Source organism: Zeus faber (assembly GCF_960531495.2).
Source record: "Zeus faber genome assembly, chromosome: 1".
NCBI classification, from domain to species: Eukaryota; Metazoa; Chordata; class Actinopteri; order Zeiformes; family Zeidae; genus Zeus; species Zeus faber.
The window spans coordinates 29907239-30051417 of NC_137193.1; the positions used below are offsets into that span (position 1 = coordinate 29907239).

General features: G+C 45.3%; 6 protein-coding genes across 6 annotated transcripts in view; 4 read left to right on the forward strand and 2 right to left on the reverse strand.

Moving 5' to 3' along the window:
* LOC307236675 (triple functional domain protein) overlaps positions 1–2129 on the forward strand; it is a gene marked incomplete at both ends in the record, with an annotated part of 73198 nt that extends 71069 nt beyond the window's left edge. Inside the window, 4 exons of the mRNA XM_080009158.1 lie at positions 133–211; positions 587–787; positions 912–1050; positions 1590–2129. Coding sequence (XP_079865284.1) covers positions 133–211; positions 587–787; positions 912–1050; positions 1590–2129 — 959 coding nt within the window. The remainder of the gene's footprint in view (positions 1–132; positions 212–586; positions 788–911; positions 1051–1589) is intronic.
* Positions 2130–10106: 7977 nt separating this feature from the next.
* On the reverse strand, positions 10107–34179 carry LOC307236682 (growth factor receptor-bound protein 10-like). Its single transcript, XM_080009170.1, has 16 exons — positions 34049–34179; positions 31738–31825; positions 28506–28767; positions 28112–28235; positions 19426–19582; positions 17667–17782; positions 16235–16309; positions 15985–16122; positions 15750–15860; positions 14941–15039; positions 14775–14852; positions 14287–14403; positions 14036–14102; positions 12818–12905; positions 12625–12718; positions 10107–11093 (listed from the first exon to the last, which is right to left on the reverse strand). Exons 1-16 carry the CDS (start codon positions 34097–34099, stop codon positions 10947–10949), a joined length of 1812 nt encoding a protein of 603 aa, XP_079865296.1. The 5' UTR covers positions 34100–34179; the 3' UTR covers positions 10107–10946.
* A 17064-nt stretch (positions 34180–51243) lies between these two features.
* Positions 51244–67560, forward strand: cfap70 (cilia and flagella associated protein 70; the record flags this gene model as incomplete). The annotated part of the gene is made up of 27 exons (XM_080021681.1): positions 51244–51273; positions 51441–51521; positions 52075–52261; positions 52810–52905; positions 53005–53090; positions 53439–53630; positions 56224–56406; positions 56511–56605; positions 57392–57509; positions 57625–57762; positions 58037–58210; positions 58799–58873; positions 58996–59087; positions 59188–59248; positions 59342–59536; positions 59621–59752; positions 61613–61738; positions 61890–62026; positions 62133–62248; positions 62482–62667; positions 63117–63292; positions 63872–64024; positions 65827–65988; positions 66438–66527; positions 66720–66821; positions 66961–67008; positions 67125–67560. The coding sequence occupies 27 exons, from the start codon at positions 51244–51246 to the stop codon at positions 67203–67205; spliced, it is 3312 nt and encodes a 1103-aa protein (XP_079877807.1). The 3' UTR covers positions 67206–67560.
* A 3791-nt stretch (positions 67561–71351) lies between these two features.
* On the forward strand, positions 71352–74606 carry rpl14 (ribosomal protein L14). Its single transcript, XM_080018248.1, has 6 exons — positions 71352–71405; positions 72510–72611; positions 72706–72800; positions 73377–73476; positions 74326–74379; positions 74512–74606. Exons 1-6 carry the CDS (start codon positions 71403–71405, stop codon positions 74572–74574), a joined length of 417 nt encoding a protein of 138 aa, XP_079874374.1. The 5' UTR covers positions 71352–71402; the 3' UTR covers positions 74575–74606.
* Positions 74607–79139: 4533 nt separating this feature from the next.
* On the forward strand, positions 79140–86327 carry LOC307241640 (SNF-related serine/threonine-protein kinase-like; the record flags this gene model as incomplete). Its single annotated transcript, XM_080015826.1, has 7 exons — positions 79140–79262; positions 79461–79679; positions 80093–80339; positions 83089–83230; positions 83993–84205; positions 84557–84700; positions 84911–86327. 7 exons carry the CDS (start codon positions 79140–79142, stop codon positions 86190–86192), a joined length of 2370 nt encoding a protein of 789 aa, XP_079871952.1. The 3' UTR covers positions 86193–86327.
* Positions 86328–96451: 10124 nt separating this feature from the next.
* On the reverse strand, positions 96452–99093 carry LOC307246022 (1-acylglycerol-3-phosphate O-acyltransferase ABHD5-like; the record flags this gene model as incomplete). The annotated part of the gene is made up of 7 exons (XM_080021798.1): positions 96452–96667; positions 96795–96975; positions 97076–97187; positions 97275–97426; positions 97916–98333; positions 98472–98554; positions 99053–99093. The coding sequence occupies 7 exons, from the start codon at positions 99091–99093 to the stop codon at positions 96452–96454; spliced, it is 1203 nt and encodes a 400-aa protein (XP_079877924.1).
* Between the last annotated feature and the right edge of the window lie 45086 nt (positions 99094–144179).

Below are 144179 nucleotides of genomic sequence, written 5' to 3' on the forward strand. Positions count from 1 at the left end.
AGATTATTATTATTTATTTATTTATTTATTTATTTTTCGTTTTAACTCACTTGAAGCGTCACACACGGGGGGGGGGGGGAAAGTTAGTCAAGAAAGACAATGCCCCTTGTGACTGTCTCCTTGATCTCCTAGTTGTGTCCAGTGACGGGGTCAGGGTCAGCTGGAAGGACAACTTTGAGTCTCACTACGCCGAGGTGGTGGAACTTGGCAGGTAGCGCACCCTCTTAATATGTACAATGCAGCGTTTACATGGAAGCACATTTTCATGAAAAAAGAAAACATTGTAATGTGCATGTGCACCGAACACGTCTGACGGGTGTCCAGAGCAAGTTGACGGCTCCCAGTAATGACTTTCAGCTAATGTACAAACATTTTTGAAAAAATAATTCTTTCATTGCTTATCTTAAATAATTGTAAAGTTAAGAAATACTAAGTTGTAATGACGCATAAACATTTTCTTGCAAGCACAAAAATGCATCAAACACATTTACCGCAGTTGTTATCTCAATAACATTGATAGTTAACTTAGCGGCCAATGATGTTACCGCTAAGAAACAGAAAGTGAAAGGCCTTCTCCGTCCACCAGGGGTCGCTTCTCCGTGGTAAAGCGCTGCGACCACCGCGGCAGCAAGCGCACGGTGGCGGTCAAGCTGGTGAACAAGAAGCTGATGCGGCGGGACCGCGTGACCGAGGAGCTGAACCTGCTCCAGAGACTGCAGCACCCCCACCTGGTGGCCCTGGTCGACACCTATGAGACCCCCAGCAGCTACGCCCTGGTCTTGGAGATGTAAGCCCCATGTGTTGGATATCAGTAAAGCATAGGGTGTATAAAGCTCTCTTTGTGTTTGGCAGTGTGCGGTTATCCAAGGCTTTTGACTCACTCTTGGTGTGTTATTTGGCGCGCGTTCCAGGGCCGACCAAGGCCGACTCCTGGACTACATAGTCAGCTGGGGGAATCTGACGGAGGAGAAAGTGGCCGACTACCTACGGGACGTTCTAGAAGCCTTACAGTACCTGCACAACTGCCGAATAGTTCACCTGGACATAAAAGTATGTTTCATAATCCTAACAGCTTTCCAGGGTGCCTGCAGGTCCTTAAAAAGTCTTGAAGCGCCGTCGCTTCAGTTTTACCCTAACCCCACCCACCCAATTTGATATTTGCCTTTTGCCAATTTCAATTTATTACGCTACGTAATCACTGACCTTACTATCTGACCTAAACAAACATTTGTCCAAAAACTGTCCTAGATTAAGTCTTAAAAGCATCTTGAAGTATGAAATGTAACTCTACCGACCTGCAGTCACCCTCAGTACCTACACAACCACAGATCCGTACATACGTATGGGCGTAATCATTAGCCTTTAATCAGCCTAGTTCTTTTGCACTGTGTGAGTTTGGTGGATTGGTACATGGAGGGGATGGAAGTTCACAAAGAACAGCTGTAGCGAAACTACCAGACCTTAGTTCAACTACAATGGACTTCAAATCGACTTAGAATATGCGGTTTCCAGATCCGTAATGTTTCCTCCACGAGTAATGAAAGAACAAAAAAATTCTAATTAACCCGCCCTCCGTTCTTCCCCTCCAGCCTGAGAACCTGCTGGTGGTCCACACCTCCAGCGGCCAGCCCGCCGTCAAACTGACCGACTTTGGCGACGCCGTCCAGCTCAACAGTGCCCACTACGTGCACCCCCTGCTGGGCAGCCCCGAGTTCGCCTCCCCGGAGCTGGTGCTGGGCGAGCCGGTGTCCCCGACCTCCGACCTGTGGAGCCTGGGCGTTGTGGCCTACGTGTTGCTGAGCGGCGCTTCGCCCTTCCTGGACGAGAGCGCCGAGGAGACCTGCCTGAACATCTGCCGGCTGGACTTCAGTTTCCCTCGTGAGTATTTCCACGGCGTGGGCCAGGGGGCACGCGACTTTGTCTGCCTGCTGCTGAGGACGGACCCTAGCAGGAGGCCCCCGGCCGGGCTCTGCCTCCAAGAACCCTGGCTGCAGGCCACTCCCTCGGACGGCTACCTGGACACCTCGCGCCTCGTCTCCTTCATCGATCGCAGGAAGCACCAAACAGACGCCCGGCCCATCGGAGGCGTGAGGAACTTCATCCAGAGCCGCCTGCAGCCGCGGGTCTAAGTCCCCGGTCCCCCTGGTGCTCCTTATGGATCTGGACAGACCGGGTAGTGATAGACGGGCTACCTTCAGGCTACGGGCAAAAGATGCTCAGATCAGATTTTTTTTTCTTTGAAATAATTACATTAAAAATAGAGATGCACCGATCGATCGGCCCGCGACCGGAATCGGCCATTTTTTAGCTCGATCAGTGTCGGATATATCCCGTTCTGTATCGGTCAACGTTACAGCCCAACACTGTGCTCATGTACTGCACTCGTAAAGATGCACCGGAAATCAAACACGATACCAACGTAACGTAGTTGCGTAGTTGACACTCGAAAAAAAGAGCGAAAGACAGAAAATGTCAGCTGTTTGGAGCTACTTCAAGGTAAACAAAGAAGATTAGATCAGAGCGTCTGCTCTGTTTGTTGATACTCGTAATGCACGTTACGAGCTCCGCTTATAATTCAACGTTTGACTCCTTTTTTTTTTTTTTTTTTTTTTAACTTGGTTCTTGACGAGTCGCTTAGTAAAACGAGTCGTTCAATTTGATTCACTTGGTTTAACGTACGGTGAGGGAAGGGCGACTTCCAGTGAACGAGTGCGTAAAGAGTCGGCCATTTATTTTATTTTTGCGAAAAGGCAAGTACCATATAAATATAAAATCAATGTATATTTGCACTTAAAAGAAAGAGACTTTGATTGAAGTTTGAACTGGACTTTTCCATTGTAGTTATATGTTGTATCCTACTAAAGCTCAGTTACAGTTTGAATAATACTGAAAGTTGGTGACGGTCCCATATTCTATTTTATTGAAACTCAGTGACAGTTTCATGTTCTATTATTGTTCCATAGTGAATAATGAACAATAATAAACATGGTGTCATAATCAGAAAACTCACTATTGTGGTAACTAAAAATTGCAGCGTAGTGCATATGTGCGGCTGTCTAATCAGGTGATTGTGATCAGATCACATGATGTATTTGTCACTGACGTACAGCAGATATACCCAATGAGACCAAATTATAAGAGAATTATATTATATTTGATTTCTCCGATCACAGAAACAAACTCAAAATGATCGGAAGACAATGTAAAATATATTTAATAGCGAATATTTTATTGTGAACATACAATTGAATGAAATCAGAATTGGCCGGTCAGACTTTGAAAAAGAAATCAGGAATCTGAATTGGCCAAGAAAATTTCCATCGGTGCATCTCTTATCAAAAATCGGATCTTTTCGATTTTATATCCTTCAATATGTGACGGCGTCATATCAGCTTATCAGCTTCATATCTGATTGCTAGCCTTGCAACCAAAGTCTGGCTTGAAAGCTCGGTGTTTTTGTCTTAATTTCCACCATTCCCCATGGCACAGATATCTCTCTCTCTCTGCACAATTTTGGCAGCAAAAGTTTCCTAATAGTTTTCAAATCGTAACGGAAAGTTTGACAAATTGGGTTTGGGCTGGGGTTCCCATCCGTTCCTACTTTCTGCCGGGCGACCACCAGGGTCCTTTTGTCACTTTTCAAAGAAATTCACCTTGAGCACCGTAGTTTGATCGTAGCCACTTAATCCGTGCGGTCTGTCGTCCAGAAGACCTCCAGCTGCGGAGGGAATCGCCTCCTTTCGTCTCGACGGTCAAACGGGCGGGTGGAAAATGCTCGCTGATGTCTTCCTCCTTCACAAAATCTCCGCCAAGTCCTGTCATTGTCCCTTCACCGAACTGGACCCGTCGAGGTCCTGAGCCAATCAGAGCCCTGGAGAAAAGACTTCTCAGCCAATCAAAAATGATGATGGATGTCCTTGTCTACTGCTGCTTGCTGGTTTCAACTCAAACTGATGTTTTTTTTTTTGTAGTAAAGCAAAACGAAAATGTAAAAAAAAAAAAAAGAAAGAAAGAAAAAAAAAAAAAGAAGTAATTTATTTTCCTTTACGAGAGTTAAACGGCGAGGTGGAGCCTGGACGCCGCTGCAGAGGAGCAGAGCTTCCCTCCGACGGCTGGAGAGACGCTGTTATCGCGCTCTCACACTCGCTCAAAGACGTTAAAAAGAAGCCCTTTCTCAAACAAACAGTGTGTAGAAAGGAAGATAGTGTCCATAGATTTTCAATAATGTGTTTAAAAAAACAAAAACAAAACAAAAAAAAAATGCTCCAGTTAAAGGATCGCTGCGTACACCTTCTCCAGCGACAATTGTGGCACCCCCCCCCCCCCCCTCCTCCCCCCGTTTAAATTATGATTTTTGCGCTTCTAGTACATACCAGATCTAAGGTGACCACGACGACCATGATGTGAGCATGATGTCTCCGAGAAGAAAAACACTAAACGGTCCGTTGTTTGCTTTTTGTTTTTTTATTATTATTATTTTATTATTATTTTTTTTCTTTCTCTCCCCCCTCCCCTGGAACAAACGTGCCGCGCAGATCTAAAGATGTTCAAGCCTTACTTTGTACATAGACTCTGAACTGCCTTCTTTCCCCTTCACCTTGAGAACGGGACACATGCTTCTGCGGAGACGAAAGCCAGATCGTCGTCGTGCATCAGCAGGGATCACCGATCAGAAGCCGGGGGAGGGGGGAGGGGGTTACTGTAAATGCACTCATATGTTATGTTTCTTATGTGCAATGTTGCGGCTTTAACATTTTATGCAACTATTTATGAAGACATCTTGTTGTATCTGTAATAAATCTAGAGAAAAGCATGTACTTGGTACTGCGAGCACTGCTGGTAGTTGTCTTGTTTTTTTGGGGGGTTTTTGGGGTTTTTTTTTCCTCTTTTTAATTTTTTTAGAATTGACTTTCCAGACAGTTCTAAGTGTCACAATCTAGGTTTTACATTACGGTTTGAACAAAATAACCCAACTTTGTACTGTATACACATATTGGCTGACAGTACCTAGTCTGGTAGAATGTCATATTTTAGGTTTGCTGATATGCTGATAATACTTGTTTACACTAGCTCAATACAAGAACACAACTTTGTCATCTGTACGCCTCAGTGCAGTTAAAGGGGAAAGATAAAATGCTTTTATTTCACTTGGAATTAAGAAATGGGATTCATTTTGACAGTTCACTGGCATTTTTGTAGATAATTATATATGTGCCATCAACGGTTTTTGGTTTTATTATTTGTGTACAGAATTTTTTTTTTTTGCCAAATCCCACATTTTGTAAAAAGGAAAGGCCTGCTCCCTACGAGGAAGCTGGGCGAGTGTCCCCACATCTAAAGCACCTCAGCCCAGCGTCAACCCCAAAACTAAACTCAATTATCCTTTTTATTTTGTTTGTTTCTGGCTGCATGTGCTAAGGGGAGTTGCTCATGATTTCAAGGCAGAGAACAAACAAAAAATAATATTTTATTACCCTTTATTTATTCTGTGCTGTTAAAACAATGAAACCCGGACCGGATACCTCAGTGTGGATTTCTCTGGGCTTTTTTTTTTTTTTTTTTTTTTCTTTGCATTTGTCCAATTTTCTTGTGGATTTCTTTCATAAGTTACCTGATTATAGTTTTGTTTATTTCATTTATTTTGTTTGTTTTTAATCTTTGCATGTATATTCCTTTGTACATAACATACATATTTTTTTTCTGTAAATATTTTTTTTGTTTGGCCATCATTTATTTGAGAATTAAACAGACTGAACATATGTACCCTGCCCGACTTTTTCTTTGTTTACTTTTAGTCCCTTCACAGTTTTATTATCAAATAGAAGTGTCCGTCGTGCTGGATTACTAGGAAAAGCCTCGTGCTGAGCTGACCCACCCCGCGGACACCCGCTCCTGTGGAATTGTGGAAATACACCTTCCCGCATCTCAAAAGCGGAGTTATTTAAGCAATACATTCTGCATCTTCCTCACAGGTAAAATGAAAACATGAACCTCAGATAGTTGTTTTAAATGGAATTACAAGCAGAACTTTGAATATCAATTTGTCCATCTGAGACGTTCACTTTCCTTCACCATTTTCCTGCCATAGAGGAGGTTGCTGTTTCAGGCCCACGGTCCTCGGATCCTGTTTTTTTGAGCTCTTCGGGTGTAGCTCCGACCATTTTGTTCAAATAAACGTATTTTTCTTTTGAAGAATTTGGATCTACTTGGTTAACTCCAGTACACCCTTCATCTTCCAGGTTATCCACAAACACGTCCATATTTGGCAGAAAGTTTTAGATTACCTAAAGGTACCCAAGGTCGCTTTACGCACACACACACACAGTCACATAGTGAGTCTTGTATCTCAGATTTGAAAAGAGGAGAAGAAGAAGAAGAAAGCTATTAAAACAAAGGAGAGGCTTCGGTCAATGTGGTGATGATTGAATCCCTCAGAGAAAGGCACCAGGTCGCACAGGAGACAAGCGTAGAGGCCTCAGCCCAGAGTGACAAGCTTTTTCTTAGATGAAAGCAGAGTTTGGCACATTGTTGCCTCCTTTTTGCCCACCACGTCCAGGTGACTTGCTCCATCTCATCCTTGGCACCTGCCCCTGGGATCCCAGCTAGATGTTAAGTCCTGCGGCCTAAAACGGTGTCGGAATGGAGCCTCCCAGAGAACCAGGCCAGGCAGTAAGCAGGGCGCCACATCTGCATCGGTCATTTTTGCTTGGATTGAAGTTTTTAGCCGGCGGCTTTCCCTTTCCGGCTTACCCTGGTGCTCCACTGGAAGCTCGAATGGTGTCGACAGGACCCCCAAAGCCCCGACTCCCTGCCAAAAGCCCTAACTTCAGACTCCAGTTTACTTCAAACCCAGTCCCATGGGTTAAAAGATTCAACTTTAATGTTGATCCCAACTGGAGTCAACTCCCAGGATCACAAGAGGTGTTAAGCTGTGCTAAGCTGTGCTACAAGAGCGATCTGTTCAGAGTGATTCCATACAGGTTTGTCCTCGGCCGAGAGACATGGCGGCAGGGCCGGTCATCCTGAACCAGTTGAACACCCCCCCCCCCCCCCGCATATCAATGACCATGAACTAAGCCAAGGGTATCATTTTAACCCTCTCAGTTCATCAACTGTGATGGATGGATTTGCATATGTAGCCCAGCTCTGCGCTGAGGGAGTTGTGCCGCTGGCGAAGTTGCAGCATCACTCGTTCGGATTAGCCGCGCTTTGGCACATTTCGAATTATTCCGCCCTTTAAAAGCTAATCCACACGTGCGAATGAAGGTATTGTACCCTCGCACAGCACCGAGAGCTTAGGCATCAGCGTTGCAATCTAGAAGATTAATGAGAACTGTAAGGTGTAAAAATAAAAAGGCGGCCTAGTGACTCAAGCCTATTAGTCCAGATGAGAGGATTTCTGGGGTGAAAACCAAACTGAACCGCACGGTCGATGACATGGATCACATGAGGCCAAGCACCAGCCATTTGGTTTATAGCAATGAAGTCTTTTATTCTAATTTTCCAATAAACAGAGAATATATCAGTCCCTTATTTGTACAAAAATACCTGAATGGGATACAATGACGATTCAGGAGCCATACAGACATTTACAGAATCAAGCAAAGCACAGTTTTTTTTTTTTTTTTTCGTTTTTTTTTTTTAACTGAATATGGTCCATTTTAAGAATTATTTCCCTGAAAAGTTGATATCACTTCCAAACACAGCTTATAAGGTACTTGAATGGTGAATTCAAGATTGATAAAATAAAATAAAAATAAATACTCAGTCAAAATTTTTTTCTTCTGGCCTATGATCTTAGGTGGATGATGGGAGCATACCAGTGATGATGCAACCTCTATTCAATTTATGTTTTCTACCCAAAATAGGATTTAGACCAATTTAAAAAATAAAATCTCAGCCAAACCGATGTTGACCGAAGGGCTTGCTACTGTCTGTGGATTTTAGAAATGAGGCACCTGCTGCAAGAATAAACTTGATTTTAGACAAAAGAAAACACAATTAAAACTCTATTACGCACCTTGGATTCAGAATATGTGGAAGAGTGGACCTTGAGGCGACTAGAACCGTCCCGCTAGGTTTTCTTTCTTAAACTTCCCCAGCTTTTCCTTCGAACCGCACACATCTGATTCCGCTTAGAGCTCGGGTGCTGGCCTTGAGCCTTCGGACAAAACGAGCTGAATCAGTACGGCCGCACGGTTGTACAGAAAAAGCCCCGGTGGATCGCTCCCGGCCCAGAGGTGGAAGATCAGAGAGCGGGATATTCAGCGGAGCTTCCACACACACACACACACACACACACACACACACAGCGACTTGTGATATAACGAAAGCTGACAGAATCAAAAAGACCATGGCATGGCGGACGACCAATCTTCCCTGATTCTAAAAGCCCGTCAGCTTATACTTAGAACTGATGTTCACTTCTGTGCATGTCGTAAAAAGGAAGAAAAGAAAGAGACAAAAAAATAATAATCCAGTTTGATCACTTGGAAAGGAAGAAAAAAGGAAAGAAAAATCTGCTTAATTTAATACTGTATATACTGTGGTATGTATATATGTCATTTTGTGGCGAAAAGCAAATATACAATTAAGTTAATATACACACAATCAAATAACGAAAACAAAACAAAATAAAAACAGGACGATATATAAACCATTCTTCATTTTTTCACGTGGAGTTATGAGCAAAAAGCATAATGCCGCCGTACATAGTGATCTGCGACCTAGGTTCAGTGTGAGATCGACGTCTTCCTCAACGCTTCACATACTTAAGAGAAGAAATAAAAACCCATATTGTACACACTGTATACGCGAAGGCTGGCACTCGGGAGCAGGTGAGCGTAACAACACAGTGATTAAATACGAGGGGGGCGGAGGAGGGGTAGGCGGTTGGGCCGCCGAAGGAAAAAAAAAAATAAAAAATGAATCCCCCCCAAAAAGAACACCGTGCAAAATTTCCTGCCCTCCTCTCTCGCTCGCTCTCCGTTCGTTCTAAAAAAGTCGACGGCACCGGACTAAGTGCTGCCGGTCGAAAAATGGCGGGGCGCGGGGAGGGGTTCATAGCTTACAAGGCTGGACACGGGGAGGTGGGGGTTCAAGCATTATCCAATCCCTGGAGAGTCTCGCCCTAGCTGAACTAAGGCCTGGTCGGTAGCAAATTATTTAAGTTCGTTGGAGCGGCGGTGGCAGGTGTGACAACACACACACACACACACACACACACAGAGAGAGAGAGGGAGAGAGAGAGGGAGAGAGAGAGAGTGGCAGAGAGCTAACCCTATTTGCCGCCTGTAAATCTTGCACGGGGCAGATGACGGGAGGGTAAGTCTATTTCTAAGGCAGGTGTTATGTCACATGCGCCGCTCCCGGTCACACGACACACGCGTCCGGGTCCCGTCCCCCGGTCTCACACGTCGCCGATACATTCATGTTGGATGAAGTCAGGGCTTTTTCGAAACGACAGGCTCTTTTTTTTAAATAACCGATTTTTAATCTTAACAGGGGAGTAATAAAGCTTTGACGTCTGTTCGCTGGACGTGCGGCTGAGATGCAGACTTCCTCTCTCTCTCTTTTTTTTTTTTTTTTACTTGCGGCGAGCAAAAACGTAGACATTTTCAAGTCAAGTTTGTTTGATCCAACGTGAATAACAACAATAAGAAGAATAAGAATAAAAATAGGAAATTGAAACATTCTGGGAGTGCTCGTGTTTTTAGCGATTACATACTGCGGGTGAAAGTGGTACGGGGGGGGGGGGCTAAAAAATAAAATAAAAATTGCACATGCGTCTCCAACCCTTCAACATACCATAACATACCACCAACCATCACATCAGCTCAAATCACACTGTGCAAGCGGTGAGGACAAAAAACACAGAAGGAAGGAAACAAACATTCATATATGCAACCTCACCGAAGGCAAAACAGACTCAACGCTTTAGACAAAAGAACAATAGTAGAAAGGTGTGTGTGTGTGTGTGTGTGTGTGTGTGTGTGTGTGTGTGTGTGTGTGTGTGTTTGGGGGGGGGGGGGGGGGGGGGGGTTCTTCTTCGTCCCTTTTGCTCCCTCCCTCTCCAGAAACATGTTCCAGAATGCTTTTTCTGGAAGGCACTGCACAAACAGCCGTGAAAGGAAGTGAGGAGGAGGAGGAGGAGGAGGAGGAGGAAGAGCCGAGAAGCCGACAGACAGCTTCTTCGGGGCTTGAGGGGACAGCTCCATCTGTCCATCCGCCCCGGGAGTGCAAATTAAAAACAAAAAGGAAGAAAATTGATTCAAAAGCAATGATAAAAAAAACCAAAAAACAAAACACAACAAAAAAAAAACAAAAAAAAAACAGCATTTGCTTTTAAAATGACATCAAGTAATCGACTCCTCTCTTCCTGATAAGCGTTCCCTCCTTTCACCAGTCGTTCTGCTGCTCGGCCGCCTCCGCCCCGCTTCCTGTTCCGACCGCTACTTAATGTCTCCAAGCCGTCTTCAGTCCGTCCGTCCAACCGAGTCCAAAGTCTGCTCTTTTTTGGGGGGGGAGGGGGTCAGCTTATCTGGACTGGACTGCACAGGTTTTTTTTTGGGGGGGGTTTTTTTGTTTGTTTTTTTTGTTTCGTCTTTAGAAAACTCCCAGATGCCGGTTAAAATCCGCTAGAGACCCGGTGGGTCCCAGGTCTGTCCTGTCCCTGATGATCACCGAGCGAGTTGAAGATGGGTGGTGGGTGGGTGCTCCCAGCCCCAGCCAGGCGGGTGGGGGACAGGGGAGGGGGCACCGTAGCTTATCTGGCCTGGGGTTCGGGTTTTGGTGGGACAGTGGGAGCCGCCCTGGAAAATCCAGCCGTCTATACTTGCATCACGTCTGTTCGTGATAGCATCTGGAAAAAAGCGGGGAATCTCAATTCCATGGGGGAGGGGGGCTGGCGGGGTTTTGGGTGGTGGTGGTGGTGGTGCGGGGGGGCGTCACAAGGCTACGGCGGTGCAGGGGTGCTTGAGGCGACAGGGCAGCACTCCTCTGTTGAGCTGATAGAACTCCACCAGGTGGATCAGGTCCGTGAACTTGGTGGCGCCGTCGTCCAGGCTGAAGAACATCTGGCCCTCTTCCTCACACTTGAGAGAGATCGAGAAAACAGAGGGTTTTTGAGTTAAAAACAACAACAAAAATCTTTATTTAGCACATGTTGTATTTACTGATTTCAGTGGCACAAGTACAAAATAACTGAGACAAATCAATGAGAGAGAGAGCGAGAGAGAGAATCATTGGATATTGGTGTAATAACAGGATAAAGTAGCATATGAGAGAGTCCCATCAAAATGCCATCAAGCTGTCAATATCAATGTCCTGTTTTTTAAAGCAGAAAATAAGTCACTCTTCTTTCTTCTTCTCAAAGATAAACAGGTTAGAGGTTTCTCCCGGAGAATTTTTTTTTCTAACTCAATTATTTCGGTACACACTCTGCTCTGTGGAATACTTGATTGTGATTGGTAAACAGCGGCAATCCGCGGTTATTTTTGAATAGTGACAACTGTCTGATAATAATGTCAGGAGTCACGGGCAACCACTTCTCCGGCTCTGATTCACATCACCGATATCCCACTGGGCGTACCCCCGATCTAGGCCCAGCTACCCCAGTTTGGGAACCCCCGATTTACGCGTGGTGACACCAGCGGAAGGGCCAAAAAAAATAAAAATAAAAATAGAAAGATTTCCATTTTCAAACAGTCCAGGGCTCGAGAGCAAGTCCTGACCCGGGACCCATTTCCATAAAAAAATGTATATTAAGAAAAATGTGAATAAAGCAATTTTCCCATCAACTGGCAAATGACAAATTGTGCGAGGTGCGCATCTATCACTGTGACTGCAGCGGCTGGCTGCAGTTTATTGTCATCTAATTGGTCCCGCCTAAATCTACAGTATATTGGTAAAAGAGTATTAGTATACATGCATGCATAAAAGCAAATATTTATATAAGAATACAATTGTTTATTTCCTAACTCTTTGAATTGTCTTGCATGTATGCCAAGAATCACCAAGGATGACATTTAACTAATTATATGAGTAATGTGAAGAAACAACATTTTAAATTTGGGCCTATCTATGAAAAGAATTAGTCTGGAGCTATTCAGAGCTACATTTACATTTGGGTGATGTTTTTCTCGCTTAAATTAACTGAATATGAACTGAATAGAGAAGTGATTTAAGACTGAAACTACACAATTCACAATTTCACTATATGTGCGAGCTGTGCAGCAAATGTGCAGCTATTTCCAATTTCACAATAATAACATAAATTAGCTTAGGTTTGCTTCGTGTTAGATACAATATTGTCGACTATTTCTCTTAGTGGAAGCTAAGAAGCAATACTAGTTACAACATTTCAGATCGGTATCACATCTCAATGCTTTATTTTATTTAACAAGTAATCTTGTTATAATCGGGATAATGTGCAGCCAGGTGGTCATTACCGCAAAAAAGCCAAGCACAGGGCTCTTGTGTCACGCGGAAGATTACTCAGCACATTATCCCTCACTCATTATGTCCATGGCTCCAAACTAAACCAAAAGTTAGGGTTTTGATCTGTAAATATTGTCGTCCGACACTCCAAAATTCAGGTCTCAGTATCCCAGAGCACTGACTGACCGTCAGGATCTGGAAGTGCTTGATCTTCTGGTGGTGGCACAAAGTGAGGACGAACGCCTTGGGGTTACTCTGACTGTCCCGCAACAGGAACAACCTGAGGTGCGAGAGGAGGCGAAAGAAATCCTGAGCACTTCCTTTTCCCCTGGACACGCAGTTATAAGCAAACCTCCCATCCGCGGCGAGAACCTCTTACCCGTCTACCTGGCCCTGCTGGACGATCATCTTTTGAGCCTCTTCCCTCATGATGCGACCGTGGAACCAGAGCTGCGTTCTGTGGATCACTGACAGAGAAACGGTGGTGAGAAAATACTCTGACGTGTTCCAAACAGGCCGGTCGTAATGGATAGGAATGCCTGAGGTGCAGTACAGTACATCCCTGAATACATATGCCCATAAGATGGTTTCCATTGGATGATTATTGATGCAATGCTTTTTGGGACTTTTAGTCAACAATGACAAAACCTTCAACATACCAGCATTAGAAAATACAGTTTGGTCACTTTGACTTTTTCTCCACTGCAAGGAACTGTGCTCTTTTCAATGCTAATCCTGACTGTATGCACCAATGACTCATTGGATTGAGTTACTTGTCCATCCAATCATCTATGGAAAATTTAAGTTTAAATTTACAGTTTCCAGTGTGTGTGACTCAGGAAGGGAAAAGGGAGGTTCATAAAAAGCTGTTGGCCTCGCAAAATGTGAGGAACTGTGACATGGGGAGGAGGGATTTTGGTCGACATGGTTTTCAAAAAGGAGGGAATAACATACAGTCTCCCTGTAGCGGACAAAGCATGGTATATTTTCAGACCATTTCAGTCTCTTTCAGTGTCTATTTTTTGTGATTGTTGCCACTCAAAATGCTTTATTTTGCAGCAGCTTTTCTCCAAACTTGTGACGCAATTTGAGACGTTTTGTGTTGTTTTGCAGTCTTATGTAATCACGTCCTATGATACATTTCTATGATGCACATCGTAAGCATCTGGAAATATTTTACTCTTGTTTTTTTGTTTTTTTTTTTACTCATCACATTCTTCTTCTTTTCTAAAACAAAGTCTCATGGTCTCAAAGTTACAAACAAATAAAATATGGTGCTTTTACTCAGGTTCCAGTAAGAAGTCTATAATATAAACTAGGCTCAATCTTCTCAGGGAAAGGGTGAGAAATTTAAGATTTGGCCATTTAATGTGGAAAAATCTGGAACTTTAGCAAAATTGCAAGTCCTCCCAAATATTGCAGGGATCACAGGGAGGTTGAATTGCATTAATTATCGCAATCATAAAAACGGTAACTTCCTAGAGGGACTACCATTTACAGGCTGTTGTACACCCCAAATCATATGCAATGCAGCTTTGGGGATAGTGCTAAGGATAATCGAACACACACGCCCTGTTCAGTTTGATGTGATGGTTACCTGTGCTGAGAGAAGGCGGGTGCACGGGGCTGGGGCTGCCCAGGACATTCATGCGCTGGCTCCGTTTCTGGGTGGGGGGTAGACAAGAGCGATTTCAGGTCTGAGAAATTACCACAGCCACCACTCCTACATCCAGCTAAACTCACCCTCGTGCTAAATCTTTCCATGTTTAGACACTTTCCATCTTAGAGATACATTGGCTTGGTTTAATTTTTACTTCCTGTAAACAGCCCAACACCACCTGTCCTCACCCTCCAGGTCTGCCCCTCCTCCAGGGCGGCGCTCTGGGCCTCCACGGGGTTGTCGATGACCCGGCCGGTTCTTCCCGAAAAGTCCATGGCCACTAGGGAGTTCTCAGACACGCTCCGCTATGGGGTCGGGGTGGGGGGGAGGTGCAGGGGGAGAGAGACAGGGGTCAGAGGTTAAACAAGCCCAGACACACTAACTGGGGCGTGACAAATCCTGTCTGCAGAGAGACCCACTTGAGTCAATCCACAAAATGCCAGCTAGGACCTTCTAGGGGGATGGGGGGAGGCATACACAAAATATGGCTTTAGAGCGCTTTAGAATTGAATGTGCTGGCAGGGAAATACATACAGTACATCTATCTATCCTTGTGTGTATCTGTGCAAGAATGTTTGCGTTATGCAAATAGTCTGCTTTGTTTGAATAACAGAGAGAAAGGTATGTATTGATTGTCCTTTGAGTTTTGGCTTGCGGATTGGGAGCAGAAACTCACCACAGGAGCAGAAAAGTGCGAGAGGGGAGACTTCCTGGACTGGGGGACCTTGTAATTCTGATGCAGTAATATTCCATACTGCAACAAAAGCCATACCGTGGGATCAATGTGCGTTTCGCAGTGTGCAAAAAGGCAAAAAAATTGATTTTGGCTACAGCTAAGATACCTTCAGCAGTCTGAATGCAGTCATCCAGCAGGTCCTGCTCTGATCATCCTCAGCACAAAGCATCTTCAACTCTTTGCAGTCGCTCCTCGCCTTATTGGGCTATACCGAAGAAAACAAAAATAAATAATTTCACACGCCTGCATGTTGCGGAGAGAGGGAAGACACCAGACAATGGACTAACAGACACGCCATGGGTTTCGATCCTTTTCATTTAACGGCACCGTAGTGATAATACAAGCCGGCCCTAACAACGTGCACACGCGCGTGTGAGTGTATGGTGTGAAGGGGGTTGGAGGTTGTTTTAGCAGGCCCAGATTCCCTGTCCCCGTCTAGGCTGATCCCACTGCGCTTATCCCAGCTCAGTAGGAGACCAGCGAGGGTAAATCCTGGAGTGGGACACACAGTGCTGGGTGTCTGTTCAGACCCCCGCTGAGCAGACTTAACCCCCTGCCCTGGCCTAACGTGCACACACACACAAACACAGAACAGACAACTCCATTCACTCAAACACAGACTCCATTTACCCAATTCAACCAAAAAAATCAAAAACCCTCATCTAAATCAAAACCTCCAAATTCAATACAATCACATTTCTCGGATTCCAAATATACTGCTAAATATCATATTCATCAATCAATATCGCGATGCAATATTACAATTTATGAAAGTGGTCATCTTTCTAACAGAACGCAAAATGTAAATATCAATTGAGGAGTCAAATTATCAAATTGTAAAAATGATATTGAGATACTTGTATATAAGAATTTTCTGACATTTAAGGAGAAAGTCTAACCCTAACTCATCAGTACCTTGATGCTGAACTGGTAGTCCGTGGGAGCGTTGTGAAGCTTTCTGCCTGTGATGACCGTGAATACGTTGCTCTCCTCTGTATCAGCCAGCAACTGGAGATGCCTGGGCTCCTAAAAAGACATATTTATGATAAGTATTTCGGTAATAATTTGTCTGAATATATACAGTATATATACACACAAATTTATTTAGTTGTACATAAATATGATGTTAGCATAGCACATTTCTCGGCACCTTGGATGTTCCTTTAGAGGAGAAGTAGAGGCCGGAACGCCGCAGGAACATGTATAGTTTCTTCCAGGACTTGCGTCCTGGCTCCTTCACGTACAAATAGCCCTGGATCTCTGGACAGCTGCTGGAGTTGAGAAAGTTCTTGAAAGGACAAAAAAAATGAAAATCACAATTTGCTAGCCTTGAAGAGCATGGGATAACAGAACATTGATGGCAGACTTGTGGCATTTTTAGCGAGTTTAGTCCGCCTCACCTGTAAGAGCTGCGACTGAGGGATGGAGCTGTTGGAATCCTGACACCAGGCCACCATCTGCTCTGGAAAAAAGTTCTGCAAGAGAAAAAAAACAAAAACATTAAAAAAAACCAAAAAGGCAACAGAGGTCGAATGGATGGATCCTCCCTGAGAGAGAGACACTAGAAACCACTTAGACGCAGGCTCTGTGCTCATATTTCCCTACACAGAATGTGTGAGGGTGGGGGTTGGGGAGTTTGAGAAAAGGGACTCTGACAAAGATACTGTAGAAGTGTGGAAAGGAGAAAGCGGTATAGGTAAAGATGGCAGGAGAGGGAGAGAGCGAGAGCCAGCCAGGAGTGGATGCAGTATGATCTCACCCGCTGATGTAATCCCCTTCTTTAGCCGCGGCAGTACCACTCTCGGCGAGATTGACAGGCCGCGGACAGGACTCCAGTTTCACTGTGCTCATTACCACAGTGCTGAGGTCACTAGTTGGCTCCGACACACTCTAAATCACCTCCGCAGTAATGGGGTTGGGGGGGGGGGGGGGGGAGATGCCATAGAGCCCGGCAACACCGAGTCACACATCAGGATGCGGGGTGCGAGCAGATGCTACCAGATGGTGTCTGAGCTTTCAACCCACTTTCAACCTCTGAATTCCTCTGATGGCCCTCCGCCACACGCTTTCTAACCTCATTCATTATTGCATTGTGAAGTCTTCCATTGCAGTTTATATGTAGCACCACTGCTAGCTAATGCTAACATTATTGTGGCAGCATGTAGGCGGTGTGAAACAAGGGACAGAAAATCAGTCGGAGTGGGTGTTTTGGATTCTGGGCTTCTCTGTGGGTTCAGGGTTCTTTTGCATTTGCGGTGCTTTGGGTTTGGAATGTTCCAGCGGCCGTGGGATGTTAGGTGGCTTTCTGCTGTTCTAAGGCAATAGACTTCTGACCTCATACTTTTTTTTAAATTATTTGGGGAATAATCCCATTTACACACGGGTGGACACATCATACACAGTGCCAGGATCTGCCTTACATCCTCCCTTGAACACCTTCCTGATTTGTCTCTCTTCTGCTTTATTGCTCTAGTTGTTACAGGAAGAGGCTATGTGCCATAATTTATGCTCCAATTTTTAGTTTTTAGATTAGTTGTTTAGTTGATCAGAAGATGGCGAGGTTGTCCTCTGAGAGGGGGGTTGGTAGCGGCCACAGATGTATGAAAGAACATCTGTGAACATCGGACATGATTTGACATCCAAAGGACGGAGATCTTGTCTTTGCAGGTTTGCAGGTTGATCATTTGAACTCCACTTGCAGATTAAATCTGTCTTGGATGAAATGGCATACCTGACAATATCCTCTTCTGCCTGCTGACAGCACAGGTTAAGAGAAAAAAAAAAAAAAAAAAAGAGTGGTTGAGTTTGAGAATTTATCGTTGGGTAACTCACCAGGGGGTTCCTGAAGAATTCGTATTTGGCGTAGTTCTTCCTGAAGAGGAATTTTCCTTCGCTGCCCATGGAGGCCTGCACGTGTGCCACCAGTTCATGGTCCTCCAGACATCTCTCTGCAAACACAGATAGAGAGGGGGCTTAGAAACACGTTGCTCCATTTGCATCATTATTTATACGCTTATATCCAGCTCCTGCAGACGAGCAAAGCAAAAACAAAGAGCCTCACTGACCATGCTAATTTGAGGCGGTGGACAGAAACAGGCAGCCAGGGAGAGGAGGGGGAACTGAAAAGAGAGAGGCGGTGAAGGTGCAGTGGAGGATGGGAAAAGAACGATGAGATAGATATGGGAAAAATGGTTTGTGTGAGAGGGGCAGAGAGAAAGAAATATAGAGAGGGAGAGAGAGCACACAGGGGACTGACTAGGCATTGCAGGAGGATGATGTCATGTATTTCAGCTGAACACCGAAAGCAGAGTCATGAGTGCAGTATGAGCCACAAAGTCCAGCACCGCGCCTCCCATTACGCACATATATATAAATATATATCTAGACAGCTTTCACACTATGTGACGCAGGCTGATTAAATGTGTATGTGTGGTCCGTTCTTCCCTTCTCAAATATGACAGTGTACGATGTAGGAGTAACAGCTGATTGGAAATGGATAGTGGCAGAAAATGTTCTGGTTCTGCTTTAACACAGTATCTGTGCAAATGTACACGTACACACACACACACACACACACACACAAAATGGCAGCAGCTTGGATTTAGCCAGTAATTCCCCTCCAGATTAACTAGCACACTCACGGTTTTATTGAGGACGCGCGCGAGCGAACACACACACACACACACACACACACACACACACACACACACACACACACACACACACACACACACACACACACACACACACACACACACACACACACACACACACACACACAGTCATGGTTTAAAAAGTGCAGTGTACTGGTCGCAGTAAGAGGAGTGGAGGTGTGTGTGTGTCTATGTGTGTGTGTGTGTTGGCTGCTAGCAGGGGAATTTCCTGTGGAGGGGGAAGGAGAGATTGATTGGCTGAGATGTCTAGGGGCTCGTCAGATGCAGAGCCCCGATTGGTTCCTCTCCGCTCTGGTATGACGCTAAGTCTCCCCCCTCTGTCTCTTTCTCTCCATCTCTCTCCCTCCATCCACTTCTTCACCCCTCCCCTCCCTTCCTCTCTTCACCTCACATTCCATCTCTCCAGTGCATCCCCGCCCCCCTCCCGGCCAGAAACAGTGATCATGCAGCAAAAGGCACACAAAGCGATCCTTTGACTCTAAAAATACAACCCCAAATAGGAAAAGCCTCTCCCAGAACAAAAACCGATGCAGGGAAAAAACAAATTTAAGCATAACAAAGCTTCAAAGATGACCAAAAATGAAGAAGCAAGCCCTTTTTTTCCTCTCTTTGGGAGCAAGTTCCGAGGCATGTGAGTGGGATGTGGAAAAGGCTTATAGAGCCCCTCCCCACACACACATACACTCATAACCACTGTATGCAACACTTGATTTAACATACACTATACTCTTAAAGTACACACAAAGGTGTCTCTACCCACGAGACACAAATTCTCAGGTTTGACCCGTCTCACACACACACACACACACACACACACACACACACACACACACACACACACACACACACACACACACACACACACACACACACACACACACACACACACACACACACACACACACAGGTGTGGGTACCGAGGCCGAGGAGGGGGTGGTGCTCCACCAGGCTCCAGCAGTTGTCGTCCAGGCAGTGACTCTTGTAGACCAGCAGCTGGCAGACGTCCCGGGCCGTCATGTCGGCCAGGATCTCCAACACCTTTCCCGCTCCATCCTCGCTCCACACCTTTACTATCTGAAAGCAGGCAGACAAGGAGCAGAGCACTCAGTCCACGAGAGACACAGTACACGTACTTGCATTTGTAATGGGGGAAGAAAAATATATCTATACATGCAGCGTTTGGTTTATGAGCGACAAAGCAGAAAAAAGGAATCAAGAAAGCAAACAGCTGCGGCGGCTGTTACCTCCATAACCCTGTCCTGTGTCATGTCCATCGGAGGAGTTTTGACCCTGGAAAAAAAACGCTCTTCACATTTTTTTTTTTCTTTCTTTTTTTTTTAATAATCACTCGGAGAGACAAAAAAAAGTAAAAAAACGCAGTTATCTGGAGACTTCGAGCCCTGCTTCACCTCAATTTTGTTCCAGACTCATGCATTCTACGAGCAAATGAACTTCCAGGCGGCCTCTCTCTCCCAACAAACCCACACAAACACGCAAGCTAGCCTGCCTACCGATCAGACACTTCCGATACTGTGCGCGTAAACACCAGGCAGATATCTCAAAAAGTAGAACTGCGACGTTGGCTGCAGCCACCGGATCCAGTTTTTCGAGCGAAGTGCCTCCCATTGAAACGCCATTTTGAGCCATTTTCGGCCGAGTGCCCAGAGCGACATTTAAACTGTGTATAGTTTTGCCTCCTTGCTCACTGGTCGAGAGCAGGCTCCTTCTCAGATAACCGGAGTTCAGCTGTTTCACACGGTAGGTGCAAATCCATACACACATGCGCAGCTTTGTCTTTGTCTTTACACACACACACACACACACACACACACACACACACACACACACACACACACACCAACCCATATGCCAATATGCCCACGCACATGTCAAAATGACAAACCCATCCTTTAAGTATGAGCGTGATTATTCACCAGTTGACTTACTGTATTCTGACACACATCAAAGAATCAGAAACACACACACACACACACACACACACACACACACACACACACACACACATTACCCTTTGTCTAACGGCAGAAAATTTGCTTGAACTCCGACAAGTACTGTAAGATAAAAAGCCACGGACAAACTCCTTGTGGAGTATCACACAAAACAGGCATAGGGCTTGACGAAATGGGGGGGGGGGGTTTCTAGTGAGGTGCTTGTAAAACGAAGGCTAACAAAGGCACAGCGACGTGCGAAAAAAGAACCACATCCAAAATAAATAAAGGACACAAACACAAAATGACGCGACGCTTCGTGTCGCCGAGCCCCAGAGCCTTGCGGCAGTGACTGGTGGTAGCGACCAACGGAACCAGCAGTGCCACGGCCACAAGGGACTCCGGGGCACCGAGAAAATGACATCACCCTCTCCCCACACACACACACACAGACACGCACACACACACACACACACAACTCCTCACCCTGAATTGCCTGGCATCCCATAATATAAAGTACTTTCAAGATTTGACCAAGTTACAAAATGTGGAGTATGTGTGTATGCGCTATATATATATATATATATATATATATATATATATATATATATATAAATAAATTAAGAAGAAAGACAAAGAAGAAATTATCTTGATAGTTTGTGTCTCTCTCTCCCACACATGCGCGCGCACTTACCTCCACAGTCTGAAAGAGGCAACAGTCTGGAGAGCAGGATGGCATTTTCACACTGAGACACTCTCCAGTGACACAAGGAGACGGAGAGAGAGAGAGAGAGAGTGAGAGAGAGAGAGAGAGAGGGAGTGAGGGAAGGAAGGAGGGCGAGGAAAGGACAGGAAGTCAGGAAGGGAGAGGGAGGGACAGCTTGGCAGGGAGAATGCGAGAGAGGTAGAGGGAGGGAGGGAAGGACAGAGAGAGAGCGAAGGGGGAGAGGGGGGGGGTTTAGAGAGAGAGGGAGAAAAAAAGAGAGGGAGGTACAGATGAAGAACAGGAGACAGAGAGAGAATGAGAGAGCAGGAGAGAGAGAGAGAGAGCAAGCGAGAGCGAGAGACTGCCCCTTCTTCTCGTGCTGGGCAGGATAAAGGTTGAGCTGCAAGTGGTGTGAGCCGACGCTCCACTCCTCCTCTTCTTCTCTCCTTCCTGGCTGAGCCAGTGGATTAGCCCAGTGTGGAAGTGGGGGCAAAGAACTGCTACCTTTTACATACTCTTTACCTTGAGGCTGCGTGGATCTCTCTCTTTCTTCCTCTCTCATACAGTGCGGACACGCCTACACACACGCCTACGCACAGACAAGCACACGCACGCGCACACACACACTTTTACAAGGACGGACCACAAACTTATGCATTGAACTACTAAGCCAATCACCCAACCACACACTCCCTCCATCTCACACAATACTCTGCGCAGGCACAAGCCTGCACACACACAAATGTGGCCGATGGCGACGGGTCATTACAAAGTATTCCTGAGCTCCCACTGACTTTTCCTAGTGTTCTCATGATGTCAAACGTAAACCCTTCGCCTCCTCCGCTCTCTGCTCCTCCTCAGCTGAATGAAAGAGGGGAAAAAAGAAAAGGGAAAAAAAAAAAATGACAGGCGAGAGTGTGAGTTGGGAAACAGGGGCAGCATGTGCGCTGCTCCACGAAGCATTGGGTGGGGTGGGTGCGGTGGGCGGGTGGAGGGGTGGAGGTTTGAAGTCGGCAGTGAAAAAATTTCAGCTCTGATCTGAAGCCCCGGATCACGTGTCAGCCAGAGGGTGGCGGAGGGGTGGTGTTACTCAGGGGTGAGTGTGTGTGCGCGTGAAGTGGGGTCGTGAGGGGTGGGGAAGAGCATGGCTTATTGCTCAGCGATTCTGCCTTGAGAGAGAGAGAGAGAGAGAGAGAGAGACTAGGGAGGAATGTAAGTAATGTAATACTGAGTCATAATCAGGCTCATGTGTGGACTGACCATCCCAGCTGGCCTCTAATACAGTCTGCATGAGAAATGTCACACACACACACACACACACACACACACACACACACACACACACACACACACACACACACACACACACACACACACACACACACACACACACACACACACACACACACAATCAGAAATGTAAGCTATGCTAATCAGCTCCAGCCTTGGGGGTTTAGGGGCGCACTTTAGAGCGCGCACCCCCCCCCCACACACACACACACACACACACCCAATCGAGCCATTTAAGCCATCTGGAGAGCAGCACGGCCCTGGCACCTCAAACACGGCATGTATACACAGCACACATACGTGCACAGAATGGAGTGTATGGATAAAGCCGGAGTCATGGTGTGTGTGACGGCGGGGTGGGGTATTAAATGAAGAATGCTCTGCTCCTCTGTCGCATCAGTTAGCGTGTGACAGTCTCGCTCTGTGCCTTATCCCTTCTTTACCCTTTTCCTGTTCCTCTTGTGTGAATGCACACATTCGTATGTATATAAAATGTGTGGACTCGTGCTCACACAGCCAGGTACTCGTCACCGTGATTCATTCTACAATCAAACTCCTCCTCTCTCTTTCTCTCCCAACCCCCACTGTTCTCCCCCACCTCTCTTTCCACAGAAAGAGAGGGTGAGGGGTGGACATTGTGGTTATTGGTCCCCAGTGCTGATTGTGTCTGTGTTGTCCAGTCCAAAACTCGAAATAAGACGTCATGATTCGGATGTATATAATGTGCACCGCCAGAGCTACTGGGAGTTGTAGTTCTATTTGTGCAGCACCACGCTGAAATGAATTGTCGGATGAGGATTAAAAACGACACAGTTATGTCCTTCGGCTTGCCGGTTGCATCCAGTTTAAAACCAAAGAGATCTTCCATGATCGGAGATCCTTGTTCCACCCATGCCATGGACGGCGGATTGACTGCTTCGGCACGTTGCTGCAATACGTCAACGTCGCCGCCACATTGGAACGGGCAAGACTGGACTGTAAACAAACACGAGTAGATGGGAAATTTCTCACCCGATTTCAATGAGTCGTTTTCATATTCAAGGGTTTATAATCTATGTGGAGTAGAAAAAAGTTTTGGCAAAATAAAATAAAATCACGTTGAAAAAAGAAAAAAGAGCTCTGGTATCCGAATCAGTATCGGTATTGGCACATATGTATCGGAATCTGAACTGAAAAAAATAAGTGGATCGGTGCATCTGTATCCAACACTGAGCAGCTTGTCAGAGGATTGGGAAGCCACAAGGTTCTCATAAATATATGGGAACCTCCAAGTGACTGTTGGTCAGCTGATAAAAGTCACTGGGAGAGTACTCAAACTTCCCCGGCCGTCGTTTACTCTCCCACTCAGACAGAGCTGATTAGTCCTGCAGACGGACGGCCAAACCTAATTTTACCCCAACGGCGGGCCACCGCAATGCTCCCCTCTCACGGGCTCCCCTCCTCACCTTTCCATGACCCAACGCTGACACAGCCCTTCCCTACCGCACCCAATGTGTGAGCGCACCACGGATTGGCTGCTAAAACGCTCGATGGCCTTTCGGTCCTATCTATCGGGACTTTTGAGTGGAGACGTCCGTGGGACGTATGGTTAAATACGGACACGCAGGGTTCAAACAAACTCCATATTCCTTAACCACACCTTTGTCCTGGGTAAGGGTTAGGAAGCTTGAATACAAACGCTCTCCCCTACACAATTTCTATCACAGCATTCTTGCTAGGATATTTATTTGCTCGCCAATGTGTCCGGAAAAGCAGTTGATGAAAACCAGTTGAGAAGCAAATACCGGAGACCATAACGGAATAAATGACAAGGTCTGTGGGCTTGGGTCACAGTTCAGCCAGTCCCTCCAGGGGTCACTGTTGTGTCATGTGGAGTGACAACTGAACAGGAGGTGAAGGGTTTTTTGAAAGTGATTTGAACTCAGGGCTCTGATACAGTTGTTATCCGCCACAAACTCATCAAGCGCAAGTTGCATCAATGCCAGACAAAGCATTTTTTTTATGTGAACTTAGATTGAAAGGAAAAGGCAGCAGTTCTGTGCTGGCCCTGCCTGGGAACTATCAATTACATCATTGGCCAGTTGTGCTTTTCACAGCTCTTGGAGACACTCACCGAGGAATGGAATCAATTGTGTTTGCCTGCATCAGTAAATATCTTATTGTTACAGGCTGTAAAATGTAATACAAGTTGTGAAGGACAGGATCTAGGTTTAGTGTGTGAAATGTCAGAGAATGAGAGAAGGCATTGGATTACGAGAGTCAGAATGCATCTATGTCCCAACAATACTCTTGGCGTCAACATAGCAGGCATATGAATTTGCATTACACTATTTTCTCAAATGGGGGAGAGAAAGAGGAATTTGCTGTGTGTTTGCCTTAATAACATGAAAAGACAGATTACAGAGAGAGAGAGAGAGAGAGACACACTTTACTTTGAAAGTTAGTCTTGTTATTCAGAGCTGTGAAAATGTATTTGCCTCTTGTCATATTCCTTCCTGCATTTGAGCATATTTTATTTATGAACTACACACTGAATATTATTGAATACAACATATCAAAAGCCCCCCAGTTTTTACGTTAATGTGGAGGAATTCCTTCCCCACCCCTCCATACAGAGCTGCTTCAATTATTTGGCATCTGTGGGGTTGTCGAGCATGAACCGCTTGATTCAGGACCTTCCACAGTTAGTGCGCTGGGCTGAGGACCGGGCTACTCCAAGATATTCGTTTTCTTGTTCTTGGATGTGTTTCGGGCAATTATGTCGGTCTGATTATGATTATCCATCTTTATTTTGGAACTTTTGGATTAACTTTCACAACTGAAGATTGCACTTCTGATTACAGTAGCATGCATACCAAACAACTTACAGCCAAACATTGGTGTCATTTTTCCCTCTGACTCACTCCATGTAACAGTACAATGCACACAAAGATCTGACAACATTGAACATGAAAAATATGTGAAGAACACCAAAGGGGGGGTCAAATAGTTCATGGCACTGAGAATTCTCTGTGTAGGGATGGACGCTCCCTCTCTTCTTCCTTCTGTTTAACCTTTTATGTACAATAAATAATGAATCGCCACTGTGCTGAGAACACAAACATGAGCAGGCCGTATCATGACGTGCCTTCACCTTTGCATTCACATGGGCACACATGCATGTTAATGTGCAGACTTGAAAAACAAGGCGCACGTGCGCACACGCACACACACACACACACACACACACACACACACACACACACACACACACACACACACACACACACACACACAGTGGATCAAGAGACTTGCGTGCAGAGGTACATCAGCTGACTACAGAGAAATAATGAGGGGGTAGAGGGGGGTTCAGAAAGCCAAAAAAGAAAGCCAAAATGTTGTGTTCACCATTGCAGTCCTAAAAATCCAAAGCCATATAATGTGAAGTGAAACAAGACCCATCTGTTTTGCGCTGGGATCCTGATCACCCTGTCAGGGGTTTCTACGTAGCGTCACCGCTAGCTTGTGTTAGCGTGTAGGCAGTGTCAGGGACGTGAAAAGAGGAAGGGGGAAGTGATTGTCTGTGACAATGATCATTATTCGGAATTATTGACCGCTGATTGCCACAAACTAACAAAGCGGAATTGAGTATTCCATAGACCCGTGTAATAAAAATGATTGATACATTGCTAATGCACAAAGTGGTTATTATTGTTCCTCCGATAGGAAACTTGGCGACATATTACAGTGGGAGCTACCCAATGACGGTTCTGTCCCGGGGATGGCCCTCCATCTAGATTTGTTTGACTTGCTAGGGGTGAGCCAAAGCTAAACCCCAACATGCGTGGGAATCGTCTATTATCAAAGCTCAGTGTTAACTACGGTCAGAGGTTAGACTTTGTTTATTCCTAGAACCTTTCTCTAGTTTGTCGTAAGCATTCCAAGCAGCCTGCGGACAAATCCACTTATGTTATCACAGGGCAACGCGGACCACAAATCTACCATGCAGCCAAACAGACACACAAACATAATCTTACTGGTTCACAAGAGAGGATGTGTAACTCTGTGAGTCAGAGCTATGAGAAAAGGCCGTGGCTTAGCGAAGAATGTTCACATTGCAAACACAACAGCTGGAGGGAGAACGACAGAGAGAGAGAGAGAGAGAGAGAGAGAGAGACACTCTGCCTTGTATATGATAAAACTGAGGAACCGAGGGCGGAGTGAAAGATTCTGTCTGGTCTACGATAGAACTATGCCAAGTCAAACAGTATACGGCTGTGTCTGCAGCGTTGTGGAAGCCAGCCTCCATACATCCGACTGCAAACCCTCAAGAGATATACAGCTCTTCTGACACAAACCACACTCCTACTCATACATGGCTTTCTTATTACGCAACAGAGCATGCCAATGGGAGGCACAGACGTCTGTAGCTGCCCTGGCCCCGATTCAATAAAACCCCTCATTGATTTAATTCTACGAATCATTTCATTCAATTTGCCATAAACTGGCTACGGTATGTCTTTAAGTCTCGAGGATTTCAAATGCACTTATCAGCAGTACCAGGCAAGTAACAGCACAATCTCTCGGCGTAGAAGATGACTAGGAAATGTAGGCACCGTTGGGGGAGATGTTACGTGGTTGCGATGCGGCCAGAGCGACTGAGGCAACCGACAGGATATGGAGACATCTCTTAACTACTTTGTATTGGACAGACAGGCTTAAGACCTGTGAGGGAATGGAAGGTTTTGGGAGACATGATATAACCCACACTCAACTTCAGTCTCAAACAAACACACCCACACACGATCGCACAAAAGATCCCTTGTGGAAATTGCAAAGTCGCTGTCTGACTCCTGAACATGTGAGATGATGTCAACAATAGTAAACTGTCTTGTCAAGTGTGTGTGTGTGTGTGTGTGTGCGTGTGTGTGCGTGCGTGTGTATGTGCGACAGAGAAGGAGACAGCGTCTAAAATAACTCATTGTTTAGGGTGGTTACCCTGAGAACTTCACCGACAAGGACACGACATTCCTGGAACAGGAGGCTCTACTCGGGGAAGGAAGAGTCCGTCTGTAACACACACACACAAGGGTGTGTGTGTGAACGGGAAACGAGCGTCTGTGTAGTCAGAAAGTGTGGAATTGAAAGGGTTCAGACGTTCCCAGCCCTGCTCCGGAACCCTGCCCTCCCAGTCCTCCGTCAGCCAGGGGCATCCTGGAAATCTACCGCTTGCAATAAAAACATTGCCGGCTCCTGGTCCGTATCCCCCTGCACTCTGAGACAGATTACTGTGTCTTCCACAATAACACACATACATACAGTACATGCACTTTCAGATAACCTCTTGGTGAATAGTTGCGTATTAGCAGGAAAGGTGCACACAGCTAAAGTCAACATGTACACACTGCTCTCCCAGAACATAACAGGTCAGAGAACACACATATAAATGTAAATAAATGTATACCCAGGTTTCCCCCAGTGTAACGCAAGCCTGGCAACCAGCAGGGCTTAAGGTGCCCCCCGCAGCCGGGCATTTATTCTTAATGTACTTTTCAGGTTGTTTTTCTTCACTATCAAAATATCAATATGTGTGTGTGTGTGTGTGTGTGTGTGTGTGTGTGTGTGTGTGTGTGTGTGTGTGTACATGCGTGCAACCTGTTGGCACCCATAGGGACTTACGATGTTGTCAGGGATCTGGATGGGGCTGAGAATGGGGGACCCTGATGGGCTGCAGAGCTCGGGGAAGGGATTTGGGATGGCAGGGAGGGAGGAGGGACGGACCTGTTGTTCTTCCTGCAGACGCCTGCGGAGGGCGACAAACACACATACACCCTCAACAGCTGGCTGATTCAGATACAATATCGAAGTCCCTGTTCATACTTCTGGGGTAAAGTTTATGTGGAAAAAGAAATGTGCTTTTATGATCCAGAAAATGTCATCTCGAAACCAGTTTGCTGAGATTATGTCTGAATGTAAATAGACTGTAAAGAATCCCTAGGGAGGGAGGGGGGATTCTACCTGATAAAGATAGTGTGTGTGTGTGTGTGTGTGTGTGTGTTGGCGCGGCCACTACCTGACGGCCAGGATGTGCATGGGCTGAGAGCGTTGCAGTCTGTCCCGGCCGGGCGAGGAGGGGGGCGCTGGCCGTTGAGTGGGAATGGGGGCGTAGCCACGGCCAAGAGGTTGGCCCTGGTGGCGCTGGTGGTGCTGGGGAGCATGCACATGGCCGTTGTGCAGAAGAGGGACTGTGTCAGGCCGCACACCGCAGCCTGAGTGCAGGCTCTCCATGGAGGAGTCCATCTCATTCACCAGCTGCTCCAGATCCACGTCATCATCTAAAGTGAGAGCGAAGCAAGGAGTGAGTGGGGTCGAAAAGGTGTTTCTCAAACACTCTGGCGGTAGAGTGGGTTGTCTAGGAATCCGAAGATTGCCGGTTTGATCCCTGACTCCTCCTGGTAGCATGCGAAACTCCTGTGTATGAATAAGATGTAAGTTGATTTGGACAAATGTTCATGTGTTCATTACATAATGTAAATTTAAAAAAAAAATTTGGCCCCCCCAGGGCCGAACATTTCATGCATGCTTTATTATAGTGGTTTTTAAGTTCCTCTGTTGTGCACGTCTTTTCCATGCTACGGCCCTAGGGGATTACATTACGAGGTAGGGGATAGGGATGGGCATTGGGAAGTGTAGCACACACTTCATGAGAAACTCCGCCGGACTCTAACAAGTGTAGCACACAGTAGAACGTGCTTGTATGAGAGAATGATGGCGGCGAGACGGAGCTAAGTGTGGTGTTATTTTACCCAATTTGGGAAAAGGTATAGAGTGCTCGTTGTGTGGGATGAAGCTGTCCACGGTTCTACTACTGTGATGTGGAGTCATTTGTAATTTTAGCCGTTTTTATTTTGTCATCTCTGGATACACTCCTTTTTGTTTGGTCACTGTAGCACTTTGTCTATTTGGAAAAATAAAAGAATCATTTTAAATAGTTGTAGTTATAGTATTTATGTACTGGTAACTGTTTTTACGTGCGGTTAACGGTCTATGTTGGGGGGGTGATAACGTCACGGCTAGTTGGCTAATCGACTGAAATTCTGGTTAGTCGTTGACCACTAAAAAAAATGAAAATGTCCAACCCCAGTAGGGAATAAGCTAGTGTCAACAGTATGTTTTTAAGAACAGTTCCACTCCAAAGAATTCCTGGCACTCTTGGAGGTAACAAGTGTGCATGGTGAACGCGATAAGGGAAAAGTAGGGCACCAAAACATGAAAGTGTGAGCACACACACACACACACACACACACACACACACACACACACACACACACACACACACACACACACACACACACACACACACACACACACACACACACACACACACACACACTATAGGGGAACCACACGTGCATGTGCACACAAACAGCTTGTTACTTTTCCAAGTTCAAAGGGCCGACCAGTGCCGTACCATACGCAGAGAGCGCAGGCAGGACAGATCTTTGATCACCAAGAAGTGAGCGTGACTCACACATACTGAATTTAATACAAACATGGAGAGGAGAGTCTGGGACACAGGGTCATATGATGCCTGGGTTCATGAGCGGGACAGGGGTGGATGTCAGTCGGGACAAATGATGGGACACATAAGAAGGGAAGGAGTGAGAGAGAGAAAAAAAAAAGTGAGAGGAGAGTTAATAATTAAAGAGAGGTATGTAATAAATTGAGCGAGAGAGAGAGAGAGAGAGAGAGAGAGAGAGAGAGAGAGAGCAATCAAGCAAGAGAGAGAGTGAGAGAGAGAGAGCAAGCATGGGCTGCTGTCAAGTATATTTGAATGAAGAACATTATGAGTGTGCATGGTTGGACATGAAATAAAATGTGCTAGCAGAGATGAGATGCCAGTGGATCCTGCGGTTTTCTGACAAGAAAGGACGTAGCAATGCTTTGGCATCTACAACAATAAAAGGCACGGCAAGTTATTTTTTTTAGTATCATGTTTAGCTTGTATATGGCAGTAGATTATCCAGACAATATCATTACACTGACAAAGCAATATCACCCTTCAACGGCTCTGTCGACATCTTCTGGCAGCCAGAGCTGAACTCTGGCAAAGGCCTCCGCAGTCCAGAAGAGTTCTGTCTACAATTCCTCTCCCTTTTCATGGCCTCTACAATTTAGATTATAAGCCAATCTTAAATGCTGCACCATAGAACTGCTGAACTCTCCCCTGAGAGCTGCGACCCAGAGCAGCTCTCAGTCATCTGAGAAACCGGGACAGGGCAATGGAAGGGCAGGAAACCCGAGCTAATGAAAATGGGGGCTGGGTGATGAAACAGCTGCTTGTTGGGTGACTCGTCTCTGGCAGCAGCGGGAGTCAAGCGGGAGTTACAGTTAGGCCTTAACCGGACCTTTCACACCAAGAAAGCTTGAGCTGGGCCTGTCTTTAGCCAGCTCTGGCTGAATAGGAATGCACATGCCTCTCCTGCGCCCCATGCCTCAGAGACCTATGGCCTCCTTAACATACACCCGTACACGAACACGCGCACACACACACACACACACACACACACACACACACACACACACACACACACACACACACACACACACACACACACACACACACACACACACACACACACACACACACTTCTTTTTTAAATAATGCAAGGCTTTTTCCTGAAATTGTTTGACCTTTTGGTATCCATTTCTTTGGTTTGCACTGGAACCACAAAACCTTGACCTTGAGAGAAGATGGTCCATGGCACTGTAGGAAACCTCCCTAGACCTTGCACCAAGAGAGTAGTTTATCAAAGATTTGAGGAAGAACCTGGGACCACCGCAAAACGGATTCAACCTGACCTTCAGTTTCAACCCACACTGTCCAGCGCCAACTCAATGAAAGGGAGTTCTATGGGACTATGGGGAGAAAAAAAACCCTCAAAAAAACGCTGAGTAATCAAGTAAAAACAGCAGCAAAAATGTTGACCGGGCCGTCTCCATCTGGAGTGCAGACTCCAAACAGTGAGGAGACAACATGGTGGGAGGACAGCGAGTTCTAGGAGAACGAGATCCTCATATGTGTCAGAACGTGGCCCTGTGAAGCGAGGTGCGGAGAGTGTGTATTCAGCAGAAATGATCAAATGACAAATCAAATGTTTTTATAATGCTTGAAAGTGCCAATTTGGTTGTTAAAACCCTCTCAAAACTAACTAACTAACTTAATTCCAAATACACATTTGTTTGCTGGCAAGTGTCACAAGCAAGAGGAGAAGTGGGAGTAGGGTACAGAGGAGAGGAGTCACCATGATGATGTGAAGGGTTGGTCGTACGCTGAAAACCTGGAACGATCAACTCTTCTGGCCTGCGAGAGGAAGTCCGATCCACTGCTTCCTAAAAAAAATAAAACAGAAGAATTAATAACGGCAGATTAATCATTTCCTCCCACATTGGCACTGTATAAGCCATGCCTGTAAAAAACATATAACAGATATTAAATAAGAAAATATACCAGTCGAGCCGAGTATACCCGTTCACACAGCAGCGTTATGTAGTGTGACCACGCTCGAGAAAAAGCACACGTGACAGGGCGCCGAGGGCCAAACGCCAGACTTTGCTCTGCTCTCGAGGAACAATGACCCTAAAGTGACAACTGTGACCTTTCAACCCCCTGGACTGAAAAAAAACAAACATATCACTCAGGTAAACCACATGCATATTTGTTAATCACCTTGCACACCTAGGAAACAGACACACACACACACACATGCAAGCACTGAAGGACAATATCTACACACTGTCTGATTTGCAGCGATCTCGGGGTGAGAGCGCTGCTGGGAGAGTGAAAGAGAGGATGGGGCGGGCGTGGGGGGGGCAAACAAAAACAAATTTTCAATCCCCACTTTTCCAGGAAAACAAGGAACGAGGAAGCATCGCTTCCAGGAACTGCTCGCGGCCAGAGGTGCGGTTGTGCTTGCGTGCACATAAAAATGCACACACACACACACACACACACACACACACACACACACACACACACACACACACACACACACACACACACACACACACACACACACACACACACACACACACACACACACACACGCTCCGAAAACATCCATAAATGCCGAGACGAAGATTTATAGCTCCAGGAAGCAGCAGCGAAAGACTTTCCAAGGAAGGCAACTGGACTGCTCGGCCTGTGGCCCAAGAGACATCGTTGAAATTGGTGGAGAGAGAGAGAGATTGGAGAGAGCAAAATAAATGTACTTGGTGAACCATCTACGCTAAGAAACCCACACATCTACCGGTCTGAATATCCATCTGAGCCGGCAGAGTTCGACAATAAGGCTGCAGGCCTTCACCACCAGAGTAAACACCCCATAATTTCTCCTATAGCGCATGCTCCCTCAACGCTGTCCGAGCCGCTGAGAAGCCCCGAGGGGTTGAAGGCCGGCGCTAGTCGAAAGAACAAGCACGAGACCGGGGCGTGCGGCGTCTCCAGTGCAACCACCTCCTCACCGGCCGCTGACCTGAGACCTCCAGGAACATGGCCCAAGAACAGGCAGCCATTTGGAGGGGGAGGAGGGACGGACGACAACTCAGACAGGAGTCTCTCTTAATGCTGATATTTAGAGAGAGAGAGAGAGAGAGAGAGAGAGAGAGAGAGAGAGAGAGAGAGAGAGAGAGAGAGAGAGAGAGACCTTCCTCCCACACATCTCTGGCTCTGGCTTGGGCGATCGTGATTCCAATTGCCGATTTTTATCGGGAAGGGGGCGCGCGCATGGAACGTGATGTAATGCGTCAAATGCAGTCTCCCCATTACAATACATGGACGGAACAGGGCAGTCCCTTAACTCAGTTTTGTTTAAAAATGTTGTTTCATACATGTAGGAAACTAAGGAAAAAAATAAAATAAAATAAAACGGGGGTCGGGAACTGGCGCACGCACGGTGCTCCACTCCAATTCTCTGAGATTGGTTTACGTTTTTCCTTTCCATACAAGTAAGAGAGTAAGGAAATAAAATAAATCTAGACCTTTCTCTGAGATTATATTTTATATTTCTATATTATAATCACAAGATTTGCATATAGAGGAGGGAAGTGAAAACCAAGTGGTTAGTCAACAGCTCTGAGCGGAGGGGACGAGAGCCTCCGCCCCCCTCTCTCCCTCTTCCCCTCCTTCTCTCCCTCCAGGTTTTACAACACAGTAAACTGCACTTACACCATTGCAATGCTCAGATTTTTCCTGGCGGATTAAAAAAAAAATTGTCCGTTAATTGCGATCGATGGAGTCGATCACAGATTGGCGATTTGATCGTAAATCTGCCCTAGCCTATGGCTAAGATTCAGATTTCTCTCTCTGACAACTTTTTCCTCTTTTTTTGGATCCCCAATTGAGTGCCGGGATATGGGGGAATGCAGATTAGTTTTCTCATGGAGGACTCAATTCTTCACCTCTCTCTCTCTCTCTCTCTCAAATTGATTAAAATAGCAACACAAGTTTGTTGCATCCTGATTATACATGGACAAACCTCCAGGACAATTTATTTCATTTTTGCTTTGAGTACACATGTGCAAAAGACGAAATACACAGCAACAGCCTGTTCTTACCTGATAGTTTGGGTGCAGCAGGAAGTAGTCTGGGCATCCCGCTAAGGCCATGGTGCTCTCAGGTCCTCACCTCAGCAGAGAAATCACTGCATTCACCTGTCGGTGTGCTCACCACACCCAAGCCACTATCTGTGGACGTGTTAGAGCTAATCAGAACCCAGAGGCCTGCCCAATTAAAGACGTATGGGAAAAATGAAAAATAAACAGTTCAAATGTAGCTAATTGCAGACTGTGAACACAGCAGTCACATAGAAAACTCCTCACAAACCCTCTCTCTCTCTCTCTAATTACAGTTTCCACTAGGGCGCAGCTATCTTTAGGTCCTTCTGCTGACTGAGATTGTGCACTTAAATGTGTTGGATGTACTGTATATGTACGTTCAAATCTTGCCCGTTGCTGATAAATGCACAATTCGCCGGCAATTCTTCTCCTTATAGTCCTGTGTACTTTCGGGTTGACGTGTGCATCTGACATCTGCACAAAAGGGCAAGTGGAACTGATCGTATGTGCAGCTAATAGCCAAGCAGCTAAGCTGGGAGTCTGTGACATTTGCTGACATTTTCTGTTTCTGCCTTCAGAGAATGCGAGTAATTCAGCTTTACTGGTCACAGTGCAAGAGGTATTTTTGAATTTAAAATGACACAGGGAAAACATTTATAATGTCAAAATCGGGGTTGGGTATGTGCATGCGTAGGTGTACATGTGAGTTGGGCAGTAATTTTATATCATTGCTTGTCTTCCATTCGTACCGTATCATCAATCAATCGTCGTATCACAATTTTGTCCAAAGTGAATTGATCATAAGACGATAAGAAGGTCTGTTGAGGGAGTTGGATATGGAAACTAGAGTTTTGGTCTGATAGCATAATGACATTACCATATAGTTTATATATAGATTGGGGATTTTCAACTCATATGGAGATATTGAAATCTATATGGATATTATGTTAAAATGACACGCAACTATCATGATCATCTCTTCCTCCATTTGGCCAAGGCCTAGTTGCTACACCTTACAACAGCAGCACTGGGCGGGAGGGTAGAACCAATGTGTATTGTGCGGTATTGTGTTGCGCTACTGTGTGCAAAGGTATTACATTACTGGATCACTCTGAACTCCCAAAACAAACCTCTCCTCTGCTTTTTGGACAGCTGATCGGAAGCGCAACGGCGTGCACAGATTAGTCTACATCAGTGGTTCTCGACCTCTTCCGTATCAAGTACCCTAATTTGATACACATTAGGCCACGACCTCATTTGCTATAATTTTCTCTGGGAGAATCACTATATTAGTATAGACTTCCACCAGCCTGCAGTATAGTTAGGGCGATAATAGTAAAACCACGACCAAAACAGTGTTGTCAACGAAATCGTGGTGGAGTTTTAACGGTTAACCATTTTGCTGGGGACCCTCCTGGGAGCCGCTGAGACCCCTTGCGGTGTCCGGACCCCACGTTGAGAACCACAGGTCTACATTATGCAACAGCCAATAAGACCTTTATGACAGTAAACCAGAATACACACACACACACACACACACACACACACACACACACACACACACACACACACACACACACACACACACACAGTCTGCAAGCTTCTAAAGTTACAAATACTGTGGAAAATCGCAGTGAGACCTCATATTAATATAGTCATGGTGGAGTGCCGAAGTTGATGTAGGTCTACGTGTGTGTGTGTGTGTGTGTGTGTGTGTGTGTGTGCGTGTGTGTGTGTAGGGGGGGGGGGGGTACAAAGGTTCGAAAGCCCCCCCTACACACACCAGCACGGCTGCAGGTATCTAGTCTAAAACAGATGAATTGACGTCGCACACCGGGCAGCATCGCCATCTCAACAAACAACCAACGTGTGCAACACACGCAAGTGCGAGGGAGGACTCACCTCGTTGGGAGCGAGCGTGGGAGCGAGCATGCGCGGGCACGACGATGACGACACCCTCTGTCCCCCGCTTCAATTGCCGTTCGCGTCCGGCTCAAATGAAGTAGATATATTTCTATACCTATATATACATATATACATGTATGGAACTGTGTCGAAAACTCTCGGGACTCGTTCCACGTTGTCCCGCGGCGGTGTCAACACGCACACTGACTCGCACGCTCCACTCGCGCCAGCTGACTCGCCCCCACCTCCCCACCCTCGCGTCCCGCCTCACCTTAACCCCTCAGGTGCCGTCAAAGACCCTGTTCGCGCTGGTGTCCAGATCCAGCTGCTGTTCACTTCGCAATGCGTCTCCACATGCGTGTCGGTGGGCTGACCGCTTGTTTTCGGATCCCGCTTCGGCCCCCAATACGCAAACAATCACGTATTCCGTGGAGGCGCGGGCTCAAATAACGCCGGGTGTATTTTTTTATTTTATTTAATTTTCATATATACGCTTACTTATTTATTTGCTTACTTACTTACTTACTTGTTTATGTATTTGTTGTTTGTTTATTTATGTATTTATTGTTTGTTAATGTATTGGTTTGTTTTTTGTTTGTTTATTTATTTATTTATTTTCTAAATCCTCTTACAAGTCTTCGATTATTTCTTTATGAAAATATATTTAACAAATTCATTGCAAATCTTCCATTATAAGTGCAGTTTATTGCACACTGTTAATGGTGAACAAAGTTCCATTTGCATGGGTTCCTATTTCAAAACATGTCTAACTTCGATTTGAACTACTCTGTAGTTTTCATGTTATGCTAACATACGTTTTGTAGTGTGTAGAATTCACAAATCGCTACGCACACGCATTTACCACGGGCATCGATGTTTTCCTGAACAATGGGACGCATTTAGCGAAAAAGTGGGAACTACCAACTTCAAGCAAGGTGGCCGTGTCACCTCTTTTCTCCGACTGCCCAAAATCTTAAATCTCACCTGCCAAGATTGTGGCCAGCGTAAAGTCAGACTTGAGGCTTCAGAACGTCTTTTCAGAAACTATAGGGTGGCGTCACAGACACACTGAAAATTTTGCAACAAGCACCTGCACCGTAGGCAGAGACAAATTGGAATATGCAGAGCCTAGTAAGTATGATAATAGGCAACACCCCCTGGTCAGATGGCTGTGCAGAAGATATTTGTCAATTTGTCTACTGCTGATGCAAATTACAAACCGCAATAAAGTCGCTCCCCCATCCACAAAAGGGCTGAAATAAAAGCAGAAAAAAGCAAGAAATCAATAAATGAAAACAAACAGGTAATTCTCGCTTTTAGAGTCCGAGATCTCCCTCTAAAGTCATTTTTTTTCTTTGGCACAAAGATGTGGTTTGAACCATTCTTCAACCAGTGAAATTAGGACTACGTAGAGACCTACTTCCTGTATTGTATCACTTTGTACCCACTTCCTGTATTGTATCACTTTGTACCCACTTCCTGTATTGTATCACTTTGTATCTACTTCCTGTATTGTATCACTTTGTATCTACTTCCTGTATTGTATCACTTTGTATCTACTTCCTCTATTGTATCACTTTGTATCTTCTTCCTCTATTGTATCACCATCGGTTCGGTATATTCTCACGCAGCTTGTTGAGGCCAATCATTTATGCTGCAAAGTCATACAGTAAAGCCATTCCTGGTCAGCCCGTACTGTAAGTCTGGCGTGCTCGATTGTGTTAAATAATACTCCCCGGTAGCTCTTACACCTGCCTACCCCTCACCCAGCCCTAATCCTGTTGACAGGCTCAGGTTTCATACACTCTGTCCTCTACGTATGCTGGTAAACTAAACTCACTATTTGCAGAACCACCGTGTGTTTGACACACACACACACACACACACACACACACACTGCAGTCGACTGGAACACCTGTTACAGGCTTAGGCACAAACCATACACCTGACCTGTCTAAATGATGCATAAAGTGTGGTCTCTTTTGGAAAAGGGAACTCAGATTAAATCAGAATTGGGAAACCCCAACAAACTCACTTCTCACTGGTGTGATAAGATACTGTAATGGTCGTTGGATTAAGAAGAGTGGTGTTGAATTAGCCTATGGGACAAAACAAGTGTCAGGCCCCACAAGGTTTTGTGAGGACAGTTCCTGTTTGTGTAACGATGAGTGTGCACATTAGAAAATAAACCATAGTCCCGCAGTTCCATTTGTTTGTATTCAAAGGCTATCTGTATCGGAGTTACGCAATTTCATCTGAAAGGTTTGATGTTTCCCACTGAAATGGGGTTAGCTGTACGAACACATGCGCACACGCCGCATTGTGCGAAAACGCAGAAGAAGTGCATCTGTTACATAAAAATTGCACCTCCCCTCACTGGGAAAAACGTTAGGCATTGCAGATGTTGCGGGGTGCGCTTCCCTCAAGGCTGCAGGAGTTTGACCTAGGAGAGACACACACACACACACACACACACACACACACACACACACACACAATGAAAATACCACCATCACCATGGGGTAAATTGTCTCCAGTTGTGAACATAACGTATATTCTCACTGGGTAGCGTGGATTGTGGGCTGAAGTTATTGAAAAAAAACATAGGAAAAAAAGTTTGTTTTGATGTGTAAAGGTGGTTAAAAATGACACAAACCGCTTGGTTCCAAACCCAGTGTGTTTTCACCCTTCGGAGTGCTTTGAAACTGCAACCAGCTCCATGGCACGAAGTAAACAAAACAGTGTCTAGCCGCATGGAACCAGGTCATCCTGTGTGTGTGTTTGTATGTGTGTGCGTGTGTGTGTGTGTGTGTGTGTGTGTGTGCGTGCGTGCGTGTGTGTGTGTGTGTGTGCGTGCTATATGGATGAGCCTGTGTATGTGTGTGCGTTTGTGTGTGTATGTGTGTGTGTGTGTGTGTGTGTGTGTGCGTGCTATATGGATGAGCCTGTGTGTGTGTGTGTGCGTGTGTGTGTGCGTGCTATATGGATGAGCCTGTGTGTGTGTGTGTGTGTGTACATGCGATGTGGATCAGTCTGTGTGTGTGTGTGTGTGTGTGTGTGTGTGTGTGTGTGTGTGTGTCTGTGTGTCTGTGTGAGTGTGCGGTTGAATGTGTGAAGTGTCTTGGATGTAGCTCGGTCAAAGCTTTTGACAAGCTATTAAGCACCGTGCGTACTTTCATACGTACCATTCTTTCCCATTGGCGCGAGAAGCCATGTTGAGACACAGGCTGGCTGCTTGACAGTTCAAGTGTGATCGATCCCCAAGTCACTTGGTACGGTAATCTCCAAACCCAAGTTGGCAATCTGATAATCTTGTTTTTGCTGTGTCTTTTGCCTAGGAATGGGATTGGAATGCAATGAGCCATCTACATTACAAACCCCCAAACCTATTAAGAGCTTTGAACATTATGTTGGGAATTCAGAGAGTGGGCTCCTTGGTCCCAGAAAGGCTTGTGCGTGTAGCTGGTGCATGCACATGTAATCGAACGTTCAACAACCTGGCAATGTGCCGGGGCCACTGCTTCCTCCCAAAGTCGCTCCGGGTGAGTCAAAAGATCAAAGACGGAGTCCGTTGATTAATCCACATAACAACAGGAGTTTTTCCACTAATAATGGAACATTCTTTTCATTCTCTACGTCATTCTCTACGTCGATGGCATGTTTCAGTCATTGTGGGTCCAAATGCCTGCTCCGGGGCCTGTGGAAAATTAATCTTTTTTAATTATACGGCCTATAAATGCCTTGCGCCCAAGATGGGGGATCCTGCTCAAAGTTTCTTATTTGAATCAAGTACAAGGAAGAAATGGGGAGAAGATAGCCCTGTGTGTGTGTGTGTGTGTGTGTGTGTGTGTGTGTGTGTGTGTAAGGATAAGGTGTTCATTTCTTTGAACTAGCTTGTATAGAAACAAGTCCCCTATATGTTTGTCTGTGTGTGTGTGTGTGTGTGTGTGTGTGTGTGTTTTTAGAGTGATCCCGTGTGTGCGTTATGCGTTGAAAAACAGAGAGGTGGTGGTCGGAAGACACGGTTATCCAATCAAATGGGGGAAAAGATAATTGTCGGTAATTGTATCACACAGAGCAGGGCCTGTGTTTTGTCTTAGCTGGAAGGCCCCTGGTCGTCGCCAGGCAGATGTTTTGGTTGGAAAAACCAGGAAGGGTGGAACACCACCACTTGGCTCTGGCTCTGGCTCTTGCGGACCAAACAGGAATAGAATACTGAGAAAGGCAGAGAACTAGACTCCTTGCTTCCACTGTACGAAAAACATGATAACAGAATGCCTTTCTCTGCACCTGCAGGTCTTCTCTTTAACAATAAGTCCTGTGCAATAGTCGTTCACGGAATAGAATTTCGGACAGGGTGAAGTCGCCCCAGAAACGCCGCCATTCCTCGACAGAGCGGGTTTCTAGCTGCGAGCCGAGACGGTTACTGCTGCCGAGCTCTGCCGTTGGCCCGAAGGAAGGATCCTACTTCTTGCCACGTTTCCCAGGCAGCCATTGTCTGTTTGGAACACCTTCGTATCGTTAACCTCCAGCTCGCCATCGTGTCTGGAGTTTGCTCACCTATTACTTAAGTTGTTGCCTGTGGCGCAGATTTAAACAAAGTGATCTTCTACCAAGTTTCACACAGTCCTTCCAAGGCAGGCAAGCGGTGTCGCTCTCTCTCTCTCTCCCTCGCCCTCTCTTTCTCTCTCTCTAAGTATCAGCTATCCTCTGCCAAAAGACTGACTGGATATTAATAGCGACACTCCCACGAATCCAAACCACATTTGTTTAGGTCAAGGCTGGCCTTGGCGTCCATTAAACAACACAGGGGGAACTTATATGTCTTGGCAGCGAAGGAATCAGGGGAATAACAAATAAACTAAACAAAACCTCTGATGGTATAAGTGCTTAAGTCAGACAAAAAAAAACAAAAACCCATAAACTTGATTGAAGAGGTTAATCATTTAAACACAGGGGGCAGGGAGTGTAATGTCGTGTAGAGTAATCAGCCAGGAACTTGGACTCTTAACTGCTGACTGTAAGCCAAGCTTACATTGAGGGGGATTTGTGGGCCCTGCAGCATAAAGTTCAACTGAGAGAGAAGCCAAAATCCTTTTGAGACCATAAGTATACCTCTCCCAATGAGGGTCTCTCTCTCTCTCTCTCTCTCTCTCTCTCTCTCTCTCTCTCTCTCTCTCCCTCTCTCTCTGGTTGCCTCACTCTCGGGTCTCCAATCCCTTGATATCACAGCCTTTATTTTTCTTTCAATTGCTGTCTGTTTCCCCTTCCAGCTCCCTCCACGATCATAGTATGCTCCTCAATATGCGTGAGTCTTAGCTCTACTGAGCGTGTGCTTTAATGATCAACTTTCATCGAGAAGGGTTTCTTAAAAAAAAAAAAAAAAAGCAGAAGGGAGCTGGGACACTGGGAGGAGATCCTCTACACAAAACAGTGACATCTAGCGTACGGTTCTGCATGTTGTCTTGGTGGCCCTGCGAGCCTCCACAAGCGCTTCAGCCTACCTTGTCCATTGGACTACTACTATCAGGACTGATATTGATACTGTGAGCGATTCCAGCTTGAGCTTCTTTTCAAATTCTCCTCTAAATTTGCACTCGCAGAGTCCTCTGACGTCAATTCAGTCAGGTAGTGTCAAAGAACAAGATTCTAATTGTGTGAGCACAGCAGTCTTTTTCCAATTGGGGCAGACAAAAGGTAACACGAAAGTAAACCTGTGGAGCACGATATAACCTCAAAGTGTGTGTGTGTGTGTGTGGGTGCGTGTGTGCGTGCGCGTGCGTGTGCGTGTGTGTGGATGCCTGCCTGCGTGTGTGGGTGTGTGTGTGTGTGTGCGTGTCTGTTTCTTTCAAGCCGCGTTGCCTGGATAATGAACCCTGCTGATAAGGCCCAGAGCATCGGCTTTTTGAAAAGTCAAACCTCATTTTTCTCAGTATGGCAGGAACGCATTCCAAAGAGGAGGGGAAAGGCAGAGAACAACATGGAGATGTGTGCGTACACATACAGTGTGTGTGTGTGTGTGTGTGTGTGTGTGTGTGTGTGTGTGTGAGAGAGAGACAGAGAGAGAGAGAGAACGCTTGTAGCATCATCTCCAGAACTGGCAGTTCCTCAACTATTACATATCTGTCCGGGGCCTGGAGGGGAGAAAAAATAAAAGATGGAGAAGCAAGGGAAGTTGGAGAGAAAGAGAGAGAGAGAGAGCGCGCGAGAGAGAGAGACTGCTGCTGCTGGCCGTTTTCTCCAACACATCTCTGGCTAAGTTCCACATTTCTCTCTCTCTTACTCCCTCTCCCTTCCTCACATTCTCTCTCACACACACACACACACACACACACACACATGCACACCCCCCCCCCCCCCCCCCCCCCCGGTTCTGAGACAGCCTCTGGAAAGCTGCCCACATTCTGTGTTCTAAGGAGTCTGGAGGAATGTTACACTCAGTAAACATTGGTTCAGATCAGCTTATCTCTCAGTGATGGCCGGCAAAAACCCCAGCAGGGAAACATCCAGGGGATAGGGTTGGGGGGGTCACTGTGTCATTTTTTTTTTTTTGGGGGGGGGGCCTACCTGAGCGCTGTCTCAGGTAGGTCGCCAACTTGACCGATTGACTCCTGTTTGGACCGCTCTCATTTGGTGACGTTTTGTTTGCTTGTTTGTTTTTCAAGCGACAACCGAAACAGAAACCAGCGTTTCAAAGACCCCCGCCGTCCACAGCACGCGAATGCCTCAGCTGAGCTCAAACCCTGGTTTTGCAAGAGAGCCCAGCGAAAGGTCCTCGTCATTGCGCTGTCGGGAGCCTCAGCTGTCTTTATGGCAACTGGGGCCACGTTTAACGAGTGCTGCGCTCTGCACCCAGAATGCAAGGGAAAGGCCCCACGTTGAATGTTGATTATGACTGAATGTGTGGTGGTGGTGGGTGGTGGGTCTGCATGTGTGCTCGAATGAATGGAAACATTTCATGGTTAGTTCAGTATAAAATTGCCTGTTTGATTTAAACTGTCATGGCCTTCAGCCTTTTCAACCCAGCGGTGTGTTGTCTTATATTCTCTTTTATTCTAGCACACTTAATTGCACAGAAATGCAAATGCACACACACACACACACACACACACACACACAGACACACACACACAGTATTTAGTATTTTGTCAGCGCAAATCCCTTAATTTAGCCGTTCCGTTGTGTTCGCAAGCCAGAGAATTGTTATCTTCTACCCTTCACTCCCATTGTTTTACTACTCCAGCTGATGACAGGTTCACTGAGGACGGGGCCCATTTGGCTTTGTGTACAGACGGTTATATAAGGCAACGCAACCGGTTGCTGTGGTTTGTTTTGCTGGATTCTCCTGCAGCAACACCCTATAAATGATTTCATGTTGGGCTCGGAGGTTGCCAGACTCGCACAAAAGCAGAGTGAGAAGAAATTCTTCTCACTTTCTCACCCCACAGTCTCACACTTGTCTAACTCTATTGTCTCGTTAAGGTGAGTTTGGATTCCTTCGATATGACATAACTTAGCTTTAATAGGTCGTCCTCAAAGTAAAACCATAAAAAAATATAAAAAAATCATTGCTGTGAAACAACCATGCGTAGCTGGTTTCACACGTGGAACTCACAAAATTGGCAGGTTAGCCAAACCGGGTTACTTGTATGTGATGTTTTTCCCCCTGTTCTCACGTACAGAGGTGCTTTCGTGTGCGCGTGTGTGTGCACGCGCACGCGCGCGCACACACACACACACACACACACACACACACACACACACACACACACACACACACACACACACACACACACACACAGACAGTGGCAGACATAGTGCATGCCATGCGTGGGGGCCATTGTTGCGTGGGGGTGTCTGAGGCCATCTTCGTTAGCGAGGCCCCATTCACACACAAGGGGGACCGTTTTCGTCGCTTTCCTCTCTTTGTTGTGTGGAGCGGCGCTGTGTACATATCTGTCGAGGCTTGCTGAGTCACCCATTCAGAGCTGCCCATGCTGAACAGCCTTCTGGGAAGTGGCGGTCGGCTGGAGATGGAGAAGCGTGGGAGGCTGAATGACCGCTGCGCCGCTCTCTGGCCCTCGGACCGCCGTCTGGGTCCCACCCCTCATCCCGACCCACAGATTTTAAAAGACACAATAGAGTAGTACAATCTCTCTCCCTCACACACACACACACACACACACTATTTATATATATATTTATGTATTAATGTACATGCACAAATACACACACAAATGGACATCCCCACACAGAGATGCATACACACACAGGCATTTAGGCACACCCAAGCAAGGCCTCATTCATAACAACAGCCGCTGTGTTGTGTGACATCCACAAAAGCTTTGTTTGTTGACAAAGGCGACCCGATGTAGCAAACAGGAGCCCTGGTTGAGGAGTTTCACTCCAAATGAAAACACCTTTGGCACAGTTCAAAAACTTGGTTAAATGCAAAACAACCACCATGTTCTTTGCTTCGCCGTCACAGTATTTACACACACACACAAAACATTAAAATGAGTACATACAGAGCAGTGAAAGGATTATCGGAGAACATCGGGGCTTACAGTCTCTGCGGCCGAAAAACAACTATGTCGTATTTGGGGTGTCATGTGGTCTGTGGATTTTCAGGGATATTTACTTGCCCTGTTTACATGCAGTGGGTGGGACACACGTCCCCTGAAAGACACGGGTAAAAATCCATCGTCTATCCTGGGATGGAGCGTGTTTCCGTTTGAGCATTGTCATACTGCTAGATGAAGATGTCAGTGCAGACAGTTACGGATGTTTTCATGGGAGTACGAAATCGAAATGGGCCGTCGACGAGGACCTGTGTTAGCGATCCGAGCACCTAATCCGCCAGATCCACTTATGAGAACACGAGTCGAGGGCAGGCTCGGTTAAACAAGGGCTCCGCTGGCTCAGGGATGATTTGTCAAGCACGCTTCACTCACTTTTTCCACTGACTTCCACCAAAGTGAACTTCAATCTAACGCCCGAAATCCATCAGGCGCATTGGCGCAGTTTCTGTTGGCGCAGCATCTCTCTATTTTTGTGCGAGAAGTCTATTTTTTTTTTTTCAACTAACCCTAACCCTAACCCTACGCAAGAGTTTTCCATAGAAACACGAGATAAAAAATACATAGAAATGTTTTTATAAAGAGTGCAATCACTTAAAAAGTGTTTTATATGAGTCTACATTGTACCAGAGACCTACAGTTGCTGTCGGATTTGCTTATTGATCCAGACCCGTTTTAAATACAAAGAACCAACTAATATGTAGAAGTAATGGAATACAGTACAAACATATCCCACTGACCAATTCCAACAATTATAGGAGTAGCTCACGTTTCAATTATATTAAGTTATTTTAAAAACTTTTTTTATACCTTTAAACTGGATAACCACAAGACCTTGTTTAACTTAGTGTCTGCAGAGATCATCGGACATATTGTGAGACTGTCTAAACAAGATCGACATTTTTAAACAAGTAATAAACAGAAATCACAAAGCTCGTTTTATATTTCTTCACACAAAAGCATTGGTGGTATTTCAGACGTAAAATGTATTATTAAAACTGTTTGTCAAAAAATATTTCAATCTCTGTTGTTTTCAATATTCCTCCTCTCTCTACGACAACATCGACCACGTAGCTGGTGTGGCAGGTAAAAAAAACAACGTTCTCCGCTCCGGCCCGTACACTGCGCCAACACGCCTATTGTATTTCAGGCATAAATATTACTAACTACAACCATCTGTGCATTCTCATTGCCATGAGTCTATGTGTGTGTGTGTGTGTGTGTGTGTGTGTGTGTGTGTGTGTGTGTGCGTGTGGAGTGTGACTCATTCGCCACGCTTGCGAGTGCACACAGCGGACACCGATACAAAATAATGTGGATGTCTGAGAGGTGCTGCAAAAGCATCCGTTTCCAGGTGAAGCGCTCGTGTTCTCGCAGGCGGCTCCGGCTGCCTGTTTAAACAAAGATTAGAGCTCAGGCATTACATACGGGTTCAACAAAGAAGGTAAAAAATTAACATTCCGTCTCTTCGGACGTCACTGAGTGGCAATGTTTTGCAGGGGAAGGGGTTCAGGAGGTCGCGCAGGATTTCCCTCACTGGTAGCAGTCGGCCACACATATATAGCCCTGAAAAACAAACATGTTATTGAGGAGCTGGCTAAAGGAAAGGCCCAGACAAAGACCTGGTGACGTAGCGACTGAAAATAAATACTATTTCCTATCAGTTACCAGATGGCAAGATTTTCCTGCGACACAGCCTCCTGTTTTGCCTGCAGCAAGACGTCTGTTTTTCTTTCACCCGGGCCCTCTTTGGAGAGGACAAAAATGCAAACACAGGCATTGTCATACTAACCAGTGGCCACACATGGATGCAAGAAAACAAAGCAGAGACACCCTTGCAAACTCTCCGTTTATACTCCCTGACTGGTGCTTTCGATTCAGTGGCAGGTGAAGAGGACAGGCGTGCTTGCAGGAAAGGACGCTTCCTGTCTTTGTTTTGTTGTCAGGCCAGTCAGAGGGTGAGTGTGATGGAGGATGTGTTCCCGAACTTCACCCCCTGAGTATTGTTTCAACATTCATTCACTCAGGCTGCTACTGTAGCCAAATTATTACCCTATCAGTGCCATTATATTATATAAGAATGACATTCCACATCTCTGTCCTGGATAAACAAAGACTGTTAAACTATTCCATTTATTTTTCATTTGATGATGACCCACAACTGAAATCAATTCAATTAATTTAGCTACTTGCTTTCAAAAAAAATTATTATTATTATTATTATTATTATTATTATTATTATTAGTAGTAGTAGTAGTAGTAGTAGTAGTAGTAGTAGTAGTAGTAGTAGTAGTAATAGTAGTGGTGGTAGTAGTAGTAGTAGTAGTAGTAGTAGTAGTAATAATAATAATAATAATAATAATAATAATTGTCTTTTATTGATGTAACACACTTGTAAAACACACAGAGTGCTTTGAGAATGAATGTCAGACTAAATGACGTCAGACTTCCATGGATATTATGGATCCGATGAAGACAGACAATCTGAATAAAATGTTTATTTGGGGCCGTTCCAACATGGCGTCGTTCGAATTTCATCAGCAAGTTGACGGAGTACACGGATCAGGTGATAGCACCTGCAGTCTACCAGGCCGTTACGAGTGAACTTCTGCACTCATAACATGCCGGATGAGGTAGCCAGGAAACGTCTCGGTTCTAACGAGACCTCAACCATGTCGTGTGCGTACTGCCGTTGCCGTGTTCCAGACACTGTTAGCCCCCTAAAACGCCAAGAAGATTGAAAATAAAAAATCAGAGCAATAACAGTAGGGGTCCAACTCGCAAATAATAATTATAATAATTGCAGGCAGCAGTACACAGGGCCCATTATTGATACCAATTATTAATTAATGACCATTTTCGCGTTGCAATAGAGTTCGCATAGAGTTCAGTTCAGTTTGTGCTGTTGCTCGTCTTTACGTTAGCATTACGTCTAAAACGAGTTGCTATTTTGAACGCAGCAACGGCTGACGTAATGACGCCGTGTTGCAAGTTTTCCGAGCCCCGTTGAAACGCAGAATTACTACTACGAGCCAAAATCACTCGTTGCGTATTATGACTTTATCCTAAAAGTTTGAAGGTGGCTGTCTATACTACCTGTAGTCCACAGAGTCCTCACAGTGTCTCTGTGGAAGGAAATTACTCTGAAAAAACACAGTTTCATTCAAATGGACTAAACACTGCATGTCCCTCAAAGACATTTCAGCAACTTTTTTTAACCTTCGGGACTAAAATGAAATGGACACGATTCGGACCCGTTGCTTTGGAGTTTTCAGACACCTTGTGGCTCAAGTTTGAGCCACATCGATCTACATTTGGAGCAAGAATTTGTGAAAAACCATTGCAAATTTACCGGAAGTTGAAGAACGTTGGCGTACCTTGATTAGATGGGGGAGCGGGACCTATATGTATGTGTGTGTATATATATATATATATACACACAATATATGTAACATAGTAGAAAAAGTTCTGGTTAAATCCCGCTAAATGGGACAACCATGCCATCTGCTGTTGTAAAATTGCACCTGCAAAGGATTGTGGGTAATCCTCAGGTTCGCGAAAGATTTCCCACGTGGTGATGTGTCTGTGAACGTTTGTGGACAAAACAATGATGACTAACTTGAAAGGCACATTAAAGTTTCATCTGTTTTGACTGGCTGGATATTATTAGTCCAAGATTATTATTGTTTTGTTTTTTATCAATTTAACTGTTTATGTGTTTTTATCGTCAGTAAAAATCTCTCCGGTACAGCTAGTCAATATTAATATGATGCCGTCTTTCCAGACAAAGCATGTGCTGTTTGTACACAAGAGATTCTACTTTGTCCATTGTCAAAAATGCAGGTTTGTTATCTGTCGTTGTGTACATACAGATGATGTATTTTCTTCTTGTGTTCCGTTTCTTATTAATGTGCCTGAATGCCAGCAAGTTACGTAATTGTACGTGTTTTTGTTGACGTGACTGTAGATCCACTATACAATGACTGTGGCACGGTATTGCACAGATAAACAGAGTATAGATTCATTTTGTATAGCTTCTCAACCTGGGTAATCCTCAGGTTTGTGAAAGACTTTCCACGAGACAAAGTACAGTATGTGCTGTTTGTCCACAGGAGATGACCATTCTACTTTGTCAAAAATGCAGATGTGGGATAAACCTGCTGTTTCCACAAACCTGACCAACTCCGGGAGATTCATTTAGACAGACATATCACAGAGGTCACATATACGCCCCGTATATATTACAATATATATATATATATATATATATATATATATATATATATATACGAGATATATATATATATATATATATATATATATATATATATACGAGATATATATATATATATATATATATATATATATATATATATATATATATACGAGATATATATATATTTGGACTAGCAGTCTTTACAATATATAAAACGTCTCAATAAATGGTATATTCTGTAATATTATGTTTGTATTGTGTTGGGGTTTTTTTTTAAGTATGACAATTGTATTTTTTTCTTGGTACAGCAATTTGGTCAACCCTTGTAGTTCTTGAATGTGTTTTACATTTATATTATAACAAAAGAGGTGCGATTTTCCATTTTACAAGTCGGTGTAGCATCAAAATGACTGAAGCTGTTATTTTAAGGTAAAAGTTATAGTGCTGCCTTAAACACTTTAAATCAAAAGAACTTCTGTCAAACAATTATTTTAAGTTTTATATCTAAGACTGATAATTTGTAAAACAGCCACATTTAGAGCAGTTGTGTAAATGGAGACTGCAGTACACATCTCCGCTGCAAATGCTTGTTTCCTGTTTCTCCAAATGAAACAAATAAAAACAGTGTTTTTATTATTTAAGATATATTGACTTTTTCCTAATTGAATGAAATTAAAAAAACTATCTTGTAATTCAGATACATAGTTACATTGTTTGTCATACACAAGTGTCGGATTTTTGAGACGTTTTGAAAATAAGGGGAGGAACAGCAATGAAGGAAAAATTTTGATGACTGCGCCGTCTGAATACCATGTTCAGGGGTTAATAAGAATTTCATATTTATAATCAAAGTCATGATAAAAAATCCTATAGTAAAGTCATGACAATTATGCATAAAGTCAAATCGCTCATTTAAAGCAGCGCTATGTATCTTTTGGTGTTTGGCTCCCCTACAGTTTACACTATTGTCGTGAAACTCGGTCCGGTGTCCGAAAATAATGTATTTTACCGGACCAATTTGAGCCATATCGTTTGCGTTTCAATAAGTCTATGTTGCAAACACAAATACATTATGTACACCTATGGTACAGCGCCCTTTGCACGGACCTCGCCGCCTCAGTCCACGGCTGCCCCGGCCCGTGCAACCGGCGTAGGTACCAGATGTGATCGGCCTGGCAGATCGTCTGCACGCGCGAGTCAGAGGTTGAAACGAATCGTGTGGTCGGGTGTAGGCGCCGGGCGCCCCACTTGCCCGTCTCGTGGAGGTGGGGTTTGGCATGAGCATTATTACCGGCCATTGTATACTTATTTTTATTTTTTACTTTTTGTATAAATGCTACCAGGAAAAAAAACTAAGTAATCACCGGTGCCGTAAAGCGTAACGCACCACGGTTTCGTACCCTAACACAAGAGTTTACAACCCTCGTACAAGAACAGGTGTCGGGGGGTGAAAGAATTACAAGTCAGTGTAACATCAACATGGCTTTGAAGATGTTACTTACCCTAACCCTAAGGTAAAAAGAAAAGTTAGATAGTGTTGCTTTAATTCGGGTCCATCTCGACATATTGTGTTTCTGGTTGCTTCATATAGTAGCTTTTCAGAAAAAAAAAAAAGTTCAATATATTCCATTGAAAAATGCATACTGGACAGTCATTTGTTTGTTTTATTTTTCTGAATAGAGAGTATTCATAACAGATTAGTCATTTTGGAAATCTCTCAATAGAGGCCTCTATAGTACAGGACAACGATTAGTCACCAAATAGAGCCATCTACAGGCCAAAGAACGTTGTGGCGGCCTTTTAAGGTGGACTGAAAATACAATTCCAATAGGGAGCCAACGTCAGGCTCGTGGCTCCAACAGAGGAGGCGCCGGGAGCTGAGGACCGGCTCCGAGCAGCCGCCAACGGCAGCACGGAGTCCCACCTCTCCCCGCCAGCGAGAGCTGCAGCTCTGTGATCTGAATCTGTCCAGGCCAGTTACATACAACACTAACGTTCGCGTGTAACTGTAGCGTTAGTCAATACAATTCTGCTTAAATACATTTGGAATTGTGAAATAAAAGTCCCCATTTAGCTATATTAATTAATTTTAATATTGAACTATATTTGATTATTTATACATGTATATCTACAGTTATTAAATATGTATATATATATTTTTTATTTCATAGGCGTATTTATTTATTTTATAGTGACTAAAATGGCGTTCATACGTAGACGCTATCCATTGGCTGAATATTGCTGCATTCCAGTCAAACCCGGAATTCGGTGTTTCGAGTCGGGTGTTCCCGCCTCCGAGCAGATGTCTTTGCGTTTTCTTCTGAAAACAAGGATGCCCGCGGTGCATTTGGGTGCGTTTGGCAACATTCTGAATTCTGAAAGCTACAGAACGAATGTTAACGGAAACTTTGTTCACCGTTAACGCAGCGGCCTCATTTAAACTCGGACCCGGGCGACCTGACTCTAAATTGCGACTGATTGCCGTTCCTTGGCACATGGTCGTGTGGATGCGGGATTTTTCCGAGGCAAGACTTCCACGGAATGCAGCGTCGGTCACAGTCAGTTACCATGGCAACGCTGACTCTCGCACGCTGCTTGGGGCAACGACGCCCACAGGTGGAAACAGTCGCTATGGGAGCCGCGGTGTAAACATAAGCAGCACTCTTGTAGAACTCTTTTGCGTTTAACACAGGCTTTGAACATGGAGCCCGTACTGGATGTTGGAGATAAACCAGTGCCTGTGGAGATAACCGTCAGTCGTGGACATAACTTGGTGAGCCATTTGTAAAATAAATTGAAATCGAAACGGCGATAAGGATGGAACCATGCTACCTCGGGTTAGCTAGCTGAAGGTAACGTCAAACACGTTGCTGCCCCACGGTGAAGTCCCTCCTCCCATCCCATCCCATCCCCTTCACTAAGGCCTTCTGAAAAACGACAAGAACATCTACTTGTTACTTACTGACACATGGAAAAATAAAGCTATTCTGCCATGACTGGGTAATAGACCATATAATTCATAAAATAATTCATAAATATAATGTAGATAAGATAGCACTTATCACACCCCGCAATCTATAATAAGGATAAAAGAACTGATTGGACATTAGTCGATGGAAGAGAACCTTACCTTAACACACCAAATGTCATAACCATCATATCACTGACATATATCTGAAAAATAATATGGCGGTGGCAAACTCTCAACCATAGCGTCAATCTCTGTAATCAATAATTTGTAGATTTCTCAGAGACGCTTTCCTGAAGAAGACGTTAACGACATATCGATGACAATTACACAGTTAATGCTGAGTTTTCATTTTCAGCAAGGCAGCAAAAACTTCAGCTTCCACACCTTGTTGCGGATAGAATTCAACGGTTCGGTGCTCGGCGAGTCGGACAAGAGGCAGGATGTGTCCGTGGACCATGGCGTTGACTACGACTTCACCTGCAGCTTCAACTGCCCGGACACCATGCACACCTTGGACCACCTGGCTCATAAACCTCTCATATGTATGAGCCAGTCTGCCTTCCTTTCTTCTGGGAGTACCTTTTCTAGTCGAAGCTCATGTTCGATAATGTCTTTGTCCTTATTGTGTGTGTGTGTGTGTGTCTGTGTCTGTGTCTGTCTGTGTTTTAGATGTGTGTACAAAGAGTGAAACAACGTTTCTTTGATTCATTTCCTTAACAGCAATATAACTTTTATGCATCCTATGTATTCTATTTTTTTCCTTTTATAATGTGTTTCTTTTCACTTTTTCTTAATGCTTTTGATGTTTTATTACATTACATTTCATTTAGCAGACGCTTTTATCCAAAGCGACTTACAATTATTCAAAGACCGACGGACGCAGCCATCAGGAGCAATTAGGGGTTAAGTGTCTTGCTCAAGGACACTACAGCATGCTAGCAGGAGGAGCCTGGGATCGAACCAGCAACCTTTGGATCACTAGACCACCAGCTCTACCTCCTGAGCCACCATCCCCATTTATGTGAAGAACTTTGAATTGCCTTGTTGTTGAAATGTGCTATACAAAAAAACTTGCCTGTATTCTGATCAGTTACAGTGATAGAGATTCTGCCCAAGGAGAAGAAACAGAAGGAACGGACAAACGTGCTGGGCCAAGCTGTTCTGGATCTATTGCCTCTTCTGCATGGTAGGATAAGAAATCATATTTGCCAGATCTACTTCCCCCAGTGCCACTCACAAACAGCTAAACAGTTGGAGGTTGTGGATTGTTCTCCCTGTTCTACAGGCCAGTGCAGCATATCGTCCACTATCCCAGTGCACCCAGTTACCCGCTCCCCACTGGAGGCAACCTCCCTGGAGGACAGCGCCCAGGTCAGATGCAAGCAAAGGGCTTTCCCTGCCATTCAGAGCTTCGTGGGCTATGTAGATAATGCTGGGTAGTGTTGGAAATGGAAATAACAGCAAGTGAACGATCTTACTAATGTAAATTATTGGCATTGAAGCCCAGGACCACAGAGGAACAAATTATGACCCCTAGTTTTGTACATTTTAGATTTTTACAACAGCTCAATTTTCTCTCCAGCATAATATTAAAGCCAAATAGATAGTGTTGCTGTTAGGAACTTCCGATAGAGATATGACCCTAATTTCTCCCTAGTCCCTCATCAGGACATTACACATCTGTTAAGCTGCCCCCAATCTGCTCCTTGGTTCTAACAGCAGCCCTCGCTGGAGGTGTCTGTGAGTGTTCCCAATCCCCTCCTGTCCAAAGACCAGCTTCTGGGCTGTAACCTGCTGAAGGTGACTGTGGAGACGGCCTTCTCCGTCCCTGAGGTGTGGCACCTGTCGACCACGCCCAGCCCTCCTTCCTCCACCTACGTGGTGGCCCTGCAGGTCCCTCTCACCGCCGACGTGAGACTTTTTTTTTTAACTCTCTTAAGTCTAGCTAGTCCACAGGGTTCTTACCAGGACCTTGAGGTGCTTGATGTGCTTGAATTTCATCCAGAATTTCATTCAGCAATGTAAGTACTGGAATACCTTGAATATAGCTTCTTTTGGTGCTCGAAAGGTCCTTTGAAAAAAATGCGATCATAATAGACACTTATAATAGAAGACGATAATGAGATAAATACATTTCTAGATATACAGTAGCCTGTGCACCAAACAAATCTGCACTCATGTTTAACTCTGGCAGATACGTCTGGCCACCCTCCCATTCAAACAGATTTCGACTCGTACTTGCCAGATTCAGGCCAATCACAACGGTTTGTCTAATATGTGTCGGGTTTGATATGATGATACAGGGGAGAGCTGTTCAGGCACCTTACCAAGATGGCTGCCGCTGATGTGGAATGGTTTGTTGATTCCGCTATCGCGACAGTATTAAACAACCTGGACGGTATATTCTCTCTACAAGAAGAAATAACAACTGCAGTTAAAGCTTTTGTGATAAAAAAAGATGTGTTTGCCGTACCTCCGACGGATTTTGTAAAAGTTAAATTGACCAACTGGTCCTGCTATTGTCATTTTTTCTTTGCTCAGCGCTATGTCACACGTTTCGTTGCTCTTATTGGTAGGGTTAGGGTAGGGGTTACGCATTTGCAAATTTGTCTGCCAATGTCAGGCTCAATATATATATATATATATATATATATATATATATATATATATATATAGTACTAACAAAATAATACACAATGAGACTAAGATTATATTATATTTCACACATTGAAATATAATATAAGATCACATTGAAATGTATTATTGAATACCTATTTCAAGAAGAGGGAGGAAGGTGGAGGAAGGTGCACACAGGTGGACTACATCTTATGCAGGAGGTGCAATCTGAAAGTGATTAGTGACTGCAAAGTGGTGGTAGGTGAGTGTGTTGCTAGGCAGCATCGGATGGTGGTCTGTAGGATGACTCTTGAGGCCAAGAAGAGGAAGAGAGTGAATGAAGAGCCAAAGATAAAATGGTGGAAGTTGAAAAAGGAGGAGTGTTGCACGAAATTTAAGGAAGAGGTTAGGCAGGCAATGAACAGTTACTAAATGACTGAGAACCATCTGCAGAAGTGGTGAGGGAGACAGCCAAGAAGGTGCTCGGTGCGTCATGCGGGAAGAGGAAGGAAGACAAGGACTCTTGGTGGTGGAATGAGGAAGTACAGGAGAGCATAGAGCAGAAGAGTTTGGCGAAGAAGAAATGGGATAGTAGAGAGATGAAGAAAGTAGACAGGAGTACAAACTGATGCAGCGCAAGGCGAAGAGAGAAATGGCAAAGGAAAAGGAAAAGGTATATGACGAGTTGTATGAGAGGTTGGATAGTGAGGAAGGAGAAAAGGATTGTACCGATTGGCAAGACAAGGGACCAAGCTGGGAAGGATGTACAGCAGGTTAGGGTGATGAGGGATAATGATGGGAATGTGCTGACTAGTGAGGAGACTCTGTTGAGAAGGTGGAAGGAGTACTTTGAGGAGTTGATGAATGAAGAAAATGAGAGGGCAAGAAGAGTGGATGATGTGGGAATTGTGGATCAAGAAGTGCAGCAAATTAGCAAGGATGAGGTGAGAACAGTATTAAAGAAGATAAAGAGTCTCCGTGGACTATGATGTTCGCAGATGACATTGTGATCTGTAGTGAGAGTAGGGAGCAGGTTGAGGGGAGCCTGGAGAAGTGGAGGCATGCATTAGAGAGAAGAGGAATGAGAGTCAGCAGGAGTAAGACACAATACATGTGCCTGAATGGGAGGGAGGGCGGCGAAAAGCTGAGAATGCAAGGAGTGGAGGTGGAGAAGGGGTTGAGTTCAAGTACTTGGGGTCGACCATCCAAAGCAATGGAGAGTGCGGGAGAGAGGTGAAGAAGAGAGTACAGGCAGGGTGGAGTGGGTGGAGTGGGTGGTGTCCGGAGTGATCTGTGACAGAAGGGTTCCAGCAAGAGTGATGGGTAAGGTCTACAGGACGGTAGTGAGACCAGCTGTGTTGTACGGTTTAGAGGCAGTGGCACTGACAAAAAGGCAGGTGGCTGAACTGGAGGTGGCAGAGTTGAGGATGTTGAGATTTTCATTGGGAGCGACAAGGATGGACAGGATCAAGAATGAGTACATTAGAGGGACAGCTCAGGTTGGACAGTTTGGTTGAAAAGTGAGAGAGGCCAGACTGAGATGGTTTGGGCACGTGTGGAGGAGAGATGAGAGTTACATTGGGAGAAGGATGCTGAGGATGGAGCTGCCAGGCAAGAGGAAAAGAGGAAGACCAAAGAGAAGGTTTATGGATGTGGTGAGGGAGGACATGCATGACCCCTAACTGAAGCAGCCGAAAGGAAAAGAAAAAAAATAAGACATTGAAATGTATTACATTTGTTTTGTGTGAAAATAGAGACATAGTGCTTAAAGGGTTGCTTGGAAGTCCTCGAATTTAATTTTGTAATGCCAGAATGAAGGTCGGGTCCATTACTGTCATCCATGTGTGTTAAAAAAAATGTTACTGTGATCTCCTCTGCGTCTTTCCAGAAAGAGCAGGTGCTGATGTTCCCAGAGGGGCTGTTGAAGGCAGGCGGGGAGAGAGAGGCTCCAGGTAGACCCAAGAAGTGGCCTCTGGCGACACTGGCAGCCCCAGGCGCGCAGGTCGTCCCTGGTGCCGCCATCCATGAGCTGCCCATCGATGAGGAGGCTGGAGAGCTCACTGGGGCGGAGGTACCAGGGCCTGCATCGGAATCCAAGATCCAAGCCGAGTTGTTATTCGCCTGGGACAGTATCATCTCAGATTTGTATTGATTTCAGTTTCCTTACCATTATAGTTCAGGGATTTCCGTTGTGAGGCAGAGACAGCGAAGAAGAGAGTTTGTTGGGACACGGAGCGCCGCTGCTTCTTGAACGTTGGAGGAGCAGCCAGGTTCAGTCAACACACACACACACACGGTTATGGTGCATAGTGCAATTATGAGAACTAGTACATACCCATTAGAAATTGAAGACTTTCTAAGACATTTTAATGGTGCCTGTTCAAAATGTAAGATTTTCTAAGATGTTTTAATGTCACAGCTTAACAAAATGTCAATGATTTAGTCCTGTGTCCTGCATGCCCGTCCAAAATGGCACAGCTTAACAAAATTTAAGGACAACTTTGCAATAAAAAATCAGCACCAAATGTGAAAATATTGGTATATTAGGATTTCAGGAGGATCAGTCGAGTCCAGGTTTCAGTCAATGATTTAGTCGCGTTCATGCGGACTGCAGGCGCTCCGCTCGCCGTGCAGGGGTGTCCTCTCACGTGCATGAGTGACGTTGAAGGTCACGCACCCAGCGCTCGGCTCGCATCTCCAGTGCTTCCTGTCGTGCATATCGTGCTATACGTCTTCGATACTGTCACAAATCGCCGCGCTTAATGGAATTGGATGATGTCACAAAGCGCCACAGCTGCACAAGGCGGCTCGTTGTTCGCTTGTTTATTCAAAATGTATTAATAATAACACATGTCGCGTGTCCAAATTGCACCAAATTCAACACTGCATGTCCTTGTGTCCCCAGCAATACATCCGCCAATTGCAAAGAAGATGGGATGAATTTTTGTCGGATGAATTGATGGACATACATACAGACAGTCAGAGATTCCAAGAATTATAGATAGATGTCTAATGTCCAATTTATGTCTTTTTTCCATGTGTTGTTGTGACCTCAGGTTGTCTCAAATGATTGAGGAGTGCAGACTGTGGCCGGTGGAGATCATGGCGTGCTCCAATCAGGGGATGAAGGGAATGGACGGCAATAGTCCATTCACTCAGTCCAGAACGATAAATGTAAAGAGTATCACACCTGTTACGCAGCCATATCTCCCTAATTAGTTTTTGAGGAATATCCATGATATTTTCCAGCCTCCACTAAAGCCACGTGGGTCTGTGTTGCTGTGTTTAGTTGTCTGAAAACGAGCTGCAGATTTCTTTCCACGGTGTGGCTTACATGGACATGGGACCCCTGCTGTATCCCGGGGCCACACGCATCCGAGGAGCCTATAAAATCCTTCCTTTCTCTGAGACTGAGCTGATGGAGAAGGTCAGAGATGTAGCAAAACCGGAATAATTTATGGAGTAAAATTTTACAATTTTTCTATTGTATATCCAGTACGGTATATTGATTGTTAAATTATTTTTTTTGCTATATCATAAAGCCACAGTTTAAATGGTTAAATGCTATTAACAGCTTGACTTGTTCTTCAAAGTAATTGTGTGTGTGTGTGTGTGTGTGTGTGTGTGTGTGTGTGTGTGTGTGTGTGTGTGTGTGTGTGTGTGTGTGTGTGTGTGTGTGTGTGTGTGTGTGTTTGATTAAGACCAAGCGGGCGCGCAGTGTGCTGAAGGAGCAGGTTGCCAGGGCAGCGGCCTGCCAGGGCAAGCTGCGCGCAGGCTCGGCCGTGGGCCCCTCAAAGATGACAACCCCCAAGACGCTGGATGGAGCAAACAAAGCAGTAAAGGACATGAAAGAAATGCCCAAAAAAATCAGCATGGTGGGAAAATAAAAAATATATTTTTGTTCTGGATGCATGATTTGTGAACAGCCCGGGTTTTTTCCGATTCTTAGAAATGGAAGTTGAATATTTTTGGGAAGTTTCCATTTGGGAAGAGTCAATTTTTATGCTAAAATTTGATTGAAAATGTTTATAAAAAGATGGAATAGATTGCACGGAAGCTGGATGATAGTAATAGATAGACGTGTTACAGCAGTTTACATCAAAAACTATAGGCAGAAATTATGAAATAGAATAAAAAGAAAAATACTAGAAAAAGTAATTCCAATTCCAATATGCAATAAACCAAAACATTTATTTAAAATAGAAAAAAATGGCCACATACAATATCCCGAAATACTCACAATAAAATAAACTTAAAAACGTATTGAAAATAGAACAATTTGCAATACACAATAACCCTGAAAATGGGTTATTGTATAAAAAACAAAACAATAAACAATAGAAACTAAACTAAAACATAGACTAGAAACAAGCCAAAAAATGGCAATATATAAATGTCTGGTTACATTTAGACAAATTATGACAAATTCCTCATGGAGGTGTTGTCCGTACATTTTGTCCCAGAGTGGTGGTCCAGGCAAGCCTCTGGGAGGGGACAGCTTTGCCGATTTAGAACCACAGTCTTGCTCAGAGCGACAGGTGAGCACACCACACACCACACCACACCACACCACACCACAGAGAAACATAATATATACTGTATATATAGTCAACACTACTATGTTATAACATAAATGTTCCTAAATGTAACCTTCTCCTAGATGTATACGGAGGCCAGAACTTACATCATCTTAGAGATCTCATTGGAGAAACCCCTGGTGCCCAAGAGGGCGCCTGCTGAAGTGGCCAAAAAGTATGGTTATTTTTGTATTTCTTCTTACTCCACTATATCATGGATCTTGAAGGACGCTGGCACTGTAGGTATTAGCGGTGACATTTTGTTTTTCCTGTAGAGTGATGGAGCTCATCCCGCTCAGAACCCCAATACCACGACGTTCGGCTGGTGCAGAGAAAGTAAACCACACACACACTCGCACACACACACACACACACACACACATACAGACACATGTGCATAAATCAATCTTTATCTTGTGTTGTGTTGAGGCGGTGCAGGAGTTTCACAGACAGGTCTCCAGTGTGGTGAGCCAGATCTTGGATCAGTACCAGCAGCTTTTCGGGGCCGCATTCCTGCCCGGTGCCAACCCCCTGGATCCCAGCATGCAGGAGCAGCGCAGGATCCAGCTGCTAGGCGAACTCAACTACTCTGGGAAGTACTTTGCCTTCAAGGAGCAGCTTAAGGTCAGAGGAGCTGCTATCTACAGCCGAGCTGATCTTTACTGTCTTGAAACTTGCCTCAAGTGTTTCATGCATTTGTGTGTGCAGAGCTCAGTGGTGAGGATCGTACGTGAGAAGATGCTCAGGACAGAACCATTTTCTGACAAGAAGGAGCTGCAGGGCTTCCTGAGCCAACTCTACGTTTACCTGGTGGACCAGATGCACGTAGCTCTCAACAAGGTCGGAAGATTATTCAATCTTATTATGGAATTAAAACAAAATTAAATTTAAATTAAATTTAATTGTAAAATGTATGCAGTCATTTGTTTCAAGTTCTTTAGGAAAATAATATATCTCTAATTCAGAACTAAATTCTCTCAGCATTTTCTAAAACATTCTAAGAAATTATTTTTACATTACATTTAGCAGACATTTACATTTTACATTACATTTAGCAGACGCTTTTATCCAAAGCGACTTACAATTGTTCAAACACCGACAGACGCAGCCATCAGGAGCAATTAGGGGTTAGTGTCTTGCTCAAGGACACTACAGCATGCTAGCAGGAGGAGCCTGGGATCCAACCAGCAACCTTTAGATTACTAGACCACCAGCTCTACCGCCTGAGCTACCATCCCCCCACCAAATTATTGGACTATTGATTTACTAAAAATAAAATGCAGTTTTAGATAACCAGGTTTCTCCACAGTGAGTAACGTGTCCTTCGCAGTGAAATACATATATCAGGAAGTGTTGTACCTGATGTGTTGATGTACAATCTCCACCATCTCTGCTTTTCCAATGTTACTGTGATAATATCATATACTCTACATCTTTTTTAACAAGATATACTGTATAGTAAAGTTGTCACGATACTGTAATTTCCTACTTCAATACAATACCGTGAAAAATGTTGATATTCAGTATCATTCTAGATACCACAGGGAAGAATTCACACAACTTTGGGGGCATAAAATGTAAGATTTTAAATATAACAAGGCTATAACATGACAACGATTTACGACTTTACTTTTCTTGGCTAGTGGCAGAGCAGCAGAATGACTGAAGTAAACATAACAATAATTCAAAGTTTTTTACATTAATGAAAATAATATTCTAATTGAGGTAGTACACTTCTTAAAAAGCCTCTGAGATGTCACACATTCACATCTATTCTTTCATAAAAATGTATGGTCTGATAATATCCGATATTTACTCATACACCGATCAGTCACAACATTCAAACCTTCTGCATAATATTGTGAAGGTCCCCCTTGTGCCACCAAAACAGCTCTGACCCATCGAGGTGTGGACGCCACAAGACCTCTGAAGGTGTCCTGTGGCATCCGGTACAAAGACATTAGCAGTAGATCCTTTAAGTCCAGGAAAACAACTTTGCTACGCCACAAACCCACACTTTGCAACGACTGCCCCGCACGTAGCCCCCTGACACAAAGAAGCGGAGACAGCGTGTCCCATTCCCCGTTAGCAGCGTTAGCCTGATCCCTAGCTCGCTGTTCTAGCCTCACTCCATCCGCTAGCCCCACCATAACAAACCGGAGCGAATGAGACGAGTGACAAGAAGAAGACAGCACTGTGAGTGAGTGAGAGGAGGCAGGGCGGTGTGGGAGCTGCGGCGGTGTTTGTGACAACTCACTGTTGGAGCGAAGAGAGCGAGAAATCGCAGCTGGTACCGGTTTATCTATAGTGCGGAAAATAAGTATTGAAACGTATTATTGACAACGCTACCGTATCAACCACAGGTTGAGGACCAGTTGATTTTCACCCCTGTTGTTTCATCTGTGCAGCCTTGGATTGAAAATCTGATTGTCAAGCAGTTTCGGTTCTTTCGATACTAACGAATGTACAATTAGCAGAGATTGTATAGTTCTAAACACAAAGATCGAAAAAGTATCTAACTATCGATACTATGTCAACCTCAATATACAGTATAGAAAAATGGATTGTGGTCCCACAAACATAAGCATGGGTGAATTATAAATTAAGGCCATAAGTTAGGATACCAACAGAATTCCTTTTGGTATGTCTTTGGTATGCTCATCCTGCGAGTATTGATGTGTTTTATGATCCCATGTCCAGACACTGACTGAGGACGTCCAGGAGGCTCCGCTTGATCCGGTTCTGGACATATTTCAGCTCGGCAGTTTTGCCAGGGAGGCTATGCTTAATGGAGACCACCAGCTAGCAGCCCATTACTACCGGGAGGTACACCACCACCCTCTCCTTCCATACCAAGCAATTCGCTCACTCAATGAGTTGTTCAACAGTCATTTATGACTACTTGAACAAGAAGTTTCTGTTCCAATCATTTCAGACATATTTGTGGCTGGATGGTGTTCTTGTCGTCTTCCTCTAGCGCTTGGCTCGGCAGCCCAAAGAGCCCTCCCACTGGTTTGACTACGGGACCCTCTACCTTCTGACTGGGGACAACATGAAGGCAGAGGAGTGTTTCCAGCAAGCTGTGTCCCTCCAAGAGCAGTCCCACCAGCCCAGGTGGGATGCACTCCCATGTCTCATCTCTCCATCCATGTCCCATGTTGTGCTGATCACTTGCCATAGACCTCAATGTTCCTGTGTCCATCCATCCTGTGTCCACTAGCTTGATGATGTGTGGGATCTTAGCGGAGATGGGCGGCCGCTACAAGGACGCTGAGCTCTACCTGGAAGGAGCCACCTGCATCCAGCCTCCCAGTGTGGTTGCCTGGACTGTGTTTGGTAAGGAGTCTGTGGATCCTACAACCTGCCAGGTTATCTTGAGGAGGTTGCTGGTGGACAACTTACATGATCAATTACTTTAATTATCATAATAAAAATTTGATTTCTAGAAATCACGGGCTGTGGACTTGGAACTTGAAGAGACAACATATGGCACTGATGTTAGGATGTCTGAGGGATGGCCTCTGTTTCCAGGGTGGTCCTCTCATATTGCACATGGCTCTGCTCTCCAGGGTTGTTCCATCAGGGCCAGAACAACCACTTCAAGGCAGAGATGTCCCTCCAGGAGGCTGGCAAGCTGCTAAAGGCCAATATGGAGAGCAGTTTGCCCTGTAGAGGGAAAGCCCAGCGGGAGAAGGAGGACGAGGATGAGGAAGAAGAGGTCTCGTCAGGCAGACAATCACCCCTTGACAAGGCCGGTGAGTCAGGAGGTCCTCGCGTGGTTCAGCTGTAAATCAGGGATTTTTCTGGAAGCTCATAAAGCACCAAATCAGAACATTTCCTCATCCTCTGAGGGAGTGTCATCACAAGGCACGCAGCTCTCTACAATGTTACTACCCACAGTTCTATTGCAGATAACCACTTCATCTTGATATATTTTCACACCAATAATAATAATAATAATAATAATGGATAATCTCATCATTATCCATGCAATTTCTTGGTTGAAGCAGCGTAGCTACACTTGTAACACAGTTACACAATATAAACGTAACAAGGAAAAATATATTTCCAGTTAATATCCAATTATGTCATGGTGGTTTAAAAATAAAAGCAGCAGAAAAAAAGGAAAAGCCCTTTGTGAAGAGGAGAGAAAACAACAATGGGGTGTTTGTTTTTTGTTTTTTTAATCTTAAAAAAAACTCAGAGGGTATCAGCCAGGAAACAGACAGACTCTCTGACGCAGACCCTGATGTCAGCTCTGTGGTCAGCCTGAACAGCCAGATCGGGGATAACAACAGAGCAGAGTCCACGCCACCCCGGCCCTCCACCTCCATCTACATGGAGACAGCTCAGTTCCTGCTGCAGAACTACGCTCTGCAGGTCATTACAGTTCAGAAGAACACAAACGCACGCGTGCGCGCACACACACGCACACACACACACACACACACACACACACACACACACACACACACACACACACACACACACACACCAATGTGTTGAACCAATCTGCAAAAGTCAGGAAACCATTTAAAAATTAAACTGAAAGAAATTATCTATTTTCATACTTATCATTGGTACTGCATTGTACATGAGCCACTGCTAAATTTAAAGACAGAGTTGCACATTCTACGTACATCATTGCCATCACGAACATGATGGTCCCGACCAGAACTCACCTTGTATCTGACCAGGGAAAATCGTAGTTGTTGAATGGCTGTCACATACTATGTTGCCCTTGTGTGTTTGATTTAAGATACATGAAGGTAAGTGGAGTTAGTACCCCTCACAATTTACCTTAAGCACAAAATCCTATTGCCAATGCTTGGCTATTTCTTTGAAATGTCCCATTTATCTGGTAGGAGAACCCTTATTGGTGGTTAATGGTTAACCAGTTAACCATTGAAATGCCCCGATAACGTCCTGTACTGGTGTGTCCCTGCTGTGTTTGTGAAGATGGTTCAGAGAGCGCTGGGCCAGGAGCTGCTGTGCTCAGATGGGATCTTGAGCACCACCTACCACCTGACCATGGCAAGAATGCAGCTGCTCAGTGAAGATTACAGCAGTGCTGCTGCCACACTGAGGGAGGTGCTGAACCTCACCTTCAAGGTACAACTACTGAGTCAGTCGGCCTGTTTTGTCTGTACAGTGTGTGTCAGTATGTACTGTCTTACCATGTTATTCCAGACTCCCGAACAATTTGTTGGTACTGAGCAAATCTTTTCAATGACTCAGGAGTTGGGAATGACTGAGTCTTGTGAGTCTTGTCCATCGTTCACCACAAGTCCTCCCTTGCTCACCCATGCATTACACCACCTGAGTCAAACGAACGAAAAGTCAGAAAATTCAACGACTCTTTACTGAGTGCAGGGATATGATTTTCTTTTCTGGATAAATCCTGAATTACGGATCTTCTGACCTGAAAATGTGACCCATGTGAATGTCAATCATGCAGATCTGTAAAAACATGTCATTTTTGTTTTCCTGGGGGGGGGGCTATGTATGTACCGATGTATGTATCGGGTCCAATATTGGACAAAACGACTGGATCTGATATCGGCTAGGACCAGGGATTTTCCCTGGCCTCAGTTTGGTGTTTGGAGTATGTGGTGTCGGGGTAGTGTGGTTTAGACAGCCACACCTGTCTTGGGTCTAGGTAACTGGGCCCGGGATCAGAGGTCCCTGTATGAGTAATCAACGAGCAACAGGTAAAGGCCCCATCCCCCCACACACACAGGGTCTGTCATGACAATGTTCCATCTACTCCCGGCTTGTTACATCTTGCCACTCTCTCCAATAAACTGGTGTGTTTGCAACATCTCTGCCTGTGTCTCTGTGGCCATTCTAACTGCCCAGCCCATAGGGAACCTATAGGAAACCCATGCACCAATACTAGCTCGATAGCCCGCTACTTTAACAGAAACATTCACATGGAATTTTTTTAATTTTTATTGAAATGCTTAAATACATGGACATTTTTTATAACATTTATTTATTTATTATTATCAAAACAATATAATTCATTTTAATATAATTTTCTTACTTAAAATCAAATTATATTATATGAGTGCTGGGGAATATCAAAACAAAGCAAAAACTTATCAGGAAATATTGGATACTATCATATTATAATATATAATTTTTTTTTATGAAAGTAGAGATGTTTTCTAGACAATAGATTACCCCGTGTGTGTGTGTGTGTGTGTGTGTGTGTGTGTGTGTGTGTGCGTGCGTGCGTGCGTCCGTGCGTGCGTGCGTGCGTGCGTGCGTCCGTGTTATTCAAACCATGTTTTTGGACACTCATTAGAGTTATTGATTGTATTAAATGGGTGGTTCTTAACATGGGGCCCCCACCAAAGGTCCTTGAAGAGATTCCAGTGGGTCCCCAGCAGAATCAATTATTGTTCCTCAGTTTGATCATTCTAAGTTGCTTCTGCTGAGTAAATATAAAAAAATATAGATAATATAATATTTAATTTATTAAAAAGAAAAAAATCTAATAAATTCTTGTCATGGATCATACTTTACCTTCCATATGCTGTAGTAGAGCCACTACCAGTTTGATCCTACCTGTTTTTAAGGACAGATTATGGATCAGCACTATGGTGTCCTCTGCCAATCACACGCCTGTGAGTGACTCGTCAATTCATGAATCTCAAAAAATAATCAAACCTTTCATCACTACTAATAGTCCTCACTTTCAGTGTGAAACTTGAACTTGTTCTGATAGACACAGAGCTGCTATTCTGCAAGACCAGCAAATTTGATGAATAAGTACAGCGTTGCAATTTTTGTCTGGAAACACAAAAACTAACTTTGAATATTTTATTTTCGCGTAATTTAAAAAAGGTTCACAGCACACTTGCCGAGTTGTTTGTGTTAACATGTAGTGCCGTGCATGTCGTGTGCAGGATCCAGAAGTGTGGGCTCTGTGCGGTCACTGCAGCTTCCAGAGTGGGGAGCTGAGGGAGGCCCGAGGGTGCTATGAGAGGTCCCTGAACTTCCAGCAGGAGCCCTCCGACACACACACCATCTTCCTGCGTCTGGGATCCATCTACCTCCAGGAGAAACAGGTAACAACCCCTCCCTCACTCAAGTGGAAAGCTGAGCACCCCCCCCACCATGTCGGTGTTTGACACGAAAGATGTATGTAAGATGTAATGTGTTATTTGCAGTGATGACGGTAATGAGCTCAAAACCCTGGTGACGTCACGTAACCGCTGTAATGCGGTTATCATCACAGCCCTAGCACTGACACATTTTCGCTGTACGATGTCAGGGGACACATCAATAACGTTTAAAAAAAAAACAACAACAATCTGCGCCTGCTGGAACCTGTCCGGGGCATGAATCCGTTGTCATGCCTTGTAGCCATGTTTCAGTGAAGGGTTTAGTGAAGCACTCCTGCCGAATGTCCCTGCTTTCCTGACCAGGACGAAGAGCTCAACTATCTTGTATCCATATTTAGGAAAACCAGTCACCCCAACTACACCTTACACTTGAAGTTGTTTTATTTTTGCAGTATGAGAGTGCCAAGGCCACATACCTCAGTGCCTGCAGCAACTCCCCATCCTGTCTAACATGGCTAGGAGTGGGCATCGCCTGTTACCGGGTAAAAACGTAACTTAGATTAAAAAATGTTTTTTTTTAATGTGTCTGGTTGTTGTTGAGTGGAGAAAAATAAAACTGTGTGTGTGTGTGTGTGTGTGTGTCTGTGCGTGCGTGCGTGTGTCTGTGTGTGTGTGTGTGTGTGTGTGTGTGCGTGTGTGCGCTTGTGTGTGCGGGCGTGCGTGCGTGTGCGCAGCTTGAGGAGCTTGTCGAGGCAGAAGATGCCCTGACGGAGGCCAACACCCTGAACAACATGAATCCAGAGGTGTGGGGCTACCTGGCGCTGCTCTCGCTCAAGGTGTGTGAGCTAAATGACGTACTTGTCCATTGTTTTTCTAACCTGGATCCTATAGAGCCAGTCATCTAGAGCCTACATCTTTAAATGAAGAAACATCCCAAATTAACGCTCGCTCTCTATCTTGATTGCTTTTGTTCAGTCTGGAAGAAGAGTGGAGGCGGAGCAGTCTTATAAATATGTGGTGAAGGTAAGCGTTGCAGTACACCGTTGTTCTTTCCAAAGATTGGAGACTAAAAGTTAAAGTTATGTTATTTTTCTCACATTTGTTTCTAACTGGGTGTGGAACTGTCTTTCCCCTTGCAGCTCAACCTCCAGAATAAATCTCTTCTCCGAGAGATTAAAGAACTGCAGGATCGATTAGGCTTCGGAGACCCTTCCTTTTAACCACCTTTTATTTTTATTTTTTTATATTTTGGGTGTTTTTAACTGTAGATTGGCCACTTTTTAAATTGTTCCAACTAACACTAACTGCCTACTAACTTTTATCTTTACTTTTCTCGCCCCACAGTTTGAATACCACTGCTGTAATGCATAAAGGGAAAGCATTAATGTGTTTCGAATGGACTAGTATGTAATATGCTTTAAATTATATATATAAAATTGATTGTGTGCTTTGCCTTTAGCTAAGTGCTTCTAGGGCTTTGTATTGCTGAACACCGCAAAGGAACATCAGGAAGAGCGATGGGTGGTTGTGTTAAAATTCAGTATAATGTAATTATATATCATGAATAGGTCAGTACAAACGCTTCTTTAAATAAATCAAAGAAATGACTGTAACACTGACTCAATGTTATCTGGGATACTACTAAAACTGAAACAATGACAGTCTTTGTTGGTCGCCTTGTCAGTGTGTTTGGATATAACATCGAGGGCAAGGGAATTCCTTTTCACTTCTCATTTTAGTTGAAATTCTTCCAACTGGCTCTCCGAGGTCTGGATGAGATCATTGTTTGTATAGAAATGAAAAACACAAATATTTATCTCGCCTGCAATTGGAATAAGACAAAGTTATGAGTCCCATGCATTGTTGTGAACATGAAAGTGTGCTATAAGAAGAAAACCTTTATTAATCCCTATGGGGAAAATCTAGCCACTGGGGTGCAGAAGCCAGTGTATCATCAGTGACGGTCCCAAGCCCGGATGAATTGAGAGGGTTGTGTCAGGAAGGGCCAAATCAAATGAATGACAACAAATCTGATTTCCATACCGGAAAGGTCATGGACCGGGTTAACAACGACCGCCACTGGCGCCAGTGGAAATTGTGCTACTGTCGGCCGAAGAAGAAGAAGAAGAAGAAGAAGAGGAAGAAGAGGGGGAAGACGTGTGCGGAGACAGCAGGAGAGGAAGAAGCGTAGGAGAGTAGAGTTGAGAGTAGGAGCTTTGAACGTTGGCACTATGAAGGGTAAAGAGAGAGGTGGCTGACATGATGGAGAGAAGGAAGGTAGATGTACTATGTGTACAAGAGACCAGGTGGAAGGGGAGTGAGGCCGGGAGTATCGGAGTCGGTACAAACTGTTCTACCATGCAGTGGATGGCAGGGGAAATGGGGTAGGGATAGTCTTGAAGGAAGAATATGTCAAGAGTGTTTTGGAGGTGACTAGAGTGTCGGACAGAGTGATGAGCATGAGGCTGGAAATTGATGGGGTGATAATGAATGTGGTCAGTGCATATGCTCTCCAAGTTGGGTGTGAGATGGAAGAGAAAGAATAATTCTTTAGTCAGTTGGATGTAGTGGTGGAGAGCGTCCCTAAGGGAGAGAGAGTGGTCGTTGGCGCAGATCTCAATGGGCATGTTGGCGAAGGGATCAGAAACATAAGTGACGAGAAGGTGATGGGTAGGTATGGTGTCAAGGAGGAATGTGGAAGGACAGATGGTGGTGGATTTCGCCAAAAGGATGGAATTGGCTGTAGTGAATACGTATTTCAAGAAGAGGGAGGAACACAGGGTGACATACAAGAGTGGAGGAAGGTGCACACAGGTGGACTACATCTTATGCAGGAGGTGCAATCTGAACAAGATAAGTGACTGCAAAGTGGTGATAGGGGAGTGTGTTGTTAGGCAGCATCGGATGGTGGTCTGTAAGATGACTGGAGGCCAAGAAGAGGAAGAGAGTGAATGAAGAGCCAAAGATAAAATGGTGGAAGTTGAAAAAGGAGGGGTGTTGCATGCAATTTAGGGAAGAGGTAAGGCAGGCAATGGGTGCGAATGGTTGGTTACCAGATGAATGGCAAACAACTGCAGAAGTGGTGAGGGGGACGGCCAAAAAGGTACTTGGTGTATCATGTAGGAAGATGAAGAACGACAAGGACTCTTGATGGTGGAATGAGGAAGTACAGGAGAGCATAGAGCAGAAGAGGTTGGCGAGGAAGAAATGGGATAGTCAGAGAGATGAAGAAAGTAGACAGGAGTACAAACTGATAGAGGAAAAAGCTATACGACGAGTTTTATGAGAGGTTGGACAGTAAGGAAGGAGAAAAGGACTTGTACCGATTGGCAAGACAAGGGACCAAGCTGGGAAGGATGTACAGCAGGTTAGGGTGATGAGGGATAATGATGGGAATGTGCTGACTAGTGAGGAGAGTGTTGAGAAAGTGGAAGGAGTACTTTGAGGAGTTGATGAATGAAGAAAATGAGAGGGCGAGAAGAGTGGATGATGAGGGGTTAGTAGATCAAGAAGTGCAGCAAATTAGCAAGGATGAGGTGAGAACAACATAAAAGAAGATGAAGAACGGAAAGTCAGTTGGCCCAGATGACATACCTGTGGAAGCATGGAAATGTTTAGGTGAGGTGGCAGAGGTGTTCCTAACGGGACTGTTTAACAGCATCCTGAAAAAGGAGAGGATGCCGGAGGAGTGGAGAAGAAGTGTACTGGTACCCATCTTCAAGAATAAGGGAGACGTACAGAGCTGTAGTAACTACAGGGGAATAAAGCTGATCAGTCACAGCATGGAGCTATGGGAAAGGGTAGTGGAGGCAAGTGGTGGGGATCAGCGAGCAGCAGTATGGTTTCATGCCAGGAAAGAGTACTACAGATGCAATGTTTGCTTTAAGAATGCTGATGAAAAAGTACAGGGAAGGCCAAAGGGAGTTGCACTGCGTCTTTGTGGATTTAGAGAAAGCGTATGATAGGGTGTCAAGAGAGGAAGTGTGGTATTGCATGAGGAAGTTAGGGGGGTGCAGGGAGGTACGTAAGAGTGGTACAGGATATGTATGAGGGCAGTCAGACAGTAGTAAGGTGTGCAGTAGGTGTGACGAAGGCATTCAAAGTGGAGGTGGGATTGAGTCAAGGATCAGCTCTGAGCCTTTTCTTGTTTGCAATGGTGATGGACAGGTTAACAGATGAAATCAGGCAGGAGTCTCCGTGGACTATGATGTTCGCAGATGACATTGTGATCTGTAGTGAGAGTAGGGAGCAGGTTGAGGAGAATGAATGCAAGGAGTGGAGATGGAGAAGGGGTTGAGTTCAAGTACTTGGGGTCGACCATCCAAAGCAATGGAGAGTGCGGGAGAAAGGTGAAGAAGAGAGTACAGGCAGGGTGGAGTGGGTGGAGAAGAGTGTCCGGAGTGATCTGTGACAGAAGGGTTCCAGCAAGAGTGATGGGTAAGGTCTACAGGACGGTAGTGAGACCAGCTGTGTTGTACGGTTTAGAAGCGGTGGCACTGCTGCCTCACAGCAAGAAGGTCCTGGGTTTGATTCCCACCTGGGGTGCTGTTGGCACTGTGCTCCAGCGGGTTTTAATTTCATCCAAAGCGTGTGTGTGCGTATGTGTTGTAGTGGCGTGTCATGTGACAAATAAAGATTCTTCTACATTGGGAGAAGGAGGCTGAGGATGGAGCTGCCAGGCAAGAGGAAAAGAGGAAGGCCAAAGAGAAGCTTTATGGATGTGGTGAGGGAGGACATGCAGGCGGTTGGCGTAAGGGAGGAAGATGCGCAGAACAGAAGGTATTGGAGGCAGATGATCAATTGTGGCGACCCCTAACAGGAGCAGCCGAAGGAAGAAGAAGAAGAAGAAGAAGAAGAAGAAGAAGAAGAAGAAGTCAGTAAAGAATAAGAGGTAAGATTAAATAAAAAAAAAAAAGTGGCCTGGAGTGGCACTGTGCTCACTGGGGTTAACTTGTAAGTCCTGGGCAGATGCCACTTCCACTTAAGTGAGAACGGAAAAATTAAATCCCGTCGTGTTGTTTTAATTCAATCGAATAATTTGATCGTTTTTCTAGCTGGCAATTTTTACAAGACGCCCATTCGGTGCGGGGGCGGGGTCCGCCTTCAATGGCGAGAAACAGCGTTTCCATGCACTGCCCTCTGCTGGCCTACAGGGTGCGTGACACTCAGTCCAAGAAAAATACAAACCTCGAACCGGGACAAATCGATACGTTGAGACGTAGTCGCTTAGAAATCGAGCGTGGGAGCAGCGAAACGCAAACCACTTGCTTTGAGCGGTTCTGGACTTGACATCTTCCAAAGTGACGGACCCGCGTCGATTCGCTCGCCACCGCAACGCGCGTGCGCATCGAGTGAGCGGAAGGCGTATGTGCGCGGGGCGGAAGGGGTGACGTCCTTTCTGCTCGCGGACGGCCATCATGGTGAGATCGCGGCGGAGCGGTGGCTTGTTCCCATTTAGTTCTTCCGTCTCTATATCTCATCCCCACGCCGTGCAAGTGCACTCGGAATGTCACGAATACGTCCATACACCCGTTAGATGTCCGTTTTGGGAGATTCTCGGGATATCCGAAGCGTTATTCGGTGCGGGGGAGTTGCGCGCTAGCGCCGGGTTAAAACGTGGTCCGAAAGTCGGCGAGGCCCCGACGGCCCTCGCGTCCGGAGCGTCGGCGCGAACGCGGCGCCGCACCGCGGCCTCTGCGTTAAGTCGTTGCATTTCTTCCGTGACCAGTCGTTGTATCGTCCGGACGCTGGTAATACGCGAAGCTAACGTACCTCATGCTCGCATTAGCAGGTCGGAACGGGCGGTCGGGCTGCGGCGGGACCCGTTACCATCGGGTTGCTCGTACCAGAGCCGTCACAGTTACTCCACGATCGCCTGGTCGATCACAGCAGATCGCGGTCTTATCTGCAAATTGGTTTGGATCCGCTCAAATGTGGAATTTAAAGTGCGGGGTTTTAACGCGATGTTTGAAATGTGAAGCAACGTGAGTGTCCAGAAGCTGGGCTCGGCCAAATTCGGTCCCCCCAAATGTGTAGCCTCTAATAAATAGCAGTTCTGCAACAAGTAGATGCACATTATTAGATTTATTCAAGGCTCTTATTGTGACATTGAATAACTATTGCTTGCCTAACATGTGCTTGACAACTCTAGTTGTTACTGTATTGCTGTGTCGTACTGTTGTATTCTGTACTATATATCTCCATACTCACTTTATTCACATGCACTTAACTGCAAATACCTGTGTATACAAATGGCCCATCCATATACATACCTCTATTCCCTTCTTTTTTGTACCCCCACTTTGTATTGTCTTTATTTTATATTATTCTACTCACTGTCTTATGTTTTATGAATCTGTTTCAGTTAGTTAGCTAGGCAGGAATTAGGTTAGCTATTATGTTTGGTTTTAAAACTATCGTGCATAATCTCTGGGTGTGTTGCAAAGACATTTCACTGGATATATGTATGTGACAAATAAACCTCTTGAATCTTGATACTAAACTATCAAACTTGTCACTTTTAGGTGTTCAAGCGTTTTGTTGAGATAGGCCGCGTCGCCTACATCGCTTTCGGGCCCTACGCTGGCAAGCTTGTGGCCATCGTAGATGTCATTGACCAAAACAGAGTAAGTTGTGCTGCAGATCGCCAGAGTGTTGAACCCCTATATGTGAATGATCGGAGCACGCGTCTTAAACTGGCCCCTCTGCTTTGTTTCTCAGGCTCTTGTCGACGGCCCCTGCTCGGGCGTGAAGAGACAAGCCATGCCCTTCAAGTGCATGCAGCTCACAGACTATGTGATCAAAGTTCCGCACAGGTGAGGACACTGGGCACTCCCCTTATTGAGGTTGATCATCTTACATTGTTTTATTAAACGTTGAGCAGCTAGATGTCTCTCTTGTCTGAGTGAAGCCACTTGATGTAATTATGGTTTACCATAACATTGATGCAACACTTACATTACACCCAATTTCTGTAATGTCCTTCTTAACGGCTAATATCTTAACATTTATTTAGTGTTATCAATTGAGAAATTAAAACAGTTTGCTGTTACACTTCACAAATGAAGCCACTGGCAAACAAACATATTTTATTAATATGATGGAGGTGGTTGGTTTTGCCTAAAAATAATCAGCTTTTTAAATGTTATGGGAACATTGCATCTGACTGCAAATGACTTTAAAACTTTAACTGTGAGTTCAAGTAAATCTTATCAATAAATGAACAAAACATTTTATGAAGTTTAAAAGTAACACTTTGTTCATTTAAGACAAAAAGATCGTACATTTATTTAATGCCGCTAATGTAACTATGTTTGCAAGAAATCTCATTTCATGGTTATTTTGAGAAGGATTTGAACTGTTGATACTGAAAAAACAATGTTGGTCCCCAGCGCCCGTCAAAAGTTTGTGAGGAAAGCCTGGGTGAAAGCCCAAGTGAGCGAGAAGTGGGAAGAGAGCAGTTGGGCCAAGAAGATTGATGCCAGAAAGAAGGTGTGTTTTCTCCACTTGTACTGCATTATGGATCTGCAATAGTTAATACCGGTATCCTGCGATGCCCATGTGTCATTTTGGAATTTTAACTCCTTAAGTAAAATGTCATACTGTGCTTTTTCCCCCCTATTGTTTTGGGATGTGTAAATGAAGTCCTTCCGTCAGCATTTTTCATTCCTTCATGGTCTTGGACCTGTTGTTTGTGGAGAAAAGCAAGGTCCACAGGAACTCTTGTTTTAGAACTATTATGTCTTGTCCTTGTAAATGAAGGGCAAACTGATGACGCCCAGTTGGGTTTAATGTTGTACATCTTAGAGGCAGAGGAGCTGGTATGGGTGTTACCTCCAGTAGTTGAGTTGAAAATGGTTCTCATTAAAAGCTGAAATCCTGTGAAGTTAAGAAGTTGTTTGGCAAGGCTGTAGCTGCAATGCCAACTTCAAGAGGCTCAGCATACGTTTAAAGTTTGGCTTGAAGATCTTTTGGTCCCGTTTTTAAACTGTCCTTATACACCTGTATCTGTAGAAGACAATATTAATCTGTCAGACTTAGTTTTATACTTCTGTCAAGTTACAAGGTGTAGGCCTGTCTATATCAATACGATGAGGGCCAGGGAGGACGGTAAACTTTTTCATGAGCGAAATTCCAATTTTATTTTGTTTTTATGAAGTGAAACTCCTGCAGTGAAGTGGGTCTGCACATCAGGATATCTTGCCCTGAGGTGTGGAATCTCTGCAGGCAACCGGCCAAATGAGATGTTAAATCCCCGCTGGCTCCATGAGCGCGGTTCTGTCTTTTTTTCTTCTGACTTCTCTGCGAATGAATGAGTAACTCTGTTTCTTATCTTTTTAGAAGGCGCAAATGTCTGACTTTGACCGCTATAAGGTGATGAAGGCCAAGAAGATGGTAAGTGAAGAATGAGCAGACAATTATTTTTTTTATGTGGCACTTATTTAAAGCTACCTAATAAAACAATGGCATCCTATAAGGCAGTCACTGCTGCGGTCCACGTCTGATCTGTGTTGTTTGTTTCCACAGAGGAACAGAATCATCAAGCACGAGGTCAAGAAGCTCCAGAAGGAGGCGGCGGCAAAAAAGTGATTTCTACCAACAAATAAATGTTTTGAATTCTTTATCCATGTCAACCTGGCTGTCTTCCTTATGTGTTGGTGGATATTGTTTTTACTGCCAATATTATTGAGTCAACATCACCAGAAGTTACCAACAGAATACAAACTTTTCCTCGTCAGCTCTGCTGCAGTTCCATAAATAAATGTCTGGGTTGCAATTTGTGGCGTATTTTTGCAATACCACACTTGCGTTTAAATCTTGTACTGACTTGATAGTTTATGCTATTGGTCCCTTGACTAACAGTGGTGGCTCATGTTAAGTTGTGAAAATAACTAGCTTTGTCTAAATGGTTGTATACGCTTTAGGGATACAGTACGGTTTTCTAAATTGGCCATGCATGTTTATGCCTAAAGTAACCATAGTTTGAGAAGGTGCCCATCGACATTTATTCCTACATTTGTCTTTAACCATGTGATCTGAGTTCACGTGCATTAAGATGAATTCTCAAATTTGTCAACAGTTCTCAGATAACTCTGGTTTTGGGGCAGGGCAAAGGACATCACATATTTGGGGAAGCACATTCCCATCATAGAAACTAATGATTTCGAAATGTGATCGAAGATTCCTTGGGACATTTAAAACTGAATTCACTGTGCTGAACATGTGGCATGAAAAATATCACCTGATGTCTTGTGAATACATGGATTTAACCTTTGGTTTCCTGAGTTACAGTACGTAGTCTATGGGCGAATCCCCTGGAATCGGAATTGAACATAGCCAATATAAAAAAGAAAAAATATTTTATATGCCACCCAGCAGCAGAATTGCAGTTGTCGATGCAATAATAAAATGCAGTGAAGTATTCTTAAACGTCCCCACCCGTATTGTATCACATAGAAGGAGGTTTAAATGAGTACAATTAAACTTTTTATCACGCCATTGACGTGATACTTGGAAGTCGGAACAGTTTCAGTGGTCGCTGCGAAGCGATCACGCTGCAGTCGCGGCTAATACCCACGACGTGGCAGCATAGCTCACCAATATCTGAGAGCCCTGAAGAGCCGGCGGTGGCTGCTGCTGTCCTGCGCCTGTCGTTCTAAGAGATGAACCAACCCGCTTCGAGTTTAAAGCCTGTGTTTGGGCGGTGAAGGTATGAATCAAAAGGCTTCTTTTTTTTTTTTTGTTATGGTCGCATTCGTATTAGTTCTCTGGCTCGACTACCGCACGGCGATTTGACTTTGTTAGCTATTACTATGACCTATCATTCAGAGGTAAACGCATCATTTGACACTCAGGTGTCAACAGGTGCTTCGACGTGGCTGGTATTTCAGACAGAACAAACATGTCACTGACCGAACGAGTTGTGATTGAAGGTGTGTGTCTGAGGGCCTGTGTTACATGACTGACACTCAAACGTTGCCCAGCTGGTTCTGTGGTGGAACAGACACACACACACACACACACACACACACACACACACACTGCAGTGTCTAACAATTGGGCTTTAATTTAAAAATACGCTCTTTTGTACATATACCAGACCTCATTCCATATGCAAATAACTACACATGTATTTATTAAGGCTTTTCCTCATTATCCATTATTTCTTATATCGATTTAAAGCATCTGTAATGTATAACTGAACGTCGTGTTTATAATATAATACAAGATAAACATTTTAATTTTGTATTTTGTATTATTTTACAATGCCAGGAAATCAGCAGCAGTGGTTCAAATCCAATCAGGTCATTGAATCGAACAGAAAAGAAACAAGAGTGGATAAATAAATGAATGAGTAAATAAAAACGACATAAAAGCTAGAATAAACCTGATGTTCGAAGGTAAAAAAGAATGATAATGGTAATAAACACGCATTTCTAAATAAAAACGAAAAGAAATAAAAGTTCAGTTGGTGCTTTCCTATAAATACAGAGTCAATTAAAAAAAAGCTAAAATAAACATTTCGATTTTCTAATGTGAAAATAAATAAATAAATAAATGAATGAATACAAGCTTTTCAAATGTCAAAATAAACAAACGAATAAATAAATATATCAATAAACAAACTAGCACATAAAGAAACGCTGAAATAAACAAGCCCGGGTGCGTAGGCGTGACGTCAGAGATGAATGGGAGCAGTGCAAGTATGCGCACCAAACAGGCAGTCCAGGTCTACGCACCGACACGATGGGATGGCAGCCTGACGGTTTGTTGACATCCAGCGTGGCGTATGGCTGATCGTGTTTTCGTTTTGTTTGTCGTTATTTCAAGCCGTTTTACATCCAGTTTAACACCCGTCCCGTGAAACTCAATAGACAAGCTTCCCCCTGGACGGAGGACGCACGCAGCGATCGCACGTTTTTGCGCCGATTTCCCGAAGCGTTTCGCTGTGGTAAGTACTGTGGTTGGTCCTCTCCCGTATCGCGTTATATTATGTAAGATGTGTTTTCATTTTATCCGACGACTTATCGCCACCTTGATGCGTATCATCCTCAACGGGCCTTTGCTCCTGCCGGTGGTTGTTATTACCCAGGTTGGTGCGTTCATGTTTCTCTGGATTCCCGGAAAGATTGGCATATTGACATTGTCCCATACGGGCAACAGGGCCTGCCCTCTCGGCTGCGACCTTTTCCTTTTCCATGTGGCTGAGCGTGCTTTCATATACACTGTCAAATGGATTGAGTGTGGTTTTGTGTCCGGAATTAACAATCCAAGCCCTGAAACCTCCAAAACCTCCAGCTTCATCTCAGCACTGAATTGGCCCCTGTCCCTCCAGAGGTCAAGGTTCATAACCTTTCAGCGTGTTCGTGTCCTGTGTCCTGTACCGTGTTGGCCAGCGGTTCCAGGGGGTCCCCAGCCAAATAATTAATAGTTCAACTTCATTGTTATGTCCTTTACAAGACGTCAGCACCAATCGAGAATGAGCAATTACAACTGTTCGGGTCATGGTTTCACTGTCAACTTCCTTCCTGTAGTATGGACAGGTATGAAAGTTTGACTAAATCATATCTACAAGCAATAAAAATATTCTCAGATCGGGGTCCCGGAAACAAATCATACCACATGGGGCCCATGCCCTGATGCGTATCAATTTAACGACATGAGAAAGTTTGAGAATCGCTGATATTGGCCTCTTCCGTTCTCTGCCCTTGATCCAAATGCGTGTGTGTGTGCACACTCGTACGTTGGTGTGTTTGCCTTGGTGCACAGGCGCTTGTAGGTGATCGGACTGTGTTCTGTGAATTCGAAACACCTCTGGCTTGCGACATGGTGTGTTACACAACTGTCCACGCTGTGTGGATGTGTTGAAACGTTGCCACTTGAGAAAGATTCCAGGGCGGTGCAGTCAAAGCCACTAGTTTCTGATGTGCGCATTTTGCGGCGGCGACACAACGTACAACGAGTCGATCTTGTTGACGTTCAAGCCGTTAAGCGGATCAAGAGAGCGCAGATCGGCCTGTGTTCATTCACTGACACGCTGTCCACATATAGCATTTTAAGGGGATTGGCAACATGCCAAGGGTGTTTAGATCATGCAGTCAGTGCTGTGCTAATCTTATTAGCCGAGGCTGATCTTAGAAACCACTTGCTCTGACCAACACACACAACACTGTCTTACATTTACATGCAAATATGTGCACGTCTCTTTTGACGGCTCAAATATATTTGACACACCCGTATCCTGCGTGGTATCAGTATTGAGTTGAAGAGAGTTCAGCGTGCGTGGGTGTGTGTGTGTGCGTGCGTGCGCGTGTTGAAGGGGAAATAGATGGAAAGCTGTGGAGACGGAGAGCGATGCAGACGTCGAGCTGTTATTATAGGAAATATGACTCACTTTTCTTTCTTTTTTTTTTTTTTTTTTTTTTCTTTTTTTTCTCTCACAGACAACCTTCCAACGGGGGAAGTGCCCAGGCACTCCATAGTACTTATTAGGCATTGATATTTTTCACTGGAGTTCGTGTGGACTGATGGTGGGGCGAGGCACACACAGAGTACTTTGTGTGTGTGTGTGTGGTTTTAAACCCACAGTTGGGCTGATAGGCGTGTTCCCTGACAACAGTATTTTGTCTCCATGTCGTGTGAATGTAAACATACCTTGCCGCGGATCACCTGTCAGGAATGTTCTCTGCGTGTACTTTTTTGTCTGGGCTGCTCTGTGTTCTTGGGAAGGAGGATTGGAATGCCTTCCTACCTGCGGGTGTGGAGGGGGGGGTGTTTCATAATCAGCGTTTGCTCTCGGAATTGGGCGACACCGTTTCGGGCCGCAGACTCCTAGAAAGTGTGAATTTTCTTTCCAAGTGTGAGTAGATGAGTTTGGATTTGATGCCTCTCACCTGGTTCTTTCTCCGCTCCCCCCCCCCCCCCCCAGGTCTCCCGTGACTCCTCCATTCAAATTTCCAAAGCACTGATCGTCTGAAGACCTTCTCCTGATCAGCCCTCAGCACCCCATCCCATCCCCCCTAATCCCTCGCCCCTCCCTTCACCACGTCCCGACGTTGACTATTTTGGAAAAGGGGGAAAAAAAAAATGTAAAACAGAGCTGGGTGTAGCTCCTCTGCGCCCCCGTCCCCCGTCCCCTGTCCCCCCATCACCCCATGGCAGGTCTCAAGCATTGTCGCGATGGGAAGATTGCTGGGCTCTATGACCTGGACAAGACCCTGGGGCGCGGACACTTTGCCATGGTCAAACTGGCCCGGCACGTCTTCACCGGGGAGAAGGTACGCTAGCCTTAACCCTAACCTTCTACCCATCACCCGATGTCTGCATGCCAGACACTGGGGTCTTATTGGGGTCTGGGGTCTAAACTCCAACCGCCTTTCCTGGCACAAGCAGCTCTAAGATGTTATAAGTACGAGGAGAGAAAACAAAGTCACAAAGTTTGGCTCACTTCCTTCCCCGTGGTGGTGGTTTCCCAGGTGGCGGTGAAAGTGATCGACAAGACCAAGCTGGACGCGGTGGCGCGGAGCCACCTTTTCCAGGAGGTGCGCTGCATGAAGATGGTGCAGCACCCTAACGTGGTGCGCCTATACGAGGTCATCGACACCGCCACCAAGCTCTACCTCATCCTGGAGCTGGGGGACGGCGGCGATATGTACGACTGCATCATGAAGCATGAGGGAGGCCTCAGCGAGGAGGCGAGTGCTGCAGTTTTAGTTGTTTGTTATGTATTTGTCTATATATGTCTTTAAGTTACACCCCCTCATGCATTGTATTATTCATTGCTCCTGAATGAGGAGAGTTCACTCTGATACTTTGTGGCTGAGGCGTGATTGAGCGATATGGACGATCTTATTATCGCTATTATCTGCTGATATAATATGACGCCTGCTCATGAATTCAATCACGTTGAACTACATGGTCATTTGACGTGCCATACCAGAAGATGAAAATGAAACTCCTTCAATGTCAGACCTCATCTCAAGTAAAATCCTCAGCTGCAATGTCCTTAACTTCATGATGCTATAGAGATTGGGAGGGGTCACCTACATTTGGACAGCCTCTTATTTTGACTTCCTCCACCAACCCCCCCGCCCCAAATCTCTCCCAGGTGGCCAAGTGCTACTTTGCCCAGATCGTCCACGCCATCTCCTACTGCCACCGGCTGCACGTGGTGCACCGCGACCTGAAGCCCGAGAACGTGGTGTTCTTCGAGAAGCAGGGCCTTGTCAAGCTCACCGACTTTGGCTTCAGCAACCGCTTCCAGCCCGACAAGAAGCTCAACACCTCGTGCGGCTCGCTGGCCTACTCCGCGCCGGAGATACTGCTGGGCGACGAGTACGATGCCCCGGCCGTGGGTGAGTCGTGCGTGCGTGTGTGTGTGTGTGTGTGTGTGTGTGTGTGTGTGTGTGCTCTTTGTGCTCTTTGTGCTCTTTGTGTTGAGTCTACAGTCCGCAGTTTTTCTTTTTTCTTTTTTTTTTTTTTTCCACACCAGGTGGTAAAATATGGTGCGTAACATCCCTCTTTATCTGCCCGACACAACTGATACTGTAGTCCCACTGAACAGATGACCTTCTGTAAGGACCTTGGGTCGGAGTGGGAGCTTTATCAGCCGACTGATAAGAATGATGAGGAACTTGAGGTTCAGAGAGCTGTGAAGAGTAGAGCCAATCCTCCATAGATGAACCCATGGCATATCATAGCATGGCAAACTACAACTCTGCTTTTTTTTTTTATTGTTATTGGTTTTTTTTCCTGAGAGGAGCAGACTGCTTTGGTTTTATTGAAAGTCACAATTTGTCAGTTGATAATGAATTCTGATATCGGGTCACGGTGAAATTGGTTTCTTCAGCCCTCGCAACTTCTTCTGTGCTTTCTTCCAACGCCGGCCCAACCCCATGCATCCCATCATCTTCTTTGCGTACGGAGAAACGAGGTGGTCCGGATATGAATTTAACTGAAGGCACTGAAGATGCAATGTGAAGATGTGTGCCGGGGGGTTGGAGTAATCACCCAGAAGCCCCTGTGCTGCAGCGCGGAGGAGGATGATTCCATCTGCCCTCGTCGAGAGTACACACTGTGGCCATTTTTCTGACGCCGTTCCTCTGCTCTGAGGCTGAGACGTTTGCGTGCGTGCGCGTGTGCGTGCGTGTGCGTGCGTGTGCGTGCATGTTGTACACAGCGAATACCTTGTGGTCATTAGCTGGCTCGGGATATCCGAGGTCGGCAGTCCTTTTCGAAATCTCGTCTGAGTGCTCGACCCAGATCAAGTGCACCAGTGTTTTAAGGGCACACACACACACACACACACACACACACACTGCCTGTGGGGCATTCGAGTCTGCCGTGATGATGATTTGCGCTCGGGGTGGATTATCCATCTGGCTGGAATGTAATATAGCGTCAGAGTGACTGATGTTTATCAGCCTGATCTAGAATGAGCTGAACAGAGAGACCAGAAACTTCAGGTGTGTGTGTGTGTCTGTGTCTGTGTGTCTGTGTGTCTGTGTGTGTGTCTGTGAGAGTCTGTGAGTGTGTGGCAGAAGAGAATTTATAAAAAAGAAAAAAGGGCTGGTTTGATAAAATGGAAGTGAAAGCGAGATGGGTGCTTTCCTGAAGTAAGGCTCATCTTGTTTTCTGAATTCCCATTCCAGAAACCTGATAGCGGTGATAACAAAACCCCTGGAATGTATACATCTGCAAGTTTGAGTGTAGAAATGGTCATAAGTGTGTTTATGTATGTGCAAGTGGGTGTTTGTATAGTATTTGGGGGCCTTGGTGATCTCAGGCGACTGCTGGTCTTGTGACGTCCCCGCTGCAGGCTGTCCAATAAAAAAAGGGGGGTACTTTGGCGCTCACAGCTGTTGGCGCTAATGGCTGTGTAGTTAACTGCGGCGAACACTGATGTTTAATGACGTCCGGAGAGGCATGTCAGCCATTGCGCTTTCATAAATAAAGTTATCTGAGGCGGTTTTGAGCGGACCTCCCCTGACGCAGTAATGAAGGACCAGGGGTCACGGTTGCTAGGAGACGTCGTTGACGGGGGACTGCAGCAGTGCCTTGTTCGCCTCCGCCGGCAGCAGCAGCAGCGGCAGCAGAAGTCAATGTGCTCCTTCACAGCCGTGGCAATAAATACCCACCACCCACAATGCACCTGCACGCTCCGAATCGCATCTCACACCCAGAGACAGCTACCAAACCGATGCCAAGACCAATTGATATCCTGTGGAAAAAGGGGTTTAAATGGTGCGGGGACGGCTACAAGAGGCAGAATTGTCTCAGATCGGAAGCGAACTGCTTTGGTATGCATCAGCATGTCCACACTGCGGTGAGTGGTAGTGAGGGCGGTTGTATAAGAGGAGTGTAGAATGTTGATCGGTGGACCACGTCATTGACCGGGACATCGGCGGACGCATTAAGGCGGAGGCTGTTCTTTTTTTGACGGCCGTTTCGAATAACCGAGAGAACGTCCCGTAAAATTAGCACGCGTTTCGAAGCTTTGAGGGATGAGCACATTAACCCACTTTTCTAGGGCTAGGCAGGCTACAGGGTGTGTGTGTGTGTGTGTGTGTGTGTGTGTGTGTGTGTGTGTGTGTGTGTGTGTGTGTGTGTGTGTGTGTGTGTGTGTGTGTGTGTGTGTGTGTGTGTGTGTGTGTGTGTGTGTGTGTGTGTGTGTGTGTGTGTGTGTGTGTGTGTGTGTGTGTGTGTGCGCGCGCGTGCGTGCGTGCGTGCATCCGCCCGCCCGCCCGCCCGCAAGGCAGATGCACAGAGCTTCGTCGTGGGTTGGACAGATGTGTCCCTGCCTGGCGCGTATTTACGGGAATAGCTCTGATCGAATGTGATTCATGCTTCGTTTTTGAACGGGGTCACACAGTTTGTTGTTTTTGTAGTTCAGCAACCGAAATAACAGACATACTCTAATCTGTACCTCACTGTTTTTTTGATTCTGCCCCCTCTGTCTTTCATTTTCCATCTGCCTCTCTCAAAAGATGTCTGCTGTGTACGGATTCTTAAAGATTCTTAAAAATTAAACATGATTCTCTCTCTCTCTCTCTCTCTCGCTCTCTCTCTCGCTCTCTCGCTCTCTCTCTCTCGCTCTCTCTCTAGATGTCTGGAGCCTGGGGGTTATTCTCTTCATGTTGGTGTGTGGTCAGCCTCCGTTCCAGGAGGCAAATGACAGCGAGACCCTCACCATGATCATGGACTGCAAGTACACCGTGCCGCCCCACATCTCCTCCACCTGCAGAGAGTGAGTATACACTGGCCGACGGACGAAGCACTCTGCAGGTGCTGCATATTTCATGTTTATAGGAGTGAGAGATCCATCCATCCCTCCCTGTCCTGCTTTCACTCCCTGCTGCAGTCAGCTGCTTTGCTGGAGATGCATTGCCTTGTCAAGTGCATCTAATGGGCCTGGTCCGATCTCTCTATTTATTTATAACCTGTGATGTTTAAAAACACACACACAGGGAGTGAAGCGGGCTTTACACTGAATCCGAGAACGGATCCAAACATCGGACCCCACTACCATCCCTCGGCGGCCGTCATAGTGCATGCATCTGGATTTCCCATCAAAATATGTCGGAAAAATGGGAGAACTCCGTTTTCCCTAGGAGAACAGCAAGTAGCTGGTTCAGATGGATATTTAATATTTTCCACAAGAGTTTAAACCTCCTTGATATAGTGTTTGCAAAGTGCAAACAAATTAAAAAGTATAGACAATTCATCAATATAAAGAGATTTATTGATTGTGGATATGGTCACCCAATGTCAAGGTTAATAACATCATTATATTATATATAACATATTACGTCATATATTTTATATACAAAATTGTGCCAACTTTGCTGAGCGTTTCGCATTGGATTTCCAACTCTCCGTAGTGAATGTGACTTCCGGTCAGTCTAAATCCTACTTCCGGGTAGCTGTCAAGTTACATTCTATCTTAACTACATTAATCTTAACCTTAATTTCCCTCTCCCACCTCTCTCTCTCTCTCTCTCTCTTTCAGTCTTATCGGCCATATGCTGCAGAGGGACCCCAAAAAGCGGGCTTCCCTGGAGCTGATCGAGGGCCACCATTGGTTGCAGGGCGTGGACCCCTCTCCCGCCACCAAGCTGTCCACGCCGCTGGTGTCCCACCGCAGTCTGTCTGAGGAGGAGCACGGCAGCATCATCCAGCGCATGGTGCTGGGCAGGATCGCCGACCGGGACGCCATAACCGAGTACGGCGCTCACTCATTCACTGGGGATATAAACAAACGTGTTGAATCTTTCAGTTTGGGATCTCTGGACGTTTGCCACCGTGCACTCGTAAAGCCGCTACTGCGTATGAAAGATTTTGTTCATCCGTTTAATCGTCATTAGCAGCCAGTTAGTTGGAAGCCGGTCATCGGCCGGTGCCGCATTGAATTAATTCCCGTCTGCTGCATCTCCTGTCAACTCTCAGCCATGATCGGCTTGTCATAGTGATGTGACTTAAAAAAATAAAATAAAATAAAAAATAATAATAATTGTGCGCATTTGGATATGAAGCTAATCCCTCTCTTCCCCTCTGCCGCTACTCTGCCTCTCAGTGCTCTGGAGTCCGACAGGTACAACCACATCACAGCAACCTACTTCTTGTTGGCTGAGAGGATACTGAGGGAGAGACGAGAGAAGGAACAGCCAGCACAGCACAGCCAGACACGATCAGCCAGCCCCAGCAAAGCCCAGTTCAGGTGCATGTACACGCGCGCACACAGTCCGAGGCGGGCAGTTGTTTATCTGTCAATCTTCCCAGCAGAGATAAGAGGCAGATTGATGACAGGGAGTCTTTCTTACAGCAGGGATGTCAGGCTGCAGTTGCTGTCCAGCCATTCGCACGCTGTCTGGTTAGCACCGCCGTGCCTCGCTGAACCTTTGCTTTCCCTTTTTGACCCTTTTCACAGGCAGTCCTGGCCCACCAGGGTGGATGTGCACCAAGACGTCAGCGACGGGCTGGGGGGTCCCGCTATCTCTCACCCAGGGGGTCCCCAGTCCCCTGCCCGCAGTGCTGAAAGCCTCCATAAAGGCCCCCGTCCCAAAACGGCGCTGCTTGACCTCAGCCAGCGGCAGGACGTCCCAACGCAGGCGTCTGTACAACAGAACCAGGAAAGGGGGACCAGGCCCCTGGCCAAGCCTCACACCAACAGCCTCAGGCTGGGCTCCCTTGCCCCGACCGGCCCTGGCAAAACACGTAGCCCCAGTCTGTTCAGCGTGAAAGAGGATGAGGAGGAAGAAGGTGTTCAAGACAAACGCTTATCTTCCGCTGCCCCTCCCTCTCAGGTGGTGCTTCGCTGCAAAGCTGCCTCCTCCTTGTCGTCATCGTCATCCTCATCGTCATCGTCATCTCTGTGTCCTTCCTCAAACCGCCTGATGTCTCGTATGAGCGCGCCAATCCTCAACCAGATCCACGAAGAGGACAGTGATGAAGAGGAGGAGGAGGAGGAGATGGAGATGGAGCTGTGTGGGCTAGGTCCGCCCAAACCGAGCCTCAGCCTCAACCTGATCCCGTCGCCGGCCACAATTGCCGTTACGATGCCTGTCTCCATGGTAACACCGGGCTCTGGAGCCAGCGAGCACAACACAAAGGAGGAGTACTACAAAGAACAGACTGACAGCAAGAGGGAGGAACCAACCAGAGTGAAAGGGCAGGAGAGGAGCGCCACAGGGCCGAGTAGCCCGCCCAACGGCACCGGCACCGGCACTGGCACGGGGCAGGGCCAGGGCAAAGGCACGGCCAAGGCAGCCAGCGGCCTGGTGGAGAGCCTGAAGCTCATGAGCCTGTGTCTGAGCTCCCAGTTTCACAACCTGACGGGGGGAGGCGGCAGCGGTGTTAGCAGCAGTGGGATCGGCGAACTCCAGGAGCGGCCCGTGTGGAGGATGTGCATGGGGGGCTCCACAGGAAGCCTGGACAAGGTCTCCCTGCTGGGGGGCCCGTCGCCCCGGGTAAACCTCCACTGCCTGCCGCCGCTGGGAGACCCGCTGGCCGACCAGCTGCTGGAGGGCCCCTGCTCGGGCACCCTGAGGCTGGGCGAGCTGGATTTGGCCCGGGAGAACCACATGAACCTGAAGAAGCGCGTGTTGCAGATGCCCCTGAATGACAATACTCTGTCCGTCAACATCCACCGCAGCTCCAAGGAGGGTCTGCTCTGCACCCCCACCCCGCACAGCTGCTGCCAGGTCATCTAGGGGCACTGGCAGCGTTCCTGCTTTCACTTCTGGCCTCACTCCTCTCGGCAGCACACACCCTGACGTCCCCATCTCCACCTCCCCATAGGAGGGGACAGGCTCTCGCTTCAGCACTTCTTTGTGAGTTCACGTTAATGTTTGGGTGTACAGCACTTTCCAGTGTATTTATAGGAGGGAAAAGTATCCAAATGCAAGCACTGGACATTCGCAAAGCATTGAGCCTTGGACGGAGAGAGAGGGAGACGGGATGGCTAAACGAAAAACTGGAACCATTTCTACCATGTAGTAGGCTCAGGCAAATGCCATCACTGATGGGAGGAGCTGCAGTCCAGTGACAGTCTGAAGGCCGTCTCTCATTCACACACCCTCCGCCACCATGACACCAATGCATATCTGCATGCACTCACACACAAGCGCACAATACACATTTGTCACTTTCCCTCTGATCTGAAAGAGAGTTAATGAGAATGAATATTTATTTTGTACCATGAAACCGTTTGTGTGCACAATGTATTGTATGTTTTTTTTTAAATCATCAGGTCAAACTATTCTTATTTTTTAATTATATCTTTTAGCCAATCTGAGAGATAGAGATAGATATATAAAATATTTTATTTTTTTGTTTTTCTGACTGAACTGGTTGTGTATGTGGTAGGAATGGACCCTTTTCACAGAGGTCTCGTTTTGCAGGGTTAAAGCTCATAACGTCAATTGGTTCCTGCTCCATTTAGGTTTCGTCGGACAGCGGTGAAGATGGGGTAATCCTAAATTTGAACAAACCCAATCTGAACGTTACGAACGTCGCATGTGTTTACCTGCGGTGATGACTCTGCAGTCAGAATCAGACACTTGAGCTAGGTAGTCTAATCACTGTTTTATTTTTCTATTTCTACTAGTTTAAAGTCTCGAGTTTGTACATATGTGAATAACCAAAGGCTTTCAGTGGTGCTCCTATAGTTGCTGAGAGTTGAGTTGTATCGCAGTAGAAGAGTAGAGCCTTCCAGACCTGTGTTCCATTCAAAAGCCACAGGATGTGCACGGCTTTAGGTCGAGTTCAGCAGAGTTTCCTCGTCCCTTCTCCTCCCGATTTCCAGCGGTCCATGGTTTGATGTCGAGTAGTTTAATTCACACTAACTCAAGGTCTTCCTATTTGTATCTGCAGGAGGTTTACTGTTCTACTGTTCTACTGTGTGTGTGTGTGTGTGTGTGTGTGTGTGTGTGTGTGTGTGTGTGTGTGTGTGTGTGTGTGTGTGTGTGTGTGTGTGTGTGTGTGTGTGTGTGTGTGTGTGTGTGTGTGTGTGTGTGTGTGTGTGTGTGTGTGAGAATTATTTTATTTGAAAAAGGAATATCAGCATAGCATTCCATAGAGATTAAGCGTATCAATATTTGCACATACTTGTTTTATGAGGGAAACCAATAATTAAATACATGATTAAAGGCACTGAGCCATCATTAAGGCAGAATCAAATATGACTCAATTGTATGAAATAGTTGTTTTAGGCATGTGAGGTCTTGGCAGCAAATTAATATCCAAACAGAAGAACATCTTTCAATGGTATAAGTTTGACTGATATGCTGTTCTTCTAGATTGGATAAAAATGACACAACCAATAGTTCGCCAAGGTATTTTACTCTCTCGAGTCTATTTACAAGAAAGCTTAATGGCATATTTTTATCATGACATCTACCCCCAGAGGAGGTTGAAGGCTGGCATCAGAACCGAACTGTGCACATCCTGCAGCTTTTCAGGACCAGGGTAGCCAGTGTTGTAGCATATTCCCAGACAAAAAGGGGGGGTTTGTTTGAAAAAGACAGCACCGCCCCCTTGTCTGTGCGTGTGCGTGCGTGTGCGTCTGTGTCTGTGTGTGCGCGCGCCTGTGTGTGTCAATGGATGTTTAACCCACTCCAGTGGAATGAAAAAATAAAATAAAAATTATATATATATATATATATATATATATATATATAAAAAAATAAAACTTGGCAGTGCAAGTGTTTTACTATTGCAACTTTAATCTTACCTATTGAGGTCAGTCCACTGAGTGTGTCTATCCAAATAGCTCCAAAAAAAGAATCAGTCACTTTACTGTAACCACACAGCAATACCAACGAGTGCAAAACCAACAATGAAAATGGATGTGCCATCCAAAATGTTTTGATCATCTCACGCCGCCTTTGCCTTTTTAATAATCAATTCCTTGTAGCGATTGGACCAGTATAATCCCACACGCTCTATAGGAGCAGAGATATCCGGGAAATGAAAAGACACATGTACACTGTTGTATTACTGGTCCCGCATTGAGAACCGGAGCATAAAATCGACAAAGAACCTCAAGGTCAGAATCTCGGTGGGCTGGAATTAGGAATACAGCAGCAGCTCCAGAGGTAGCCTGGTCATCTGGCAACTGGAGGGTCGGCGGTTCCATCCTCCGCTCCGCTGCAGACGCCTAGCCCCTAGGAATTTCCGACGAGCCGGCTGTCTCCTTGCATGGCTGAAGCTGCCGTCGCTGATTGAGTGGGTCAGTGTGTAGCACGTAACATAAAGCCCTCTGAGTGGCCTTAGTGGCTAGAGAAGCGTTTTATAACATCCAAGATTCATGTTAAATGCAGTCCATTTACACCGTGGCTGGATGGCAATGGGATGGACGGAATAGAAGGGGGGATGAGGAGGGGAGATGAAGACCTATATTTTTCATATCAATGGCGAGTTGTAATCTCCAAATCATCTGCGCTCGTCATCTGCGTCAACAGCTTGTGGATGGATGTATATTAACCTGTGTGGCCTACAATGTTAATGCAGACAAGGAGCCGGGATAAGATCCAAACACACACACACACAATCTCTTTCTCCCTCTCTCTTTCACACATATCTCTTTGTACCCCCCGCCCGCCCTCCGCTCTCTCTACTTCTAGAGCAAATTTCCATCACAGGGATTAGCATTAATCCCATGTCAGACTGCAACAACACTGCACAGGCTCCATTTGCTTAGCTTTGCCTTCCTGCCGCTGCAAAAATTGGTGGAATATCCGGCCCGTGCTGCTTTTAATCTGCAGCCTGTCACGTCCCAAAATACAACTGCCATTACGAACTCAAGCTCACGCACACACACACACACACACACACACACACACACACCTCCTACCTCGCAGTGCTGTCAGCAAAGGCCAACAATTCCCAGACCGCCACCTGTGTCCGTCGTCTATCCGCCCGCCAGCATTTGATATCATAAACCTAAATATTTTGGGCCACACATGCTATCAGGACATTGTACACTCACATGCAGCGCGTTGTCAAGAGACGTTTCTCTTTGTTTTCCATGATTGTGTGCGTGTGTGTTTGTGTGTGACTGACTGTTTAGATCCTAATGTTGCCACAACAGTCACTTGTAGACCGTGCGAGGAGGAAGAGAGTGAGAGAAATGGTGAAAAACCCGTCACGCACAAAAAGCTTTCATACCTCACTAGATTAAAGATGCAGAATTCTACAGAACAAGGTCCAGTAGATTCAGTAGATTCAGTGAATCAGTAGATTCACCACCATGAAATATAGAGAGAGGCAGTTTATCAGTGGATTCCATTTATTGATCTATTTATTAAATTATTTCATTTAATTAAATGTATCCAAATATGTTTTTTGTTTTATAATTTTTGTTGTTTAAATTGTCCAACCTTTACTTATCTTTCCAGTTTATTCCCTTCGGATCTACAGCCAGTTTGAGGAGGGCGAGGGTGAGGCTGGAGATAAAAAGATATATACACTACTCACAAAAAGTTAGGGATATTTGGCTTTCGGGTGAAATTTATGGAAAATGTAAAAAGTTCATGCTACAGTGATATTATATCATGAAAGTAGAGCAATTAAGTAGAAACATGCAATGGTGATTTCCTCACCTCAAACAATTGATTGAAACAAAAGCCAACAACAGTGGTGGGTTTACCACAACAAAAAATGTCAATGTCTCAATAACTTGTCATGTGCCTTTGAGCATCAATTACAGCTTGACAACGATGTCTCATGCTGTTCACAAGTTAACTTATTGTCTGCTGAGGCCTGGCACCCCACTCTTCTTGAAGGGCGGCCCTCAGGTCATTGAGGTTCTGGGGTACGGAGTTACGAGCCTCTACACAGCGACTCAGCTGATCCCATAGGTTTTCTATGGGATTCAGGTCTGGAGAAGGTGCAGGCCACTCCATTTGAGGTGCCCCAGTCTCCAGCAGCCGTTCCCTAATGATATATATGTTATTCAGGTAGTATGGCCTTGTCAATGTACCATTCACAAGGTGTAGGGCAGTTCTGTATTGACTAGACACACCTGCCCACACTGTGACACCACCACCACCAAAGGCTCGTCTGGTGACAACAGTGGCTGATGCATAGCGCTCTCCTTGACGTCTCCAACATCATTGGCGGCCATCATTTCTGCTCAACGTGAATCGACTTTCATCAGAGAACAGCACTGAGGCCACTGGTTCCTCGTCCAGCGGAAATGCTCCCTGGCCCGTGCAAGACGATGATGGCTGTGCCTGGTGGGGTGGTCAGGTACCCTTGCAGGTCGTCTAGCACGCAGACCACGCTGATGTAAATGGTTTCAAATGGTCTGACGTGACACTTGGGTGCCTCTCACCTCCCTTAAATGTGCCTGGAGTTGAGTGGCATCATCATCCTGTTCCACAGGGCACTGTTCACAATGAAGCGCTCATTAGTGTGGGATGTGGCCAAAGGACGTCCACTTCTATGCCTTTCTGTGACTCTTCCAGTCTCTGTATCTCTGTTGCAAGCTGCTGATGACACTCTGTGACACTCTAAGCTCAGTGGCCACTTCCCTCTGAGAACATCCTGTTTGAAGCCTCACAATGGCGAAGTACTGTTGATCAATTGTTAGGTGTCGTCTTGGTCTCATGATGTCAAAACGTGAACAGCATGATGAAGAGGACTGTTTAAATACCAATTCTAATTGAACCAGGAAATGTATTGGTCGATTCATGGATCAAACACCTGTTGTGAATTTTGCCGTTCAGCTCCTTGTTAGAGAACAGCAAGTTGTGCAAAAAGTACTGAAACATTGACCAGTTGGACATGTGCATTCAGAAGTTTAGAGAAGGTCAAATTAAGTTCACCTGTAAAGATTATAGTGCATTTTAGGTTCATCCTGAAATTTTACCCGAAAGCCAAATATCCCTAACTTTTTGTGAGTAGTGTATGTATACATTTGTTTTTCCTAAACTTGAGTTTGAGGCTCATCCTCTTTCTTTAAATGACCTAATGAAACACCTGCACCTCTGACATACAACTTTTTTATTGGTTCCATATCCATAAATCTTTCTTGGAAGAAGAACCTGCTGAAGGGCTGAACTTGGAGGCTCTCAAGTGACCCGTTGCCCTCAAGGGCAATAGGCCTGGAAGAATTTGGAAAAAGGCATGCACTCTGCACTCTGCATAATCACGCTGAAGTTTTTTTTTTGTTTGTTTTTTGTTTTTTTTAGCACAAACGTTCACCAGGGAATTGACAGTGTTGACTGATGGCCATGTGGTAAAAATCCTCTCCCTGTTTTTACTGGAGTTTATTGATTTTTTTCTTCAAATTTTCATACACACCTGTACTTTGTTATAGGTCAAGTCCAGTCACACCTTATTTATAAAGCGCATTACATATCAGGGCAACACAATGCGCTTTACAAGGAAATACAATCAAAGAAAATATATAAAATGTCTGCAATCATAAGAACAGTCAGAATAAACAGATCTCACAGCATACAGAGCACGCACACAAATCTCACAACATAGAGAACACACACACATACAGAAGTCAGTCATCGACCGTAGTGGTCTTTGGCATTTATCGGTTATCTTTATCTCTGACCTTCTGGCTGTAATTTTTGTTTGCTCTGTAATTGTACTCTGCGTAAGTGTTATCACGGGTTTTGAAAACTACTATCTTTGTTTCCGATTGGGATGTTATGAACGGATTGGAATGAAACACTGGTAACTCATAATAAAAATGTAAACAATCCCTAAGTAATCCCTGGTAATACCCGGTCATACCTGGGGCTGTGCTGGGCCGTTATTACGGAACTGTAATATAAAATGGTAGAATATACAGGTCGAACGCTGCAAATTCTCCTTGTTTACCTTGTTTCGGGTGGCCTCCTGCCACGTAACTGGATGAGGAAGTTATTATCACGTGTGCGTCTATGTAGTGGAGCAAAGGCTGCTGGATTTCTCCCAAAACGAGAATAACTTTGTTATTTTAGAGTCCTATCCTTCACAGCTGAGGGAGACAACGGGGCGAAAACATCAGCCTCCCTCCACCCGTGGAGAAAAACTAGTCCACGGCTGAGAAAGCTCCAACTGTGCACTGTGTATGCCTCATCGACAATGAAACTGAAATGCATTGTTTTTTTTCCTCTCCTTAACAAAGATCGCAGCCTCTTCAGACTGAATTCATAAGTGGAGCCGTTGTGATTTCATAACTGCTGCCTACCGGCACAGTTGTGGTGTTGCAACAGCTGCCAGCTGTACAGACAGATGTCCAGAGGCATTGGAGGAAGAATCTTTGTGATGACATTGTAATGGTTTACCGGTTAATGACGCAGCCAGAATCGGAGCTGAAGTGTATAATCCTAATGTCAACAGTAAAATGACAAAGTAGTACTACGATGAAGAGCGGTGTGGAGCTTTGCAGGGTCCTAATACCTTGTATAAACTGCAGGCAAACACAATAAACATCAACAACTGGTAGAAATCACAGTCAAAGTCAGTTACTTAAGACTAATTTGACGTGGTATTTGATTGTTTGGAAAATGATGTTACAAGGACTGTCCGTGGTCATCTAATTCCAGCCATTACACTTTGTGTGCCTCATTTACGCAGCAACCAAGTATGCAGTGTGTTGCACTTTCTGGGCTAAGAATTGAGACTTATTACAACCACCGCTGTTGTTGTCAGCCATAAAGTGTAAATATGGCTTCTGGACGGTTGATACCATTCATCACTCAGGCCAGAGGGGAGAAGATTACAGCTGCATGTGATGTATGCTTCTCATTATAGCTTGGAAAATGAATTCACCTGTCTCCTGTAATTCAGTCCAGCGGGGCTTCTAACGCTCTACATTGATACCTAAGCTTAAAGGTCGGTGGAATAACGCTTAGGGATGGCTTATCTGCCAGCACACCCTTCTGCGGAATCGTTCGAGATTGTCTATGTAAATCTGGGCTCAGGCAGCCTTACCCAGCCCCAAGAGCGCCTGGTCCTATGCTGGTTGCTCCAGTTGCCCATAGCTGATGTTCATAACACTACTGCTTGGATCCTTGACTTTGGGTCTGCGCCTCAAAAAAAGCTTCAGAAACAGCAAGTTGACTTCATCAGATTTAAGCTTCTTGAAGTTTGAGTCCTGGTTGCCATTGCAATCCTGGCCAAAGTTGAAGTCTGACAACAGAGTGAAACAGATGGAGCTGATCTTTAGTGTACCGGTGTGTATATTTTTTGTCTGTTCATACAAACGCTCGCCGCCCTCAACGGGCAGGCGAGCATTCTCAAGAAAACACACACAGAGCCAGTAATTTCCTCACCCAGCATCATTTCCTGCAGGGTTTTTTTCTAATACGAAAGATGTCGTTCTCCGGTCTCCGTGGCTACACTGTTGCCAGGAGACGGCTCTGGGTTGGAGGCTTGATGTCAAAGACATGACAGAAAGTCGAAGAGGTGACAGAGGGGTTGGGCAGTTAAATGCCAGGGTGCTCAATGCCAGTGGCCGCCAAAAAACTGATTTCCGTCTGCGGGCGCCCCTGTTGTTTCGCCAAGTTTATATACAGCTGCTTTTATCTGGATGAAATAGTCATAACGTGCAAATAGACATAACTTTATGTCAGTGGTGATAGCAAAGGTATGTCTTTGTGAAACTTTAATCTCTCTTGTAACCGAATGATCACATTTGTAGCCCAAGAAGTGTTTGCTGTTTATAGTGTAATCAGGCATATTTACATGATCATAGGCAATACTATAGTATTGTTTCTGATGTTTATATGTGTTTGGTATGTCTAATATCCTAGTTTAGGCCTGTATTTGGAAACTAGACCATAATTAACATGATTTACGGATGTTTTTTTATATCTATCTATATATATATATATATCTATATATATATAGATATATATATATATCTATATCTATATCTATCTATATATCTCTATCTATATATCTATCTATCTATCTTTTGCATTATCCTTATGACTCAGCATTATTTTACTGGCTCTATGCCCTAGATTATTACCAATCCAGTCCTTTTTACCAATTTAAATAACTTCAAAGCGAGAATAAGCCTTAACTCATAAAATGCAGTTTTCCACTTTCTAACAAGTGATTGCCGCATCTACCTTGTCACTGAGAGGTCATTTATGCCTCAAATGACTATTTCATTCATGAGGGTTACAACCAGTACCAAATTACATGTAATTTTGCACTTGCCAAAAAGTGGACAAAGTTTCACAAAGACATACCTTTGCTATTATGACTGTTTGATACACCTAAAAGCAGATGAGGACGGATATAAACCGGCCGATACAGCTTTAAAGGTGGCGCGCGCTTCGGCGGACAACAATCAGTTTTTGGAGGACGATCACTTTTCGGCACGACATCGGTCAACAACATGATGTCTTGATGTAGCAGCCCAGGAATCAACACTAATCTCCAACTCTTAACTGAAGCCTTTCATGTCGTCCTACATCGACTCAGTCCTTGTTGCTGAGCAAAGGAAGAAAAATAAGACCACACATCTGCAATTAGTTAATTGACAGTATAAAAGTTTAGAGTTTTACGTTCACTAGGGCTTTTCGTTAATGTTAATTAAAGCCATGCGCTTAATACAAAAATGTTATATATATAAAAATAATGTGTTCAGCAAACATCTCACAATTAGACACTAGCGGTTGCCACCCACACTTCTTTTAGTTCATACTGCTCTTTGTACTGAAAATCACAGCAGTTTGTGTAAACTCGCTCGAAGATCTGGAGACAATAAGCCTATTTTAATAATTTTTGCAACACACACACACACACACACACACACACACACACACACACACACACACACACACACACACACACACACACACACACACACACACACACACACACACACACACACACACACACACACACGACCTGATTCTGTCACAGAATGTGACACAGCAAAGACTGTCGAGCACTGCTCTCAGAGCCTCCCTGTACGGTTCTCCTGAGTTGGTCATTCAGCTCGATGCGCCGGTGTAACATGTTTATACTGTGACCCGTCTACTTCGATCACGGCAGGAGGGAGCAGAGCAGGGTTCTCAAACTACACACCTGGAGGTCACCTCCGGACTGCGAGACAGTTTAATGCAGCCCACTACATGTTTATAATATATTGTTAAATCTGGATGACAAATTATTTCCACACAAATTTTGATTATAACACTGAATAAAATGTTTATAAAAACAAATAAAGTTGTTTGATTATTGTATATTTTTAAGTGACGTATTATTAGGCAACTCACATTTCACACTCAGACCCACACAGAGTCAAAAAATACATTAAAAATGGTAGTTTTTCCCTTGATATTTGTCGCGACCGTCCAAGAATACAACAACCCGCCCCCCAGGTGAATTGAGTTTGAGACCCCTGGTGTACAGACTAGAGTAACAACACTGCCATCTGCAGGCCAAATCACCTTTACTGCATCTTTAGCAGAGTTCAAAAAAACAGTTTAAAACAGGCCCTTTGCCCTATTTATGACTAGAACTTTGTATCCTCCAGAGAGGGTGAGAGGTCAGAAAAATAAAGAAAAGAAAACACATCCAGTCCATTTTGTCTGGAACTCACAACATGTCTTTACAAAGCCGCTCCCCTTTAGAAACAAATAAAGGTTGCCCAACAATTTCTCAGAATGTATATTTCCACATGATTTCTACTCTAAAGTCACCTCCGGCCACACAAAGAATAGGCCATTTGAGTGAAAACACGGCAGAAGCACAGCGACTGCATTTCACTTTTATTTAGAGAAACATATTTACACAAAGGACCTCCACAGAGGTTTATTGCAAGTGGGAGACAGAGGATTAACCTTTGGGAGTGGCACTATCACCCTTGGAGTGGGAATAACCGAATGTGTCCTTTTCTAAAAGGCTATGATCACACTGTTCAACCTGTAGTAGGAGCAAACAATGTCACAACGTGGCTTTGGGGGTAAACTAGCCGCTGTTGTGTAAGGGTATTCGTGATTGGCTAATGAACCTGCGTGTCCGCTTCCCCGTCTGTTGAATCAGAATAGTCCTTCCGCGTTTGCAGGTTCTCCTTCCAGACGTGCTCCCCTCCTTCTGGTCGCCCTTCTTCTCTGCTGCTCTGTTGGACTGTCTGCGTCCTGGCTAAAATCCTGAGCACCGCCTCATTGAAGTCCTCTGCCTGGTCGGCAAACACATAATGACCCGCGCCCTGGATCACCTGACACACACACACACACACACACACACACACACACACACACGTGACCATTTCAATTCCAGCTGTTCCTCTAGCGTTTTTATACCACATCAGATCTTACAACATACAAACAGGAGGGAGAACTGACTGTAATGTCCACATCCGAGCGGTCTTTCTTGATAGTGTAGCCGGAGTCGCTGTCGATGCTGGAGCGGGACCCATAGATGAAGGAGATGGGGATGTCCTCTTGGATATACCCTATCCTCTCCAGCATAGGTCGCTTGGCCCAGCCGTATGGAATGGTCATGTTCTTGAACGCGGTTTCCCCACTACGGGGGTAAAGAGCAGAGCAATAGTGGTGGTGACCCCCCCACCTGTGCGTGTCGACGAATGGGTGGAAAATGATCAACGATCAAAGAGCCCCCTCACCTTGGCGTCTGCGCGTTTAAATGGTAGATGTAGTCAGACACAGTGTTGTCATCAAAGACCGACGAGTATTTCTGCTTGAAGTCGGACCTGATGGTCTGAACTAACATTGGGCCTGTGAGGAGCCGAGAGGAAATGGTCTCATTTAAAATAGCACTGGAATGGATGGAGCAACAAAAAGAGTTTGTTTGCGCACGCTAACCGAGCGGCCCGGCGAGCCTCAGGCCGGCCAGGGGGTTGAATGGACTCATGACTGCCCCCATGGCTCTGATCCAAACGGGGATGGTGCTGTGGTTCGGGTTTTCTGGACGCGCTGGGAAGCCCCACGGTTCGACCAGGAGGAGGTGCTTTACTCTGCAGAAATACACAGAACGGCTGTTTCTTATAAAGTGCCAGCTAAATAAATATGGGATGGATATCAAATGTGAGTTTTTCTTAACAAAATAATCTCCCTGATTTAGAACTTCAAATTATGATGCTCACCGAATATTAAACCAGTAATGCCGTACTCACAGCACAGTACTTACACTATCACAGATTTGAAAGACAATATAATTACATCTTCTTACTGTATGTGTTTTTTTTGTCTCACTGACATTAAGGAGAAAAAAAACAACTAATATTTGGCATGAAAAGCCATAGAAATGATTTTGATACTTGATAGCATCAATGCCATTGTCGGCATCATCAAGAATCAGATTTTAATACCAAGCTCTAATCCACACACACACACACACACACACACACACACACACACACACACACACACACACACACACACACACACACACACACACACACACACACACACACACACACACACACACACACACACACACACACCTCTGTGGGTATTTGAGTGTGTAGGCAGCGGCCAGATATCCTCCCAGGTTGTGTCCTAGCAGCAGCATCTCCTCCAGGCCCACCTTGTCCCTCCATTCCTCCAGGGCAGCCACAAACTGGTCCTCACCCCCCTGCGGGTCCGCGTTGAACCGGGGCCGACTACTCCGGCCAAAGCCCAGCAGGTCCATGGCGTAGACGGCCCTGCTGCCGGACAGTGAGTCCAGGTTCTGGGCCCAGAGAGCCACCCCGCCACCAAAGCCGTGCAGCAGGACCAGCGGCGGCCCGGACCGGTGGTGGAGTATGAGCTGCTGGTTGGGAGAAGGGGAGCAGGGCTGAGTCCAGGCGGTGAAAGCCAAGGTCCACAGGTAATTGCCATCCGAAATCCGCACATGCTGCCTGGAAAATGGCCGCTTCACACCTGCAGACGAGAGACCGGCAACGAAGAGTCGGAAAACTGAACTCATCTTTGTACTCAGCGACCCGTCAAGAGCCTCCATCACGAATATGAGGAAATGCAGGTGTTCAGACACAAAGTCAAACCCTCCAAACAACTTACTCTTAAGCATTTTCTCTTCGGCATCTTTTAACTGAGAAAGCGATGTGGGGCACCAGGAGGGAAGCCAACTTGATATCCAGGAGCTGTCAGTCAGAGGACACACACACACACACACACACACACACACACACACACACACACACACACACACAGTGTGACCCATGATGAACTTTGAACTTTGAACACTGCTGTTGTTGCCCAATCTACACAGCTAGCAACGTCTCTTCCCCAAATGATTAAAAAAACAACCAAACAAACAAACAAACAAACAAACAAACAAACAACTTTTGGGTTCATTTATTTTGTTTTATTTATTTCGATCTCTACGACATAGCCCCGGGCGATATATAGTGTGAAGGCTACGCAGCAGAGGAAGATTACGTCGACTTACGTCGCTCAAGTGATAAAGTTGAACAGAACGTCACATCATACGTACTTCTCGGTGACAAAAAAAATGTAAAAAAAAAAAACAAACTCCACTATGACACCGCAAACACGGCTCTAACTGAACAGCGCTGGGCGACCTCGCACCACTCTCCAGAGGATGAGAACACAAATATTAAAACCAGTTGAGCAGTTACCTGTGCGGCTCGGCAGGTGGGTCCTCCGCCATCCTCCTCATGGCGCCTGCGTTTGCGCCTGACTGAAATGCTGCTCCTCTCTTTACCAGCTCCGAAGAGGAGGAGGGTTGACACGCGGTGTGACCTCCCAGATTTTTTGTGTTGTTTGTTTTGGTTTTTTTTTTTAACTCTTTATTTACTCAACCCTCACTTGCAACACGTGCCATTGAAACGATCGCATCAATCAAATCATAGTGAAATAATGTCAACACGAGCATGACTTCGCTCGCAGTTAAGACACGAGATAACGTGACATCCGGTTAATATAATAATATCAACTGAATATATGTTCAAAAAAAAAAAAAAAGAAATTAAATCAAATGAAATGAAATAATAATAAAGAGGAGAATAATATAAATTAATAATTTAACAGAAAAGTAGGGGATAGAATCGGATTTCTTTATCTCCTTCTTTTAATTATTGTATCATGCTAATTATATGTGGACATATCTTGTTATTTATATCTTGGATTGATTCAAACGTCTTAAATTCAATCTTCAGCAAAATGAATAAATTGACAGTCCACTGGGCTCTCTGGTTTTTGTTTTCATAATATACTATGACATCCTTGGCTTCCAGCTCCATTTGATGATTGGTTTAGGAGACAAAATAGTCCTACTCCTAATGTGTACGGACATCCATAAAGTAAATGTTTAGCTGTCTCCTCTTCATTTTTACTAAATTCACATTTTCTATCGATACCCACAAATAAATAATAAATACATTTGTTGGTGGGATAATTATTAAGCATGTTGTTACCCATTGGATATTAGAAAGCGCCACACAAATTTTTGGCTCCATTTATTTTCACAGACCCTAACGCAGAGAACCCCTTAGACCAGAACCAGCAATGTCAGTCAACGTCCCGGTCCTGTCCAAATCAACAACAGTCAACGCAGTCTGGGTCACTCCCCAACACAAACAACACAGCCAAACACCAACAGAATATCCCTAACAATTCAAACACAATTTAGACACATAACATCTCTGGACCCATAATCCTTTGCATCAACATAACCAAAAGGCCTGGGCCTACCCCCTTGGGTTGCAACATAGCCCCCACCTGAGTTTGCCCCTGATGACCCCATCACCCAATACAAAGTTAGTCAGTTAGTTAGCCAGGAGAACCTTCTGCGGAGACACTAAAGAGTCCTAGAGTTCCCATAGTGCCCCGTCCCCACTGCACTGTGGACCAGCTGGAGGACCTGGGGACGGAGCACACGAGGCACAGCAGCTGGAGCAGGTCGTTCCCCCGTCCCCGGGGCCTGCCATCGACAATACACCACCCCGTCATGGAGCTCATTGTTACCCCACTGGGAATGGTAGCCCTTCACTTCAGGGCCGGATGCTGGCACCTCTGCCCACACCGGTCACCGTCCTTCCTCCATCCAGCCCCACACTTGCACCAACACGGTGTCCACTCCTTGATTTTGCTGCAGCTCCTGGTTTGACAACGGCAGCCAACCCTTGTCGCTGCTGGTCTGGATGGCCGCCACCATCAGCGTCACACAGTCTCGCCCCTGACACTAGCAGTAATGGCACCCCATTGCCCCACAGGGGTGCCAGGACATGGCGTCGACATTACCATGCTGAGGTCCCGGCCGATGCTGCACCTCAAGGTCATATCCCTGTAGGACCTCCAGCCACCAGGCTACCTTGCCCCTGGGGTTACAAAAGTTCAGGAGCTAGGTGAGCGAGCCATGGTCAGTGCATAGGAGGAACCGATTTCTGTGCAGGTAAGGTCGGAAGTTCCGCAAGGCCTGGACCACTGCCAGAAGCTCACGCCGGGTGACGCAATAGTTCCTTTCAGCCCGGCTTAGTGCCCGGCTGTAGTGTGTTTTGGCCACCGCCTGCTCCTCACCCCCTTTTCCTTGGGACAAGGAAAAGGGGGTGAGGAGCCCCCATCCTCACGTTACTGGCATCAGTGTGCACAATGAAGGGCTGCTGGGCATCAGGGTAGGCCAGCACAGGTGCCTTGATTAGGGCGCTCCGGAGTTGGGTGAAGAACGTGTCACAGGTGTTATCCCAGCAGAAGGGGCGGCCCTTGTTGGTGAGGCAGTGAAGCGGGCTGGCTGTTGTGGCAAAGTCCCTCACAAACTCAAAGACGTTCTTTCTTCAGAAAAGGCACTTTTTCAGGTTAAGCCTCAGCCCAGCCTGTCGCATGGCAGCAAAAACCTCCTGAAGGTTGGCCAAGGCCCCCTCAAAACTGTTGGCATGTACCAGCAGGTCGTCCAGGCACACCATACAGCGATCGCAGGGAACGGCTGCCAGCACCCTCTCCATCAACCTCTCAAACGTGGCTGGCACATTACAGTTAGTCCAAAGGGCATGACTCGGAACTGCCACAGCCCTTGCCAGATGGTGAACACTGTCTTTGGCCTGGCCTCCACCGCCACCTCCACCTGCCAGTAGCTTGCGCAAATCCAGGGAGCTGAACCAGCTGGAACCTGCGATGTAATCCAGGGCGTCATCGATGCGGGGCAGTGGGTAGGAGTCCTTGGTGGTTACGGCATTCAGGCGCCTATAATCCACAGAGAGCCTCCAGCTGTCACCCTTCATTCTTACCAGAACGGCTTGCGCTGCCCACGGGTTATCTGAAGGCTGGATCACTCCCGCAGCAGCCATCTCCCGGATCTACACAATGCTTGACCAGGGCCAGACGGTGGGGCGGCACACGGATGGGTGGGGACAAGCCAGTGTCAATGGCATGCTGGACCAACCCCGTCCGCATGCAGTCCTCGACCTTGGTCGCATAAAGGTCAACGTCATTGTCGAGGAGCTCCTTTGGCTTCCGACACTGTTGGTGATCGAGTCCTTCACGGCTCAGATCTCAGTAGAGGGAAGGGAGGTTAGCAGCATAGAGGACCCCCCGGCTGGTCGCGGCAACGTAGAGGCCCCTTGGTGGCTGGCGGTGATGTAGAGGGCCCCTTGGTGGCTGGCAGTGACGTGGAAGGACCCTTTGCAGCTGGCGGGGGTGTAGAGGACCTTCTTGTGGCTGGTGTGGCTCTGGCAGCAGCTGTCCTCCGGTGGTCTCGCCTCCTCCTCCTTGGGCCTGGGTGAAGCGCTATGGTCTCTGAGCCGATGCTGAGCATAGCCGGGGACAGGTTGACCTGGGCGTCTTAACAGGTCAGCAGGTCCAGACCAATGATACATGGGTCCTGTGGGCTAACCAGCAATCATGCACCATCTCCTGATCTCCAACATGAATTGCCACTGGTTTCGTGCCCTTCTTTGGCCATCACCATCCTCATCTGGACAGCAGTAGCGGTCCAGGCTGAAGAGGGTATGTGCCTCTGTAGAAGGCCTAGAGGATCTTAGGGATCCAAGGGATTGCCCTGCAGGATTCCTGGATGGATGAGGATAATGTTGGGCCTAGTGTCCACAAGGGCTTGCCAAACCTGACCGACAATTGAGATCACAGTCCACATAGAGGTCCATGGTGTGGCTAAGGAGGCCCAGCAGGGTACATTGGCCTTGGAGGGGAATCGGGCTTGGGAGCGGGATTACCCTCAATGGGCCGCTCCCCTGTCATTTCCCAGCGACGGGTGGGAACAAGGCTCGGGTGCAAGTGCCGGGCAGTCACGGGCTATGTGACAGCAATAGCAGTGGTTTATGGCCCGTCATGGTCGTCGGTAGGGGTCTCGGGGTGCCTCCCGGCAGTTGGGCTCTCTGTCATCCTACAGCTTGTTGTCCTCGCAGTCTGCTGCTCTGACGTGTGAAATAAATTTATTTGGTCAAGACGGAGCGTTGTTTTATAAGTCACCACTTACATTTCATACACTGCAGGACCAGCAGTGGTAGCTTCCATTTAATGTCACAGACCACAGTAACACATAGAACCCCTGAGGCCATAACCAGCTATGTCAGTCAACTTTACGGTCCTGTCCTAGTCCACAACAACGGTCAACGCAGTCTGGGTCACCCCCCAACACAAACAGCACAGCCCAACACCAACAGAATATCCCCAACGATTGAAAACAAATAATAAAACACAATGGACACACAACATCTCTAGACCCATAATCCTCTGCATCAACATAACCAAACGGCCTGGGCCAACCCGCTTGAATCATTACAGTTTTGTTTATAAGTGACAGGGAAGGTTTGAGATCTGAGAGATTGCTCATAACTGAAAATTTGAGCTTCATCATTTTGTAAGTCTGCAATAAATATGATATTCCTAGGTTGTAAATGCTCATTATGTTAGGGATGAAGTGAGTGAACCCAAATGAATTTGTGCAGGGGTTTAATATGTAGACAGACAGGGGATCAAGAACAGGCAACGGAAGGGGGATCAGGAACCGGCAGGAACTCATGACCGGGAAGGCAGGGACTCAGGAACTAGGAACCGGCAGGGAATCGGGGCCCAGGGGCCAGCAGGGAATCAGGGCCCAGGGGCCGACAGGGAATCGTGGCCCAGGGGCAGGCGGATAATTAGGAATCAGGAACCATCAACCAGGACCGACAGAGTGAATGGGACCAGGTCAAATACAAAAGGAGTGACGAGGAAGGTAAAGAGTGGTGAAATCACTTACTAGGGACAGGTTTGCAGTGACAGGGATGGGAAGCCAGACAGACAGAGGGAGCTAGAGAGAGCTAGAGGGAGGCAGAGACAGATAGACCTAGAGCAGACAGAGGGAGACAGAGAGGGACAGAGGGAGAGAGACAGGGAATCAAGGCAGGGCAGGATCCTGACACATTGTTCAATATAATAGTTTTGTTGGGGGAGAAATTGTGGACAAAGCATAGTTTTGCTGCCGTAAGAACCTGTTGATGTGATTTAGATAACTTTTGAGGTCATTTTGTTTCATCATAATGACAAAGTCATCAAAATTGTAGACCACCCAAAAATATTCTCCGATGTTAATGTGCCAAAAAGACTTCAGTGCTGTCAAATATAAATGGATCCATTTCAATTTGAATGTTTAGTTCACATCCACCATGCCACTTTTACCTCTAGGCCTGCTAAAATCTCTTTTTTTATATAATGCCATTATTTTTTCCTAAATAAAATGAATTCAAGTGTTTATTTCCTTACAGAGGGATTGTTGGATAAAAAGAGAGGGTAGGGTAAACAAATGTGGAGATACCATCTGCTTTACTCAAAAGAACTCTGCCTCACAAAGACAAATCTCTTGGAAGCCACATATTGAATTGATATATATATATATATATATATATATATATATTTTTTTTTTTCTTCTAATTTTTTTTTTTTTTTTGGGCTTTGAATTATTTTCTTGTCCATCCTTAAGAGTTTTGGAGCTATGGATTCCAAGGTATTTAATATGTATTTTTTAACTGGTATACCACATATTAAAGCATCCTTGTGTTGTGATACATTGAGGTTTAAGCCTTATGCCAGAGAGAAGGAATGTATCAGTGATTGCTTTCTCAAGGACGGTGTCAACAGCCAGCTGAGTTATTCTGATCCCTCTCTTGAAAATCCTTAAACCTTGAAAATGATGGAGATGTAATATATGTATTGTACGGGGAGTAATTCAATGACTAAAGGAAAGAAAAAACTGAGAACTGGGGCAACCTTGGCGGACTGATACTGGAACTGAAAATCTATTAGTTGTATTTGAAAATAGTGTGACACAGCAACTGATGTCTTTATAGAGCGTTCTAACGTTGGAGATTAAAGTTTTACAAAGCCAAAAGTTTGAAGGGACCTAAATAGTAACCGCTACTCCACTGTGTCAAATGCCTTATGAAAATACAGAAATTAAATATAAACATCTGATTCTACGAATTCAGAGTAATGTATCAGATCAACAATAAGCCTAAAGTTACAATTTATATGACCATTAGCCATGAAGCCGGTTTGAGTTTCTTTAATGATTTCACTTAAGCCTTTTCTTAAGCGCCTGGCAAGGATTAGTGAGAGTATTTTATAATCTACATTTAATAATGTTACTGGTCTCCAGTTATCTGTCAAAAGATGATCGTTGTCTGGTTTGGGAAGCAGTGTTATTCTAGCCTCCTCCATAGTTTAAGTCATTTCTTCATTATCCATACATTCCTTTAACGTAATGAAAAGCTCAGTTTCAGTTATATTACAAAAACACATAAAGAATTTGATGGGAAGACCAGCCATTCCTGGAGATGTTCCTTTTTTAAATTTTGTTAACTGCTTCAAGTATTTCACATTTTGAGATTCATGAGATTATGAGATTTATCACAGTCCAATTTAAATTCACTTGGTATTTGTGGAGTACATTTTCTTACAGCATTGATACATTTCTCACATAGCTGGAAATATATAAATCAGAATATAATTGAAAAGTGTGATTTGTTTCATCTGAAGGATTGACATTTATAGAGATAGACTGAGATATTTTGAGTAGATATATTGAGATAGATAGAGAATATCACATCAATAGAGATGTGATATTATTTCTCTTATACTTTATTTTTTCCAGTGCAAAAAAATAGCTTGTATTCTTCTCACCTCCCTGCAGCCATTTTGCCCAAGAGCGTATAAAGCAGTGGTCTCAAACTCAGATGACCTGGGGGCAAATGGCCAGATTGTCTTCTTCTAGGGGGACTGTGTTGAACTTCAAGGGAAAACATTAGTGAATTGCCTCTGAATCCTGTTAGAAATATCTTTATTATGAACTATATAATTCTGTTTTATATTTTGCAAATATTAACTACATTTCTGTGAATTAATTAAGCATTGTTGTTTGAAAAAAGTATTTGCGGACCACATTTATCAATATAATATTACCATGAAGAGGGCCGTATAAAATTGTCTCACGGGCCGGATGTGGCCCCTGGGCCTTTAGGCTGGCTCTTTTGGTCATAATTGGTCGATTTCTTCTGTCAGACTTCCTCCACTGTAAGAGTTCCTTTGTTTATTAAGGTTCTGTTTATTTAGTTCTTTTAAAGTTTAAAGTTTCAATTTCTTGATATTGTCAGATTTTTTTCATTTCTTTAGGATGTTTAATGGCCCATTCTCTGATTTTAAATTTGAGGAATTCCCATTTTTGTACACTACTCAGTTCACTGCGATTGAAAAGGTCACCAGCAGTTTCTTCCACTGATTTACACAAGGTTTCATTTTTCAATAGATTACAGTTAAATTTCCATTAACCACATGTTTTTTTTCTCCGTTGTTTGTTCTAATGGATTAGCCAGGGTGACAACTATCATTTTGTGGTCTGAGAAATGCAAGCAACTGTGTAATGTTTCAGAAACAAATTGCAGTGCAGGGGAGGATAATAACCATCGGTAAGTTTGAGATTGTAGAGAACCACGAACATTACTCCATGTACAGTATTCTTATATTCTGTTTATTCTTTTTGGTAAGGATGCATACAGCGCCAGACATCATGACATTAAGTTGTTCGCATAAGTATGACATTGCTTTAAACTTTCAGTTGGGAGGTATTCTGGCTGGTTATCTATCCATTTGGTCATCTGCTGTGTCGTTTAAGTCACTGCCAATGATTAAATGAGCATTTTTTAATTTCTCCTTCATCATTTTTAATTCTATTGCTGGTTGGGTAAAAATGCTTTTTTTTGCCAAAGCGTTGTTAATATGTCCATAAATATTATTCACCACTAGAACCACATTATTAATTCTAAGAAGCAGTAAGGCTGATTCTACCACATAGCCTTTATTCATCGAACAGAATAGCATCTCCTGCCGAGCAATGAGACACATGACTTAAATAAATCCCCTTCTGTCTTTCCCACAATTTGCCATTGTCTCTTGTAGGAAAATTAAGCTTGCATTTGAGCGTCTACAGAACAGACAAATAGCCTTCCTTTTAAAGTTAATTTGTATGACTTTGACATTAAGAGAAACAACTTTGAGATGAATGAAATCAGTGCTTTCCATAAAAACATATAAGTGCTATTAAGAACCCCTAAGATTTTAGTAGAAATTAGGGATACGCTGAACAATAAGAGTACCAAGGAACAAATTGTTAAACTGTCCTAAGGCCATGATATTATTAATATCCGGCTACTTAACTGTTCACTTGTCAACTAATTAACCAGAGCGCTGAATACTCGATGATGGCTTCTCGTGCAGCATACAGTTTCTCACATCTTCCATGACGGCGACAGGACCTTCCCATCTCCTTTCCTTCCCTTCCTTACGCGCCCGCTCCACCTGGGGCAACAGTTTGTTTTTGCAGTCTCTCTCAGCGCGTCAGGTCCTCTGCACCACGGACATTCATCCTTTTCGCTAAGGCAGCATGACGTGAGTCCTTCCAAATCTTGTACCTGAAGGTACACATGTTGTTGAACTGTATAATGACCAGACGGGGCGTCTTGTTGTCTCTGGGGCGCCCGATTCTGTGTCCAGGGTCGACCAGGAATCCAAGCTTACTTTTATCCTCTGGTGCAATCTGGCTCATTTTCTTCATCATCTTCTTCTCTCATGTTTTCATTTCTCTCTTTGATGGCTGATGGGAGGTTACCCATTGTTTTCACTGGGTCTTCAGTCTCCTCTACTTGACACCCGAGCCCTTTCAACTCTTCTTTTACTGCATCAATGTCTGCTGTGTATATATTTATTGGCTGTTCAAAGGCGGAGAAGCGTCCTTCAGCTACTAGATGGCCTTGAGAATGTTGGCGTTAGAGACTGCCTCGCGTCTGGGCTACTTGGGGTCTCGGGAAGCAGTGAGCACAAACCATAGAAATTCCTCTCTTGTTCCATGTTTACCACCAGTCCTCCTTTAGTGCCCTTCTTTGCATCTCTCTTTGTCATTTTGGCCTACAAGCAAAATGTTGGTATTAGCTTAGTAAGCGAATTGCTTGCCACACACGTTGAGTTTTTCGGGTATTTTCTGAAATCTAATCTTTGCAGTTAATCCACGCTTGTCGGTGCGTCTATCAAGTTTTAATAGTTTAACAAGTTGTAAGACAGGTAGCCTTGTAAAATGAACATAAGTTTACCAACCACCACAGTCATCATTTTGCGCGACCCCCTGCAACCTCCCAGCTGCTCATTGTATAATACATGGCAGGATGTCTACTGTTCAGGTAGACTATGTTGTGGGTTTTTTTTTATCTCTTCTGCACCACCCAAGTGGCGTTTTCAGGGCCCTCCGACACAGAGACATGGGCAGAGATGTTGCAAACACACATGTTTATTATAGAGAGTCATACGTCATACATACATGTCATACAGAGTCATACATGTCATGACATAGGCTCTCCCTGTGTGTGTGGGGATGAGTGATTGACCTGTTGCATGTTGATTGCTCTGACAAGCAACAGGCCTACAGCCACCCTGATTCCAATTACCAATTACCTAAACCGAAGATAGGTGTGGCTGCCTAAACCACACCACCCCCACACCACGATGTACCATTGTTTACCATGTCAATTACATTTTGTCTGTTTATATTCCACACAAAACCATAGCAGCATTCGTCAAGATTTGTTTCTTTTTTTTTACTGTCTTTGAAAACAAAGTTGCCTTTATTTTTATTTTTATTATTTCTTCTTCTTTATTTTTTTTTCTTATTTAATTTCTTTAATTTTCTTTAAATTATTATTTTTTATTGCCTCCGCCGTTCTTTAATTTACTGGAAAAGTTATTGGCGACCTGAAATACTCAATTGAGATAAATCAAAGTCATTTTATTTTTATTAATAGTTTTATTATCAAATGCACAATATAACACAGGGTCATTATGAACAATGAAATTCTTGTGACAAGGCAAGCGACAACTATGTAGAAGGCAGTGAAAGAGGATATTCAATTGTTAAAGACAGTTAGCAAATGAGGGCAAAACTAGCAAAAATATGGCAAGAATATTATAAACAATATATATATCATAGAAAAAATAAATATATAATAAATATAGCTGCAGGCAGCAATACACGGGGTCCAGCTTATTCATTTTAGGTACGTATTACAGTTCAATAACGCATCACAATTTACTTAACGTACAAATATCAAACAAGTGGAGTCACCTCCATAGTACTTTTTTCAAAACATTTTGATATTGTGAACATTTCAATTACTACTTTATTGTACTTATTCTGTTAATAATGTACAATTAAAAAAATCGATTTAATCGATTGCGTGTCTATATTGTAATGCAGACAACATTTATGTAGCCTTAACATTAATTTGGAATTATAATTATTATGAAATCATTTGTCAATATAACAAGCACTTTCTGCCTTTTCATTGAAGTTTGTTAAGTTTAGATGTAGGAAAATGTTTATACATGACATTTATTACAAAAAACCTTACTTTCAACTTATCTTAACTTTTTGCCTTGAAGGACATCTGGAGTATCTGTGACGGTGGATGGTGTTTTGTCTCGTATATGTCAATTATGATGTAATTATGTTGATTTACGATAACAGTCGAATTAATGTAGAATTTACGTAATTTATTACTGTAAAGTTGAGTTGAGGTTTTTACCTGGATTACATTTTCAGTAAGTTACGTTTCCAAATATGAAAAACGTTGTGGTATTTCTGTGAGTAATTGCCATAGCACAGCTACTAGTTTTCTGATGCCTCACTTAATTTTGAATGCATCACTCAGTAGCACATTTCAGTGGTTTCGAATGGACTTGGTGACAAGTTTTTGTGACTTACTTTTTATTGTATTTTTCATTAACCTGGCAAAGTAATGTGGACCAAGCATTTTAAATATCAATTGAACAGATCTACTGACATCTACCAGGTAAGACGTTAAATAAATATACATGTAAATCGATAGTTCAGTGACATCAAACCACTACGGAGTGACCGAATCGACGCTGCACACTGGCCAAGGTCCAACTGGTCATTCTCAATCGAAATCTGTACACTTATAGTAAATAGTATGATGAGGTCATAAAGCGTCTAACTGTAAATCTCATCTCGTTCAATTTGTAACAAGAATAGTGAAAATAGTGACAGTTCGGTTTTTCACAAATCTCTAATAAAATAAAATAAACACGGTAGCACGGTGGTCCCGTCTGGGGCGCTGTTGGCACCATGCTTCAGGCGGGCTATCTCCCAAATAGGAGCCTTTCTGTGTGGAGTTTGCATGTTCTCCCCGTGCTCACATGGGGCTTCCTCCACCTAACGTCAGTAAGGACCCCCCCAAAATCATGCACAGATCATTGTCTGACCAGCGATGGACACTCATCCCCGGGCGTGTCCACGAATGCTGCCCACTGCTCCTGGCTGTGCCCCCGGAGGAAGGACAAGCCAGGATGGGTTAAACGCAGAGGCCTCATTTCACCGGCCACCATCCAAAGCGTGTGCATGCATGTGTGCTGTGTGACTCTCTGTCTCAGTCTCTCTGTTCTTGCTGTGTGACTGCGGAGGCGCTTGCAGCAGCTGGAACAGTCCGTTGTTGGGGTGGTGAGGATCCTTCATGATCCTGCAGGCTCTGCTCCTACACCTCCTGGTGTATTAGTCCTGTAGGAAGGGGAGGGTAGTTCCAATGGTACGTTCAGCTGAACGCACCACCCTCTGCAGGGCCCGTCTGTCCTGAGCAGTACAGTTCCCAAATCAGGCAGTGATGTTGCCTGTCAGGATGCTCTCCACTGCTCCACAGTAGAGGATCCTCACCGAGACCCCAAATTTCCTCAGCTGCCTGAGGTTGTAAAGATGCTGCCTCGCCTTTCTCACCAGAGTGTCTGTTTGTAAAGTCCATGTTAAATCCTCTGTGATGTGGACTCCCAGGTACTTGAAGCTGCTCACCCTGTCGACAGAAGTTCCATTAAACACCTAGGGCGCGTCCGTCCTCGGTTGTAATCCACTCCTAAAGTCCACAATCAGCTCCTTAGTTTTGCTGACGTTCAGGTGGAGGCTGTTGTCCTGGCACCAGAGTGACAGGTCAGTCACCTCCTCGTGATAGGCCTTCTCATCGCCGTCAGTGATCAGGTCCATGACAACGGTGTCGTCAGCAAACTTGATGATGGTGTTGGAGCTGGACCTGGCCACACAGTCATGTGTGTACAGGGAGTACAGTAGGGAGCTGAGGACGCAGCCCTGGGGGGATGCTGTGATCAGAGTGAGGGAGCTGGACATGTGCTTCCCCACCCTCACCACCTGGGGCCTGGCTGTGAGGATGTCCAGGATCCAGGCGCACAGCGGAGTATTCAGTCCAAGTTCCTTCAATTTGACAGCCAGTCTGGTGGGGACTATGGTATTGAAAGCTGAACTATAATCAATGAACAGCAATCTCACATTGGCCCCCTTCCGGCCATCCAGGTGCGTGAGCGGGGTGTGCAGTACCTGGGAAATCGCGTCATCCGTGGATCTGTTCTGCTGGTACGCAAACTGCAACTGGTCCAAGGTGCGGGGGAGGGAGGCGCAGATATAATCCTTAATCAGCCTCTCGACACACTTCCTGACCACTGAGGTGAGGGCCACCAGACGGTAGTCATTCAGGCAGGCAGGAGAGGCGATCTTCGGGACAGGAACGACGGTGGACCTCTTGAAGCAGGACGGGACCGCTGATTCAGCCAGGGAGATGTTGAATATTGTCGTGAACACCGGGGCTAGCTGGTTAGCACAGGTCTTCAGTACTTGCCCAGATATGCCATCTGGGCCCGCAGCTTTCCTGGTGTTCACCCGCTTCAGAGCCCTCCTGACGTCATGTTCAGACACTGAGAGTGCGCGCCTATCCCCAGCGGTGTAACTCCAATTAGCCGGCAAACTAGCTGTGCTGTTGCCAGACTCAAACCGAACATAAAAGGGGTTCAGTTCATTGGCAAGGGAGGCGTCAACACTCATGGCTGGGGAGGAGCTGCTCTTGTAGTTTGTTATAGTCTGCAGCCCCTGCCACAAGTGTCTGGTGTCCCGTTGCTCCATCTGTAGCTCCACAGTCTGTCCATATTTCTGGATACAAGACCATCATTGTAAGTGGCCGTGCGAGCATTCCGAGTGCAGCGGATGGATTTATCGACCCACGGCTTCTGGTTTGGAAATATCCAAACTTTCACCGTGGGAACGATGCTGTCCACTAACGTAGCCATGAAGCTCACCGCCACGTCCATAAACTCACTGACATCACTTGAACTTATACTTGCAACATGTCCCAGTCGACGTCAGTCAGAGTGCCCTGAAGTGCAGCCTCTGATTGGTCCGTCTACCGCTTCACTTCCCTCATCACCACCAATTCTCGCGCGATCAGAGGCCTGTAAATGGGAACCAGCGAAATCATGGCGTGATCTGATTTCCCGAAAGAAGGGAGCGAGACGGTCTTGTATCCGTTCTTGTACGGTGTGTAGCAATGGTCCAAAGGTCAATCTCCCCTGGTGGCACATGTGATGTGTTGGTAGAAATTAGGCAGAACTTTTTTAAGGTTCGCCCTGTTAAAGTCCCCAGTCACCACCACAGCCGCATCGGGATGTTTGTTTTGAAATCCGCACAACACATCATACAGGTCCGACAGTGCTTTGTCGGTGTCCGCTTGCAGTGGAATATAAACGGCTGTAATGATGACCGTGCTGAATTCCCGGCAGAGATAAAATGGACGGCATAAGATTGTCAGCTGTTCCAGGTTCGGCGAGCAGGAGTGAGAGAGACTCTTGGTGTTGTTGGGGTTACACCAGCTGTTGTTTACCATGAGGCAGACGCCTCCACCTTTGGATTTCCCCGACTCCCTTGATCTGTCGACGGAAGACGACAGAAGACTGAAGACGGAGAAGCACTCGGCTGGACGAATATCTTCATCCGGCACCAGCGGGTTCAGCCATGTCTCTGTCAGGCAGAGGACGCAACAGTTTCTCGTGTCCCGTTGGAATTTAATCCTCGCTCGAAGTTCATCCATCTTGTTCTCCAGAGACTGAACGTTGGCAAGAAGGATGCTTGGCAGAGGTGGACGGTAAGGTTGCGTCCTCATTCTGACCCTAATACCGCCTCGTTTACCACGGTGCTGGGCCTGCTCGTGGAACAGCGGCTCCATTTTTGTTGTTGCTGGTGTTGAGAGTGTTGGCGTGTAAAATTTCAATCAGCCTCTCTAGTTTCACGGATAAAAAGTCCCAAAGTTGTTCTTTTGGGGAAGTTTTTATATTTACGAGTGCATCGCGGCCGTAAGAGAAACCTGCCAATGCTTTTTTGGCGGACATTATGATAAAGAACGGAAAAAAATACTAAAATGTAGTCGAAGTCCACCGGAACGCCGGCGCAGGCGGCCGCAAGGGACGGTGCCACTATTGCCATGTTGACGTTGAGAGAGAGGTTGTTGTCCTGGCACCATGTTGCCAAGTCGCTGTCAGCATGGTTGTCATCTGTAAACTTGAGGACGACTTGGGAACTGTGTGTGGCCACGTGGATATGTGAACAGGGTGAACAGGGCGTAACGGAGGGGACTGATTGCGAAGCCCTGAGGGGTTCCAGTGCTCCTCCAGTGCAGAGGAGGTGAGATTACCCATTCTCATCACCTGGAGTTTGTCCATCAGGAAGTACAGGATGCAGTTGCAAATTGAGGCGCTAAGACCCAAAATCCTCAGCTTGGGAATGATAGGGGTTCAGAAGTCCACAATCTTTTGAAAGAGATACATTTGTGTGGCTAGCTTTACAATGTTGCCGATATACTGCCGGGTGTGTATCAGAACTGCAAAGTGTTAGGCGGCAATGCAAACGGAGCTTGGTTTCATCCAGCTGCAGGGGACGGAGCTACATTCGATGAAGAGATCACGGCTTCATGGTGACAAGGAAAGTTAAGTAGACTTCAACTTTATGCAAATGAGCAGTGCAGGGCGCCAGCCAATAGGGTGGAAGATAAATGTTGCTGATCCTTGGAAAATGGATGCCAGGACCACTGTGTAATTGCTCATGATTGGGTTGGTATTTAAATGACCCAGTGAAAATGATGGAAAAATGTCTCTCAAACTATCAATAAAATAAGGAACACTTAAATGTACGTTTCTCAAACAAGGACAATTTTTTATTTTAAAGGATGGATGGCAAGACTAGTTACATAGTTTTTTCAAGAGGTAATTTATTGTTTTATTTATTTTGCCAAGTAAACAGCTACACCATTTTAATTTAAAAAATGACACATGGCACCATAGCCAGTCAATTTTGAGCCGACATGCCCACAAAAGCCACAGGCACAGAGACCTACAACAAGATGCAAAAAGATGAGAGCCACTTGGCACGCAGAATAGTGTCAGTTGCACAATTAATAAAAGACAGATACCATTCAATGAGCTATGCATACATACGTATATATTTTTGATTGTTGATATTTCTTTGCTGATAATTCTTCCTATGTTTTGCTTATACTGTATGTTTTGTCTTTCTTGTGTATATATACATAGTACCAATCAAAAGTTTGGACACACCTACTCATTCAAATGTTTTTCTTTATTTTTTCTATTTTCTACATTGTAGAATAATAGCACGGACATCACACCTATGGAATAACACATATGGAATAATGAACTAACCATCATCTATGGAATTTCTCTTCCTTCTTGATGTGTTCAAGCAAATCAATTGTGTTGTGATATGGTAGAGTTGGGTATACAGTAAAAAGCCCTATTTGGTAAAAGACCATTATTTTATTTTGGAAACAACAGTCCAACATTACTTTAAGACATGAAGATCCGTCAATCCGGGAAATTTAAAAAAATTTGAAAGTTTCTTCAAGTACAGTCGCAAAAACCATAAAGCGGCATGATGAAACTGGTTTTCATGAGGACCGCCACAGGAAAGGAATCACCAGAATGAACTCTGCTGCAGAGTACGTGTTTATTAGTGTTAGCAGTCTTAGACAATGACACACATCTCCAGACTGTGTAAGGGCCATTTGACGGAGAAGGAGAGAGATTGAATGACCTGGATGCGAACTGGCCTCCACGATCACCTAAACCCAATTGAGATGGTTGACAATGAGTTGGACCACAGAGTGAAGGAAAAGCTGCCAATGTAGAAAATAGTAAAAATAAAGAAAAACTCTTAAATTAGTTAGTGTGTCCAAACTTTTAACTGGTACTGTGTGTGTGTGTGTGTGTGTGTGTGTGTGTGTGTGTGTGTGTGTTTGTGTGTGTGTATTATACACATCGATCAGCCACAACATTAAAACCACTACTAATAACCACTAACATTGTGTAGGTCCCCCTCGTGCCGCCAGCTCTGAACCGTCGAGGCATGGACTCCACAAAACCTCTGAAGGTGTCCTATGGTATCTGGTACCAAGACGTAAGCAGCAGATCCTTTAAGTCCTCTAAGTTCAGAGGTGGGGGCCCCCATGGGTCAGGCTTGTTGTTCCAGAACATCCCACAGATGCTCGATCGGATCGTACCCTAACTCTGACCATCCACATGATGCAGAAGAAAATGTGATTCATCAGACCAGGCCACCTCCTTCCATTGCTCCATGGTCCAGTTCTGACGCTCACGTGCCCATTTTAGGCATTTTTGGGGACAGCATGGACATTCTGACCGGTCTGTGGCTACACAGCCCCATACACAGCAAGATGTGATGCACTGTGTGTTCTGACACCTTTCTATCATAGCAGCATTAACTTTTTCAGCAATTTGAGCTACAGTAGCTCTTCTGTGTGGTCAGACCAAACACTCCCCATAGGCATCAATAAGCCTATGGGCCTTTATGACCCTGCTGCCGGTTCACCAGTTATCCTTCCTTGGACCACTTTTGGTAGGTTCTAACCAGTGCATAATGGGAACACCCCACAAGACCTGCCACTTTGGAGATGCTCTGACCCAGTGTTCTAGCCATCACAATTTGGTCCTTGTCAAAGTCTCTCTGATCCTTACGCTTGCACATTGTTTCTGCTTCCAACACATCAACTTCAACAACTGCCTGTTCACTTGCTGCCTAATATATCCCACCCCTTGACAGGTGCCATTGAAATTAGATAAGCAATCTTATTCACTTCACCTGTAAGTGGTTTTAATGTTGGTACATATACAAACATTAGTTTTCTGATTATGTTACTTTATTTTCATTTGAAAGTCATTAAACCAATTCTCATTTACTTAATATGCCTGTATACTGTATGTCACCAACAGATTTCAGCCTGTGTGCCTGCTGTATTTTGGATTTTATCAAGAAATAGTTATGTTATATAATACTTTTACGATTAACACGTTTAAGTTTGACCCTCGAAGGGCCCAAGAAAAGCTGTTAATAGTCAATTCCCTTTGAAACGATGTGGTTTACATTCCATGACATGGATGGCATGATATGGTTTTCTACCTCCAGTTGAGGGAGACAGTATAAAGGGAAGGGTCTTTACCAGACCTCTGGACCACAAGATGGCATATGTGCTCGGTCAGTCACTTCCCAGGGTGAAATGGAAGAGGCAGAAGGAGGCAGATGGGTTCAGCGCCGCTTGAGCGTACGTTTATTGGCAGGAGAGTGCCGTTTTGCTTGGTTTAATCAAAACTGAGGGACTCGCTGGCCAAAAGGATAAATAATAATAATAATGACGTGACGGAGAAAGTGTGGATATCGGGCATCGCGTTCCGTGCGGCTCCTCTGCGGCTCCTCTGCGGCTCCTCTGCGGCTCCTCTGCGGCTCCCCTGCGGCTGGCTCGTGGACGGCTGCCGAGCCCCGTACACTGATCCCTCACTATAAGACAGATAAACATTAAGAAGGCTCCCCGCCCGGAATCAGAGCAATCAGTGCCGCTTGGGCGCTTATTCGGAAGGAAGCCGTGCTGCCGTCTGCAGCCGCGGCTTAACCACGCCCCTTCGTCCACCACAGCATTCTTGTGTTATTTTTGTGATGCACATGAGCACACACACGCACACACACACACACACACACACACACACACACACACACACACACACATACACACACACACACACACACACACATACCTACACGACGTATGAGCAGTGCTTTGTCTTTCATTATCAGACATAATTTACCCCTCATACCACTCCCTTTTAGTGGCTCTAAAACTATGGGCCCACTAAGTGGACCCAAATGGACACAAAAACCACTCACACTCCTTTTCCACACACAAACACATTCGGACCAAGAGGCGAACCAAGGGGCACGGTTAAGCCGTGGCTGCAGACGGCAGAGCGGCTTCCTTCCTGCGGCCACACAGCTGCCCCGAAACAGCCAGTCCATTCTGGGGCAGGGAGTTTTCTTAATGTGCGTAGGTCTTGCAGAGGGGATCAGCATTCGGGAGCTTGTCAGCCGGCCAGGAGTTAGAGAAGCCGTCCTTCCTCCTGCGTCCCGACTTACTGTTCTCATTATTGTTTATCCTTTTGCCAAGCGAGCCTTTCTGTTTCAATTAATTTAATGAAACTCACGCCATCTCGGCACCCCAGTGCCAGAAAGACTCTGTCTCCCTCCCTAAATCCCGTACCTGTGGGCAGAGACTCCCTCACATGCACAATTTCTTGTGTCCGTCTCTAGATCTCCCATCCCATTCACTTGTTCGGCCACAGCCCTACAGTCTGTCCACTCGTTTCTGAGTGTTAACTATTTCCTGTGCCGTCAAACAACAAAGCTGGATTCGCCGTAGAGGAGACGCGGTCGTACTGCGCAGTTGGGATACCACTAACCGAGTGGGCTGGAGCCGATAAATACACGTGACTATTACAGGGTCATTTGTCCCAGGACTGAAACCCGGGTGTAACCTTTCCCACTAATGACACATGCCAGATGTTAACCGGTGTTACCGGGTTGTTGTTGCAGTGGGAAAGGGGTGTTTGTGTCTTTTCACACACAGTCTAATTGAAAAAAGGGATGCCTTATTGTCTGTATTATAGACCCTGAAAGACCCATTTTAAGTTGATCACTTTCAGGTGGGCTCATAGTCCTAGCAAGAAACACTGGGTAGGTGAACACGTCCAAATATAAGCTTTTCTATTCAGGCCTTTGTGCAAGAAGAATCATCGACTGATCTTATTTCTTTGTGAATCTATATTGTTATGTAATGAGTGTGACCAGTAGATGCTAGACATATTCAGGCCATGTGTAACAAAAGAAAAGTCATCTGCTACATGTAAAAAACATGTATCAGATACGGGCCTGTGGATCTCTGAATGAGAGCTGCAGTCGAAGATCTCTAGAAATCCTACCACCTTGCAAATTGGCAGAATTACTTACGTGGAAATCGAATACTGCTCTTGTTCCCACATGACAATGATACAGAAGATTTATGTGATAAGATGTATCCAAAATATAATGTTAATATATATATATATATATATATATATAATGTAGTATTTTATTTGGATTTCAAATTACTAAGGTGTGTGTTTTGTAATGGTCTATTCCAAATTCATTTTATTTGTGAACATGAACATTTGTGATGATGCTGTCTCAATATGCAATTCTTGACTACAGTATTGTTGATTCTGAAGGTATTCCAAAAGCCATTCTATGCCCAGACATCAGCGTTGAAGCTAGTCTTTATTTTTTTATTACCTTTGTCAGTATTTTAAATGATAATTTTCCCTTCTGCTTGGCGTTGATGTTGCCTTGGCCGCAAAGCATTTCTGCTACCTAATGTGCACGTGAACATGGTAGAAGAAGGCACACACTCTGCATCTAGAGAACAAGCGCACATCTTGGATTTTTTAAATTGGATGAATAAACTAAACTCCTCATTTTGCATGGCTGAAATCCAATCCATAATCCTCTCACCTATTTAATGGATCAACAAAGTGTCCGCTTTTTATTTTTACACTCAAGCAAACAGTTATTTGTCTACATTCTTTGCATGCGTGCATAATTTAATACTTAACAAAGAACTTGAGGGGAAGCGCTGCATCTAATTTATGAATTGTGTGTGTGCGCGCGGCCACGCCTGTGTGTAAGCACATGTGGCGTGCGTGTATGTTCATTATAGAGGCTATCGGTTCACAGAATGCATTTCCAGAGCTGCTTCCTATCAAATGCGAACAAAATGAGATTAGCGCCAGCCAACTCTGGAGCATTCAGCTAACTGTATGCATTAAGCGCTTACAGTAGTAATTTTTGGGCACAGCGGAGCCTGTTATGGGTAATAATGTTGACCAGGCTGTTCGAGGCAGAGAGAGACAAGGGATGGAGTGGGGGCAGTGACTGTCTGGTTGCTAGGATACATGGCTGGCGCCAACAGCGGATATGATTTATAATGGCATGTCTCACTGTCTCGCTCTCTCAGTTACTTTCCTCTCACTTTCTCCACCCATCTTTCTCTCTCTTTCCGACGATCAGGCACCGTGAGAAACTGAGTTTATTGTGCACAGCGTTTTTGCGTGCATGTGCCGGTGGCTTTGGAGTCTGTGTGTGAGTGTGTGTGTGTGTGTGTGTGGGTGCATGCATGTACGCTGACGTCTGCATGATCACGCATGAGCTGCAGCACGATGAATGAAGGATATTGATCAGCAGAGAGTTGATATACTCCCCGGGAGGGAGAAATCCTCCGGGATAAACACAGCGTGGGGAGGAAGGGAGCGTGAAGCCACGTGATGAAGGGAAACAAAGGCAAGCAGTGGGGGTCGGAAGGTGGGTGGTGCTGAGGGCCGTGGTGTGACGATGCAGCGAAGACCATGGCTGTTCTTATCGAAGGCTCCTGGGGTTGTTTTAGGTATTTTCAAAGACGTTTCGTACGCGGCCAACATGCTAGCTTTTGCCTAGGCTCGTCACGATCACCAACCTCTTTATATCCCTCCTCGGTAGGTGAATTATTTTAGGGTATAACTTGGAGAAGAGGTGGCAGTAAAGATGACTCATATGTGTGTCACCTTGACGTCATTGTCGAGCTTCGTTGTGTCATCGTTCTACTTTTCTTATTTTTTATCCAGCTTGTTAAATTTGTTTGGGTGAGGTGGAAAGATGCCTTATTTCTCCATATTTCAATGCAAGCAAACACTGAGGAACAACAGACTCTCTCTCTCTTCTTCTGTCTCCCTCTATCTCTCTCTCTCCCCTGTCTCTCTGCCTCTCTCGCTCTGTCTCTCTTACTCCCCACCCAGTGTCTTCCAGTAAATGGAGGATAATTTTAGAGCGATAAAGAGCCCAGAGGATATCGAAGGGAGGAACTTGCATGCGTGTGCGCGCACACATCCACACACACACACACACACACACACACACACACACACACACACACACACACACACACACACACACACACACACACACACACACAGTGAGATGGTCCCTCATTCCCTGTTGCACCTGCTGACCCCACAGGATCCACAGAATGTACTGCTGCTGAGTGTGCGGCTTCTTCACGCACTTGCACACACACACACACACACACACACACACACACACACACACACACACACACACACACACACACACACACACACACACACACACACACACACACACAAGGAATGCACATTCACTTTGACTAATAGGCCTAATGCTTCCTGAAGAGGGCCCAGCACTGCATTAGCTCGGGATGTGGGATTGATTTGGAAACTGAAAGCCTTCTTGTGAGTGCGTGTGTGTGTGAGTGTGTGTGTGTGTGTGTGTGTGTGTGTGTGTGTGTGTGTGTGTGTGTGTGTGTGTGTGCGTGCGCGTGCGTGCGTGTGTGTGTGTGTGTGTGTGTGTGTTTGTGCGTCCATAGATGGAAGGGCCACGTAAATGTGTTGATTTGCGTGTCTTGTACGCACCTTTTCCTGCCTCGCACCCACTTATATGATCCATGAACGCCACAACTGTCTCAAAATATGCATTGGAACACAAGCAGAGACTGGAGATAAAGGTCAGTGGAGTGAGAGCGATGGTGGAGAAGCTGTCGGTTTTAAATGGCAGGCAGTGGCGTTGAAAGGAAGAATAAAAAGTTATGTAGGTGGAGGAACAGGTCAAAGTGAATAGAGGGCAGAGGGTGGGGTGGCCTGAAGGTGGGGGGGGTCAAATTCAAGACAAGACTAGAAAAGAGAAAATGAGAGGAGGTGAAGGAGGGAAGAAAAAAACAAAGTAGCAGACGTGGAGGAGGTGGAGAATTGATGGGGCAGAAAGCTGGGTTGCTCCTGCTGTGAGTGTAAGTGTCTTTGCTTTGCTTTGCTTTGCTTTGCTTTGTGTGTGTGTGTGTGTGTGTGTGTGTGTGTTTGCGCCAGCACATGCATGAGGGCATTACTCTGCTTGTGTGTTTGTGTGTGTGTGTGTGTGTGTGTGTGTGTGTGTGTGTGTGTGTGTGTGTGTGTGTGTGTGTGTGTGTGTGTGTGTGTGTGTGTGTGTGTGTGTGTGTGAGTGTGAGAATGTGCCTGCCCCTACACACACAGACACGCACACCCAGGCGTGTGTGAGAGAGTATGAATGGCTGTCTTTGGCAGTAAATGAAACTGGTTATCAGATCAATATGGCCATCATCTCCCAGATGACTGTGGCCTCTATTGAAGAACAATCATAAATCACAACCAAATATGGAGGGCACCAATCTATACTGTAGTGTGTGTGTGTGTGTGTGTGTGTGTGTGTGTGTGTGTGTGTGTGTGTGTGTGTGTGTGTGTGTGTGTTTGTGTGTGTGTGTATGTTCTTGCCTGCTAGTGTATATATGTATCTCTGTCTGTGCATGTCTATGTGTATATATTTAGTATATCTGTGTGAGTCGGCGGTACGCCTGGTGTATGTGTGTAGCCGTCTATCTCACCGTTGCATTGGGATTGAGATGGAGGATGCAGCAGTTAGGGAAAATGGAAACCCAACAAGGATGGAAGATAGACCACACCCCGGGCCAATGATATCTTCACTCATCCACAGTGATGCAAAAACTATGTATATATACACTACTCACAAAAAGTTAGGGATATTTGGCTTTCGGGTGAAATTTATGGAAAATGTAAAAAGTTCACGCGACAGTGATATTATATCATGAAAGTAGGACATTTAGGTAGAAGCATGCAATGGTGATTAGCCAATCTCAAACAATTGATTGAAACAAAAGCCAACACCAGTGGTGGGTTTACCACAACATAAAATGTCAATGTCTCAATAACTTGTCATGTGCCTTTGAGCATCAATTACAGCTTGACAACGACGTCTCATGCTGTTCACAAGTTGACTTATTGTCTGCTGAGGCCTGGCACCCCACTCTTCTTGAAGGGCGGCCCTCAGGTCATTGAGGTCCTGGGGTACGGAGTTACGAGCCTCTACACGGCGACTCAGCTGATCCCATAGGTTTTCTATGGGATTCAGGTCTGGAGAAAGTGCAGGCCACTCCATTTGAGGTACCCCAGTCTCCAGCAGCCGTTCCCTAATGATACGACCTCGATGAGCTGGAGCATTGTTGTCCAAGGAGATGAAATGAGGCCTGTGTTGTTCATGCAGGGGCACAATGACTGGATTAATGATGTTATTCAGGTAGTATGGGCTTGTCACTGTACCATTCACAAAGTGTAGGGCAGTTCTGTATTGACTAGACACACCTGCCCACACTGTAACACCACCACCACCAAAGGCTCATCTGGTGACAACAGTGGCTGATGATGTTTGAATGGTCTGACGTGACACTTGCCTCTCACCTCCCTTAAATGTGCCTGGGTTGAAGCCTCGCAATGGCAGGTACTGTTGATCAATTGTTAGGTGTCGTCTTGGTCTCATGATCTCAAAATGTGAACAGCATGATGAAGAGGACTGTTTAAATACAAATTCTAATTGAACCAGGAAATGTATTGGTCGATTCATGGATCAAACACCTGTTGTGAATTTTGCCGTTCAGCTTCTTGTTAGAGAACAGCAAGTTGTGCAAAAAGCGCATTTTAGGTTCATCCTTAAATTTCACCCAAAAGACAATATAGTCATCCTGGCCCTTGCACACATGAGCATCCGCCCGACACAGTGCCCCTGGTGCTCCAACCTCCAGAACACCACACCCTGGCCCGCGTACCCACACTTAAGCATTCACCCTGGCCCACACACACAAGAGCATCTGATATATATATATATAGTAACTAAAAAAAGGAATACATGTGCTAAATAATGTGGAGCTAGTACGGTTTGCAGCTGGTGGGCATTAGAATGATTTTTTTCAGCCGCGCTCCTGGTCTCTCTTTGTGACGGCCAGTGCATTCTCACTCTCACATAATGCAGCATCCCAATATCAGTGACAAGTTTCTCTGAAACTAAAATAGCAACTTGAGCGTCGATAAATATAGAAGGTAATTAAATCAGTGGCATGAGAGAGAGAGAGAGAGAGAGAAAATATGGAGAGAAAAGGAAGCTCTATTTTGCATGTGTGGAGAAAACGCAAGCCAGCTAAACCCCAATCAGTGGGATTGAACAAATTGAATACTGCTCATAAATTCAATGTAATAATTTTGCTTTTGTTCCCAGACAATTTTGGACAAAACATCATGGGTATGAAAGATTGATCCTTATGCAGCATGTGTGGGTGTGCGTGCACGGCCCGTCACAAGCCCAGTGAGTCAGCAGTATTTCCCTGCTTGGTTCTCAGGAGACACAGGGGTGTGTGAGCGCTCTCTGCCATCTGCCTCTTTCCATTCTATGCTCTTTGTGTTTGTAGTCCTCTCTCTCTCTCTCTCTCTCTCTCTCTCTCTCTCTCTCTCTGTTGGTCTCTTTCTTTCTGGCACGGTGTGTCTTTTACGAGGTTTGACTGCATTCGCAACGCCCTTTTCCTCAGATATGTATTTGCGTTTCAAGCACTATATCCCTATCTTCTTGGACGGCTGCCATTATGGAAACCGCTGTCAAATCTGGGCTTGGCGCGGCATGCGGAAGATTGATCGGACGACCGCCCTCTTGCAGAGAGGGGAGGGGTTAAAGGTTGCCATGTAGAGCGTAGAGCGTAGAGCGGCCTGTCAGTGGAATCAGGCCACCCTGACATGTTCCCCACAGAGATGATGGTGTGCATGTGCGTGTGCGTGCGCGTGTGTGTGTGTGTGTGTGTGTGTGTGTGTGTGTGTGTGTGTGTGTGTGTGTGTGTGTGTGTGTGTGTGTGTGTGTGTGTGTGTGTGTGTGGGTGTTTGTGTGTGTGTGTCTGTGTGTGAGCGCAAGAGAGAGACATTGGCCCTGTTTACACCTGGCAATAAAATGCGTCTTGCGTGATCCGGTCACAAGTGCTCTAAGTACAGGTGAACGCATCCAAGACGCATTGAGGACGCATTAAGATCCGATCTCTCAGGCCACATTCTGAGATGGTCTGGGGCACCACATGGCCTCATTCTTTAAGCAGTGTGTACGCGAATGTGTCCTGGGCCACGTTGAAGGGCCGCCTTCTCAACTGATGCCCTCTGCGTAAGAGGCAGTACGTACTCATTCACGAACCAACGCCGTCAAATTAAAGTGCGAAACAAGGCAGGCAAAACCAACAAAATGGATTCTCGTCGATAGAGTACACAGGAAACATGCTGCCTGATTTCCCTTTGTGCCAAAGAGTCAGTACAACGGAAACTGGAAGATTCATATCGCAAGCGGGGGATTTATGAGGATATTTTAAAAAGCCTCAAAAATTCAGTCTGTATGGTTTGGATTTTGCCCGCACGCCAAAGTCTTCATATTTGGTCTTTGCAAACGGAAATGATGTACGTGTTTATTTGCATATGAAGCGGGGAAGTGAGATCCGAACACAAGTGGTTACTTGAGACGCATGGGGAGACACATTCTAATGCCAGGTTTGAACAGACCTACTTAGAGCTGTCCACTTGTGATTGGATCACCCAAGATGCATGTTAATGCCCCTCTGCTACTGTTACCTCTGCTACAGCAGTCAGCATACAGGGACCAATTATGAGAGCAGGCCACAACTGATACACATCGCTCTCTGCTTTTCTTACAAATACACACACAAACGCATCTCATTCTATCTGTCTTCCTCTTTCTCTCTCTCTATCTCTCTCTCTCTCCCTCTCTCTCATTCTCTCGCTCTTTGTCTCCGGCTACTCTGTCTCTCTCTCTCTATCTCAGTCACACGCCCACTCACCACAATGGGATTGCTGTATACCGTCTTGTCGACACAAAGGCACAAACGCACATTTATGCGAATGCATGCCGTGGTGCCCGATAATATGAGGATGCATAGCTACGTGCACACATGCACACACACACACACACACACACACATGCTATGACACTCCTTTCTAAATCTCATCAACATATCTGTCGAGGTGTGTGTGTTTTTTCTCACGTCGCCCTTTTTTCTTTCTTTCTTTCCCTGGCACATACATGGGCACACGTGTGCATAGATGCACATAAACGCGTGCACATGCACAAAGGCACACACACACACACACACACACACACACACACACACACACACACACACACACACGTGCATACACACACCGCTCTACTCTCTGTCTTGGAATTTTACATTTTGATGAAGGAGGAAGCGGCCCGGCCAATCAGGAGTGCCGAGGCAGGGAGAGACCAGCTCGCGGCAGAGGGGAGGGTGGTTCCCAGTCACTCCCACGTAGGCAGCACAAGGCTTTCCCTGACGATACCCCCCCCCAGTCTGAGGGCAGTGGCTGGTACGATCCGCCAGTCTGAATAAGACTCCCTCCCCTACGCCTCCTCCTGCTCTGTCAGTGCTAGAGTGTAGCAACTGATATTATAAGAGAGAGAGTGAGAGAGAGAGAGAGAGAGAGAGAGAGAGAGAGAGAGAGAGAGAGAGTGAGGGGAGACATCAGGTGTCAGAGCACTGCAAACCCAGATGAGGCTGCATTGCCACGACAACCGGCTCCGGGTTACCGCCAGGTGAGTCTGAGGATACACACACACACACACACACACACACACACACACACACACACACACACACACACACACACACACACACACACTCACACACACACATACACACACACATACACACAGTCACTCATCTCTAACATACTTTCCCACTCAACTGAGATGGTATTTAGTATAGTACAGTAATGCATTGCAGTGTGCATGTGTGTGTGTGACGAGTGTGTATATGCTTCTATACATGGTGTATATCTGTATATGAGTGTGTGCGTGTACGTCGAGCCATAGTGCCACTGTCCCTCCCAGTGAGTCGAGTTAGGACAAAGAGTCCCCTCTGTCTGGTGCTGTAGCTCTGCTCAACACAACCATGGACAAGAGGGAAAGTTCTCCTTTTCTCTCTCTCCCTCTCTCTCTCCCTCTCTTTCTCTCTCTCCCTCTCTCTCTATCTCTCTCGCCCTCTCTCTCTCTCCTTCTCTTTCTCTGCCTTTCACTCATTCTTCCACTTTGACCACACGCATCCAGGTAATCAAACTCAGGTAATCAAATATTATATTTATATATATATATATATATATATATTACATCAGATAAGATTAGGTTATTTATTGTCATATCTCATATTTCCTCAAACATCAATATATAAATATATATATATATATATATATATATATATATATATATATATATATATATATATATATATATAGTTTTTGCTGTCACAAGGCTCCTGACACTGACACTGCTGTGGCAGCAGATGAGCTGGGGTGGGGATGGAGGTGATAAGTGCATTCTGAGGACAGGAACTGCTGTGCATGATGGCCAGGCGGGGGGGTGGGGTGGGCAGGGCGGAAAGGAGTGCCGGCCACAAGAGCACTATTGGTAGACGGTCGCAGAATCCACCGTGGGTAAAGGCAGGGGCGAAACGCATGCGTGTCCAAGGGTGTCATGGCGTGGGTCTGGTGATCCTAGACAAAGGGCTATTTTACATCAAATGGCAGGATACACAGTCTCTTATCGAGGGTGCATGGGTCTCTGCATGCGTGCGGGTATTAACCCCACACATCCTTACCTGTGCTCACATGTGAGCCTTTGCAGATATGTGCAGATATGTGCAGATATGTGCAGACATGTGCGTGAACATGCGCAGCTCATCTCATGATCCCAGCGGCAGCAACTGGACAAAGAGCGTTTCCTATATGTAGCATTCTTTGTTTGGTGAAAAATATCAAACACCCTCTCCCAGCGCGACGGCTCACCCCATCCTGTGTGGCGGCGTCACGTGTTCCCGTTCCCGTGGTCACGCCAGCAGACGGTCATTGCGCTTGTCTCTGCTGTAACACTGGACAGCTCTGAGCCGTCCGCACATTATGTCGATTTCAATCCTGAGTTCTGCCCCTTTGCTTTGTCCTTGTGTAGAATTCCTCACATGCAGCCCTATATAGCCTACAGAGCTTTGTCAATGGAGAGCTGCACAATTTGAGGGATAGGAAACGTAACACCCAAGGTACAAACTCAGAGCAGGATATTAAAAAAAGGGAGAGGCCGTCCCTCAAAGGCCCCTGAGATGAAACGCTGTCTACAGCCGTCATTCTGTACATCGAGAACAGCATAGATCTTGCATAATTTCCATTCAATTTATATGGTCGTTGAAGACATGAGGACGCTTGCTGAGAAGGTCTTTTTCATACGCATGTTCTGCTGTCTATATGGAATAGTTCAGTGAACAGAGAGGCAAAAAAAAGTCAGGGGTGAGGGAAGAAAGAAAGAAGGGCTGGAACCAGTGACCGTGGAAATGCAAGGGCTTTACCTCAGCCACTCCGCGGTGTGGGGGAGGGGGGGCTGAAACCCCTTGCTGATGTGTAGGATACCAGGAGTGCGTTCTACCTGGGAGAGACATTTTATGTTCCTCAAAAAAAGGAATATTTCACGATGCGAGACCGGGCAAATCTATATTCTCAAGAAGGGCGGCTCAATAATTAGAGTGGGGGCGTGTCTTGTTTCTACAAGGTGGAACACTCGCGTATATGATTCGGAACCTGCAGGTTCTGACAAAAGAGAGTTAACAATGGCCCGGCTTCCTCGTCGGGGTGTAAAGATGGTGGCGAAAAGAACAGCGTGTGCATTTCTGTTTCTGTGCCCTTCTCTGCCTCTCTCCTGCTCGGTTCTCTTCTGTTGCTCGCCCATCCAATTTCCCTGTCTCCTCAACGAGCCCACGTACACATTCATGAATTCCTCCATATATGAGCGCTGTCAGGCTGTAGGGTGTGCCCCCTCCTCCCACCCTCCCTCCCTCCCTCCCTCCCTCCCTCCCCCTCCTCACACATACACACACCACAATGAGCCGCGTAGTACACATACATACGTCCATACATCCACGCCAAGGGTTCACGCATCACTGCACACACATGCACAGGCTTTGCAGTGTGTGTGTGTGTGTGTGTGTGTGTGTGTGTATAGATACATATATGATATTCTACGGGGCAGATCCCTTGCGGGGACAAAAGAAACAATTTGGTATTTAGCGAAGTGATCGTTTATTGCACTGCGTCTAAATTGTTACTTTGTTGTGTATATGAAGGTTAGAATGCTGCAAACTGATGGTGTAAGGGACAATTACACTAATTGAACATTACAGGACAGCCCTGCAAAATGGCTGCCGTGCCGGCACGCTGTCTGTGATGGCCGACAAGGGTATGCGGTGTGCGCACGCGTGTGTGTGTATATGTGTGTGTGTTTGTGGTTCGTGTATGGTGAATAATTCTCCCTTTTGCCTTTAACACGCTGCTCTGTTGCAGCCATTTTTCAAATGACGGAGAGCCCTCGTAACCCATAATTACCCCAGTAAACAATAAACTCAAACGGCTCCTTTGAATAGTTTAAAAAAATGTTTCTGCTACACCTCCACTTCACACAAATTTAAAATTATTTCACTTTCCCCCAAAATTTAGTGTGTTCCAGGTCCTCATCCTCTGTGAAAATGTCGGAAACCGCCGGCTGGGTGGGTCCGGCGCGGTGGTCTTTTTACGCTTCGAAAGCCACAATGTTCAGAACGTATTTTGCTCTTTCAGATGTTTGAATGTGTGCTGCTAAAAAGAGCTGACCTTGTCGTTCCTTCGCAGCTTCCTGCCCTTTTCCAGGAGCGGGGGAAGCCGGGTCCCTCGCCCAGGCCCTGCCCTGCCCTGCCCTGTGCAGCACTGGACCACCCTCCTTCAGGAGCCATCAGGGTTAGTGCACTTTTCGCACGTAGCATGTAGGATGCTGCACTAAAATGATATCACGATTTATCATCTTTTCCTATGTATTGTCACAAAATTTAGATATTGATGTAACGATATACTAAATTCTGTTAATGATAATTAATGCTAATAAGAAGACATTACCTCCAATTTCTTAAGAGATGAACTCTGAAAGACTAGAGGCATGCTAAAATACTGGGTTTAAGTGTGTTATCATACCATACCAACGCCACATAGTTTGGAGTTTGTGATATTATGATGTATATCATTACTATGCAAAGTTCCCCTGTGCTTCTCATGATAATAAATTCCTCCATATTGTCTTTTTTCTCGGCGCATCATACACAATTTATCAAGGTCTTCATTTTGGCCTCAGATCTCTTGTATGTTCCACAAGAAGAAAACTAAGCCCACGCCATTTGATTATACAGGAAAAGTGCGCAGGACGAGCACTTCATGCAAATACCATATGTCCAATGAACAGTGTAAATGGATGTACATACACATTATCTGTGAAATACAGTTTATCATACACGATATTAATATTGAATCTCCAAGCCACCGAGCCCTGTTTGAATGACGTACAGGTGCAAATAAACACAGACATAAATACACACACACACACACACACACACACACACACACACACACACACACACACACACACACACACACACACACAGATAAGCAGTATTCAGTAATTTACATTTTTTTTCTATTCCTATTTACATTTTTCTTCTTTCTATTGCACACTAGACACACACACACACACACACACACACACACACACACACACACACACTTGAGACTATCAGAATAGCTGGATTTAGTTAAAGCTGTACCATTTTGCTAATGATTAAAATACTGCAAGTGCGGCATTTTCCACAGTTCATCAGTGGCTACGTTGTAAAAAGACAAAACTGAACTAAATGTCTACCAGTGCTAAGCCCTTATCACCGCTGTGTGTGTGTGTGTGTGTGTGTGTGTGTGTGTGTGTGTGTGTGTGTGTGTGTGTGTGTGTGTGTGTGTGTGTGTGTGTGTGTGTGTGTGTGTGTGTGTGTGTGTGTGTGTGTGTGCACAAGTCTTAAAATGTGACAGTAGAGGGTAGGGCTTACACGTCCACATGTCGCTGCTGTTTCTAATGCATCATCAAACCAAAGAGTGGCCGCAGATTTGGCTGCCTGTAAATTAAGCCGTATAACAGGCAGCGGAGAAGGAACAAACTCCGGCGTCACTTCTGAAATGGGGGAGGTGTATATGTGTGTGTGTGTATGTGTGTGTTTATGTGTGTTTCCCTGTAGGGGTTAAATAATAATAAGAGATAATTATGGTATTGATTAGAATCATCTCCTTCCATTGTGAATAATGAATCACACTCCCTCTCTCTCCTTCTATCATGAGTCTTCTGATATGACCCTGATTATAATGCAGCCATTAGTTTAGTCAATTAATACAGCCCAGTTAGTTCAGGGCTCAAGGCAAGCCTTAAGGCAGGAATACTCATTCTTGTTTAAATAATTACATTTGCCTTACATCCCTCATAAAAAAAGTGTATGGCCCCTTATTTGAAACCAAATAAAGAGAACAATTCTGTGACGATGTAGGCTTGGATTTGTGTGGTTCAAATGAAATTCGCTTCGCTACAATGACACGCACATTTACATTGTACGATCATCTGTGGCGACTTACGATGAAAGGAGAAGCCTATAGCTGTAAGACTTATTTCATATAACGTCTTGCTGAATCACTGTGAAATTCCTTCGAGTGAGCCAATGTATGATGGGCAGCACCCAGAGAGGGAGCTTCCCTTGATACGGCGATGAAGACGAACCTTGGATAGGATCTTATTTAGAGTGAAGAGCCTCTGGCTCTCTCTAGCATGCCTACTTAAGGGAAAAAAGATAAGAGGGTGAGATAGGAGTGGAAGAGGACAGGATGGGAGGCGGAGCAGTGGCAGGGAGGGAGTAGGCCAAGGACAAAATGATGCTCTTTTTTTCTTTTGTCCTTCCATTGTCACTATTTAGCATTTTCTCCCCTTTAGTAGGAACTTCCAATGAAAGTTTTTCAGTCAGAGGTTAATGTCGACAGCTGTGTGTGTGTGTGTGTGTGTGTGTGTGTGTGTGTGTGTGTGTGTGTGTGTGTGTGTGTGTGTGTGTGTGTGTGTGCTGATTAGAGCTTGGCATCAAAATCTGATTCTTGATGATGCCGACAATGGCATTAATGCTATCAAGTATCAAAATAAATTCTATGGCTTTTCATGCCAATTATTAGTCATTTTTTCTCTCCTTAATGTCAGTGAGACAAAAAAAACACATACAGTAAGAAGATGTTATTTTATTGTCATTCAAAGTGGTGATAGTGTAAGTACTGTGCTGTGAGTAAGGCATTGCTAGTTGATTATTCAGTCAGTATCGTAATTTGAAGTGCTCATCAGGGAGATTATTTTGTGTGTGTGTGTGTGTGTGTGTGTGTGTGCTAATGTAATGTGTGCATTAAGAAATAAATAAGTGATTTCTTCCCTTCTATTTTGCTCAACTTGAGAGGATATACATTGGGAAAAGGTAATGTCAAAGCAACAGCAAGATGCTTTTTTTGAAAATGTGTCTGGTTGTTGTTGAGTGGAGAAAAATAAAATTGAGAGTGTGTGTGTGGTGTGTGTGTGGTGTGCGTGGGGAGGGGGGGGGGGGGGCACTCTGGCTTCCATCCTAAGTGCGCATACAACAGACATCCTTATTGCCCAACTCAATTTACAGACATCTGTGTTTTAAGAGAAAACTGAGGGTGCTTCTCTCTTGACTCTTTGTTTGCCGTCCTCTTCCTTTTTTTTTTTTAACCTCGCCAGAATAAAAATGTCAAACTCGTAAAGCTGACCGCAGTAGAACAGCGGAAGTGGGCAAAACACTTCCTTTTGGAGTATAGTTGAGATTAACCCTGAATGGCAATTTGCCGTGCGCTTCACAAAGATGGATGGATCGATTCAGATTCATCGTTCAATACGCGCCTAATCCATCTGAACTCCATATCAACACCTTTACCCTTCAACACGCCCCATAAATGATTTATTTCTATGGTGCTCAATGGTCTTCAACTCAACTCCATGTCTTTGAGATGTTCTGTAGCCGAACCATGTCAAACCTACCAGTGAGATATGTCTAATAATCAGGGTAATGTTCAAAGACACGATCAACTCATTCAACGCTCTCCCCCCCCCCCCCCCCCCCCCTCTCTCTCTCTCTCTCTCTTTCTCTCTCTCTCCCTCCCTCCCTCCCTCCCTCTCTCTCTCTCGCTGTAATTGATTTCACACCTTTGAGCCTCACAATGGGTTTCTGAGTGCACTTAGAGGAGATTCAGGACAAAGTCAGCTTGAGAGGCACATCCATGAATACACAAGAGATTGTGTGCAGGCACAAACAGATAACACGCACACACAGGCACGCACGCACGCACACACACACACACACACACACACACACACACACACACACACACACACACACACACACACAGACAATCAGGCTGCCCTGAAAATCTTGCACTGTTGATGTCCCATTTGACCCTGACTAAACATTTGACTAATTGTGAGCTTGTGTGGAATGAAGGAGGGAAGACGAGGAGAGAGAGAGAGAGAGAGAGAAAGAGAGAGAGAGGGAGAGAATGTCGTGGAAGACAAAGGATGGAGGAGGGTGCGGGTTGAGAATGACTGAGGGGTGAAGAGCAGCGGATGGGAAGCGAGGCGGTCGAAAGATGCAGGAGGTAGGGAGGCTGACTGAGGAAGAGCAAAGGACAAGTTTGAATGATGGAATACACCAACGCTCTATTTACTGGGGGACCCCCCCCACACACACAACCCTGCTCCCCGAAAATCTCACAGATCATTCATTCGCTTTTCACACTTAATTTCTCTCCCCATCATCCTGTTTCTGGTACCATCTGTTCACCCGTCTATTTCACTTTCTGTCGCCCCCCGCCCCCCACTCTCTCTTTCGCTAATCTGTGATTTTCTCGCGCCTTCGCACCTTGCCCTGTTTTTCCTCATCTGTTCAACACTCACCTTTGTGCGATATTAGTTCATTTTTTTGCTCTCACAAAGTAACACGATGCGCACATGCGTACAAAGGAATGCAGATATAGATTATTTTTACACATTCTTTTTACACACAATCGTGTTTCCCATTAGCTGGTAAGTGGCAGACATCAGACGCGGAGCCGTCGCGTGAATCCGTACGTGCGCAGGTAGCGCTCGCCCGGCCTCTCGGAGTGCGTGGACGGTCTCTTGAAGCTGGGGGCTGGCTTCCATGGCAACCATATGGTGAGGCAGGCAGGGCTATTTAAAGGAATTCCACAGCTGCTGCTTGCCTTCTCACCAGCTTCCCACTGGCTGAGTGGGGGGGGTAAGGGACACTATTATGTCTAGGATGAATTTATTGAGCTGAATGTAAAAATCCAATATACCTAAACGCCATGGTAGCTGAAATTTGTTCGGTTATTTCATACAAATATGCAACTATAAAAGATTTCAGAAGAGTTTCATGGTTCCCAACGCATTCAATTTGTTCAGATTGGAGATGGGTTTCTCTTATTCCGTGTATGTAATGTTAAGTTTAAATATCCTTTTCCTATAATGGTTCCTAAGTGACATTTCGGCACCCGCCTCTGCATTGAGTGATCTACAGTAGGGACTGACCACTGTGCGGTCAGGAATTATTCATAATGATCAAAAAATGAAAAAAAAAAACATTTTTCCTGGGAAAAGCATTGAGTAGGCAGCCGGTGTAACAGCATGAACGCTCAGGCACCCACATTGCCTTGAATGGCAAAGAGTCAGATCAAACAAATTAAAAAAAAATCACAATTGCAAAAAACAAAAAGCCGTTTGGGAGAGCATATTGTTGTTATAAATGATTCTTACACGCAGGTATGCATTCTTTTTTCACTGTGAGACTCTAAATCGCTGTTTCTTGGCTCGTGAACTTAAAATGTCTGATATATCCTCCAAATTCTGTGAGTTGTGCTGTCGGGGGCATGGGAAGAATGTGAAATCTCTCTGTCAGTCATGTGAATAAGCCCATCCTTAAAGATCACCCTGCTTGAGTGACGCCTGCACAATGACTTAAAGGATAAATGATCAAGATTTTTGATGTGAAATAACTGAATTTGGAAATATTCAAAACCTTTCCAGGTGGTCTCCAATAGGTAGTGTTGCTTTCTAGCAGTGACTCTTTTTGGGAAACCGTATGAAGATTCTTTACAAGTAATTAAACCCGTAAATCAAGTTAAGCACTGACAATTCGTCAAGGGGTTCATTTCGGGGAAGAAACAACAGCCGCGACAGGATGCCAGAGAGACATTTTGGTTTCAAAGATTGTCACACAGCCGAAAAAGGTCACAGGTCTAACTCACCCGAAATTAGAGGGAGTTTGTCCCGCTGAAATCTCCTAGAAAAAGCCTGCGGTCACCAACAGCCTACGCCGCTCTCGTTCCAAACCGAAGTGAAGGGTGAAGTAAATAGAAAAGCAGCCAATCAACATGGAGCAGCCTGAGGGATTAAGCTTCACCCGGGAGGAGAGGTGATACTTCCCTCTTTCACAAATAAAAGCTCCACATTTGAATAGCTAATATTCACACATCATTTTTCATCTGAAGTGGACTCTGACTGATTAAACTGCACATACTTTATTTTGCCCCGTTCCGGCTAATGTGACTATTTTCATACCTTTTTAGGGTGTCTAAAGTGGTTCACGGAAGCCGAATTATGAGTGACCTTTCTCTTAACACTCCTTCTGCTCTTCACTTTTGCTCTTTATCTCACGCTAATCCCAACTCATTTCATATGCTAAGTAACGGCTTATATCCCTCTTCATCGTTCCACACACACACACACACAGGCACACAGGCACACACACGCACACACACACACACACACACACACACACACACACACACACACACACACACACACACGCGCGCACACACAGCTCACCGCTGTAGTCTGATTATAAAATCTGCATAGAGAGCGGGGTTGGGATGTGGACTGGAGAAAAGCGGTGCTGAAGCAGGGGGATGTTGGGTGGCCCGTCACCCAGTGAGGTGGAGCAGAGACATCACAGGATCCCTCATGTCTGGCTTACTCTGAGAAAGAACCTGACTCGCTCCCTGCGTCACACATACACATACACACACACACACACACACACGCACACACACACACACACACACACACACACACCTCAAATTGTTACCTCACATGCTAATTTGCAAGTTCTCTTTCCGCAGCTGTCAAAGACACAGTGGAGATTAACAGCAAAAGGAACGGGATGGAGGAAGAGTGGAGATGAGATGAGCCCCCCCATGGAGTGAATGAAAGCCAGGAGATGGAACCCCCTCCCCCCTCATCTCCCCAGGGGAAGGCTACATCCAGCCCGAGGGGCCCGTGCATCCCCAGAGCGCCACCTGCTGGCCTGGTGCGGCAGGGCAGCTGGTGTTGTGAATCAGGCCGCCACAGTCCACGGACCGGCTATTTCCCAACACCAGGGTCTCACCGTCACCCCACCTCAGCAACCCCCCCACCCCCTCCGCACACCCCCACCCCCTGTCCAGATTAAATTCTATGTAATTATAGTTGTTATTGAAAATGTATTTGTTATTGTATTTGTCAGTTTTGTGTTGTGTGTCAGGTATTTCTGTCCCCAGAAAATAAATAATTGTTGATAATATATATTGTAATAAATCGTCACCATACACACACACCATTTATATATTTAACTATGTCACATTTTTGGACACACCTTACACAGTAAAGCTGTCTCCACACCCACAATATTAACACAGTTTGTACCAAATAAGAGAATTCCACAGGATATACCTACTGTATGTATACATTGATGAACATTCAAACATCAGCTTATGTAGTCCAGTTATTATTTTACATTTTGTTTCAAATCATTTTGAATGCGTATATATATTGTATAGTTGTGCCCAAGTTTACAAAATACATTATAATATGTAATATTCCTCATTATGACATTACACCACCGATTCTTAAGTCAGGCATTTCTACCGCAATAAAATGATTTGGTTACCAAGGTAACAACCCATGGGGATCCTAATAAACCACTACAGGATAGAAACATGAATAATAAAATCCTAATAATAACAATAAAAGTCCCAGAACTGCATTTGATACCCCAACATCCTGGTTTGCCTGTGTATGTGTTCATTCTATTTATCAAATTCACCAAGGCTGCCTTAGTGCCTTTCACTAACTTTTAATTCTCGTCAGGAAAGGCAGACCCCGCCACCAACAATGGAAACATCAATTAGGAGCATAGTGATTCAAGATTCAAGATTCAAGATTTTTATTCGTCACTTACATATACATACTTTCATACATATATGCAGTGAAATGTAATGCAACGCACGCGGTGATTACACACAATATGTCCTAGGAAACATTTCTAATAGCCCAACTAACTGACTCCTAAAACGTAATACAGTAAGTCGAATACTTATAGAATAAAATAAAAATATATAGAATAAAATAAAATACAATAAAAATAAAATGAAATAAAATGGAATAGATAGAGGGAATATGCTTATGTATATGGAATAGGCAATTATGTATATACAGATATGTGCATTAAAGTGGCATGTGAATAAAGTGAGTTCGTGTTTGGGATAATACAGCACAGTATACAACAGTACGGCGCAGCAATATGGCATCACAAACAACCCTGAACAGTGACACAGTATGCGGTACAGTATGCTACATACAGTACAGAAGGTAGTGGAGCCTATGTGTGTGGTCAGTGAGGACCCCTGGTGAGGTCAGCATTGACAGTTCTAATGGCTTGCGGGAAAAAACTCTGTCTCAGTCTCTCTGTCCTCGCTGTGTGACTGCGGAGGCGCTTGCCTGACCGCAGCAGCTGAAACAGTCCGTTGTTGGGGTGGTGAGGATCCTTCATGATCCTACGGGCTCTGCTACTACACCTCCTGGTGTATAACTCCTGCAAGGGGGGGAGGGTAGTTCCAGTGGTACGTTCAGCTGAACGCACCACCCTCTGCAGGGCCCGCCTGTCCTGAGCAGTACAGTTCCCAAACCAGGCAGTGATGTTGCCTGTCAGGATGCTCTCCACTGCTCCAGAGTAGAAGGACTTGAGGATCCTCACCGAGACCCAGAATTTCCTCAGCTGCCTGAGGTGGTAAAGACGCTGCCTCGCCTTTCTCACCAGAGTGTCTGTGTGTACAGTCCATGTTAAGTCCTCTGTGATGTGGACTCCCAGGTACTTGAAGCTGCTCACCCTGTCGACAGAAGTTCCATTAACCATGATTGTGATCCTCGCCTAAAGTCCACAATCAGCTCCTTAGTTTTGCTGACGTTCAGGTGGAAGCTGTTGTCCTGGCACCAGAGTGACAGGTCAGCCACCTCCTCACGGTAGGCCTTCTCATCGCAGTCGGTGATCAGGCCCGTTATTGCATAACAGACAAACGAACAAAACAGTATTAAATTAAAAAAAAATAAGGTTCATCAAAATAATCGAACTTTAACATGTATTTATATACACGTTAGAAACAGTGCCAGTCTAGGCCACCCGCCGGGTGTGCGGTTGAAAGTTCGTTTTTCAGATTCCGTTGAGTCTCAGTAAAAAGAGCCTTTCAAGTTCAGAGCATTCCGTTATAATAATGCACAAAGAATCATTTAATTCTGCCACGATCATTTCTTAAGGCGTAATAAGGCAACCTGTCCAATAAACTATTGTAGCGTAATTCCCTTAAAACCATTTATTATGGTCACATTTAATATAGATTATGCCAAATGACTTGGCATTTTCTGCCTTGGACTTTAATTTAGTCCTCAGTCATTATTTTCAGTTTGAGAATCAAGGTTTGGCTCCCACGCCCACTCTTTTGCCGGAGTGACCCCAAGTACGAGTCATTTATTAGATTCGTTCGCTTCGAACTATTCGTCCGCGAGTCTTGAGGTTAAGACTAGTGCGCCTGCAGCAATTTAGCCATTTCGAGGTTACAGTAAGGAAAACGATTGGAAACAGTGGAGTAAAGAATATGGCTTTTATTTAGTTTGGTTTTAATTCAGCCCGTGAATACCAACACCAGTTCAATCGAGCAGTTGGTAAATTCTCTACTTATCTTGCACCTGGCGACCGCGAGGGCAAAACATTTGGAAGTGGCGTTGTAACGAAAATTGCCTCGTTATCTCGAACGTGTTAACGGCTCTCGGTGCTGTCGTTTTACTGCCAATCAAGCAGTTGGGAGTTAAAATGCTTCCATCTTGTAGGGGGGCAAAAGGAGGTCGGTCACACTGAGGGGCATCATGGGAGTGCAACTGGTGCCGAGACAGAAGAGTGTCTCCGAGCCACTCGGTGAGGCTGGAGATGCGGCTGCGGGAGCCCGGCGATCCAGCGGCGCTCCTCCCGGCCGCATCGCTGAGCTCGCCCGGCCAGGCTCTTAAGCCGCTCCGCAGGCGGCTCGGGCAGGCGCACAAATAAACGCCATCGAAGAGAAGGAGCGGAAGTCCAAGGCAATTCGCTGGCGACAAATGAGTTTGCCCGACGGAAACAAATTTGAGGGCGAAGCGGGTAAGATGCTGCTAGAGGGACCGCGCTCCAGAGGCAAGTACCTAGGGGCCAGACCAGACACCAGGGGCCACAGGCTCGGCCTGGTGGCCCTTAGGCTGTGGATTCCTTGTCGGTTGTGCTGGTTGGAATAAAGAGCGGCCCAGTAACATTCACAAAGTGTGTGTTTGGGAAAGCGCGTGTTCTTCATAGTAAAAGTAAGAGCGGATGTTGGCCCCCCGCAAACATTATTCAATTTAAAGTACAACCATTCAGTGTTTGTATATACAGTACAAAATTTGATAAGAATGCCATTTTTTCAAAATCACATGCAAGGAATTCATGTTGTTATGCTTAAATTCTATGCCCGTACCTTTTACTATCCTTACACTAAGTTAATATGCAAATGGGTGTATATCATTTGCTCAGACAGCTGTATATTATTTGCACCAGTCTTTGTTTCCAATTGCAGACATTAGAAAAGGAATTGGGCACATAAACTCTGTTGAGATCACTGGTCCAGAGAAGACTGTAGGAATAGCTGCCAAAACCTCTGGTTTATGCCGTGATTGTAAACACCGTCCTCTCCAGTGGAAGAAACAAGATATCAAGGACCAAAATAGCTCCACCCTGGGGCTTAAATCGCATTTGTCAAATGATATGGATAGAGATTAAAAAATAATCGTCCTTAATTCCCTTCAAAAGGTTGTCATATACAAATATCCACAACTTAAACTTGTGACATTGCCCAAAAATGTGATCCATCTGGGCATCATTGTGCCTATGTTTTACCAGAGGTGCTCAAAAACAAGGCTATGCATTGCTTCAAGCAGGAGTTGAAAGGTGGAGTTCTTTTGGGGCCAAGCTGCTCACATGACATCCAACATGGACTTAAGAGAAACAACCTAGATAAAATGGATCGCTGCTGTAATTGTCTAAATCTGACTGAACACAAGAAAAAAAGACAGACGATATATAATTGCAGTGACATTCTCTAATCATACCACTACTATTCGTGAGTGAAGGAAATGTGAATCACCCATCCAATTCTTCTGCTTCTGTCTTTCTAGGCAAGCCTCCGAGCAGGCAGGAGTTTGAGATCGGCAAGTTGAACAGTGATTATGCAAAGGACCCTGATGCAGAAAGTGACATCAGAGCTGTAGAAAGGTGTGTTGTCAAAAGATATAAGTTTGGGGACAGGAGCAGGTATGGCAAGTGGCTTTCTCAAGAGGGTATTGAAGGTGTGATGGACTCAGCTGAGAGGCACACAACAGACCGTGTTGAACTTCATTCTGTGATGTCTACTGATGCAGAGTCATGTTTAGACTCAGCTTTAGGATGCAGTGACACTGAAGACTCCTTTTTGGAAACAAACAGTTCTCACATCAACAATGGTATATGGAGAGTTGAACCTGGTAAAACAGGTGCAACACAAGAAAATGAGCCTGAAAATGAGTCAAATAAGCCCTCTGAGAATGAAGCGGAACAGTTTTTATGCCAGAGAGCACAAATGTATATGAGACTGCTGCATGTTTCGTGTGCACGCACCTAATGCCCTTCGCTAAAAGTACATTGTCTCAGACAATTTCTGCTCGTAAGTGAAGTGCATCCAGCAGGGCCAATTTGCTCATCATCACAAGACGACAGTGAAGCTATAGTGAATCAACAAAAAAAACCAACAGATTCTATTGGTGAGAGAAGCAATGCCACATTTCAAAATGCAGCCCCAGACAACACTCCAGGGTTTGAACAACAGGTCCCTCTTCAGTATAAAACTGAGAAAGGTGAGAGTCTGAGACAGGGAAAAGAAAATGAGGGAAAGCACATTCCATCAAAGAAAGACCAGGAAGGTGTCGGTAATCACAATTCAGACTTAATGGAGACAATAAGCAAGAAGATGGCCTCTGCCAGTAATGAGGTACGCGAACCAGTGGCCACTGTTTCTGAAGTGCCTACCTTTTCGTTACCCAGGGAGCAAAAGGAGTCTTGTGTGGACAAAAAACTACCCTGCCTTAGTGGTGGGAGTCAGGCACCTGACAGGCACCTTGCCCTTCAGGAGATGGAGACATCCTCTCAATGACACAGAACTCTTGCGCACTTTCAGTTGCAACCATTAACAAAGATCTTAATTCTACGTACACACCACACAGGTACTTTTCTTCCTCACCCACCCTCGCCCATATGAATGGAGTAATCAGCAATTCATTTTTGCTTGATAAAACGACAGACGCTGATTCATCAAGTTCTCAGTATTCCACTCCTTCATACAACTCTGACTGTTATTATTCAATGTGACTCTACCCTCATCCTGCCTCAAAAAGAGTCGGATACTGAAGCAAAAATTCTGACAGTTGGACCGCGTCCTAATCAAGTCACTGATGGCTCACTTTTAAATGGGAAGGAGATTTCATTGCCTAGCGTTCAAACAGAACAGAGGCCAAATATTTGCATAGATGCATCTCTGCCTCGGCCGCTCCTATCTCCCGTTGAATTGTCGCAGAAGCAGTCTGTTACAAACCTGCCTTCCAAATTGCAGTGCTGTTTGAGTGTGAAGGAAAGTCACAAGGCATCTGAAAATTTACTTGGAGGCCGGGCCCTGACTATGACTTCAAGCATTGCTATTCCTGCGGTCCCTTTTACAGGTCACTGCATTCAAGAAAAAGGAAAGGAGTCTGATGAACACATTGAGAATGAGTACAGTAGAAAATCTGAACAAGTCTCCTTGGATTATAAAGTAGACGGGTCACCTATAAAGGGGATGTTGCCAGAACACCACTCCCCTCCCTGTACCAATAGACTAATGGATGATGGTCATGAAGAAGACAGCAACGAAAACGCTGACCACCGAGAGCATGAAGAATGGGGTAATAAATACCTTGTAAACAGCCCCTCAGGAACTCTAAGGCCAGAACTCTACTTTTCTCCCAGCAGTTATGTAGACTATGTCGAGGTGGGTGATGAAACTGGGCACTCAACGTCTTCTCAAGAACAGGCAGCGCGTCTTTCTCAAACTGCATCAGTCAGTGACAAAGAGGAAACTGAGTCCGAGGAAGGCACAGCTGAGGATTCTAAGATGCCCCTCATAGATGAGATCACAGCCCACAAGGACATGCCAGCCTCCTAGGACCACAACTTCACGTGCAAGTAAACCTCCCATGGGAGACTAACAAAATGTATGTATGTTCAAATTTTGATTTTCTATTACTGTAGAGTGTTGTGGAAATGGTTTACCAAACTGCATATATAATTGTTTTTTCCTTTTTTTTTCACAGGATCCTGGGAGGCTCCCTTGCCAACCAACTGAACTCCTTTTATGCGTGGTTTGAGTCTGGCAGCAACACCGCTAGCTTGCTGGCTAATTGGAGTTACACCGCTGGGGATGAGCGCGCACTCTCAGTGTCCGTGCACGAGGCCGGGAGGGCTCTGATGCGGGTGAACACCAAGAAAGCTGCGGGCCCAGATGGCATATCTGGGCGAGTACTGAAGACCTGTGCTAACCAGCTAGCTCCGGTGTTCACTACAATATTCAACATCTCCCTGGCTGAATCAGTGGTCCCATCCTGTTTCAAGAGGTCCACCGTCCTTCCTGTCCCGAAGGTCGCCTCTCCAACCTGCCTGAATGACTACCGTCCGGTGGCCCTCACCTCGGTGGTCATGAAGTGTTTCGAGAGGCTGATTAAGGATTACATCTGCGCCTCCCTTCCCCACACCTTGGACCCGTTGCAGTTTGTGTACCGGCAAAACAGATCCACGGATGACGCGGTCTCCCAGGTACTGCACACCACGCTCACGCATCTGGATGGCCAGAAGGGGGCCTATGTGAGAATGCTGTTCATCGATTATAGTTCAGCTTTCAACACCATAGTCCCCACCAGACTGGCTGTCAAGCTGATGGAGCTCGGACTGAATGCTCCGCTGTGCGCCTGGATCCTGGACTTCCTCACAGCCCGCCCCCAGGTGGTCAGGGTGGGGAAGTACATGTCAAGCTCCCTCACCCTGAATACAGGATCCCCCCAGGGCTGCGTCCTCAGCCCCCTACTGTACTCCCTGTACACACATGACTGTGTGGCCAGGTCCAGCTCCAACACCATCATCAAGTTTGCTGACGACACCGTGGTCGTGGGCCTGATCACCGACTGCGATGAGAAGGCCTACCGCGAGGAGGTGGCTGACCTGTCACTCTGGTGCCAGGACAACAGCCTCCACCTGAACGTCAGCAAAACCAAGGAGCTGATTGTGGACTTTAGGCGTGGATCACAATCGAGGACGCACGCGCCCTTGTGGATTAATGGGACTTCTGTCGATAGGGTGAGCAGCTTCAGATATCTGGGAGTTCACATCACAGAGGACTTAACATGGACTGTTCACACAGACACTCTGGTGAGAAAGGCGAGGCAGCGTCTTTACCACCTCAGGCAGCTGAGGAAATTCCGGGTCTCGGTGAGGATCCTCAAGTCCTTCTACTCTGGAGCAGTGGAGAGCATCCTGACAGGCAACATCACTGCCTGGTTTGGGAACTGTACTGCCCAGGACAGGCGGGCCCTGCAGAGGGTGGTGCGTTCAGCTGAACGTACCACTGGAACTACCCTCCCCCCCTTGCAGGAGTTATACACCAGGAGGTGTAGTAGCAGAGCCCGCAGGATCATGAAGGATCCTCATCACCCCACACACAACGGACTGTTCCAGCTGCTGCGGTCAGGCAAGCGCCTCCGCAGTCACACAGCGAGAACAGAGAGACTGAGACAGAGTTTTTTCCCGCAAGCCATAAGAACTGTCAATGCTGACCTCACCAGGGGTCCTAACTGAGCCATACACTAGGCTCCACTACCTTCTGTACTATATGTTACATACTGTACCGCATACTGTGTCACTGTTCAGGGTTGTTCGAGATGCCGTATTGCTGCGCCGTACTGTTGTATACTGTGCTGTATTATCCAAAACACTACCTCACTTTATTCACATTCACATGCCACTTTAATTCACATGCCACTTTAATGCACATATCTGTATATACATAGGCATATTCCCTCTATCTATTCCATTTTATTTCATTTTATTTTTATTGTATTTTATTCTATATATTTTTATTTTATTCTATAAGTATCCAACTTACTGTATTACGTTTTAGGAGTCAGTTAGTCGGCCTATTAGAAAGAAATTTTTTTTTTTTTTTTTTTCCTAGGACATATTGTGTGCTATCACCGGGTGCGTTGCATTACATTTCACTGCATATATGTATGAAAGTATGTATATGTACGTGACAAATAAAAATCTTGAATCTTGAATCTTGAATCTTGAATCTTGGATTATTCCAGTTAATTCAGCATTTCTTAAAAATAGGTCAACATGTTAACATTAACAAATAAAGATGCATCATCCATTGAGGGTCTATCGGAATGTCATTTTATAAGAACAGTGGGTATTTTGTCGCTTATCCTGCAACAAAAGCATATTGTGTTGTCTATAAGATATGGAGAGCAATAGCAGACCCTGGAGATCCCATTTTCTTTTCATACCTCCACAACAGCAAGACTCCAGACGAGGAAACCACGGTAACCCTAGATGGCATTTCTTAATAGAACCCAAAGGACATTGCCAAAGGAATGAAATGGAGTTTAGAGCTGTTGTTATACCTATCAATTATCAGCCTTTTAAGCAGTATAAAGCAGATTCCAACAACAACCAAACAATGGATGGATCTGAAAGGTGCTACATTGCA

Bases quoted from the DNA above. Each gene is read 5' to 3' on its own strand.
- rpl14 (XM_080018248.1), top strand. The intron at 72,612-72,705 runs GTAAGTTGTGCT...TTTGTTTCTCAG, and splicing joins ATGTCATTGACCAAAACAGA to GCTCTTGTCGACGGCCCCTG. The intron at 73,477-74,325 runs GTGTGTTTTCTC...TTATCTTTTTAG, and splicing joins AGATTGATGCCAGAAAGAAG to AAGGCGCAAATGTCTGACTT.
- LOC307236682 (XM_080009170.1), bottom strand. From the start codon at position 34,099: ATGGCCTTAGCGGGATGCCCAGACTACTTCCTGCTGCACCCAAACTAT. The intron at 17,783-19,425 runs GTACCCACACCT...CTGTGTTTGCAG, and splicing joins CCACCCCCTCCTCGGCCTCG to AGAGATGTCTGGAGGACCAT. The intron at 12,719-12,817 runs GTAAGAGGTTCT...CTCGCACCTCAG, and splicing joins CAGCAGGGCCAGGTAGACGG to GTTGTTCCTGTTGCGGGACA.